The following is a 127036-nucleotide window of genomic DNA, read 5'->3' as shown; positions in this document are numbered from 1 at the left end:
GGGAAGCGCACCTGCCTCGAGTGTCCTGGGTCCCGGCGGCGCCTAGTGCTCGCGGGCGCGCCGCCAGCCCGGCGGTTCAAGACGCCGCTAGTCGCCCCCGGGCCTCGTCAGCGCGCGGCGGGTCCGCTGTTTGCGAGGTGGCCCGGCTCCCCGGGGCCGGGGCGGCGGCGGCCGGCCGGGCTGAGCTAACGAGCCCCGCGGGAGCGCGGCGGCCAGAGAAGCTCGGCCTTGGCCACCTGGCTGGGCGAAGCCGCCAGAGGCCGTCTCCTAGCAACGCAGACGCCAGCTGCAGAGTTTCCGCAGCTTCCCACTAGGCGTGTCCATCGCTGCCCCCGGCTGTACACCGGGAGCGCTCCCATACCACCTCCCTCCCCCGGCCCCCCCGGCTCGGCTGCCACCGAGGACTAGGCTGGGGACCCCGGTGCACTCTCCCTCGCCCCACCGAAACCGATGACCCTAAAAGGGAAAGTCTGTGGCGCCCTCAGCCCTCAGCTGGAGCTGTGTGGGTGCTCTAGCCATACTCATGAAATTGAAGGGGCTCGGGAACTACTTGCTAACCTCCCTGAGCTCTGCTTATTTGAATGGGGGTAATAGGGTTGCTGTACGATAATGCGCATACTGCCCATTTACCATTAGCCAGGAATTATGCTGGGTGCATTGTTACACCAATTACCTCGTTTAGTCTTCATACCAACGCTGACGGGACCTGTCAGATGTGTACCGTTATTTCCATTTCACAGATAGGAACACTGAGGCCTGGGATCACAATGACTTGACCGGAAGGCACAGAGCCAGGAAGTGATTCAAAGCCAAAGTTCTTTACTCCAGTGTTTTCATGTGTCTTCCAGGCCTCACAACCCACACAGATGCTCCTCAGAGCAAGGGATTCCATGGCCCAATAATTTGGAGAAACACTGGATACTGTATCTCCCTCTGCTTTTGTGGAGGCTGACAATGCATTTTAGTGAATTAGAGCCTCTCAGAGAAGAAAACTGTTTGCCTTGGTTTAATTCAGTGTTTTCCAAACTAAGTTGAACAGAAAACCTCTTCTTTAAAAGACACTCTTGGCATCCTGTGGAAATGTGTTGCATGAAATACACTTTGGAACACACTTGCCTCCCTGTTCTCCAATGAAAGCATAGATGTGGAAGTTCCTGGAAAGTGACACTGAAAAGTGCTTGTAGAGCCATGAGGGCACGGACTATTGTTATTGTTATCATCATGTGCGTCATTATATTTTAGGGATCCTGTTTGTGGCCTTTTGGCCACTCTGTAGTGCTGGATAATAATAACAGCTAACATTTACTGAGCACTTCCTATGTACCAAGCACTGCTCTAAGTGCTTTGTATGTATTAACTAACTTATACCTTACAATTACCCAGGTGTTATCCCCACCCGGCAGGAAAAAAAGGGGGGGGCATGAGACCATGATGATTAAATAAGTAAGAGATGTAAAATTCTTAGAGGAAAGCACTTGGAATTACTACAAGCATTTGCTATTATCATTATTTCTATTTTACTGAGGAGGAAACTGAGGCACAGAAAAATTAAGTATCTTGCACTAGGTCACACTGGTAGTGAGTGGATTGAAACCCAGGCAGCCTGGGGGCAGGGCCTATGCTGGTAACCACTATACAGTCTGCCTCTCTGCCAGAGGTGGAGGGGACACCCTGGATCTGGGCCCTCATCAGCAAAGCCAGCATTGCCTGTGACAGCATCTCTTCTCTATCTAGGGCCACATCCCATATCCTGCCCATGCCATCTGCCTGTCATAACAACCACCACAAGCTCCCTCATGGGAGAAGAAAGGGGACAAGACTTGGGGTTAGACAACACTGGATTGGACCCCAGCCTCACCATTTACTGACTGGGATCTTAGACAAGTAACTTAACCATCAATTTTCTCTTCAGTGAAAAGAGAGCACCATCTGTCATCGCTAATTATTAGAGAAATGCAAATCAAAACTACAATGAGGTACCACCTCACACCAGTCAGAATGGCCGTCATTTAAAAGTCTACAAAAAACAAATGCTGGAGAGGGTGTGGAGAAAAGGGAACCCTCCTACACTCTTGGTGGGAATGTAAATTGGTGCAGCCACTATGGAGAACAGTATGGAGGTTCCTCAAAAAACTAAAAATAGAGTTACCACATGACCCAGCAATCCCACTCCTGGGCATATACCCAGAGAAAACTATAATTCAAAAAGATACATGCACCCCAATATTCGTAGCAGCACTATTCATAATAGCCAAGACATGGAAACAACCTAAACGTCCATCAACAGAGGAATGGATAAAGAAGATGTGGTACATATATACAATGGAATACTACTCAGTCATAACAAAGAATGAAATAATGCCATTTGCAGCAACATGGATGGACCAAGATATTATCATACTGAGTGAAGTCAGTCAGAAAGAGGAAGACAAATACCCTGTATCACTTATATGTGGAATCTAAAACATGACACAACCTATCTATGAAACAGAAACAGACTCGCAGACATAGAGAACAGACTTGTGGTAGGGGAGTGGGGAGAGAATGGACTGGGAGTTTGGGATTAGCAGATACAAACTATTATATATAGAATGGATGAACAACAAGATACTACTGTATAGCACAGGGAACTATATTCAATATCCTCTAATAAACCATAATGGAAAAGAATATAAAAAAGAATATACATATATATGTATAACTGAATCACTTTGCTGTACAGGAGAAATTAACACAACATTGTAAATAACTATACTTCAATAAAATAATTTTTTTAAAAAAGAGAGAGCACCATCTACCTCACAGGTTTGTGTGAGGATGGACTGAAATAATGGATATAAAGCACTTAGCACAGGGCCCGACCTAGTCTAAGCACTCAATAAATGATGGCCCCTTCCACCTCTTCTGAGAAGAATTCCCTGACTGTGTGTGCCTTCCTCCACCCCCACGCGGGTCAGGACCTCTCAGCTGTGTCCCTGGCTTATCCCCACCTCAGCCTGCCACACCTCCTGGTCTTGAAATTATGGTTTTATTTCACAAAATTGAGCCCCAAAGTCAGTCTCATTCACAGCTATATCCCCAGGGCCTAGCACACCAAGCTCAGCACATAGTAGGAGCCCAATTTTTAAATTTTTTTATTTCTTATCAATTTTTACTGGAGTGTGGTTGCTTTACAATGTTGTGTTAGCCTCCACTGCACAACAAAATGAATCAGCCATACACGTAAAGATATCCCCTCCCTTTTGGACTTCTGTCCCATTTAGGTTACCACAGTGCATTAGGTAGAGTTCCCTGTGCTATACAGTATGTTCCCATCAGTTGTCTATTTTATACATAGTATCAATAATGTATATGTGTCAATCCCAGTCTCCCAGTTCCTCCCTCCCCACCCCTTTCCCCCTTGGTATCCATGCATTTGTTCTCTACGTCTATGTCTCTATTTCTGCTTTTCAAATAAGATCATATATACCATTTTTCTAGATTTCACATATATGTGTTATTATACGATATTTGCTTTTCTCTTTCTGACTTACTTCACTCTGTATGACACTCTCTAGGTCCATCCACGTCTCTACAAATGACCCAATTTCATTCCTTTTTATGGTTGAGTAATATTCCATTGTATATATGTGCCACATCTTCATTATCCATTCCTCTGTTGATGGACATTAAGGTTACTTCCATGTCCTGGCCATTGTAAATAGTGCTGCTATGAACATTGGGGTGCATGTGGTTTTTTGAATTATGGTTTTCTCTGGGTATATGCCCAGTAGTGGGATTGTTAGGTCATAGGGTAATTCTATTTTTAGTTTTTTAAGGAACCTCCATAATGTTTTCCATAGTGGCTGTATCAATTTACATTCCCACCAACAGCATATGAGGTTTCCCTTTTCATTAGGAACAGAATTAATGTTTGCTGACTTAATGATTGAATTATAACAAGAGATATAGCTAATATTAATTGAGAACCCACTGTGCACTAGGCCCCATTCCAAATATTTTACAGATTCTAACTCATCTAATACAACAACCATTTGAAGTAAGCACTATTGTTTTTCCATTTGAGGAAATGGACACAGAGATGTGTCTGATAAATGTGGAGATAGAATCTGAACCCAGAGATAGATTCTGAACCCAGGACTTCCCTGGTGGCACAGTGGTTAAGAATCTGCCAGCCAATGCAGGGGACACGGGTTCGAGCCCTGGTCCGGGAAGATCCCACATGCCATGGAGCAACTAAGCCTGTGCACCACAACTACTGAGCCTGCGCACCTAGAGCCCGTGCTGTGCAATGAGAGAAACTACCACAATGAGAAGCCCGCACACTGCAAGGAAGAGTAGCCCCCGTTGCTGCAACTAGAGAAAGCCCACGCACAGCAACAAAGACCCAACACAGCCAAAAATAAATAAATTCATTTTAAAAAAAAGAGAAGAATCTGAACCCAGTCAGTCTGGCTTTAGAGCCTGTAAGCTAAACCACAATAAAAAAGTGAACAGATGGATGCCTACCTACCCTCATGGTTGCTGAGAAGGCCAAAAGACACTAAAAGCCCTACATGTGCACAGAGGTTTATTGCCATGAGTTCCCAGAAAAGGAAGGAATCCCTGGTTCAAGGCCTGCTCCTCCCAGGCCTTGGTTTCCCCATCTATGAAATAAAGGTTGGACTTATTATATATCAAGGCTCTTACACTCATGATGATGCTTGTCTGCAGGCCTAGAAGGCAGGGAAGGAGAGCGGGAAAGGGAGGTTGGGCCAAGAGAAACCTAGAAACAGCACAAGAGCTTGGTGGGCCCAGCCTGGAGCAGAGGGCAGGCCAGGGCCCAGCAGAGCAGGGAGAGGCCCCACAGCTGCCTCTGTGAGCACCCAGGTCAGAGGTGGCTTAATTCAGCTAGGAGCAGGGGTCAGGGTCAAGGTCCCAGCCAGGCTACTGTGATAATAATAACTAAGGGCAATAGTGACCATTCACAGGTAGCCAGCACTTTACAGTTTGCATTATCTCACCTGGGTCTCATGCCAACCCTGTGATTATTACCCCTGAGAACTAAGGCCTAGAGAGGACTAGGTCTTGCCCAGGGTCACACAGTGGCTCAGCATCTAGACCTCACATGACCCATCTTGTTGATTGGTCAATTTAAATTGCAATAAGCCATATTCCAGAAATTGCTCTGGCTCTTTAAGGAGGGAGTGAGCAGGACCCAGGTGGCATGGCTGGACCAGAGTCAAGTGAAAGAAGTAGCCTTTTCCACTCATTAAAAGTTTGGCCAGGCAAGAAAAGTGGGCACATGTGGGCAGGCAGAGCTCCTTGGGGCTCAGGCCACCGCTGGACCCAGCGCCAGGCTCAGGCTGCTGTAACTGGGCTCCACGTGTCCCGCTGAGCATTTGTCCCCCGGGGAGCCTCACAGGCCACCAAGGTCCAGCCCATTATGGCCTAATTGGTGGCAAATCACTCAGCCAACCTCAGGGACGCAGAGTGATGGGCTCAGAGTGAGAAAAGTTTGAGCCGCCAAAACTTTCTTCGCAGTGGCCCACACTTTCCCAGCCCTTAGGGGCACCGAGGTCCCTGTCGGTGCCCAGGTTTCTCCAAGATGCCCAGGCCCAGGTGCACCACTGATACACTGCTGTCACGCTGGGGCTGGTATAACCCTCAGCTATAGCCTGGTTGTCTGGGGCGCCTCCCAGCTCCCCAGAGCCTCATGGATGCCCTCAGTCTGGGGAGGGTTGCCCTAGCTCTGTCCTCCACTCGCCCACCCCATCCCAGGACACTTGGTGGGACAGCACACCCTCCACACCCGGGGAGCAGGGTCTGGGCCCTCCCCCGAGCCGAGAACTACATCCCTGACGGGGAAGAGATAGATGTCTGGCAGTCAACATGACCATAGGCCTCCCAACCCCGAGGCAGTTCACCGAGGCCCTCCCCGTTAGCCCATTTTTTCCTCACACCAGCCTCAGGAGAGAGGCAGGAAGGGTGATGTAAAGATGAAGACAGTGGCAAACAAAAGGTCACTATCTCAGAGCTAAACATCTTCTGCATCAGCCCATGTACCTTCAGATAAGCCCCATGAGGTGGGAACTAGTATCCCTATTTCATAGATAAGTAAGCTGAGACTCAGAGATAAGTTCACACACCTCATACAAGCTCTTCCTGTATGAATATACTAGCTTTGAAGTGAGACTAATTTGGGCTCAAATCCCTGCCATTTAACCAGCTGTGTAAACTTACGTAACTTATCTAACTTCTCTGAATCTTTGTTTCTTCATCTGTAAATTGGGGAGGTCATATCTGTTTCATGAGATTGTGAGGTTAAAGACAACACATATAAACTGCCAATCACAGTCCTGGCCCAGGGTAAACATTCATTAAATGACTGCTTGCTCGGTGGAATGAAAAAAGCACAGGATTTGGAACCAGCAATTCAAAAAATATGCTTGCCCCCTTGATCCGTGCCAGGCTCTGTCCCAGGCCCTAGAGTTTGCAGTGTCAATTAGAGGCTCTCCCTGCCCTCCCCAAGCTGGATGAGACCAGGAAATAAGTGCACTGGGAGGGGAGGACAGCTCAGCGGTCAGTCTGAGATGTCACTTGGCCTCTCCAAGCCCAGCTTTATCATTTGTTAAATAACCCGAAGGGTTATCATGAGAGCTGGGTGCCATGACGAAGGTGAGCATGGTCGGTAGATTCTAGAGCTGTATAGAAATATCCCTACTGTTCCACAGATGAGGAAGCTGAGGTCCGGGCACCTCCCATCATTACCCAAGGTCACCCAACTGGTGATGTCCAAGCCCAGAATGAATCCCAGGGTTTTTCTACCCAGACAATGCTCGACACCCTGGCAGGAATGGCAGCCTTCCACCTCCAGACTCCCTGGCCAGCAGGCGAGATGTGTGAGGCAGACCCTACCTCTTCCCAGAGGCTCACAGTTGCGGGTCAGTAAGACAAGCAGGAGATACTCAAAATACAGGACGAAAGGGAACACAGCCTGGGGGCATCCAGAGAGAGTGAGGGCTGACAGCTGCCTCCACTGTCTCTCTCTGCTCAGACATATACCTGTGAGCTCCAGGACCCTCTCTCCTCTGCTTCCTTTGCCACCAGATAACCCCACAATTTATGCAGAAGCAGAGAGCTGCTATAGACACACGACTTCAAGATGTGTCCCACAGCCCCCTTCCAATCAGATGGGGGCCCCACAGTCTCTCTAAGAGAGAAAATCTCATGGGCCCTCCGCTCTCTGCCCCTTAGGAAAGGCCTGAGCTCAGTGTGATGGGTCATCACGATGGACCAGGGCTGGACCTGAATAGCTCTGACCTCTGTTCCCCTGCAGGACTTGATCCTAGGTGAAAGCAGAAGGGAGCTGGGCTTGGGACTTTCTCAGGCCCCTGAATCATTGGTGGCCACAGACTTCCCCTTCCAGAAGAACCAAACCTGCAGGAGAAGTCGGAGACTATGGGGGAGGGAGGGGGCTGAGGATCTGGATGGGAAGGTCTGAGGAGGTGACCCCGGTTGGTCCCAGGTCCCCTGGGGGAGATTTGGAGAGAGCTGAGGATGTGCGCATGCGCACACACACACACATGAAATGTGGAAACCAGCAGCAGTGGCGTTCAAGTCAGACAGCCCAAGTTCAGGTCCCAGCTCTGCCACTTACAGGCTGCATGGCTTTGGACAAGTGTGTGGCCTTTACCGGTTTCCTCCTCTATAAAATGTGGGGGCCAACCACACACGGGTTGTGAGGATTAGAGAGAAAGTCTTAGCCAATATTTATAGAGTCCACACTGTGTTAGTAACTGTGCTGAATAAGTTACAGACGTTGCTGCATTTGATCCTTAGAACATCACTGCGAGGCTTTGCTTGTTCACAGCTCTATACTTCACCTAGCCTACTGGGTGCTCAATAAATATGTATTGAATGAATGAGTGAATGAAGATGGGATTGGTGTTATTATTATGCCCATTTTTCAGGAGAGCACACTGAGGCTCAAAAAGAGAGCAAGCAACTTGCTAGGGCCACACAGAGCCAGGTCTCCTGTCCCAGACCCTGACACCAGTGTGTTCTGACTGACTCAGGCTCACAGGGAGGGGGCTGTGTGCACCAGGAAAGTCCAAGGGTGAGGCATCTCTAACTAGCCCTGCCAGGCACAAAATACTCTTTCCCCCAGGCACAGACTGCAGCACAGGCCTGAATCGAGGCAGCCTCTGCCTGACATGGTGCTTGGGTGCCACCTTGTGGCTATTCTGGGCAGTGCAGGCTGCACCTGGCCTGGCCAGAAGGCCTCACCGTGCGGAGGAAGGTCAGCCCTGCATGCAGAGAGCTGTCAGTCCACAGATCCTGGGCAAGGTCCCCAGCCCAGACATGGATAGGGAAGGACAGGCTGCTCCAAAAGCTTCTCTCAGAGACCAAAGGGCACCTAGAGCCAAATAATTTGTTTATGGCTAGGCCAGGCAGAGATGGGGGCAGGTGGTGCTCATGTGTCTAGCAGGGGCCTATGGCCTCTGACTTTCTGGACCACCAACCCCAGATGGCCCCTCACTTGCCCGTCTCACAAACCACACACACAGGGGCCATATCAGGCCACTTGCCAGATTTCCCACTACCACAGCCTGAGGTCTTTGGGTCTACAGCCTGGTTTCTTAGGACTGGGGTGTTCAGCCCAAATGACCCTCAGAGTGGAGAGTTACCTCTCCTTCCTTATGAATATGAGTCCCACAGGGGGATGGGCCCTGGCCAGGTAGTCCCAGAACCCAGGCCTCCAGACTGTCAAATCAGTGGATTCTCAATAAGGACCACCTTTTCCTACAAATCAAACAACAGAGCAAGTACTGAGATTCAGGCAGGCATTCATTCAATCTGAGACCTGCCCTCGTGGACTGACAGTCTATAGAGTGCCTCCTTCCCATTTCCCATTCTTGCAGGAGATGGGGGCTACCACCAGCCTTGGCCAGGTCAGGCATCTTATGGGTCTGGGGATCAGAACCAGACTTGACTTCAAGTCCCAACTCTGCCACTTACTAATGCCGAGGCTTGGCCAATAGTAACCTCTCTGAGACTCAGTTTCTTCATCTGTAAGATGGGTTTAATGATTACCACCTTGCAAGGGCTTGTTTTAAATGAGATACAACATGTAACACCCCAGGTACGAGATCTGGCCAGGTCAGGAGCTAGTTGAATGAGCTACTCCTTCCCTCTAGCCCCTGGCCAGCCAGGGGAGGGGGTCACTGAGAGAGCTTAGAGGAGGCTGAAGCACTCCAGTCACAACTGATAAAAGTAGCCAAAGACAGACCCCAGGCTTAGGCAAATCAGGTCTGACCCTTCAGAGTCAGGCAGCTGGTGTCCCATCTTCCTCAGGCCCAGGCATTCTTCCTTTGGGCTCAAAGATGGACCCACAGGTGAGTCTGCTGACAAGGCTGTGCCTGGTATAGGGAACCACCCTGGCTGGAGGTCTGCCCCCACCCCCTGCTCTGCCCCCTACCCTGTGCTGAAAGACAGCTAGTCAGGCCCCTCTCTCTAGCCAAGGCAGAGTGGGCCCCAGAAGCCTGTCTGGAGAGACCAGCCTGCTCCCTGAAGAGGAGAAGATTTGAGAGCTGTCCCATTGGGAAAGGAAGCCCTCTCTCCTAGGCGAAGGCCCACTGACCTGCCACCCTTGGAAGGTTTCCCCCGCCCCTTCCCAAGAGGAGGAGCTAAGTGTGGAGAGGCCAGGGGTCTGCCTGAGGGGACAGAGAGCCATCTTCAAGACTGGACACAGCAAGGTGAGCAAGAGGAGGGAAACTGGGCTAGTCCTAGTCCATGCCCATCACACATGGAGAGAACCTACCACAACATCCCCAGTACTGAGGGGACCCTCCAGCTCCCCAGTGACGAGAGTGGGCTCAGGAGCCAGGAGGGGTCAGGGGACCAGCTCCAGGCCCCGTTCTGTTACCAAGCAGCTGCAAGACTGCCGGCTCCAAGCCTCAGCTCCCTCAGCCATAAAGTGGTGCCTCCTACCTCCCCGGTGTGATGGGGAAATCAAATCAGTTGAGGAACATGAAAGAGGGTAGATCTTATGTTAGGTGTTAGGCTACATCACAAAAAATAATTATAATAAGTAAATAAATAAAAAGGAGGAAACTTTTGGAGGTGATGATATGTTTATGGCATAGATTGTGGTGATGGTGTCATGGGTATATACAATCAACCCTTGAACAACGCAGGCCTTAGAGATACACACCCTCTGCACAGATGAAAATACATGAAAAACTTATAGATGGCCCTCTGTACCCACGGTTCTACACCTCTGAATTCAACCAACTGCAGATTGTGTCATACTGTGGTATTTACTATTGAAAAAACAAAAATCCACATATAAGCGGACCCATGCAGTTCAAACCTATGTTGTTCAAGGGTCAATTGTATTTATCACCAAATTCATCTGGTTAAACACATTAAATATGTACAGCTTTTTGTAAGTAAATCATAACTCCATAAAGTGTTTTTAAAAAAAAAAAAAAAACAACAGCTATCTCAATCCTGAGGAAAAAGAACAAAGCAGGAGGCATAACACTCCTGCTGGGGACTTCAGCCAATACTACAAAGATACACTAATCAAAACAGCATGGTATTGGCACAAAAACAGACATACGCATCAATGGAACAAAACAGAGAGCCCAGAAATAAATCCACACACCTATGGTCAATTAATCTTCAACAAAGGGGGCAAGAGTATACAATGGAGAAAAGACAGTCTCTTCAGCAAGTGGTATTGGGAAAGTTGGACAGCCACATATAAATCAATGAAGTTAGAACACACCCTCACACCATACACAAAAATAAACTCAAAATGGTTTAAAGAGGGAATTTCCTGGCGGTCCAGTGGTTAGGGCTTGGCACTTTCACTGCCGAGGGCCCAGGTTCAATCCCTGGCTGGGGAACTAACATCCCACAAGCCGCACAGTGTGGCCAAAAAAAAAAAAAAAAAGGTTTAAAGACATAAATATAAGACATGACATCATAAAACTCCTAGAAGAGAACATAGGCAAAACATTCTCTGACGTAAATCGTACCAATGTTTTCTTATGTCAACCTCCATGGCAATAGAAATAAAAGCAAAAATAAACAAATGGGACCTAATCAAACTTATAAGCTTTCACACAGCAAAGGAAACCATAAACAAAACGAAAAGACGACCCTCAGAATGGGAGGTAATATTTGCAAATGATGTGACCAACAAGAGCTTAATTTCCAAAAATATACAAACAGCTCAAAAAATTCAATAACAAAAAAACAAACAACCCAATTGAAAAACGAGCAGAAGACCTAAGTAGACATTTCTCCAAAAACATACAGATGGCCAACAGACACGTGAAAAGATGCTCAACCTTGCTAATTATTAGAGATATTCAAATCAAAACTACAATGAGGTACCAGCTCACATCGGTCAGAATGGCCATTATTTCAAAGTCTACAAATAACGAATGCTGGAGAGGGTGTGGAGAAAAGGGAACCCTCCTACACTGTTGGTGAGAATGTAAATTGGTGCATCCGTTATGGAAAACAGTATGGAGGTTCCCCAAAAAACTAAAAATAGAGCTACCATATGATCCAGCAATCCCACTCCTGGGCATATATCTGGAGAAAAACGTGGTTCAAAAGGATACATGTAGGGACTTCCCTGGTGGCACAGTGGTTAAGAATCTGCCTGCCAATTCAGGGGACACGGGTTCAAGCCCTGGTCCGGGAAGATCCCACATGCTGCAGAGCATCTAAGCCCGGTCGCCACAACTACTGAGCCTGTGCTCTAGAGCCTGCATGCCACAACTACTAAAGCCCACACGCCTAGAGCCTATGCTCCACAACAAGAGAAGCCACCGCAATGAGAAGCCCATGTACTGCAACAAAGAGTAGCCCCCATTCACCGCAACTAAAGAAAGCCCACATGCAGCCAATAAATAAATAAATAAAAGGATACATGCACCCCAGTGTTCATTGCAGTGCTGTTTACAATAGCCAAGACACGGAAGCAACCTAAATGTCCATCAACGGATGAATGAATAAAGAAGATGTGGTACATATATACAATAGAATATTAGCCATTAAAAAGAATGAAATAGGGCTTCCCTGGTGGCGCAGTGGTTGAGTGTCCGCCTGCCGATGCAGGGGACACGGGTTCGTGCCCCGGTCCGGGAAGATCCCACATGCCGCGGAGCGGCTGGGCCCGTGAGCCATGGCTGCTGAGCCTGCACGTCCGGAGCCTGTGCTCTGCAACAGGAGAGGCCACAACATTGAGAGGCCTGCGTACCGCAAAAAAAAAAAAAAAAAAAAAGAACAAAATAATGCCATTTGCAGCAACATGGATGGACCTGCAGATTATCATACTAAGTGAAGTAAGTCAGACAGAAAAAGACAAATATCATATGATATCACTTATATGCTGAATCTTAAAAAAAAAAAGTGATACAAATGAACTTATTTACAAAACAGAAACAGACTCAGAGAACGAACTTATGGTGTCCAGGGGGAAGGGTGAGGGGAGGGATAGATTGGGAGTTTGGGATCGACATGTACACTCTGCTATATTTAAAATAGATAACCAACAAGGACCTACTGTATAGCACAGGGAACTCTGCTCAATATTCTGTAAAAACCTAAAGGGGAAAAGAATTTGAAAAAGAATAAATATATGTATATGTATAACTGAATCACTTTGCTGTACACCTGAAACTAACACAACATTGTTAATCAACTATGCTCCAATATAAAATAAAATAAATTTTTAATAAAATAATTTCTAATTAAAAAAATAAAATATGACAGGACTTCCCAGGTGGTTCAGTGGGTAAGACTCCACATTCCCAATGCAGGGGGCCTGGGTTCAATCCCTGGTCAGGGAACTAGATCCCACATGCATGCTGCAACTAAAGAGTTGCATGCTGCAACTAGAAGGTCCTATGTGCTGCAACTAAGACCCAGAGCAGCGAAAATAAATATATAAATAAATAAATATCTTTAAAAAAAAGAATTCTTAGAAATGTTTATTCAAAAAAAATGACACAAATGAACCTATATACAAAACAGACTCACAGACATAGACTTGTGGTTGCCACATAGACTTGTGGCAACTTGTGGTTGCCAAGTGGGAGGGGGTGGGGGAGAGTTGGATTGGGAGTTTTGGACTAGCAGATGCAAACTATTATATACAGGATAGATAAAAAACAAGGTCCTACTGTATAGCACAGGGAACTGTATTCAATATCCTGTGATAAACCACAATGGAAAAGAATATGAAAAAGAATATATATACATATATATATATATAACTGAATCACTTTGCTGTACAGCAGAAATTAGCACAACATTGTTAATCAACTATACTTGAATAAAACAAATTTTTTAAAAAAAGATTTCTTGGGACTTCCCTGGTGGCGCAGTGGTTAAGAATCCGCCTGCCAATGCAGGGGACACAGGTTCAAGCCCTGGCCCGGGAAGATCCCACATGCCGCGGAGCAACTAAGCCCAAGTGCCACCACTACTGAGCCTGCGCCATAGAGCCCGCGAAGCACAACTACTGAGCCCACGTGCCATAACTACTGAAGCCTGTGCGACTAGAGTCCGTGCTCCACAAGAGAAGCCAGCACAATGAGAAGCATGCACACCCCAACAAAGAGTAGCCCCCGCTCACTGCAACTAGAGAAAGCCCACATGCAGCAACAAAGACCCAATGCAGCCAAAAATAAATAAATAAATTTATTTTTAAAAATTTTCTTTTTTTAATTAATTAATTTTTAATTGATTTTTTTGAATTTTATTTTATTTATTTTTTTATATAACCTGCTCTTCTCTTCACCAGGCCAAGTTACATCCCAAGTTTTCCATCAGTTCTCTTTCAAAGTAACAACATGTAATGAGTATAGCAGATATTATTGATGGAGTTGAGGGATATTTCTTGATTTTTCTTAGGAAGAACATGGGGTGGGGGACACATGAGGAGAATAAACAAGCATGTTTACAATGTCCCTGGGAACAGGAGCATGCAATAGCACGGAAGTCATCCTTCCCAGGCTTTGAGTGTACAAGGAGAGAAGCACAAAGTGGGCAGCACCGGGGCTGATAGACGTGTTGTGGTCTTCCAAGGATTTCGGAGGCAGCATGTTCTCCTCCCTGCAGGAGGAAATAGCCCTCACCTTCAGGGTACTCTTGGTCTAAGTATATACTCACTACTAGCACTCTGCTGCTCCACCACTCTCCTTCTCTACCTGACAGAAACAGTCAAGTTTCCAAAGAAGCCCAATAAATGTTTCTTGATTAAATTCAGTGACATGTCATAACCCTAGAGAAAATACTAGGGAGGCAGAAGCAATTCTCTCCATTCTAAGGTGGCTGCTCATTTCTGAGTCAGCCACTGCTCTGTCCCATGACTGTCCAAAGCATCCAGATATGATTTCAAAATACAACAGAATGTCTCCTAATGCTCTCCATAGAGTTCCTCACGTCCTTGCCTTCATCTTCACCACTAGCACCTGAGGACACTGTTCAACGTGGAGCAAAGAGCATGGGTGTTAGAGTCCATTAGATGTCGGTTTAAAACCCAGCTATGCCTGAAGGTTGAGCTGCTTGGTAGGCATGATGAACAAAGGACAAATGCAGACCTACAGAAGAAAATATTAGCACAGCAAGCCCTCTCTGAGCCCTGCTTGCAGCTTCACTGTTCTAAAGGTGAGGGGAAGTTTTCACAGAACTAGAAGCCACAAACCAAAATGATCACCTGGGATTTTATCTAACTCGCTCCTAGTTCCACCTTCAGAGTATCAGTTAAATTGCCCTAACATCTTCTCTAAAGAGAAAACCATTCTGAAGATATAAATGGTCCCCTAACAAGTTTTACCAGTCAGAGTCCAGTCAGGAAATCAGAAACCACACTAGGTATTTCAACAGAGAATTTAATGTAAGGAATTTAGTTAGACAGGAGGTAGAGACTTGAAAAGGCAAAAAGAAAACCCTGAGGTAACACATGGGTAGCAGGAGCAGCAACCACCCCCAGGGTTCAAGGAACAAAGGGAAGAGGTTGAGATGGTCAGAACTTAGAAACTTGGAGAAGAAGCATCCAGAGCTGAAACTCGGGCTTCTGAGCAGAAGGTGCTGCAAGGATGCTGCAGCACCTTAGGAACTCATGGGAAGGGCTGTGTACAGCGGGGACACAGATTTATGAGAAGGAGGTGCTTTTTGGCTAGTGTTGCACCTTTGGAGCTCAGAGCCCCATGAGACTGGGATGCAGACCTCTTGGTGGGCTGGGGACTGCCCAGAAGGTGCTGGTACCTCTGAGGGGATACAATGAGGCTGGATCTGGGAGGGCCCAGAGAAGTTATAAACTGAAACCGATTGCAGTTGCCAGAGCAAAGGTCTGTTGGTGGTGATACTGACTGGAATAATAAGCAAACAGGAAGGAGCCAGTCCATTCTGCCTTCCTCCTTCTTTCCAATAACCCTCAAGTATTCATCGATAGAGTAATACAAACTAATGTCTGCCCGAATAAGAAGTAATTTGCAGAGTCCTAACCCCACCATAACAAAGCTGAATATAGAAGGTCGAGTTTGGGGTGAGACATGATAGCTTCACAACTTTGAAACTGTTGCAAAAAATGTTTCACAGAAAAAGAGAAAATGAGAGTATTGCCTGACCTTGTTGGCCTGACCTAACCATTTTGTAAGTGAGCAGAGAAGAACTCTGGTCTATTTCTTATATATTTTACACACATTGAAAGAGGACCATGAAAGGCTCCCTTTACATTTTGTTCAGCCAGGAAAATAGGCATACTGTCTAGGATATCCCCACAATAGCTCCTGTAACAGATATTGCAATGACAGCAAGTGACTTTGTTACCAAGGCTGTTGCCCCAGAATCATACCCCTGCCCCTCCCTTGAATGGAAACCAATTACTGTTATCTAAGTTTTGGGAGGAAACTGCAAAGAGAAAAAACAAGAACGGGTTAGAACCAACTAGGCCCAAGATGGTGGAAGATTCGACTTCCAGGAGTTCTTGAGCCTCTTTATACACTCATTGTAATGCATAAGCATGCTGAATGACACAGCCACCAGCGCTGTGACAGTTGATAATCTCCATGACAACAATAAGAAAAGCCCATACAAGGATGGAAAAGGAGAGTTGTCTCAGTTCCAGGTTCTCCCCTGTTCTCAGATAACTCATGAGTATTCCTCCCACTCTTTACAACTCCCTCCCTTTTATCTCAACCTTCCTGTATATTTGGTGTTTCCGCTGAACTGGGTTGAGCTGACTTGCAAATTAGGCGCCAGCTTCTCCATTCTTTGCCATTGAATAAAACTTGTGCTGCTCCAGTTACTGGCTGTGTGAATCCAATTGGAAAAAGAACCTCCCTGGCCGAGACAAGGAGTCTCAGATGGGCTAGGACTCCAGCGCGGGTCAAGTTTAACCAATTCGGTAACAACTTGTCATGGTGAAAGGGAGATTAGCAGATCTTGACAAAGTGTTTGTTTCTTCTTGCTGTCTTGCACATCTGCCATCCCCAAGAGAACATTCTCAGATTAATTTGCAAAAGGATGAAAAATAGATGGAGCAGAGACAAGTCACCCCAGTTATCCCAGCCAAGGGCAGCCAGTAGCCATAACGTGAGCAAGCCCAGTCAAACTCAACAGAGCAGCCTGGTCAACCAACAAGATGGGAGCAATAAATTCTTGCTGATGTCTGTGTCCCACTGAGGGTTCGCAGTAGTTTGTTCCATGGCAATTTTGTCGCAATAGACAAGTGAAACAGATAGTGGTAGCAGTAGGGTGCTGTATAACAAAAATCTAAAATATGTGGCGTTACGGGCTTCCCTGGTGGCGCAGTGGTTGAGAGTCCGCCTGCCGATGCAGGGGACACGGGTTCGTGCCCTGGTCTGGGAAGATCCCACATGCCGCGGAGCGGCTGGGCCCGTGAGCCATGGCCGCTGAGCCTGCGCGTCCGGAGCCTGTGCTCCGCAATGGGAGAGGCCGCAACAGTGAGAGGCCCGCGTACCGCAAAAACAAAAAATAAAATAAAATATGTGGCGTTGGCCTGAGACTAATCAGAGGACTAAGGCAAGAAAAGCAGAGAGGAAACCCTGATTCTGAGTTAAGCCATGGGATTTTCTTTGGCCAAGGGGATGTTAGCAAAGCTGATACAAGCAAAGACTCAAAAAAGTGCCTGGGTATTGACAAAGAATCTTTGCTTGACTAAACTCTGGTCAGGCTCCTGAACCTTCTCCTAGGCCCATCTGTGCACTTCCTTGTAAAATCCAGTTTCAGCAAGAACCCTGCTAAGTCAGTTTAACTAGAATCCTTCACCCTCAATATCTGATCCAGTTCTTCCGCCTCTACCATCCCTCAGGTAATGTCTGATCACCTGGCCTAGTCCTCGAGCAAAGAATCCTGGTAGGTCCCTTTAGCCCAAATCCCCTGACCCTTATTGTTTCCTCTTAGTAATTCTCCATCCATTGACCCCCCTCCTGCTTCTTGTCTATAAATTCCCACTTGACCATGTCGTGTTTGTAATTGAGCCTGGTTCTATACTGAGGTCTCTCTTCTACCATTGACATAGTTTTGAATAAAATCTGTTTTTACCTCTTTAACTACTATCCAACTCTGGTTTTTCTTCTATAGTATTTCTACGTATGTTCTTGCATCTCTGCCGTAACTGTGAGAGCGTGCTTGGGCTAGCCTGCTGGAGGAACAGAAGATGCATAGCTGAGTTGCCCCAACCATCCCACCCAATGCTAACCTAGATAAGCTTATAGCCAGCCAACCCCTAGACACGTGAGTTAGCCCAGCCACCTAGCTGACCACCCCAAGTGTGCGAACAATAAGTGCTTACAGTAAATACGTGCCATTGATTTTTCTGTGACTGCTCGTTATGCAGCAATTTTGTGATAAGAGATAACTGACAAAATGACTAAACAATGGTTTCTACATATTATGTCTACAATAAATATTTGCCTTCTTCCCATATCCCACTATAGTAATATATGTTGGATAAATGTCTTTTTAACTGCTTAACAATGTGTTCTATCAGGGTAGAAACTGTATTTTAAAGATATCAGAGTAAGGTAGTAAGAAAACATTATTCTTTTAATAGGAAAGTCATTGTTTGTTAGAGAAAATACATTGACAGTTGCTTGAAGGTAGAAGGTGTTAACAGTGAGGGGATAGTGCCAATAAAAGGAATCAAGGATGCCTGGGGAAATGGCTGATTCAGTGTTGGGGTATGGAAAATGATCTAGATTCTCTTATACTGCCAGAAAGCAATGGAGAAAACTGCAGTCTCTTAAACAAATGATAGATGTTAACATCACCAGTAATGGCACAAAGTGGTATCATCTATCTTCTGAAATGATGTACTGAGAAGGGCACAATATCACTTTTGTGGTATTCTGCAAAAATATATATATAACTTGAATTAAATCAAGAGGAAACATGAAACAGACCCAAAATGAGGTATGCTCTACAAAACAACTGTCCAGTACTTTTCAAAAGTGTTAAAATCATGAAAGACAAGGAAAAACTGAAGAACTATTCTAAATAAAGGAGAATATGAAGACATGAAAACTAAATGCAAACATGCAATGTTGGATTGGATCCTAGATCAGAAAAGGGACATTAGTGGGACATTTGGCAGAATTTGGATAATGTCTGTAAATTAGATAATAGTATTGTATTGATATTAGTTTCCTGGTTTTGATAAGTGTACTGCGGTTATGGAAGACGCTAACATTGGCGAATCTGGGTGAAGGGTACACAGGAATTTTCTGTACTGTTGTTGCAACATTTTTTAAGTCTAAAATTATTTCAAAATTGAAAAATTTTTAAACATTTGTAAAAGTGGGTAGAACTATTCTCCGGGAAAAATGAGGGAAATGTTGAGCTCCTAGAGAAAAGGAAAATGAGAAAGAGAAAGGACAATCTAGGACACGACAAAAGTGTGCAGACTCTATAGTGTGACCCTCCTTTAAGCCCCCTCAGTGATGGCTACAAAATCACAAAAGCCGCAGAAACCTAAGAGAACAGCAAACATAAGAACAAAGACAAAGTGAAAGTGATATGTTAAGCCACAGGAACTTGCTGAAATCATGGTGAGGGCTCTGTATTATCAGAACTCACAAGAGGCTATGCACACGATATAATAACTGTATACATTACACTTCATTATTTATTGGAAATATTAAAGAAAGGTACATCTAAATGTTAAAGTCCAAACCATAAAGCTTTTATAAGATAATAGAGGAATATATCTTCATGACATTGCAGTAATGAAAGTCTTTTTAAATAGGACACAACAAGCACTAACCTTTTTTACAGAGGAAAGAAAAAATGATATAAATTTGACTACATTAAAATTCAGAATGTTTGGTAATCAAAAGCAGACCTGCCACTTTTATGTAATACATTATATAGGTAATCTGCACAAAGGCATCTGACAAAAGCAAGTGAAAGATGAAATTCAGCCCATACTGCACTTACCACACCACACTTACCAAGCCATCAGAAACGGAGCCTTTTTGTAATTTGTACAATGGTATCCTATGTACTAGACATATCTTCAATCAAAAGATGTCAAAAGTAAGTGAAAAATCATGCCACAGATTTGGGGAAGATATTTACAATACATTTAACCAACAGAGAACTAGTATCCAGAATTTATAAAGAATAACTACAAATCAATAAGAAGACAGATAACTTATTTCATAAATAGGTAAAATTGATAAAAGATTTGACAGTCACTTCAGAAAATAAGCATATGAAAAGGTATTTGTCTATACTATTTCAGAATTCAAATGTTAGTCATTTATGATTTAAAGCAGAATGAAATGTCTCATTCTAGCTCACATATTTAAAACAAACTAAATGTATTTCACAGTTTTTAAAAAATGTAAAAAGAAAAAACAAAAATATTTCAGTTAAAGAAACTTGATTTCTTCAGCTAAATTAGAGTTTCCACAGAGAAACTGCAAAAGGACCAAGATAATTTGGCTGAAACTGGCATGGTCGTTATATACCATGGGTGTCATCATTTTCCAAGGCACTAAAGTCACATCACACTGCATTAGATTGGGAAGAAAATCACTTTTGTAGACTAAGAACTGTTTCATGTCCACAGCTAGACTTGGAATTTTCCATAGAACCTGGATAAAAGTAAGCCAGTTGTCCTAGAAAATTAAGTACTTCTACAGCCTCCATCAATACAAGAGCTAATCATTTGCTATATTCCAGCTATTTCCAATGCATTTAATTCCTTCTCCTAATGGGAAAGAACAGTAGAAAGTAGAAAGTAGGACTAGCCAGTTAGATTGCAGCACAGCAGAGCAGATATGAACACAGGCTTCTGAAGTCAGAATGAGTGTGGGTTTTTTGTTTGTTTGTTAACTTATTTTTTAAAAATAAGTAGCATAGAGAAATAAATCAACAAAGCAATGTACCATTAGAAAAATAATGGACTAAGAACTTTTTAATGTAAGCTACTTACTTATCTGTCATTCAAAAGCAGGCAAGAGGTCAAGTGTTCAGGAAATGAACATATCACAATTTGGGGAGATCAGGAGTTACTGTGAAGAGTGACATGATTTTCAGTGGGTCCCAATTGCTTTTGGGTCAATATTGATAACTTCCTAATTATGATTATAAGACCTAGTGATGTGATCTTCTACCCAGTTCTCTCTAGTCTCACCCATAGTTAGATTCCCACATAAATTCTGTCAATCATAAGGTAATTTTTAAGCATCCAGAATATATTCATTATCTTTTTTTGCACCTCTGGGTATCCTCATGTTCTGTTTCCTCTTTCTAATTTTCAGATTAGAAAATTCTAACCTAATCTAAATCTTTTCTAAATTTCATATTTTCTCCAGCCTGAATCACTACTGTTTATTCTTATGACATCCTTCAATATTTATCCCAAATGCCACATCAGTGAAGCCCTCACTGATTAGCTTAGACCTTGAAAAGAGTTAATTGTTTTATCTTAGAGGTCATAGAACCTTATACTTTTCTCTTTTATTGTAGTCTAAGTACTTTTCTTTTTCTTATTCCTGTTGTAATCTAACCAGAACTCTCTTGGAATAAGGGACAATTCTATGAGACTTGTGTAGACATTTTTTTGTTGTTGCTCTTCAATTCACTCATTCAACAGCTACTTACTGGGGCTTCCCTGGTGGCGCAGTGGTTGAGAGTCCACCTGCCGATGCAGGGGACACGGGTTCGTGCCCTGGTCCGGGAAGATCCACATGCCGCGGAGTGGCTGGGCCCGTGAGCCATGGCCGCTGAGCCTGCGCGTCCTGAGCCTGTGCTCCGCGGCGGGAGAGGCCACAACAGTGAGAGGCCCGCGTACCGCAAAAAAACAAACAAACAAACAAACAAACAGCTACTTACTGAGAGAGTTCTAGGTGCAAGAATTATTTTAGATGCTAAGAGGCATAATAGTGAACAAAACCAACAAAACTCATTGCCTTTATGCATTTCACATTTAAGTTGTTGCAAATATGTACATACCAAGGCAAACCAGTGCTAACACAAATTGGGGAATTCTAAAATGAAGGTGCTAAGTCACCAGAAGATTGGAGTGCAGCTTAACCTGAAGAAATTTCTGGAAAGAACAAACAACTATAAAAATGACTAAGATTCTCTGTTTTCCTTTGCTCATCTATCCTCTAAGAGTGTGATTTATTTTTTCTACAATCTCTCTCTCTCTCTGAAAACTGGATTTTTGCGTGCCCTACATGATACAAAAATTTAATCTCTTTGTTCCTCATTCTGGGAGAAAGGTCTCTGATTACAGTAGCTTGGTCAACATTTGCTTATGGTTTACCAACTATGACTGGGGCTGGTGGCATGACTAAATTGTATAAAATGGTACAAGATGGCTGCCACTACTATAATCTCATGAATGGGAGAAGATTTTTAAAAAGTGGTGAAACTTCAGAGCTCACATCTCTTGGTTGACCTCAGAATGTCCTTATCAATGTAGGCTTTTGGGTATAGGTATTATGTCTATTCTGGCTCCCACTGAAAAAAAAAAGAAGAAATAAAAAAAGAGAAAAGGTATTTGATCTCCAGCCTCTCATATACAGATGTTCAGGTTGTGCACTATACAACCTCACATCTATTGTGTAGACATAGTAGATTTGTATATGTATTCAAACAATTTCTCAGCAGATGGCACTGGAAACACTCATGCACTACTACTGAGGTTATAGATTGGTACAACCATTTTGGAAGACAGTTTGCCATTTTCTAGTAAAATCAAAGATATATATGCATACCCTTTGATCCCGGAAATCTCCTCAGGCACTTGGGCATCAAAATACATGTACAAGAATATTCATATTGGCATTATTACTAATTGTGGAAAACCAGAAACAACATAAATGTCCCTCAGCAATAGAATATGTAAATAGATTATGGTACACTTATACACTGGATGCTAGCAATAAAGTAAGCTACAGTCACATAAAAGCATGAATGAATTTTGCAAACAAATATTAATTTTTCCTTATTTTTGTAAATCTCCTTAGAATACAATAGACTGTATAAAGCCAAAAATATACAAATGTATTGTGGGGTTTATAATTTATGCATAAATAAAGCCTATGACAACAATAACACAAACAATGGAAGGGGGGAAACAGAAGAATCCTGTTGTAAGGATCTCATACTCTTTGTTGGAGTGGCATAATATTACTTAAAAGTAGATTATGGTAAGTTAAAGATGTGTACTACAAATCCTAAAGCAACCACTAAGAGGCACAGCTTATAAGTCAACAAAGAAGATAAAATGAAATCATGAAAATAGTTAACCCAAAGAAGGCAGAAAAAGAGGAAAAGTTTTTCAGTCCTACTGCTCTCAAATTCCAGAGGACAAACAAATGCCTCTCTGGAAAAGCCAGGCCCTGACTCTGTGAGTCCTGGCTGTTCTCAGTACAACCCACACCAAAGTCATCTCCTTCCCGAGCTCCTAAGCTGCCTATTATGGGGAAGTAGATGCCTCATGAATCTCAGCGTGTGCGTACATGATCAGGCACTCAGGCACATGCATGCACACACACACACCACACCTAAATAATGTCCTTGTCTCCACCACAGGGCTGTCACTGTCACCCAAGTGCCCTTTCCTGCCTTTGGGTGACCCCCAAATTGCAGGAGCCCCTCGCCCTCAGCTGAGCCCCAGGTCATCCCCAGCTTCTGCCTGTTAGTGCCCCTGAAATGGAAGCTGCCCTGAACCCTGACTTGCTCTCTCTAATGGCTCACCTGTAAAGTAGGGAAACCCCTCAGCAGATGTGACTGCTCTGTGAGAAAAAACAAGAGCCATAGAAATTAAAATGTTAGTACACTGTCATCTCCACCCAGCCTCTATCCCTGGGGTCCTCCCTAAGTTCTTCTGGGTTTCTCATTGTTTCCTCCTTAGAGTCCCTGGAAATGCCTCCCCACTGGGTATCTCATACTCCACTGGAAATCCCCTGGAGTCACAGGGCTACTTATCCATCCCTCCTCTCAGCCTCATAGAGAAGTGCCTTGGAGCTGGGCACTGACCTCAGGCCTTACCTTTTCAGAGGTGAAAACAAAGCCACAGAAGGCTATGACCCAACGGGAGTCCTCTACAGGCTACCACGTTGCGGTTGGGATGAAAAGACAAAAGATTTATGGGGGATTTGAGGTGGTAAACATGAGATTGGAATTGAACTCCACATTTACCATTGACAAATCTACATTCATATCCCAGCTATCATTTAACACTTATGACACTTTAATTAGTTATCTTCTTTAAGCCTCAGTATTTTCATCTGTAAACTGGGTTAATAAATAGTATTCATCCCTTAGGGTTCCTGTGAATATTAGAGATACTCTATGGAAAAACCCTTGGAACCATGCCTGGCATGTAGTAAGTACTCAATAAATGCTAACTTGTAGTATTGTTGCTGAGACTAAGACTGCTTGGAGCCTCTCTGATGCTGCCTTGTGTGTGGGGTGTGAGGGAGAAAACGGTGGTGTAGACAGAAGAGTCCAAGAAGACCTAGATTTGAGGCCAGGCTCTTCTTGCTAGGTGAGACTAAGCAAATCACTTAGAATCTCCTAGCCTTGATGGGGTTAGTTTTTCATTCATTCATTCATTCATTCATTCAACTTCAAAGAGCTACTCTAAGTTAGCTGCAAATGAAAATGTTTATTAAAATCCCTTGGTGCATTCATGTATTCCTTCAACACAACACTTACTGAGCACATACGTACTCTGCAGTGGGCTCTGTGCCGGGCACTGGGAGACAGATGAGTAAGACATGGTCTCCCCACCAGCAACACTTTCAGTCTAGTGGGGAGCTAGATCAGCAAGCCAGCAATTATAGCATGATAAAGACATGTCCAGTGCCTTGGCTTTAATGGTGAGGAGAAAGATTGGAAGCTTGAGGACTGAACGAAGTTAAGGATGAGTTTATTTTCACCAATGACAGACTTGAACTCCATATGCTGAGGGTAAGAGGGGAGAAGTGGAAGATATCCTGAGGACAAAAGTGAGGAAAGACATCTCTTTCACTGGGAATAGAAGGAAGAGAGAAAGATGAGCACAGTAGCCAGTTTGTGGGGACAGGGAAGTTAAAGGAGCTCTTGTCTGTGGTGCTGACTTTTACAGTAGAGGAGCTGTGTCTCTTTCTGCAGAGAGCACATGACGCTGGCCTCTTTATCTCTGCCCTCCTATCTGTCCCCCTCCTCTGCTACTCAGAACATTAAGCCTTGCAGGGTGACTTAGTTGTGTTGGTCTTTCGCCTCTACTAGTCTGTAAATTCTTTTTTTTTTTTCGGTACGCGGGCCTCTCACTGCTGTGGTCTCTCCCGTTGCGGAGCACAGGCTCCAGGTGCGCAGGCTCAGCGGCCATGGCTCACGGGCCCAGCCACTCTGCGGCATGTGGGATCCTCCCGGACCAGGGCACGAACCCGTGTCCCCTGCATCGGCAGGCGGACTCTCAACCACTGCGCCACCAGGGAAGCCCAGTCTGTAAATTCTTTACCTTGAAGCCTCCAGAGCAGCAGAACGTCTCCTTCTCTGGTTTCCAGAATCCCATTTGCTCCTCGTTCTCATTCCACCCCCTTCCCTCTTTTTCTGTCTCCTTCACTGACACCTGTTATGTTACTCTGTCGACCCCTTAAGATTCTATGCCATGACCTCAATAACATTATAATCCCCAAATCCAGCTTTAATCCTTCATCTGAGCACTCCACCCTTATTTCCAGTTGTTGACTGGACATCTCTTCATTTGTGAGTTTTCACAACATCCAAATGGGTTTATTAAGTGTACCTCCCAACACTCCAACACTGTTCCTCCTTCCTCAGGTTTTAGCAGTCATCACAGCTGAAAAACAAAAGCAAAAAAAAACCTTGAAATTATTGTTGATTCCTCTCTCTCCACTTCCACTTAGTTCTTAAGTCTGATTGATCTGTCTCTAGAAACATCTATTCATCTGTCTTAAGACCTTCATTAGCCAGTAAACTGATCTCCTCATCTTTTACAGTCTTTTTCATTCCTTCTGCCCTGCCTTGAGGAGCTTGTTATTCTACATTTCCTCTACGGACTGCTTTGGAGCCCAGTGTCAAAGAAGCTCCTTTAGGAGTTTACCTAAGTAATCCTAAGATACAGAACAGGAGAGAAAATTACAGTTCACATGACGGAGACAGACCAACCTTGTCCAAGTTAAGATGTTTGTGGGCAGCCCAAGCCAGCTTATTCTCCCCCTTAAGGATGACCATCCTGTGTTATTTGGGAAGGAGCGGGGGTCCCTAAATGTCTTCTTGGCCACTGCTCCTCCGTGCTGCGTTTTCCTCCATGCCCCTTTATTCCATCACAGATCACCTCTCACCTCGCTCACTCTCAGCTCCTGAATTCCACCCCCCCCCCCCGAGAAAGTCTTCAACAGACAGCCCCTAAGAATTTTTACCACCTCCCCACAAGTGTTGTCTGGTCTTTGCCCAACCACAACGAAAGTACATTTCCCAAAATTTGAGTTATTCTTACTAAAATAATGCTCTAAGAGTTCCAGAAACACATTCCAGGGTGGGCTTTGGAATTCCAAATCCACTTCCTTTTGAGGTCTCTCTGTGAACTTAGAGATGTTCCTCTTTAGTCTTCTGAGTATTCAGAGGGTGGCTATAGTAACACCCATGTAAACATTGATTTTCAGAGACAATACATTTAAACCTATAAGAAAGAAGAATATTTCTTCCTAGCTGCTCCACAATTCATAAGGCTTCTCTAATCTTCAACGTAATTAGTAGTTATAGTAAAATGATCAACTGCCTCATTTGCCTGAAAGGTTTCCTGGGACACCGGATGTTCAGGTCTAACACCAGGTAAGTCTCCAGCAAGCCAGGACTAGTTGGTCATCCTGAAGTTAAGAGCATGCACCCTGGAGTCTGTCTGGGTTCAAATCCAGCTCTGCCACTTACCAGCTGTATGATCTTGAACTAGACTTAATCTCTCTGTGCCTCACTTTCTTCCTCAGTAAAATTAAGAAGATTAAAAAAGATGAAAGCATTTAGAACACTGCCTAACATATGGTAAATGTCCAATAGGCGCCAGCTACTTTTATGCATATCAGGGTTAATTCCTCTAATCATCACACCTACCACCACCAAATGGTTCTCGCTAAGAATCTGGATAAGATGTGAGCCCAGAACTGAATCACACATCTTTAATCTTAATATCTGCTCTCTTAATTATACAAAAACCTGGCCAAAGCTTTGAAATTACTACTCTCAGAGCCCAGTTAACTGCTTAGCTTCTTACCATCTTCTCCCTGTTCCTCATTCACCTTACCCGACAAGCAACGCTCGAGCACTTCCTGTGTGTTCATGGTGGCTCTGTGCTTGGAGCTTCAGAGAACACAATAGAGGTATGCTGTTACCCCTGTTCTCCTGGAACTCACATTCTGGAAGGAATGCAAGCATCATCCATGACACTGATGACAAGGCCAGGCAGGAGGCCCCACATCCAGTCTAGAGGGTCTTAGGAAGGGAGAAGTCTCTGTGGCCCGTTGTTTGTGCCCAGGAAGAACAGAAGTACTCCTCAGCAACTTTCCTCTCCCCTTGCCACACAGTGTACCCCAGGCACAAAAGTGAGGCCATCATTCCTGACTTGTTCCTCTCTCCCAATAAGCCCCACTTGGTTCTTCCCAGGCTTCTTGGACCAAAGATTCCTCATATATTCTTTTTTCCTCCTAATCAAGGATCTTCTTCATCCTTTCTATTGCCTCTGGCCCATCACTCTTTTTTCTCTCCTATACCACACCTACTTTCCGCCTAATCTTTTACTCAGCAATCAAATACCTGGAGTATCACAGATAAACAGCATCTTGTAAGTTGACATTTCACATACAAAAGCCAAGAGCTCCCTAAGGACAAGGAATGTCTTGTTCATCTTTGTTGCTCCCATGACACCTGACATAGTACCTGTCTGTGCCCCAAAAGAGTAGACATACGTGCACGAAGAGGTGGATCTTCATCACAAACCACGCAGGCCCTAAAAGAAAAATAGGTTTTCTTCCATTGACCATTTTGTTCTAACAGTCTCTGATCCCCACTCCTGGGGCCAGCTCAGGGCCAAGGCCAGTGGGTAAGGATGGAAATACCAGCACCTTCAACATCTCCTACACCAACTTCTTCCTGGGGGGCTTCTCTGGATTGCGTCAGTGGAGGCCCCTCCTGGTCCTGCCTCTTACTTTTCCCTATGTGACCATTGTCTCTGCCAATGCCCTCATCATCCACACGGTGGTGGCCCAGCAGAGCCTGCATCAGCCCATGTACATGCTCATCGCCCCACTCCTGGCTTTCAACATTTGTACTGCTACAGCGGTGATACCCAAAAAGCTGGAGGGCTTTGTGCATTATGTTAACCCCATATCACTGCATGGCTGCCTGGCCCAAATGTTTTTCATCTACCTCACTCTCCTTCTGGACTACAACCTCCTGCTGGCCATGGCCCTAGACTGCTTGGTGGCCACGTGCCACCCACACTGTTATAGTGACCTGATGACCTCCCGTCTGCTAGGCGTGCTGGCCTTTTTTGCCCTGACATGGAGCCTGGGAGTGGCAGTGCCCTTGGTAGTGCTAACCTCACGAGCTTGATTCTGCCAGACAGCAGTGATCTGACACTTTACCTGTGAGTACATCACACTGCTGAGCATAGCTTGTGGAGACTTGACCTTCAACAACTGGTTGGGGCTGGCCATGCGGTTGGTCACTGTGACCTTTGATCTAGCCCTGCTGGGGACCTCCTACACCCGCATCATCTATGCTGTCTTCTGGATATCTCCTGGGGGAGCCCGAACCAAGGCCTTGCACACGTGTGGCTCCCACTCCCATTGGTCATCCTCACCATCTACCTCTCTAGTCTCTCCACTTCCATCGTTTTCCGAGTAGCCAAGACTGTGTCTCAGGATGTCCAGAACCTGCTCAGTGCCATCTATCTGCTGCTCCCAGGAGCCTTGAATCCTGTCATCTAGGGGGTAAGGATCAGAGAGATCAGGCAACATGTAGAAAAGATGCTCTGTGGAAAGGAATTAGCCCAGGAGGTTAGGGAGAAGCCAGAGAGGCTGCAGAATATGAGGGTGAAGGAGAAACTGCAAGGGTGAGAGAACTTCATCAACTTGGGAAATTGGGGCTGTGACCTCTGGGAACAAGAGATAAGCAGGCAGTACTGAGGGACAGGCTGGAATTTCCTGAGATTATGGAGGACTAAACAGCAGGTTCATTGTTGGTAAACTATTCCTTTTTGAATTCTTAGAATGCTCTGTTTTCACTCCAATGATAAAATTGCTTTTCCCTATTTATTCTTGTTATTAGTTTCTCTGTCCTCTTCTCCCTGACTCCTGAGAAAGCCCCCCAGTTAATATCTGGATATATGGAGCTCCACTGGAAGTTGTATAGAGCAAGTTGCACAGACCACGACTTGCCCTGAACACCCAGTCTGAAACAAATAAACAGGCCAGGCTCTTCCCTGGTGCCCAGTCTCTCCCAGATACATAGTAAGATTGGACATGAAGCCCAGTCTCACCGAATATACTGGTCAGTTTTGATGCCATCAGTCTAATGCAGGCACACAAGTTAGGTTCTAGAGTCCAATCAGTTCCAAACACAGGTGAGCCTCTGCCTGATATTCCCAGTCTGATATCCCCAGGCACACAGGTCAGGCCTACCCCAGGGGTCCAGTCTAGCCCAAACAGGTCAAGTCCAGCCAGGGGGCCCTCCAGTCTGACAGACACCCAAGCCAGGTCTTCTCCTTGGGACCCAAATTCACCCAAAGACCAGACTAGGCCCTTATCTGTACTTGAGCTTGACCCAAACCTAGAGGTCACGCCACTCTTTCCCATGGTAGCCAGTGTGATTTATCTAAGTCACCCCTACTTGAAAGACCTCCATAGCTGTCATCTATAGAATGGAGTATCTATCCTTCAGAGATGTCCCAGAAAGAGGCTATGGTGTCCCATACTGTGCAGGACCATCTGTAAACCACCCAAGTTTTCTCTTCCTCTATCACTTGATCATATGGAATGTCCCATGAGGCCATGGGTGCAGGCTGGGAGAGAGAAGGTGTAGCAGGAGCGAGAACCATGGGCATTCGGGCCAGTTCTTCAGTTAATTACTTGTGCTTTCAGGGCCTGCTTGAGCCCAATCTTGTATATACCACTTCCATTTGATGATGGAATGCTACTATGCATGCCCAACTTTAGGCTTAGGGGGTCAGACAACACCCAGTTCATGACAGGCAGCTCAGGTTGCATGGCAACTTCGTGGTCTTTGGTTAGGCAGTCTTCAATGCCCAGTAGCAGCCAAAAGCTGTCTCTCACAAAGTATTTATCCAGAGAGGATGGCAGGGCCTGCCAAAGGCTTCCAACAGCATCCCTATCTGCCACTGATACTTGAGCAGCTTGCATGGCAGACTGGACCTGTTGCAGAGCCAGGTTTGTTCTTTGTCCTGGGCCCCACTCAAAACTAGCAGCTTTTAGGGTCACATGGTAAATGGGCCAGAGTAGCACATCCAAATGAGGAATATGTTGCCATGTCGCCTCCAAAATCCAAAGAGGCCCACTAGACCTTATACCTTTCTTTTGGTTTTAAGAGGAGCCAGATAGAAGAATTTATCCCTCATCATAGAAGGAATATCCCAACATGCCTTATACCATTGGACCCCAAGAAATTTCACTGAGGTAGAAGGTCCCTGAATTTTTGTCCGATTTATTTCTCATTCTCTGACACACAAACATCTTACCAGTAAGTCTAGAGTAGCTGCCATTTCCTGCTAGGTCCAATCCGCTTCTCAACGTAATGGAGCATTGTGATGTACTGTGGAAAGGAAAAGTGATCAAGATGAACTAAATTATGACACTGGGCTAGAGAGCTGATAACTGATACACCCCTGAGGCAGAACATATACATGGTCACCCAGACCCTTGCCTCTTTGTTTGATTAGGAGTATCCAGTGATGGTATTCTGCATGCCTCTATTGCCACATCACCACCAGGGACTATCAGAGCTCTCTTTACTACTGAAAAGTCACGCTTAAATCTCATCAAATTAGAGAACCAACCCAGAAAACTCATCCTTAGGATTCCATTCCTCTAGAACCACTTCCAGTACCAGAACCTATATTAGTCAGTGTTCTCGTTCTCCAGAGAAACAGAACCAATAAGGTGTGTATACACACACACACACACACACAAACACACACAATCTTATCTATATATTCAGTTGACCCTCGAACAATGCGGGGATTAGTTCCAGGACACACAGAGGATACAAAAATCCACAGATGCTCAAGTTCCATACAGTGTCTATATCCACGGGTCCACATCCACAGATTCAACCAACCACAGACTGTGTAGTATTGTAGTACTTATTGAAAAAATCCAAGTGTAAGTGGACCCGTGCAGTTCAAATTCATGTTGTTCAAGGGTCAACCATATACATCTCTCTCTCTCTCTCTCTCTCTCTCTCTATATATATATATATACACACACACACACACACGTATATATATATATATAAAGTAATACGGGGGACTTCCCTGGTGGTGCAGTTGTTAAGAATCCACCTGCCAATGCAGGGGACACAGGCCCAAGCCCTGGTCCAGGAAGATCCCACATGCCATGGAGCAACTAAGCCCGTGTGCTACAACTACCCAGCCTGCGCTCTACAGCCTGCGAACCACAACTACTGAGCCTGTGTGCTGCAACTACTGAAGCCCACACAACTAGAGCCCATGCTCCGCAACAAGAGAAGCCACAGCAATGAGAAGCCCGTGCACTGCAATGAAGAGTAGCCTCCACTCACCACAACTAGAGAAAGGCTGTGCGCAGCAACAAAGACCCAATGCAGCAATAAATAAATAAGTAAGTAAGTAAGTAAGTAAGTAATGTGTTCACAATTGTGGAACTGGCAAATCCAAAACTGGCAGAGTAGGCTTCCAGGATGGAAACCCAGAGAACAGCTGATACTGCAGGTCATGTCCAATGGCAGTCTGTAGGCAGAAGGCCTTTCTCAGAGGACCTCAGCATTTTTCCTCTTAAGGACTTCAACTGATTGGATGAGGTCACCCGCATTATGGAGGATAATCTGATTTACTCAAAGTCTACGAATTTAAATGCTAATTTCATCTAAAAACAATACCTTCACAGCTCTATCTAGTGTTTGATCAAATATCTGGATACCATGGCCTAGCCAGTTGGCAAATAAAATTAACCATGACATTGCCTAGGCTTACAGCGAGCCTAACCAAGTATGGGAGTGTCCTAGCACAGAGTCAATCTGCAAAGACCAAGGAAAGCTGTCAAAACATTAACTGAACATACTCTGCAGAAGAGACTTCACTGCAAAAACAGTTTAGTCTCAGAATATTTCAACAACAAAAAAATCACAGGCATTATAAAGAAACAGGTAAACATAGACCGTTCAAAGGAAAAAGATAAACTGACAGAAACCACCCCTGAGGAAGCCCAGCCATCAGACTTTCTAGACAGACATTAAAACAACTGTCTTAAATATGATTGAAGAGCTAAAGGAAAACAAGTAAAGGAAATCAGGAAAACAATGTATTAACAAAATCAGACTATCAACAAAGATGTAGAAACAATTAAAAGGAACCAAACAGGAAGTCTAGAGCTGGAAAGAGCAATAACTGAAATGAAAATTTCTCTAGAGGGACTCAACAGCAAAGCTGAGCAAGAAGAAGAAAGAATAAATGAATTTGAAGATAAGGCAATTGAAACTACTGAGTCTAAGGAGCTGAAATAGGATGAAGAAAAGTGAACTAAGCCTAAGGCACCTGTTGGGACATTGCTAAGTGGACCAATAGATGCAACATTGGAACTCCAGAAGGAAAAGAGGGAAAGGGGCAAAAAAGATTACCTGAAGAAATAATGGCTGAAAACTTCCCAAATTTAACAAAAGATGTGAATATATCAATCCAAGCAGCTCAACAAACCCCAATTAGGCTAAATTCAGAGACCCACACCAAGACACATTATAATCAAACTGTCAAAAGCCATTAGGATGGTTATTATAAAAAATACAAAAAATTAACAAGTATTGGCAAAGATGTGGAATAACTGGAACTCTCGTGTACTGTTGGTAGAAATGTAAAATGGTGCACTTGCTGTAGAAAACGGTTCGGCAATTCCTCAAAAAGTTAAATATAAGATTACCATCTAGTCCAATAATTCCACTTCTAGATACACACCCAAAAGAATGGAAAGCAGGAATTCAAACAGATACTTGTACATCAATGTTCACAGCAGCATTATTCACAATAGCCAAAAGGTGGAAATAACCCAAATGTCTATATATATATATATATATATATAAAATGAGATATTACTGAGCCTTAAAAAAGGAATGAAATTCTGACACAATACATATATGAACCTTGAAAACATTATGCTAAGTGAAATAAGCCAGACATAAAAGGACACATATTGTATGATCCCTTTTATTTGAGATACCTAGAATAAGCAAATTCAGAGTCAGAAAGTAGAATAGAGGTTACCAGGGAATAATGGAAGAAGGGAATGGGGAATTATTGTTTTATGTATAGACTTTCTGTTTGGGATGATGAAAAAGTTCTGAAAATAGATAGTAGTGATGGTTGTACACTGTACATGTACTTAATGCCACTAAATTGTATGCTTTAAAATGGGTAAAATGGTAACATTTATGTTATGTATATTTTACCACAATTTTTTTAAAAAGAAGAAAAAGACATATATTAAAATCAGAATTCTATATGGTGTCTAAGTAATTTGTCTTAAAATTTCTTCCCTAAACCCTCAAATAACAAAAAATCCTTTATCAAAGTTGACCTTTGTATGAAAATAAATGACAAAATTAGTCTCACACAATCATTTAGAAATGTTTATCTTTATTTCAGAATGATCTATTAGGACCTTATCCAGATAAAGGTCCTGTCAGCACTTCTCACGTGTTATGACTCAGTTTTGCTTCTATGGACACACCAGTTAAAGTCTCCTTACCAAAACTGAAGTCACCAGAAAAGGGGTACCAGATGGGTGATGAAACCCTACTTAATCACTCCCTATTTGCAAGATGACTTCTTTTGCATTCCTAAAACATCTACTTTGATTCCCAATATATCAATTTTAAAAAATCATTACTTTCACGCTTATATAGAAACAGTACTTTAAATCAATTGATTCTTTTGCTGCAATAAAGTCCAGCAAAACCTTATCACTTCAAGCAAACCTACTATACCTATCTATGCTCAAGAAGTAGTTTGGCTATTAAAGAAGGGCTGGTCTCTTCTAAGCCTTTCCTCAGGATCCACACATCAGACATTCATCTCTATTTTCCAAAGAGCACACCATGGCTGCTGTGTTCCTCTCCTTCTCTTCTTCTTTTGATACCTTTTCCTTATCTTTCAGCTTTTCTTTATTTAGAGTGAACTGGATCGGATTAGCTGCTGGTCTTGTCCTTAAATAATACATCCCAGTCTTCAAACCCTAAAAGGGAAGTAAATACAACTAATTAGGAGAAGCTGTGAGAACACTAGACATTAAAGACCAATGTTTAAAATACATTTCCATAAACCAGGTCAAATTGCTTTCTAAACTTAGAATTATATCTCCTCTAGGAAGCCCTCTCAAAAATGCTTAAAGAGAGAAAGAGATGGTCAGACAGTATACTCTATCCTTTTCACCCCTAAAACAAGCTTATCTCTTTGAAAATGTCAAATATTTTTGTTCTCTAGTCTTTTTGTTTGTTTGTTTTTATGTGTATGACTTCCAAGTGTGCCTAAGAAAACATGTCTGCCTTAGATTATAACTATTTAGAGGTCTAGACTGTATCTCTGTATAAGAACTGATTATGACTAATTCAACGATAAGAATCACCATTCTCTATTCAGTATCCCCAGTCCTGGAACATAGTATAAGTTCAATAAAAGTTTGTTAAATAAAAAAATAAATTCATAATTCTATATAAACACCTAGAATATTGCTAGGGAATAAGAATACATTATAGACTCACAGGCCTTTACAGTTGGCAATGACTAGCTAAGTGATTGGCTTTTATCCTGTAGATAAAGTGGGGAAACAATGGATATTTTTGAACAGTGGGTTGACATGTGTAAAGTTTTATTTTAGGAATGGTAGCAGTACACAAGATGGCCTAGAGTAGAGATACCAGAAGAAAAGAGATCAGATAAGAAGTTAAGAATAACAGCAGTGGAATAGAAAGTAAGACATTCAAGAAATAGTACAAAGGAACAACTGACACTACATGGTGAATGACTGCATGGAAAGTAAAGGAAGGATCATAGGTAACTCCAAGGTTTCAAGCTTAGAATAAAATAATCCTAAAAGAAATAAGAAAATTCAAAGTGAGAGCTTAATCTGGTATAAAACCCATGGGTTGGTTCTAACATACTGGACTTAAAGTGAAAGAACTTCCAGGTGGCAATACTTAATATGTAGCTAGAATACAGAACTCTGTTCCAATTCTAAAATATCCCAAGCTGGTTGACTTCCTCCACTAACCTGTTTCCAGCCATAGAAGTGCATACTAGTGAGTTTGCCATAGTTAGGCTCAGCAATATGTATGTTCAAAGACTGGCTTTGATCAATGAAAGCTCCTCTCTCGGCTGCCATCTTGAGTACGGTTTTCTGAGAGATTTCCCACACAGTCTTATAAAGTTGCTTCAGGTCATCAGGAATTTCTGGTATGCTCTGAAGAAGGGAAATCAAATGTTTATTGCACTCTGGTTGAAGAAAGCAGTATGATTAACAGAATGGTGACCCCCAGGGTCTGGCCTTGGTTCTACTTCCAGCCAGATCTGACCCTACCATTCCATTTAATACAGTATGATCCTTATCAAGTTTCCTAAGACTACTCACTTCTGGCTTATGAAGTCAAACAAAACCCCATCTAACAACAAAATATCAATCTGGTGGTAGTTATTTAAGACTCATCTTTAATTGGTTAATGGCCAAAACATTCACTGAAAAGTCAGAGCTAAGCAACAATAAATGACCCTTGACTTTTGCAGAAAATACAAAAACTCAGGGCTGTAACTCACAGGGACATGACCCAAGGAAGCAATGAGGAAAAACCCTTTAAATAAGCTAGGACTTCACAAACTCCATTTGGAGTCAACAGAAAAAGGCTTTCCTATTTCTTAGGTCTAGGGTTAGCTTGCATCAAAACACAGACTGGCTAATGCTACAGTTTCCATCAGCAAATATAGAAATGTTACAAGAATCTTTATCTGTGTTGCCAAGCAGACAAATATTTAGCCAGAGGCCTCTATTTACAAATAAATAAATGCTTCTTGATTCTCAGCTGCAAATATTTCACTGTTAAACACTATTTCTGGCTCTGTCTTTTGGACTATCAGTCTTCAATTCTCCATCATACTTTTAAATTAAGTTTGACTCTAATTTCAGGCTTTATATCACTGGTCCCCAAACTCTGACTCACTTGGCAATTATCTAGGGAGTCTTTAAAAAATACTGATGCCTGGCTCTCACTCCCAGACATTTAATTTGTATGGGGTACAACCTAAGCTTCAGGATTTTAAAAGCTCTTCAATGTATTCTAATGTGCAGAGAAGTTGGGAACCACTACTTTATATTGCTGCACAAACAAGAGGGTAAGGCCTAGCTATGTGAAGATGCATTTAATCCTAGCACAGCAATGCAGAGTTGAACAGAGCTACATAAGCCTATATGACCACAGTGAATAGCCATTCTTTCTCTGCATTGCCTGGGATAAGTGAGAAGTTACCAATGTAACTACCAACTTAGCTCCTGAAGAGAACACTTTTTTTTTTTAAATTCTGTACCTGGATAGAGCCATTGCATGCAATAATCTGATTTTTCATCTCTTCATTCCACAAGCCCCGCTCAGTAAGATCTTTCAGTAAGTGAGGATTTACAATCTGAAACGGAAAGGAGAAAGATGTGAAGGAATAAACAACAAAGACAGGGCCTAAACAGGATCACAGACTTGGAGCTTAAAGTAAATAAGATCAATGAAGAACATTAGATTGCTTGGTAAATTCTATTTTTTATAAAACTGAGAGACCTATCCCACTACATGAAAGCTATATTCCTCTAAAATCTTGATATCTGTTATTCAAAACATAACACACAGTATTTGCAAAAGTGAAAAGAGCTAATGCTGCCTAAGCTGGGTATGTAGAATGATTCTTTTTTCTTTTAAAGTAAGGACATAATAAATACTTAAGAAAATTAGAAACGTACCCACACCAAACCTTACAGAAATTTATTTCAGAGTATCTGCAAGTTCACAAATAAGTATCTTTTAAATTAGTGGTTCTCAACCTGCAAATGAGAATTACCTGGGAACCTTAAAAAAAAAACACTGGTCCTGCCCATCAGAAATTCTAATTTGTAACCAAGGCTGAGAACCACTATCTTAAAGGATACTTCTATACACCTTGAGTATCATCAACTTAAGCAAATGAGGTTATAGTATATGTCACTATGATTACAAAATGGTTAAACATCATGTGAACTCTAATATCAAGTTGCTTTCACACTCAACCCTCAATCCTTCATTCTTTTGACAGATATTTGTTAAATGTCTATTATATGCTGAAATAACATAAACAATATTAGAGATGATAACTCACTTTATCAAAACTTTGCACCGACACTAAAATAAAGGGGCATATACTAAATATGAGTAGCATTTACTCCCAACACCAGGCTTCTAAAAGATTTTCCTATAGGTCTGGTTGTGATCTTCTCACCTGAAATTCTCCTGACAAGACTCTGCGAGTATAGATGTTACTGGTATAAGGTTCAATTGACTCATTATTTCCCAATATCTGAGCAGTTGAAGCAGTAGGCATCGGGGCAATGAGTAAACTGTTTCTTATACCATACCTAAAGAAAAGGAGATTATTAGGTGCTGGTTCCGAAGCTACAATCTGTCAGGAAGACAGCTACTTTAAGTCATTGTAGTAAATGCAGTTGCTGCGAGTAATGCCAAACATCCATTAGACTCACATGTTGACTTTTGCATTTAACCCCTACAGGGATGCAACTCCACAGTATGGGTGGTATAACTTGGCCCTCTCCTAAATGCCTAATTCCTAAACAGAATTAGCACCATTTTTACTGCTGGTAAACCTTATCATGCCATGACTTATGCCAGTGAGGAATCACAGCACTTGATACACTATCTTGCCCAAGAAAACACTCACATGGTTATTGGAAAGTCCCCACCTGTATCAGGGTACACTCATTCAACCCTTACTCTTTTCTAAGTGGCTGTGATCACTGTGCTAGGCCCTTTAAGGAAACATAATGATGTGAAAGTGGTCAGAACCAGACCTCTATCCCCACAATTCTCCATTTATCCTGAACAGGATAATGAATATAAAAAATTATGCTCCAAGTATATTCCTGACTTCCTCTATCACCTGTTTAATTAAATTTCCTAGAAGAACGCTAACATCTTTTGACTCTATTCAGTGCCAAAGAGAGTGCATAAAAATATAGTATCTAGGTCTTCCCTGGTGGCGCAGTGGTTGAGAGTCTGCCTGCCGATGCAGGGGACACGGGTTCGTGCCCCGGTCCGGGAAGATCCCGCATGCCGCAGAGCGGCGGGGCCTGTGAGCCATGGCCGCTGAGCCTGCGCGTCCGGAGCCTGTGCTCCGCAATGGGAGAGGCCACAACAGTGAGAGGCCCGCGTACCGCAAAAAAATAAATAAATAAAAAATAAATAAATATATAGTATCTGAACTCTGAGAAATCTTCAAACTGTCCTAAGCACATCCTTCAAAGCTCAGCCTAAGAGATACTTACTCTACAACATCTTTCCTAACGAGGCAGACAACACTAAATACAACTGTCAAATACAAATATTTGCATTGCAAATATTTTCTGTGACCTGTACCTTTACGTATATTTGTGTTACATGTCTTACCTTACTTAGTTTTAAGTTTCTCAAGGACAAAGAGTTCATCTTTCCTACATTCCATACCTCTGGATTCATACAGCACTTAGCATAGAGACTCACATCCTAATGGAGTCTGTACAACTGGACTTTCAACCTCTCTATGTCACTTTCTAGTTGTGAGGCATCAAGCAAACCACCAACTATCTCCATGTCTTTACTCCCTCAGTAGAGTGGACAGTGGTTTCCTGTCCAGAGACAGGAAAATGTTTTGAAAAGTCATGTATAGATGATATATCCAAGCTATGGAATTGTCTGTAATCACTAGAAACATTAGGTAAATCTGCATGTACTAAAAGAGAAACATCTCCAAAATAAATCACTAAATAAAAAGTCTCAGAACATGTCAAGTTTGATCTCATTTATATAATAAAACTGTGTGTGCGTATCTGCAAATGTACTGAAAAAGGTCTAGAAAAATATACACCATTCACAATGGTTATCTCTGAGAAAAGGAGTAAGTTGGTTTTTTTGTTTGTTTTGTGGGACAAAATGGTTGGCAGAAGAGGTATAAAGAAGGGCTTTTACTTTCTATTTTATTTCCATATTTGAACTTTATTAACAATGAATGTGTATTCATGTATTAATTTTGAAATTTAAAAAAGTTATACATAAAAAATATTTAAACTACATTATTTTGAGAAAAACAGAATAATAAATAGAGTACAGGTCCATTTTTGTAAAAATTGAATTTGCATGTAAATATACACATATATACACACTCATAAGAAAGTCTGAGGATGATAGACAAAAAGATACAAACAGGTTTTTTTGGGGGGTGATGGTATTGGGATAATTTTCATTTTATTCCCTTTCCACATGTATGTTTTCTAAATTATCTAACATGTATTATTTGAGTAACAAAACAATTTTAAGGTAAACAGATATTTTAAAGAGCATTTTAAAGCTACTGCTTCCTTCTGCAAACATTAAACACTTTGTATATGCATTAACCTAGACATGACAGACAAACATTCAGCAAAACATTCTGCCTGCACTCAAATCTCTTATGTTTATTAGTTGGAAAGGCCTACATTTTTCAATTTTTACATTTTTCTTTCACACAGTTTAACACATTAAACCCTCCAAAAGCTCTTCCAAAATCCGTAATGAAGTCCTATGACAATCAATTCATTGAAAGTCATTTATGTGCCCAATGTGGTTAAGCAATAAATAAAAGTGAAAAACATTTAAAAAGCAAACACACTTGGAAATATGAAGGTTTAACGAGAAAAAGAATTACCTTATCTTGGTACTCAAGCCCCTAAAACGAGATCAACTAATAATAATAATACTTACCAGGTATTAAAATGCTTTCATTGTGCCAAGCAATTTGCAGGTTACTATACATATAAAATATATTGTCCTAGGAACCATTTTTAAAAAAATAGTTCTATGGATAGGTCATTTTAGTCCCATTTAAAAGAAAAAAATGAATTTCAGAAGCTAAAATAACATACCTAAGTTCGAAAGAGCCAGGCTGAAAACCTGAACCCTCCTCACTTCAAAGCCACTTTACATCTCTACTTACTTTGCAATCTTCTCCTTGAGAAGTTGCCAGTCCCACAGGTTTGTAGGAGTAACATTCCACATATCATACTGAAGGATCTAAGGAATAAACAACCCAAATTTATGATAAATCATTGTATGACAATTTAAAACTATGACAAAAACCAAACAAATAACTAACTGCCATGCCCCCACATCCCAACAAATGCTGTCTTTTGGTAAAAGCTGTGTAAGAAATACAAGGACCAGAGACTTTCCTGGACAAATTTCTATGTAGTCATATTGATTAGAAGCAGGCTAAGAAAACTCATTAAGGCTTACCTCTTCCCCATGTCCCTGGCTGAGTCCTCTCAGAGGACCCCTATCATATCTACAAACCAGGAAATTCTAACATTTATGAAAGCATGTTGTTTTTGTACAGTAAAAGAATTACTCTAGCCTCATCTTTTTTAACTGCCTTGATCTGCCTCTCAATCTATTTAGCCAATAAACTTATTTTCAAACGATGTAGAGTTCCTAAATATCAGCAGGAACTGTGAGAACTAAAAATAACATCTTATTTTACAGGGAGGAGAATCATACTACTCATGATGAAGGCAGTGTGGATCGTGGAATTCTAGGACAGCTCCCAGATTCCCAGCCCCCTAGGGTATAGGCCATTATATTCTCCTCCCCTTCAGTGTATACAGGACCTGGAAATACAATGGATGCCACTCACATAACTATGACAAATGTGAAGGGTTTCTGCAGGTACAATTAAGGGTGAAAATCAGTTAATTTTTTAGTTAAAAGTGAGACTATCCTGGGTGGCCCTGACCTAACAAATGAAAACCCTCAAATGGGCGACTGAACTGGGCTCTTCATGAAATGAGGGACTCTCCCTCCTACTGGCTTTGAAGAAACAAGATGCCAAGAGTTCTAGAGTTACAAGGAAATGAACCAGGTGAGCTTGGAGGAGGACCCTGAGCCTCAGATGAGACCACAGCCTCTATCGACATTCTGACTGTAGCTTTGAGAGATCCAGAGATCAAGACTCAGCTAACCCAAGTCTGCGCTCATGACCCATGGAAACTGATACTGAATGTATGTTGTTTTAATACACTAAGTTTAGTAACAGAAAACTAATACTTGGGAGTTCCCTGGTAGTCTAGTGGTTAAGATTCAGCGCTTTCACTGTTGTGGGCTCTGGTTCAAACCCTGATCGGAGAACTAAGATCCTGCAAGCTGCGCATGGCGCGGCCAAAAAAGAAAAAAAAAACTAATACAGTTAGCATTCTTCTTACGTCATTTTAGCAATGATTAGTTTTAAACAGAGTATCCTTTTTACTCCAGAGGACAAAAGGACCATATGAGTTTACTCTGTCTGGTGTAACAAATTACCACAGATTTAGTGGCTTAAAATAACAAAAATTTATTCTCTCACAGTTCTCAAGGCCAGAAGCCCGAACTCAATACGTTGGGAAGGCCTCCCTCCACAGGCTGGAAGAGATTCTGTTCTTTGCCTCTCCAACTTCCAGTGGCTCTCAGTACTCCTGGGTTGCAGCTGCATCACTCCGATCTCTGCCTCTATGGTCGTGTTGCCTCCTCTTCTTCTCTGTGTCTCTTGTAAGGACAACTGTCACTGGATTTAGGGCCCACCTGGATAATCCAGGATAATCTCCTCATCTCAAATTCCTTAACAACATCTGTAAAGACCCTTTTTAAACCAAATAAGGTAACAGTCACAGGTTCCAGGCATTAGGATGTGAATATATCTTTTTGAAGGCTACCATTCAGCCTACCATAGGAACTCACCGGCAAAAAGAAACTTCATGCATATACTTACTCCTTTGCTGACTGGAGAGCCCTCATAGGTTTCATATGGGCCATACTCCTTGGCCAATTCACAGCTGGCTTCCAAGGCTCCATAATAAATGGTTTCAAAGATCTGCTTATTCAATAACTGGGCCTCCGGACTCTCAAAAGGGTACCTCATCAGAATAAAAGCGTCTGCCAGGCCTTGTACCCCAATTCCAATGGGGCGATGGCATCTATTTGATACGCTTGCCTTCGTGCCAACAGATTTAAAGAAGAGACAACATTAATGAACAGTAAAAGCAACATTCTGTAACAAATGACACACTCTCTCTCTTTATCTCAGTTTTCTCACACCATTCCAATGATAACCATTTAGACGATGACTAGAAGACTGTGATAAACTCCTTCCATCTTGGATTTCAATAATTACCAATAAGCAGAGAAATCTATTCATACCTCTGGGACAGGGTAGTAGTTAATATCAATAATTTTATTCAGGTTTCGGACAATGACTTTGGTGACTTCAGCCAACTTCATAAAGTCATATGTGTGTTCCGATGTGACATACATATTCAGGGCCAGGGAAGCCAAGTTACAAACTGCAACCTGGAATTCGGAAAAAAAGGGTCAAGAGTCACACGATTTTTATTTCTTCCACTGTGTCAATGACACTACTCTGTAAGCCTCTAACACTTGCTGACATTAAAATTTTAAATTTCTATTTTGACTCCTCCCTCTTCATCATTCACCAGTTCATTTCTAAATCCCAAAACCTATTCACATATGTGAACTGTAACACGCACCAGTGAAATAGGTAAGATGGGGAAAGAACCATATGCTTCATGGTACATGGCTCTACTACCAGACGTATGCCACATTATGCTATAATTTTTTATATATATCTGTCAGTAGATTGCACTGTCTAATACAGCAGCCACTAGATTAAAACTAAATGAAATTTAAAATTCAGTTTCTCAATTGCACTAGTCACATTTCATGTGCTCAGTAGCCACCCTATACAGAACATTTCTATCACTGCAGAAAGTTCTTCCAAACTGCATGTCTACTTCACCCTCACTGAGACTCTGACAGCCCTTAACTCCTCTCACCTAGACTCCCTCATGCCCTTCACACCTACTCAATTTTACACATGTTGCCAAAGTACCCATTTTTAAAACATAGCTTGAATCATGTAAGCCTGATAAATGCTAGGGAGAAAAATAAGGCAGGAAAAGAAAACAGAGTCTTGGGGCTAAGGATGGAAGGAGTGCCATTATTTTTTTTTTTTTGCAGTACGCAGGCCTCTCACTGTTGTGGCCTCTCCCACTGCGGAGCACAGGCTCTGGACGCGCAGGCTCAGTGGCTATGGCTCACGGGCCCAGCCGCTCCGCAGCATGTGGGATCTTCCCGGACCGGGGCACGAACCCGTGTCCCCTGCATCGGCAGGCGGACTCTCAACCACCTCGCCACCAGGGAAGCCCAGGAGTGCCATTTTTAAATAGAGTTGCCAAGGAAAACCTCACTGAGAATGGGATATATGAAGAAAGAACTGAAGAAGTCAGAAAGCAAGCCACGTGGCTACCTAGGGAGAAGAGCATTTTAACATTCAAAAATCCTGAGACAGGAGTATGCTTCATATGTTTGAGAAACAGCAATAAAATTAGTAGAGCTGGAGCACAGTGAGGAAGGGGGAAAGTAAGAGCAGATGAGGTGGGATACTCAGTTGTGTAGGATCTCACAGGGCATTGCAAGGACAGAAATGAGGTACTGATACATGCTACAGCATGGACAACTGACACAAAAGACCAAATATCATATGATTCCATTTATATGGAATACCTACAACAGACAAATCCAGAGACAGAAAATAGGTTAGCAGTGCCGGGGCCTGGGTGAAGAGGGGAACAGGGAGTGACTGCTAAAGGGTACAAGATTTCTTTCTGGGGTGATGAAAATGTTCTGGAATTAGTTATCAGTGATGGTTGCACAACCTTGTGAATATACTAAAAAAACACTGAATTGTATACTTTAGAAGGGTGAAATTTATGGTATGTGAATTATATCTCAATTTAAAAAAAAAGGATGAACGAACTCTGGATGGGCTGGAAAATCAAAGACGAGTATTGTGCAGAGGAATGATATGATCTGATGTTTGTTTTAAGAAGGGTCATTTTATTCTCTATAATATAATCTATCTTGTATAATAGTCATGAGTATGTCAATTTCCTCCAACTAAATTGTAAGTTTCCAGAGGGCAGGGGCTGAGCCACATTCATTTATATCTGAGAGCACTTAGTGTAGTGTCTTACACATGGCTGGTGCTCAATAAACTTTGTTAAATTACTGCAACCTTAGTAGTATGTTCAACTCACTCACCATTTGCTTTCCGACTTTTCATTTGTCATGTTTTTTTTAGGTCCTAGAATTTGGGATCTGCTCCTTCCTCCGCATTTTCGTAGTTTACATCCAATATCCAAGCTGCCTGTCATCTGACTAATGCAACAATCTCCTTAAACTAACCTCCAGCCTCTTCTCACACTAAGCCATTCTATAACCAGAAGCAAGAGCCATCCTTCCTATCCTAGGGATGCTATTTTCCTTTCAGAAATCTACAAGGGCTTTCCTGCGTCTGAGACATGCCATCTTTCACATACTATCTCCCTTCCCCCAGTTGCAGCCATCTCTCCATACACCAAACCTTAATGTATTTGCTCCATCAAAACAAACTTACTTTTACACTCACTGCACAAAACCTATCCCTGTCTCTGATCTGTCATACAGGCAGTTCTTCCCAAATGGAAAGCTTTTCCATAAATTTCTTTTTAAAATATCCAAATCTATGTCTCATTTCTAGCCTTGCCTCTTCTGTGAATCACCTTAAAGATCTGAGATGAGAACTCTGTCTCACCATTAACTGAAAGGACTCTCTCATGCTTACATACTTTAAACTGAATGAGCACCCTAACACGTTACTGTGTTTGTCCTAACCCTAACCTAAATAACTATATATTGCTCTTTTTCTCAAGTAAAGGTTATTACAACAATGTGTGTGAAATAAAAAATTGACAGTCTTTTCTACATGGCTCAGACTAAAAGATATTTAAGGGCACACATCACACCTCTTCCTTTATAATCTCTATTTTAGTGCCCTTCTGCTTACAGCAAGCTACGAAAACCCCCTTCACCCAACTTAAGGGAAATCGTGTGAGGGAGTCACAAATAATTCACAAACTCCTAAGATTCTTCTCTCAGTACCTGAGGCAGAAGTTTTTCTACCTACCTCATCTTTGCTGGTATACTCTACTATTTCTGTGCACAGGTTGCTGCATTTGATCGTTCCTAGGTTCTGCTGGTTGCTCTTCCGATTACAGGAATCTTTGTAGAGCATGTACGGGGTACCTGTCTCTGTCTGAGACTCAATGATGGCATACCAAAGCTGCTGAGCTTTTACAACTTTGCGGACACGACCCTCTTTCTCATAACTGAAAGGCAAAGCTAGTATTATTTTAATATTCCCTAAGGAAAATCTTTATTGCAGATAACATGAAGAGAAACACCAAAATATAAAATATTGAAAACTCTTAAATTTCTTACTAAGTTTTGCTAAGAGAAAGAAATCAGGAATATGATATTTATTTTACTATGGCTAAAGTCAATCCCACTAAATCAACAAAACCTTCCATAATAAAAAGGAACAAAACCTGAAGTACTCAAATTGTGCTACTGTGCTAAAGCAGTACTGTTGTGCTATTATTTAATGAACTATTGACATGTGTGTCCCAGTTGCCCTTGATTCCTGTGTACTACACAAAGCATAACTTGTTCTGTCAAATGTACTTTATGACAAAGCAAATTAATAATAACCCTGCTAAATAACTCTTTGCATTAATTTTTTAAAGGATCAATCAAAAAAACCTGAATACCTATTTACATGTCCCAAAGTTTCAAGAAAGAAGACAAACCAAAATTTTGGTGAAGATTCAGGAAGAAAACATGACCAAAATAAAATTATTAGTCACATTCTCTTCTAGATGCTTCTCAAGATTCCTAGAAACTGGCTAATGATTGATGTAGTTTTAAAATTTAGAGCCTGTAAATAAAAGAAACACACAGTTAAAGCATTATTACTCTCATATTTTTCCCATACCTTTCATATAGCTTCTCAAATTCTTCTCCCCAGACCTCATCCAGACCAGGACACTCATTTGGACACATCAAAGACCAGTCCTGCAAAGGGAAGAAGAGTACCAACCATAAGAAACTTCAAATAACCAACCACACGTAGTCCATTAGGAACACTACAAGGGATATTGTGGCTTCCATAGACTGTCTTAAAAATTTGCTTTAGAAATAATAATTTTAGGCTCAGGCCCAAACATCTAGTTTTGCATGTTTGTTCATGACCCTTCAACCATTTAGGTCAGATAGCATCTACTTTAGAGAATAAAAATCCAAGAAGGCAAGAACGGCATCTTTTAACTTGTTCAGCATGCCTTTCCATTGCGTAACATATAGGTGGACTCTTCCTAAGCGTGATTTAAGATGACTGAGGAGAAAACTTATATGAATCAAGTTGTTATTACTAACAAGTACCTATCTCTCACCTGATTAGTCTCCACTCGTTTCATGAAGAGATCCGGAATCCAAAGGGCAAAGAAAAGGTCCCTGGCACGCTGCTCTTCCTTTCCTGTGTTCTTCTTTAAATCAAGGAACTCAAAGATGTCTAAATGCCAAGGCTCCAGGTAAATAGCAAATGCCCCAGGTCGCTAATGGTAAACAAATCATCATTCTTCTCAGAATCAGAATAAAACAAAGAAACTTCATATTTTCCAAAGCACTTCAATAATATCTCCTTGGATCTTCACTACAATTAATGAATTAAATGAGATAATACAAATAAAAGTACTATAAAAATATAAAGTAGTAGTAGTTTTCTTACAATTCTAGCAGTAAAAAAGAGCATTTAACATAAAGAAAATGTGGAACAAGAAAGACTAAATAGGGCTTCCTTGGTGGCACAGTGGTTGAGAATCCACCTGCCAATGTAGGGTACAAGGGTTCAAGCCCTGGTCCGGGAAGATCCCACATGCCACAGAGCAACTAAGTTTGTGAGCCACAACTACTAGGAGCCTGCGCTCTAGAGCCCATGAGCCACAACTGTTGAGCCTGCGTGATGCAACTACTGAAACCCGCGTGCTGCAACTACTGAATGAAAGCCCGCGTGCCTGGAGCCCGTGCTCTGCAACAAGAGAAGCCACCGCAATGAGAAGCCCACACACCTCAACAAAGGGTAGCCCCCACTCGCTGCAACTAGAGAAAGCCCTCGTGCAGCAACAAAGACCCAACTCAGCCAAAAATAAATAAATAAATTTATTTTAAAAATATAAGAAAAACAAAAGACTAAATAATTTATCCAAAATGACACAGTGAACTAGGGATGGAGCTTCCACTTCAGCAGTCGTCCAGCTCACTTTACACTATGTGACATGTATGTAAAGCCCAAAGAAAATCACTTTAACTTTGACAATAATGTTGTGCTCAAAAGGTCAAAAAGGTGGTATGTCTTATCAACGTCCAAATAGTTTTTTTTTTTTTTTTTTTTTTTACGGTACGCGGGCCTCTCACTGTTGTGGCCTCTCCCGTTGCAGAGCACAGGCTCCAGACGCGCAGGCTCAGTGGCCATGGCTCACGGGCCCAGCCGCTCCACGGCATGTGGGATCTTCCCAGACCGGGGCACGAACCCGTGTCTCCTGCATTGGTAGGCGGACTCTCAACCACTGCGCCACCAGGGAAGCCCCCCCCGCCATAGATTTTTTTTAAGTGCATCAGAAGGAAATTCATAAACTAATAGGTGATTACTATGCCTACATATCCATAAAAGACAGGCTAGATAGTTGCAAACTATCCTGCTGATAACATTGGATAAATGATCCAATACTCTCAACTTTACTTTTCCCTCTATAAAATAGACAGAGTTTTGTTTTGTTTTTGTTTTCATTTTTAAAGAAAAACCTAGAAAACATATTACAACCCTTTTTCAAGGTTAGGTATCAATATGAATCACAACTTTAGAAATTCCTTGCAAATAAAGTGTCATGTAAGACAGCTGACTCAATCACTGGCTGCCTGGAGCCAGGGATAAAGTATGTATTGGTGGGAGTGATGGGTGATTAATACAAAGGTGCATGAGGAAACATGTTGGGGTTATGGAAATGTTCTATGTCTTGACTGGTGTGATTACACAAGTATATACATCTGTCAAAATCATCAAAATGTATACTTCAATTGTATACACTTAAAAGTAAAAATTATACTCATTAAATTGATCATAAAAGTGGAAAAAAAGCAAAGTTGTTAGAAACATACACAATGAGCCATCTTATTATAAGCATATATGAGAAAAGATTTTCAGTTCTGATTTCTAGGACTTTCAGTAACAAAGCATACCTTGTTTCCACCTTGATCCACATATCGAGCTGTGTTGTTATATACTCTCAACATCGGTACAAGACCATTGGAATTGCCATTAGTCTGAAAGAGAAACTGAGGATAAAGGCATCTGGAGGAGAAACAGGGGGCTCAGCAAGAAAAAGAACAAAACGGTTCAACAGTGGACAAATTACTCTCTCCCAGTCTACAGTTGCATCTGCTCCCCATCTCTCCCTCTGCTTTAAAAACATAATGCCCAACATAAAATAAAATTTTGCTGAATAAATCGCAATTATGTACGAAGTTATTTCATGGCATCTCTAATTTACAATGAGAAATTACAAGTCAAAAGAATCCAAAATCAGGATAGCTAAATTTAAACCCCACACGTTCAAAAGGTCATTATATAAAGAAATACTTTGGGTAGAGTAAAAACGCTACTACAGTATCTTTTTCCCAAAAGAATTCAAGGCAATTTACAATAAGAATTATATGCAATGGATAAATCAAGACAATAAGGTAAATGGAGATTCTCAGCAATAAATGGATTCTAGAATGAAGATGAAAAAAATACATAAACTCCTAAGACTAAAAGATACCTCATCAAATTTTTAAAATAATCCTTCTAACCCCAAGGCAAGCCTTTAAACAACCTAGAAAGATAAGTGAGCAATGGCTCACCCTACTATTATGTAATGAACACCACGTAATGGGATGGTTTTCTTCTGGACTCTAACTTTACTCTATAGGGTTAGATATTTTCTTCACCTTACAGAGGAGGAAACAAACTCAGAGATGTAAAATAACTTGCACTAGGCCACACTACTAGTAATTAATGAAGATAGGATTTAAATGCAGGACTTAACCAAAACGATTACCTTTTTTTTTCTTTTTTTTTTCTAATTGAAGTATAGTTGATTTACAATAGTTAGTTTCAGGTGTACAGCACAGTGATTCAGCATTTTTGCATATTATACTCCATTATAGGTTATTACAGTATAATGGGTATAATTCCCTGTGCTATACGGTATATCCTGGTTGCTTATCTATTTTAATATATAGCAGTTTGTATCTGTTAATCCCATGCCCCTAATTTGTCCCTCCCCCCGTCTCTCTCCCCTTCGGTAACCACAAGTTTGTTTTCTTTATCTGTGAGTCTGTTTCTGTTTTGCATATACATCCAGTTGTATTATTTTTTAGATTCTACCCAAAACCATGATATTGACTCCCAGTGAATAGTGAACTAGAAGAGATGAAATTTACCTCATTAAGTGACAATGTTTAAAGCTTGAATCTTGGCTCTATCACACATTAAGTGACTAATCTCTGGAAGTAATTTAGCTTTCTAAGCTTCAGCTTCCTCACTTATCAAATGAAGACTTTGTGGCTATACTCACAAAGTTACTGTAAGGAATAAAGTTTACTGTGTCTGTAATGATATCTATCTCATAAGGTTGTAGTAAGGGTTAAATGTGTAATTCACATAAAACTTTTACAACGGATTCAGCATGTAGTGAGCAATGAATAATAATAATACTATCATTATTGCTAAAATAAATCAGGATTCCAAAATCTGACCCTAGAGTCCATCTAATCAACCTCTAATAAGACAGATGAAAATGAGACCAGAAGTGGTGAAATTACTCAGTCTAAGTCACACAGCCAGCAAGTAATTAACAGAGATCCAGGTCTCCCAAGCCCCAGCAAATGCCCTCTCAATCACAAGCCTGGTTGCTTATGGACCTGAATCCCCCTAAGCCTATACACTTTTAGTCACACAACAGAGGCTTACCCCAGCAATGTAGCTGCCAGTAGCTCGAATACAACTCACAGCAACACCAATTCCCCCAGCCGACTTGGATATCAATGCACACTGCTTTAGAGTGTCATAAATACCTTCAATGCTATCATCTTTCATACTCAGAAGGAAACAGCTACAGAGGAAAAAAGTCACAACTCAGCAAGGAACCGAAGCAAAGCAGAATCAAAAAATGACTATATAATCCAAAGACAGTAAGTTAGGCAAATAAACAATTTGAAGCTTACAAAATTCCTAGGGGTTTTTAGAAGGAAAAACACAAAACAAAACTTTTTACTGGATATGACACAATAAGATATATCAACATATATTGTTTTAAAATCACCTTGCTGCCTACCCTAGATGCTAAGCCTGGAAGGAAGGCTTAAGAGATAAGTCTAAAAATATTAGCTTCCATGTTCACCAGACTGCAAATGTGCCATTATAACATTTTCTCATGTAAATTCCTAAGCATACATAACACCTTTTCAACCTATTAGTAAGCCAAGAAAAATTAAACATTTATGAAAAAAACCCCACCTATCCAATACTGAACCAAATTTGGTATGTCCATCAAAATTTAGCTTCCTTACAGTCTTTTTGAAGACAACCCTTCTACCTGTGCTTTGGATCTTATCCTCCTACTCCAGAAACCTTAGTCTTCCAATGATCCCTTCAGTAACTTAAATATTCAACCAATCAGACGGACTCTGTTGACTTTTTCTATTAAATATTCACATTCAGAAAGGCACAGAGAATAATATAACATACACTTTGTACTTACCACCTACCTCAAGAAATAAGACACTACAAATATAACCTAATTACAATCATATACCATTTCCATGCCTTTCTACATTCTTTTAGCATTGACATATGTTCCACATTTTTGAAATTTCTGGCTCCATCTTAATTTATCTCTCTGTAACCCACTTTTATTTAACTCAATACTGTGTTAGAGATTCATTCCTACTGATACATATAGGACTAGTTTATTTTCACTGCTGTAATGTATTCCATTGTATGAATATACCAATATATTTTGTCCATTTGCCTACTGGTGGACATTTGGATTACTTCCAATTTGTTTGCTATTCTAAACAATGCTGCTGTGAAAGTTCTTAAACATATCTCCTTGTGCTTATGTCTAAGGATTTCTATAGGGTATAAACCTAGGAGAGGAATTTCTGGGTCAAAAGATATGCATGTGTTCCACTTTACTAAAGATTCTCCAAACTGAATGGGTACGTATACTCCATCTAGCAATGCATGAGAGTTCCCCATGTTCCACACTCTTACCAATACTTACTATTATCAGCCTTTTAATTTGTATCAATCTGTTGGGTATGAAATATCTCATTATGATATTAACTTTCATTTTCTTAATCACCAGCAAAGTTTATCATCATCTCACGTGTTTATTAGCCAATCAGTTTCTTCTACAAATTAGCCCATGTTTCTATTTCGTTTTGTGTCTTTTTCTTATAATCCTTCAACAGTTAACATACATTGCAAATATCTTCTCCCAGTCTGAAACTTTTTTCACTGTATTTGGTTCACAGAAGTTTTAAGTTTTAATGCAGTCAATTTTTCCTTATATTGTTTGCTTATTATATCTACTTTAAGAAATTCTTCACTACTCTGAGGTCATATATAATCTATCAAGATTTAGGTTGATAGTCATGATGTCTGCAGCTCACTTTCAAATGACTCAGCCAAAAAAAAATTTTTTTAAATTTTAAAGATAAAAATACATATATATGGCAAAATGTTAGTAATTTTTTTATCTAGGCAGAAGTGAGTGCATGGGTGGAGTTCACTGTCCTTTTCTTTAAATTTTCTGAATGTTTGAAATTCATATTAAAAAGTTGAGGAGGAAAATATTTATTTTCTCTATATGCTCTTCTAAAAGATTTTACTTTCACATTCTCTTGAATTTATTTCTATATATGGCATGAAGAAGGGAAATCTAATTATACTTTTCCCCATAGGATAACCAATTTCCTTAGCACTGTTTTCCCAATGAAATGCAATGACACCCTGTTATTCATCAAGTTCCCATATAAGCCTGAATCTCTTTTTGAGCTCTCTGTTATGTTCCAGTGGCCAGAGCAAATACTATACTATCCCAGAGTAAATATCACAAAGTATGGTATTTACTCTGGGATAGACAAACCATGGGTTTATAGTGGTCTTGAAATCTGGTAGGACTTTTTCTTCAAAACTATCTTGTTATTTACATTAGTCTCCTGTAGCTGTCCTAACAAATACCACTAACTCAGTGGCTTAATATAGAAATTTATTCTCTCACAGTTCAGGAGGCCAGAAGTTCAACATCAGTTTCACTGGGTCAAAATTAAGAACATTCCTCCAGAGGCTCTAGGGGAGAATATATTCCTTGCCTCTTCCAGCTTCTGGTGGCTCCTTTGCTTGTAGCCACATCACTCCAATTTCTGCCTCTATCTACACACTGCCTTCTTTTCTTCTGTATGTATCATATCTCCCTCAACCTCTCTCTTATAAGGATATTTTTACTGGATTCAGGGCCCACCTGAATAATTCAGGATAATCTCCCTATGTCAAGATCTTTCTTAATCATAACTGCAAAGACTCTTTTCCTTATAAAGTAACATTTACAGGTTCCAGGGATTAGGACCTGCTATCTTTGAGCAGTACTAGATTATTCTTAGCATTTTGCTCTTCCATATAAACTTTAGAATCAGCATGTTGAAATTCTGACTGGAATTACACTGAAACTATAGATTAACTTGGAAAAAACTGACATTGTTACAATATTAAATCCATTTATGAATATAAGATCATTCTCCATTTATTTGTTTTTTAATGTCCTTCAATTACGTTTTAGAATTTTTTCCTTAAAAGCCTTACACACCTTTCATTAGATTTATTCTTGGGTACCTTCCAGTATTATATGTTTTAAACTTAAATCTTCTAACAGCTAAAATACAGAAACTCAACTGATTAATTTATGTTGAATTTACATCCAGATATTCTGCTGAAATCTCTTTTTAATTCTAATAATTTGTCTGTAGATGCTCTTCAGGAATCATTACAGTTTTGTTCCCTCATTTCCAATCTTTTTTTTTCTTATCTTACAATGCCGGCTCAGGTCTCCACTACAATGCTGAAAACAGAGGTCCAATAGATCTAAGTTTTTAGTGGATTATCTTTTACCAAATAAAGGAAGTTATTTTCTGTATCTATTTTGCTAGGTTTTTTTATTATGAAAGTATTAAATGATATAAAATGTTAGTGCAATGAAGTACATTAATACACTTTTTGATGTTAGCATATCCTTGAGTTCCTTGGATAAAACAAACTTGCTTGGGGTGTATTAGTCTTTTTTTTTTTTTTTTTTACAAATTACCAGACTCTGTTCCAATGTTTCCTTTATCAGAAAATGGCACCATAATAAATCCTGTTACTCTACCCATAAACTCAGGAACCACTCTTGACTCATATCCAAATCATCAAATTCTATCAATTTTACCTCCCAAATCTCCTGAATTTGTCTATTTCTCTCAATCTCTACTTTCACCTCCCTAAACAAAATACCATAATCTCTCATACAGACTACGATTAGAGTCCTCTAATTACTGTCAGTATTTACTTTTATTAAAAAACTTTATTGAGATATAATTCACATACCATACAAGTCCCCATTTAAAGTGTACAATTAATGGTTTTTAGTATATTCACAGAGTTGTACAACCATCACCACAATCATGTTTAAAATTTTATTATCGGCATTTGTCTCTCTTCAATTCATTTACCACACTGCAGTAAGAGAGCTTTCCAGAAAGTAAATCTCATTTAATCAGAACAGGAGCGATTAAATGTATATCAGGGCTTCCCTGTGGCGCAGTGGTTGAGAGTCCACCTGCCGATGCAGGGGACACAGGTTCGTGCCCCGGTCCAGGAGGATCCCACATGCCGTGGAGCGGCTGGGCCCATGAGCCATGGCCGCTGAGCCTGCACGTCCAGAGCCTGTGCTCCGCAACAGGAGAGGCCACAACAGTGAGAGGCCCGCGTACCACAAAAAAAAAAAAAAGTATATCAAATTAATTTTTAAGTGATGAACTGCCTAGTTTCTTCAGGTCAAGGTTTATTTCCCTAGCAAAAGCATTTCAGAACATTAAAAGCGACTATAGATGACACATACCTAGAAAGTTGTGGGCGGTTGGTGCCAGCATTGAAGAGAGTGGGAGAGGCATGGGTAAACCACTTCTCAGAGAGAAGGTTGTATGTTTCAATAGCAGCATCAATATCTTCTTTGTGAATGCCCACAGATACCCTCATCAACATATGCTGTGGTCTTTCAGCCACTAAAAACAAAAGAGGAATTTTCACATAATGGGACATGTGAGAAAAACTAGGCTGAGATATGTACTTGAGTCAAAAAAAGGAACATCAAAAGACAATTTTAAAAATTTTACACCAATAAGCAGCAAAATTATTCATAAACTAAACCTGAAGTTTAAAATGTTAGAGTTTAAATAGAAGTGCTAAGGCTAATAGCTCAAAGCTCTATTTTCAATATAATGAGTAGAAAATGTACCACACAAACACATTCATGTCTCACCTTTTCCACTGATCTTCAACAAATAGGATCGCTCCAGCGTCTAGAAAAAGCAAAACAACAAAAAACTTCCAGGGCATAGTTTTTAAAGACATAGTAGATATATCATTCACAATAAGGCAATCTTTTTAAATCTTCTCCGTTTTTAATATAATCTTAAATGACAAGAATAGCATATTTCGTTTTACTAGCTTTAGCTTGGAACATTATCAATTGGCTATTTGTTTTGGAAAAGACTGCCTGAAAATTTCTGGAAAAAGCCAGCTCTATGTTAACATGTATAATGTTAATAGCAGATGTTGTAGTATTCATCACCACATCATAATGGTTAACATTTACGAAGTGCTTATAACAGGCTAGGCATTGATCAAAGTAGCACACACATTCACTCCTCAAGAGAATTTGCTGTTGAAATTTTATTATTATCCCTATTCTAAAGATGAGGAAACTGAGGACAGAGAGATTAAGTATCTTGCTAATAAGAAATGGAGCAGAGATTTGAACCCAGGTGGTCTGACACCAACATTCATGTTCTCAATCACTACATAATACTGTTTATCCACACAAAAGTACCTAGAAAAGCACTTGGCACATAGTAGGAATTCAATAAACAGTTGTTGCATAAACAGTAGAATATGGAATCATTCTGGCAAATTACCTGCATAACTCCAAAGGTATCCAGAAGTAATATTTGGAAAACTTGAAAACTGCAAATGAATAAGCTATCTTTCCTTAATTCAAACAACCACCACCACTCTAACCCCACTAATCCCACAGGTCCCTCGACTCCCAACAAATTTCTACCTCTATAATTATATCACTAAAACATAAACAAAAACCCGTATTTCCTGATTCAAGGAGGAATTCCCACTCATTTGAAACCCATTATTTACCTTAAAGCCAAAGTAATTATAAGAGAAATCTCGGTCATAGATAATGGCAGAATTCAGGCGCTGGTGAAGGTAAAAAAAAAGTCCATAATTAAGATAATTAGATTTATTTTCACAAACTCTGGTATCTTTCAGCCCTGACTCCAGAACTAAAATTGACATAGAATATAAAAGAGATAACACTAAGTATTACTTAGTATAGAATAGAAATCCATACCTGATGTCAACAAAAAAAAAATTATATAAATTGAGTATCCTAATTAGGTTTAAAAACATGTACATTAAAGGACTAGAAGAAAACATTTAAGTATAAGTTGTATATAAGTAAAAATACATATGACTTACCAAACTTTCCCTATTATGTTTACAGTACATCTCTGAAGAAGGAAAGAACATGAGCATAAAAGGGACTATATTATCACCCTTAAACATGTTTTTAGATTAGCTATTACTCCAAAAGTATCGGAGCCATATAATTAATAATATGTATTTTTATCTTCCATTTTAAACTGCACATAACAATATATAAGATAAATAATTACGTTAATTCTAAGGCTCATCAAATCCATGGTCCTTTAACAGGTTTTAAACAAACTACTGCTGTGACAGTAATATTTTAAAGCAGAACTGGCCATTGTTACAGGCTTTTGTAGGCTATAGAGCCATTTAAAGAAAACAAAAGCAATTTAGGTACAAATAATCATTTTGGATAGAGAAATGTGGAGCCAGTCTTTCAAAATACTATCAGTATTTCCATATAAGGATCCATGTCCAAGAACTTGAAAAATCTGTACAAAACTCTTCCCTACTAAGTCCGTGCGCCATAACTACTGAGCCCACGCTCTAGAGCCCGAGAAATACTGCTTTACACAGTATATTTCAACATTTTCCAAATTCCATTCATTCAGGTATCATCTCATCTCCATGATTTGTGTTAACTACCATCCATTCTATTAAGACTTTCATTCTCACTTTTTTTGACTTTAATAAGTTTATTTGAAAAAGAAACTTGTGGGAACTCCCTGGCAGTCCAGTGGTTAGGACGCTATGCTTTCACTGCCAGGTTCAATCCCTGGTAGGGGAACTAAGATCCCACAAGCTGCAGGATGTTGCCAAAAAAAAGAAAGAAACTTGTATGTTGATTCCATAAGTGGAAGACTAGTATAAGTTGTCATAAAATGAAAACCATAATAGGGAGGGTGGGAGGGAGGGAGACGCAAGAGGGAAGAGATATGGAGACATAAGTATATGTATAACTGATTCACTTTGTTATAAAGCAGAAACTGACACACCATTGTAAAGCAATTATACTCCAATAAAGATGTAAAAAAGAAAAACAAAACTCTTCCCTTCCTCTTAAATTTTTAAGGGCATCTTTGTTGCCAAAGACAGGTAGGGGCCTTGCATGAAAAATGGAGAACTGAAATACTTGATTATCAATATTTATTTTTTAGATACAGGTTTTTGCTGTCGTCATTTTATTTTTGTTTTTCACCTGTCTTCAAGATTATACATATGAACAACACACAACTCAGTTTCCTCTCAGTCTCTTTAACATCAGATACATATTTAGAGACAGCCGACTAATCATTCTATTACCTACAGTTAAAAGTGGTTTCTAATCTGTGCGGATATCCATGGTAAATAAATCCTGTGTGCAAAAGGGCTGGCTGGACCTACCCATCTTTTCCCTTCTGTTCTTTGGGATGTAGTTAAGAAAGGGGTTGAAACACAAATGGATAATTTTTAAGTTGCTGAGCAAGAAGATCTTTCAAAATTTTACCTGAACCACCCTTTTGGAAGTCAGTTTAGCAATGTCTACTAAAATTTTAAATGTACATACTCTTTGGCTCAGCAATTCCACTTAAGGAATTTACCTTACCAATACACTCATCTACAAGTAAAGCGCTACCATACAAGCATATTCACTGCAGTGAAAAATGGAAAACAAATATTCATCACTAGAGCAATTCTTATATATATGTATAATGATGATACAGCTATAGCATGGAATTCTATGCAGGTAATTCATAAATGCTAATAAAGAACTATCTCTAAGATATACTTGCAAGTGAAAAAGTAACAGAAAGAACAGTATGCACAGTGCACTACCACTAAAAGGAAAAATAAAGGTACACATACGTGTATTATAGAACAGCTCTGGAAAAATACAATTTAAAATGACAAAATGTTGCTGTTTCTAGAGAGGAAAACTAGGATTCAGAGAAGGAGAAAGAATTACTTTTTGCCTCTATCTCTTGTAGTGTTTAAATTTTTTAAAATGTGCTTATTTTCTTAAAAAAAAATCTATAAAAAATTTTTCACCAAAGCATTATACATACATCTTTATTGGCCAAAACAATATCCACTGTTGACTTGGCCACCATGGGAGAGTGCTTGCCATTATGTGGATTTATGTAGTTGAAGAGGTCTTCCATTACATCTAAAAACAAAACAACAGAAAATTAAAATATCAAAATCACTTAACAGCTAATTCAATCTTCAGGTAACAGTTTACAACAGTGGTTCTCAACCGTTTTTCATCCCAACCCACCTTAGTACCTAGCACAGAAAGTGCTCAATGAACATACACACGTCTAATAAATATATAAGGAAATATATATATTTATAAGCTAAATCTTCCAGAGTTAGAGTGAGCATAGGCTCCTGGAGTTTGAAAAAGACTGCCAGATGATTCTGACATAAAACCCCATTGAGAATTACTGGTTGAAAATAAAGAAAAACAGAAATTATAACCTCTTCTCAAGTTTTTTTTATCCTAACAAAACAGACACTCAACTTAAAATTCAAAACCTATCATCCCAGGCATTTTACTTCTATAAATGCACATTTAGTAATAAGCCCTCTCTTCCAGACATCACAGCAGTATTTAGTCCTCTGCATTTATACATATAATACACATATACACAAAGCTGGCATTCTGACTGAATTTGACTTGAATCCATAGTCAATTTCGGGAGAACTGATATCTTTACAATAAATCTACTGAAGAGTGGGATATAATGCTTAAGTCCCCATATAACAGATCTCGAATTGAAAGCTGAAAGATTTCTACTCTCAGTCTACCAGCTGACTTCTTATATACCACTTTTTATATACCTAACAAATTATTTAACCTTCCTTTGCCCACATTCCCTGAGCTATAAAATGGGAGTGCTGACTAATGGTGACAAAAGACTGACTGTAACACTTTGTTCAACCCAGAAATTATCAATAAATATTATTCTTTTTTCCAACCACACCACCACCAAGCATCTAAAGATGGGTTTCAAAAAAAAAAAGAAACAAAAAGATAAAAGTATCCATTGACCCTTCCATGCAGCAGGTCAGCAGCATGGAGAAATAGGAAGTTCTAGTCTCCCTCTGCCACTAACCTGCACACTTTGCTTTTTTAAACAAGATGGAATTTCTCTTTTTGACACTCAAGGTTTCATTCTAGTACCCCTATAAATTTTCTGAAAATACTAAATTCTTTCTAACTTTTTCCTCTAGACTCACCACTGAATACTTTCTTTGTTTCTTTGTGCAAGTTAGAGACGGCAATCCTTGCTGCCAGGATGGCATAGTCAGGGTGCTTAGTAGTCAAGGTCGCAGCTGTTTCAGCAGCCAAAGTATCTAGTTCCACAGTAGTGACCCCACTGTATAAGCCTTGGATTACTTTCATGGTGATCTGAGCCTATAAAAGCAAAACCAAGAATTACTTGTGCTTTCCCAAGAACCAACAGCTTCCTTAAGAGAGCAATGAAGAAAACAATCAATTTATATCAAAATAAAAGACAACTTCCTTTTATGAAAAATTATCTTTCAGAATGGTGGGCTGTGGAAAATTTAGTAATGAGAATTCATAAGCCAATAGAGCTGCTAGAAAATGCATACTACATATACAATGAAGAAGTGTGGAACGAAAGAAAGAGAGAAAGAGAAAGAAAGAAAGCGGGGGGAGGAAGGGAGGAAGGAAGAAAGTTAGTTTTAAAATCTAAGTAGAGCTTTTACAGAGATTAACAGTCACACAGGGAAACAGCTGAAAACAGACCAATGATTCTATAATTATTTCCCCATCTTTTATTCAAATTCTCTCTATATAATCAGGGTTCACGCTACATACTTACCCATTTTGCCCCAATTCTACCTAAGGACAAGTATGGGAAAGCAAATGAATCAAACTTTAATCATTCCAATGAAAGGAGATGAAGATATAAGTTAGAGTTGGGGCTGAGTCATCAAATAATTTAATGGCTACTCCCTCTTTAACATTTCACAGATTACAAAATATCTCAACTTTCATGATCTTCTCTGACATTTCACAATTACCTGTGAGATGGGTATATAACTATCACCACTTTACATGAGGAACCAGGTTACTGGGACTTGCCCAAGCTTTACTATCTAAGTCTTCTGGCTCCACATCCCATTCAACCTCAATGCATTTCACTGTTTTCAAGACCGTACTGTAAGAGATACCCCTCTTTAAAACACACGATGCTAACACACATATATATGGAATCTAAAAAAAAAAGGATATGAAGAACCTAGGGTCAGGACAAGAATAAAGACGCAGACCTACTAGAGAATGGACTTGAGGACACAGGGAGGGGGAAGGGTAAGCTGGGACAAAGTGAGAGCGTGGCATGGACATATATACACTACCAAATGCAAAATAGATAGCTAGTGGGAAGCAGCCGCCTAGCACAGGGAGATCAGCTTGGTGCTTTGTGACCACCTAGAGGGGTGGGATAGGGAGGGTGGGAGGGGGGGAGACGCAAGAGGGAAGAGATATGGGGATATATGTATATGTATAGCTGATTCACTTTGTTATAAAGCAGAAACACACCATTGTAAAGCAATTATACTCCAATAAAGATGTTAAAGAATAAATAAATACATAGATAAATAAAACACACAATGCACAAGTCAAGAAAGACAAATTCGGGGCTTCCCTGGTGGCGCAGTGGTTGAGAGTCCACCTGCCAATGCAGGGGACATGGGTTCGTGCCCCGGTCCGGGAGGACCCCACATGCTGCGGAGCAGCGGGGCCCGTGAACCATGGCCACTGAGCCTGCGCGTCCGGAGCCTGTGCTCCGCAACGGGAGAGGCCACAGCAGTGAGAGGGCCACGTACTGAAAAAAAAAAAAAAAAAAGACAAATTCCATGTTGTATATATGTATGTGTTTACTGAATCTTTAAAAAAAAAAAAAAAAAAAGATTAGGGAATTTCCCAGTGGTCCAGTGGCTGTGTCTCCAAGCTTCCACTGCAGGGGGCACGGGTTCAATCTCTGGTCGGGGAACTAAGATCCCACAAGCCATGCAGCCGCAAAAAAAAAAAAAACAACAAAAAAAAAAACAGATTAATCCAACAGAAAATGAATGCCATTTCCCAGTTGACAAAAGCATGCCCCCTCAAAAAAAAGTGTGTAATTACTAGTTTAGAATCTATTCCAATTAAATTTCAGACCTAAGCTAAGGTTGCTCCTGATCACTTTCTTCTCAGATCCAACAATTAACTCATGTTCAGTAAAAGAGTAGTGAAGTCTTCTAAATGATTTCTGGTGCTATGTGGCAAGTAATCAGAACTCAGAATAAAATAACGTCTGTGTGCTAATAACCATGCCAGATCTAAAAACACATAGACTTTTTCAACTAAATCTACCCTAGAAAGCTCGAGTCAGCTCTAGCACACCTGCACTCTGAAATGTGTGCATGAGGCAATAGAACACCTACGAGTCAAGATACCTAGGTTCTTCTTCCTACACTCCCACTCACTTGTACAAGTCACTCCCCTTCACTTTGGACCTTCCTTATCTATAAAACAAGGAAGATGAAATACGATGATCTCTCAGGTTCGTTCCAACTCTAATATTCTACTATCCTAATTATTGTCTAGATTTCTAAATGTAAAAGGGAATTTCTAATAAGCATATTTTAAAGCTGTATAAAATTATTTTCTTTTGACCATTTTGGTCAATTCAATATTTATTGAGCATCTAATTATATATGTGTTAAGCATTGTGGATATCACAAGAACAAGATACAGGCCTCCCCAGCAACTCTCGGGGAGGACAAAGACATATAATTAATTTCTATACTAGGTGGTTAATGCTATGAGGCCAGCACAAGTGCTAGAGTAGTACAGATAAAATACCTAAATAAGGATGGGGCAGTATGGGTTTAAAAAAAAGAAGGTTCTTAGAGACTCCGTTTAGTAAGATCATTTTGAAAGCCATGTGGAAGATGTATTTGAAGACTGCAAGATGAGAGGAAGACCAGAAGAACACTTCAGAGACCACTACAGATAGCAGTCTAGATAAGAGATGCTGAGGGTCTAGAGTAGAGGAGTTATAGAAAGAGAAAAGCACAGCAACTTGCTTATGAATAGCTGGCTCTCCTTAATTTAAAAGCTGGCCATGAAATCTATTTTATATTACTTTTATATTACTTTATATTACTTTAATGTATTCTTTCTACATAGATAACAGAAAAGCAAATTTCCAACCAGTTTCTACCCAAATGACCACAATTCCAAAACAAGTTTTTCCACTTATGAATAAAATAATTTACTCAAAGAACTCTCTAATATGAAATGTTAATGTCAAGTTTTCCTCTTTGCTCACTTTTATAGTTCTCTGAAAAGTCAGAACTCACAGCACAGAACAAGATTTAGAAAAAAAGTTTTGTTTCGTTTTGTTTTGTCTGTTTTATTTTTTTTGCCACGCCACACGGCTTGAGGGATCTTAGTTCCCCGACGAGGGATCAAACCCAGGCCATGGCAGTGAAAGCACCATGTCCTAACCACTGGACCGCTAGGGAATTCCCAGGAAAAAACAAAGTTTTAAGCAATAAATTCACATTTTATATCCAAGGCCAAACCAAAATATAGAGCAAGTGAGTGAAGGGCCAGAGATAAGAGACAAGTAAAAAGAAGCACATGAAGCAAGGAACCCAAGATATAAAGCCTATTTACTTACAGGATCAACAAAGTCCATATTGAGTCCATAACAAAGCTTCTGGATTCGAGATGTAATTTTGTCAAACATAACTCGCTCTTGGCGGCCATCTAAAGAATCAAACCATAAATTCATGTTAGCACTTATTAAGATAGCAATGTCAAAGAATCAAATGTAATCAGCATGTAAACTTTTTAAATTGGCCAACATGAAATGCAATTTCATAGATAAAAGATTCAGACCCCCAATAGTTCATCGAGGGATTATTTTTTCATCTTCAAAAAGTAGGGATTCTATACTGATTCTTCCCTTACATTATACATCGGATGGATTCTTGCAATAAATTTCCCTACCCCACGTTGTCCAAATGACAGGCAGAATTATTCTTTAAAACTTAAGTCAAAATCATATCACTACCCACTGCCGCCCAATAGAGGTTTATCATCCATCTCCTTCAGAATCAAGTCAAAATCATTACAACAGTCCACAGAATCCTACACAACCTGCCTTGTGTGCCCCCTTTCCCAACTTCATCTCCTACTCTCCCACCTTCCTCACTCACCATACCCCGCAACCCTGGCTCCTTGCTATCTATACCTCTTTTAGGTCTTTGCTCAATGTCACCTTCTCAATAAGGCTTTCCCAGATCACTCTATTTTCAACTGCAATGCCCCAAACACAGCCTTGCTCCTCTTTATGCTCCTTCTATGCTTTATTTTTCTCTATAGCACTTATGGTCATCTGACATACTCTATATTTACTTACGTATTTGTTTATTGTGTGGCTCTCTGCATCCACTAGAATACAATTTCCAAAAAGAAAAAGATTTTTGTCACGGTTTATGTACCAATGTATTCCCCAGTGCCCAGACCAAAGACCAAGGCCTACCACATAGTAGGTACTCAAATATTTATCGAATGCTAAATGATTTATAAACCTGTCTCCATTCTAACATCTTCATGATAAATTTGGCTTACATACTCTCCTAGAGTAATTAGTGATTTTGAATTTACTTCACACCATGTAAAGAAGTACTTCTTTCTATTTGTAACTCAAAACAATCTTCCAGAGGCAACCTCTTAGTTTTTATTTTGGAGATACGGAAGCATATACATATGGATCTCATCTAGTTAGTCCTTTTATGGTTTTGGACTTAGATCCTATTGCTCTTTGCTCTTCCTAACAAAAAGTCCTGGCTGGCCCAAGGACTTTCTCAAATGTTTGATAAAGAATAAATAAACAGTAAGATACCACTAGTAACCCATCACCAATAGAACAAGTTAGTTTTTCTTAAACACTGATATATTAACTAAGATAGCCCTTCTCTTTCTGATCACCACTGTGACCTCCTTTTCTAACCAGACACATATGCCAGTGTTTAACTCTGGAATACAGTTAATTAGCTGGCCTACACTGGGACTGAGCCCTCAATGCTCTACCAGCTGGTTAGGCAGACAGGTGACCACAAGGCAATATTAGCAAACTGAGAATCTGCAGCTGCCAAATTAATCAGGAAACTGACAGAAAGTACAATGGCAACTGTCTTAATTCACACTGGAAAGTGGAGGCACACTAAGGGGCTGAAGGACCAATGAGCCACTGTTCTCTAGCCTATCATTCCTCTTGGTCACTTTTTTCAACCCACATGTTGATTTTATCATATCACTAATCCCTGCTTACATTATTATCCTCTCAAACAAGGCCTTCCTTAATTTGGTACCACATCTCCTCTACTGTTCCTTGTGAAATAGCCTAAGTCCCAACAGGGCCTCCCATTCCCACATCCATATCACTGCTTATACCTTACTCTGCCTAAAAGTCCCTCTTCCACCTTTCCATACGTCTAACTCCTCCTCACTATTCAACTCTCACCACATCCATGAAACCTGCCCCAACAACTGTAACCCACATTGACCTCTTCTTCCTGTGAAATCCTCTAGAACACTAATTGTCTGATTTCCTCTTGGGTGTAAGCTGTCTTTTTTAATTCCTCTCTCTTCAGGAAGACTTTGCTAATACTGTAAGACCAAGGATGTGCCTCTTCTACAAGATATGAACTTTCTATTCCCTCTACCTGCAATGTTCAGCCCACGGACCTTCACATAGCTGACTCTTAGTATTATTCAGGGCTCAGATCAAATGTCAGCTCCCTCCCTGAGGATACAAACCAAGATTACTTTCTCATTCATCTTTATCACATTACCCTGTTTTACTACCATCATCTCACTAACCACTATCTGGAATTAACTGATTCTTACATGTTTACTTGTTTCTTATATACACTTAACTACTGTCACTCACCGCAGAATGTAAACTCCAATGAGAAAAGGGATTTAGCTTGTTTTGTTCACTGCTGAATCCCCAGTACCTAAAACAGTTCCTGGCATAAAGAGATGCTGAATACAGTCAGCCCTCTGTATCCATGGGTTCCACGTGAACAGATTCAACCAACCGTGGATCATGTACAATTTACGATCCGCAGTTGGTTGGAGCCCTGGATGGGGAACTGGAACTCACAGATGCAAAACCCACCGAGACCGAGGGACTGCTATGGGACTTGAGCATAAACGGATTTTGGTATCCACAGCAGGTCCTGGAACCAAATGCCCATGGATACTGAGGAATGACTGTCAATACCTTCTGAATAATTGAATGAATGGGCTTCTATAGCCTGTACTTTACCTATTAGAATATTGAACATATTTTATTATATTATTGTTCTTGTCTATCTTTCTCAATTGATTGTAAAGATTTTTGAAAACAAGACCTATGTCTGCCTGCTCACCACTGTAACCTCAGTGCCCAGCACAGTATCCACACAGATCTGTAAAATATAGTAACACAGTGGGCTGTAAAGGGAATTAGAAAGGATGGGAGGGAGGAAGGGAGAAGAGAGGGAGGGATAGACAAAGGATATGGAATAGAAGAGATTATCAGAGGGCAAACAGATGCTTTAAAAAGTATTATTTTGCAAACTTTTGTTTCAGTTTTATGTAAATATTTACTTATACATGTGTGTGTACTCAGTCATGATGTAAAATGCACAGTTTTGAAAACACTATACTAAAGTCCAAAGCACACTTTTCAACTCAGCTACACTACATTTGTTCCATTGGTTCTCAACTTTTTTTTTTTAACCTTAATTTCCTTGAGCAATACAATACTGTCCCACCAAGAAAAATAGCCCAAGACAGCAGATGAGAAAAACTCATCTACTATTCCCTTCTGTTATCTAACAATTTTCATATGGATTATTCCTGCATCCCTAACAGCCCTAAGATCATGGAAGATGGAGATGCCTTCTCCCTCTATTATTTCCCTCATGGTGCTAAGCAAGATATTAGCACATTCAGTAAGTAATACCTTAGGTAGGCTGCTAGTTGCCCTCTTGAATAATCACATTAAGATTAACAAAACCTACATGAGTTAGTCTGCTACTATACTATCATGCCAAAAATGGGGGGGGGGTGGATACCCTAAGCAAATTAAAGATCAAAAATAAAATAAAGAAACAAATCTAAGTACAATGTTGTATATTAACAAGGCTTTACAGATGAACCAGTTTGCAAGGCAGAAATAGAGACACAGATGTAGGGAATAAACCTATGGACAACAAGGGAGGAAAGCGCTGGGGGGCGGGGGGTGTGTGTGAATTGGGAGACTGGGATTGACATATATACACTAATATGTATAAAATAGATAACTAATAAAAAAGAAAAGAAAAGAAATGAAAAAACAAGGCTGGCAGAGTCTAGCAGCAAACCATCTGGATCATATTAGGTTCTCTGAAGGAATGAGAAACAAAATAAGACCGGCCTTTTGTTTGTTGTAGATAGTACTTTTTAAACCACAGTATTTGAAAGTGGACCCAAAAGGTTAAAAATGCAACACAGAGGTGTTACCCACTCCAGAGATCTAAGTTCACAAGTTGTCAATTCATCTGTTACAGATTTATCATAAGGGCTCCTCATACTTACATACCCTTTTCTAAAGGTTTAAAAAACTGAATGCTCCTCTCTCACTCACAGGTATGGACCAATAAAAGTGCACTATGTATTTTGATCTTTGGTCTCATCAGCTAAAATGGGAGACTTGGGAAATTCAGAGAATGATGTTCTAAAGATACTGATGCCAGGAAGGTCCACCACTGTCCATCTCTCAGCTGTACGCCACCTAGTTACAACCAAATCAACTACCTGCCTACTCACAACACTCATGATATCCTATATTTTAAAATAATTATTCTCATCCACTCATGAATGAGCATCTATATTCATGGCAGGTCCTGTGCTAAGTGTGGGCATAAAGTCCTCATCTTTGAAACACTCACAGCCTAGTGGACAAAACAATCAGTCAATCAGTGTTCACTAAGTGCCTACAATTTTGAAATAACTTCTTTGCTTCAACAGAGGCAAGTAGAGTCGACTCAAAACGTGTTCGTACCTGTCCCATATGGTTCTCTGTTAAGAGTATGTTTTGCTCTTGTTTTTCCAACCTGATTAAATCTTTTCCGGAGGCAAGTCTGTCTCCTCTTATAATTAATTTCACAGAATCAAGCAAAGGACTGACACAAAGGAAGGTACTCAGCAAGCCTAACAGGAAATAAGTGTTGAGGAAGAACACAAGTCCCTGGCCCTTCCCGGTCCCCCACGCTGCCAGAAGATGTCTTGGCCACCCTACTCTAATTCCATATCTCTTACCATCTAGGGTAAGGCCAGCCAGTCCCGATCCCAAACTCCTCTGGGACCACTCCTGGGGCAAACGGCAACACATCCCTCACGAAGGGCAAACTCCGTGGAGATGTCTGTATCTGAGCCTGACGTTTTTCACCCCACAAAAGAGCTCAGGAAGCTGCTAGGTGCCCGTGTAGGGTGCAGAGCCCCTGCTTCACTAGATCCCCCCGTGCCTAGGACAGGTGACCAAGCCTTTCAAATAAAACTCTGTTGTTCGCTATGGGTTCGAAGCCTGGCCTCACCAGCATCGAACCGGGTGACCGTGCAGTCTCCGCACCTCTCTCTGCGCTTCAGTATCTTCACCCGCGAGGCGGACCCAATAACCCCTACCTCAGGGGCTCCCGGTGAGGAATCAAGTACCGCCTGCAAAGAGCTGTGCGCGCACAGCTACTATTCGCTAAAGGGAAGGTGTTACTCTTTAGACGTGCGGCCGGATGGCAGAGCCACGGGGCGCAGACTAAAGGCCAGAGGGGGGTTGGGGACAGACTGACGAAAGGGCAGGAGCCCGAGAAGGTGACAGGGCGGGAAGCTGCCGCCGGCAGCGCGGGAAGCGGCGGAGGCGGGCGGGCGCGGCTAACTGCTAGGGCGGCGGCAGCCCGCGTACCTCCCCCACCGCCCCCTCCCCGGCCTCTCACCTCGCTTGATAACATGCATCGCAACTAGTGGCTGAGGCGCCGAGGGATGCGAGACGCGGCTGCAGCTCTGAGGCGCCGGCAGGATCGAGAAGGTGGCAGAGTGCGGAAGGTCAGGCTCGAGGGGTTGCTCGGGTGCAGGGCCTGGCGTTAGGGCCAGAGCGCACTTTCCCTCCACAGAGCAGGGCAAGGCAATCCGAATCCTCTTCCCGCTCCCGCCAGCCGCAACGCAAAAGCAGCGCGACAGAGCTCGCAGGATGTTATGCGACGCTGCCAGCGCCGCGGCCGGTGGGCAGGCCTAGCGTAGCAGAGTGTCGTTCCCACAGCCGCCATGTTGAGTGTGGGCAGGGCCCAGGAGACGGCGCCTCTCCCACGGTCGTGTTAGGTGTGGGTGCGCCCGGCGGGAACGCCGCTCTTCGGCCGCCATGTTGGGTGTGGGCAAAGCCCTATCTGGGGCTCCGCGGCCGGACTTAGCGCGCAGAGGCAGGCCAGGCGTGGCTCCGCCTCTCTTGCCGGCAGGCCCCGCAGAAGTCAGGGCGGTTCGAGTATTTTTGAAATAGCAAAACCCCAACCATCCGTTTTTTCTTGTCTTGAAGACTGTTACGTGATGATAACCGAAGACTGCCGTCCGAGCTGAGCTCTAGCCTGAGATCCGCAGCCGGAGGCCGGAGGCTGGGAGCCCCAGGGCCCTTCGGGCGGCCTGAAATCTCGCACTCAAGTCAGGTTGGAAGAGAGCCTTGCTAGGCCAAGGGCCTTTGGAGTTTATCTTGACGGAAATGGGAACGAGCCCTGGCAGAGTTTTGAGCAGGGCAGGGCTATGATCCATTTGCTTTTAGAATTATCCAGTGGATGTGGCTCGTGGAGGTAGAATGGACAGGACTTGGTTACCGAATGTGGGGTGTCAGAATAGGTGAGACATGACTCACAAGGCTGGTGTAGAAGCTTCCGATTTGGGCTAGGCTGACTGATTTTTATGATATCTCACGTGGCATCCCCTCCCTAAAACCTTTCACTGGTTCCTTACTGCTCTCAAGGTGGTTCCAAGGTTCCTGTGAAGTACAGTGGTACCTCAAAGATATTGGTTCCAGACAACTGCAATATAGCAAATATCACAATAAAGCAAGTCACACAAACTTTTTGGTTTCCCGGTGCATATAAAAGTTATATTTACACTATACTGTAGTCTATTAAGTGTGCAATAGCATTATGTCTATTAAAAAAAATGTACATACCTTAATAAAAAATACTTTGTTGCTAAAAAATGTTAACCACCATCTGAGCCTTCAGCAAGTGGTAATCTTTTGGCTGGTGGAGGGTTTGAAATATTGCAAGAATTACCAAATGTGACACAGAGACGTGAAGCAAGCAAATGCTGTTAGAAAAATGGTGCTGATAAGACTTGCTTGCCACAAATCTTCAATCTGTAAAAAATGCAATACTCGCGAAGTGCAATAAAATGAGTTATGCCTGTAATTCTAACAGTCACAGGTGATAAGTGAAGCCATATGATAGATAGGGTCAGATGGCCTAGAGATAGGGTTGCCAGATTTAGCTAATAAAAATGTATCCCCAATATTTCATGGGACATAATTATACTAAAAATTTATTTGTCTGTCTAATATTCAACTACTGTATCCTGTATTTCATCTGGTAACCCTACCCAGAGAGCTTTTGGGAATGTGTATGAGAGTTTCACTTTCCCTTGGCAGCAGAGAAATGTCTCTTCATCCTGTCTGCTGTGCCACAAAGAGCACAGAGAACACAAGGAGAGTCAGTCAAAGCCAGCAGAGGTTAAAATCTCCTACATGCTTTATTGGACTTCAAAGAGTCTTATGAAATAACACAGAAAAACCCATGTGAGGGGGTACAAGGCAGTCTGCAGCCTAGCACCCTCCCAAGACCAGCCCCAGGTGCCCCCACCCCAGGCCCAAAATAGGATCCCAGAGTAAAGACACGGCAGGGAGTGGGGCAGAGGGAAAATACCTTTACAGCCATTGCAAAAACAGGGAAGGGAGAGAGTTGTCTAGAGGGTGGGAAGGGCGGGGGAGTGGTCACACAGCCACCTTGACCTACACCATCTTCCTTAGCCACCCCCTTCCCTAAACAGGCTGTGTCCTTCTTGAGCCTCTGGCCCAGGCTATGCAGTAACATGAAAATGGGGTCTGACAGGGCAAGTATGCAGTGCAGGCACTTGGGAAATTCAGGAGATTTCATTTTTCAACTTTAAACTGTCTTTTGGTTCAAATGTGACAACATCCTGCCCAGCAGCTCCAAGACCCCATTAGAGCCCTGTATCATAGCTGAGGCTCCCACGGCCATGGGAGCCCACTGTCCTGAGCCTCAGGAGTAATGAGGCTTGGGGAGCATTTGGGCAGCGCCTCTTATAGACAAACCCTCCTGCAGGGTGGGGGAGCAGGGATAAGAGAGAGGCAGGTGTGGGTGAGAGAAGAGAGAAAAGGTGACTGCTTTGTAGCTCACATCTCTGGCTTCCACTCATCCTCCAACTAGGAGAAGTCTCTTCCGATCTATCCCCTAGCCTAGCCTCTCTTCAGAACTCTAGTGGCTTGTTCTCTGGGAGTTGGCTTCGCTCCCCCATGGATCCCTGGAGGCCTCAGTGAGCTCCAGGCCGAGGTTCCCTCTGGCCCACCACACTCCCAGAGAGCAAACTGCAAATATTAGGTCCTAGGCCCCAGTCTGGGGCAAACAGAACCATGGTCGGTGAGGTGGAAGAGATCTGAGGCACAGGTGTCAGAAGTTACTGCCCCTCTCTTCCCCCCTAGCCTCTAGGGGAAGTTGGGGAGTGGCGGGGGCGGGGGGAGAGCCCAAAAGCAGGAGACAGAGAGAAACAAGAAACCAAACCTCAAAACTGGGACAGCAGAGACAGAAGCTGGACCCCAGAGGTGGACTGAGAGCTGAGGGGGCAGCAACTAAGACATGCACTGAAGTGGAGAGGGAGTGACAGCAGCAGCCCATGGTTGGGAGGGAGGCAGGGCAGGCAGGCCATGGTGGTCAGTTAATAAATAATGTTGAAGGACCCAAGGATACGGGGGGCAAGTATGTACAGTGCCCAGGCCCCAGGGCCAGCCCCTCCCATGCCCCATGCTGGGGGCCAGGTATGTTGGAAGGGAGGGAAGGGGAGGCAGAAGACCAGGTGAGGACAAGCTGTCCCACAACTGCCACCCTCATCCTGCCTACTTCTTAAGAGGCTTCTTAAAGATTTTGAGGGGAAACTTCTTCCGGCCTGGGCTGGAGTCTGTCTCCTCACCAATGGAGCCATTATCCTCCTCAGCCACGGCCTTCTTGCCAGCCAGGTGGGGAATACGTGTATTTCGGCTAGACTGCAGGGCTCTGCTGTCCCCAGCTGGAGACGGCGTGTCTGGGTCTGGGGAACTGGGGCTGTGAGAACGGGAAGAATCCAAATGTGGAGAACCACTAGGTGGGGCTGGGGAGCTCAGCTCCATCAGGCTGTGGGCCTTGTCCAGCCCGTGGTTCAGTGCCAGCAGTGCCTTCTTGGCCAGGGCAGGGCTGTCAGGCAGTTTCTCCACCAGAGAGGCGGGATGGACCCCCTCAATCAGCCGGTGGCTGCCGTTGGAAGTCATGGCACTGAGAGCCTCATCTGCAGCACGGACCATCTGAGGAGGCTTGAGGACCAGACGCTGGCGGTCACTCATGTGGAGGGAGGACTCCGAATCGGAATGGGTCAAATCCCTGTAAGACAGGTCAGAGAGGAAGAAAGGGATGCATAGAGGATGGGGGGGCAGGGGGGAATTTGAAGAGGAGACGGGGCCAAGAGAGAAGACAAGGGCAGGGTAGGAAAATGGGGATGGAGAGAGGGACAGGAGAGATAAAATAGGGTGAATAGCAGGTGGGAAAGAGGGAAGAATGAGAAACAGAGGGAAGTTGAGCAGGCCATAAGCACGGGATAAGAGAGAAGGAAGGAATAGGGAATAAGGATAGATTGGAGAAGAGATAAGGAGAAAAGCGTAAAATTGGGGAGGAAGGAAAGCAAAAGGAGAAGCAGGTAGAAATAAGGAGGACCAAGGGGAGAGAAGAAAAGAAATAGGGAAAAGTGATGGAGAGAGAAGAGACAGACAAGAATCAAAAACAAATGTCATTATACCATTATCTTTCTGGCAAAGGGCTTTCTAAGGCCTGCGCCCCACCCCTGATGAATGGCCAGGCCCTAAACCAGTGCAACCATTGGCTTCAATGCCACAGGCATCCTCCTCAATAAAATCTCTGCTTCCATAGCTGGCTAGATTTCTTACAACTGCACCCTAAGCTAACACAGAACCCGTATATTTCTCTAAGTCACCGTTTTCCATGCCTCCCTCCCCCATTTACTCCTGTCCCACCCTGGCATACATCCAGTCTGGGCCAGGCCCCAAGGAACAGGGCACATGCAATAAGTGAGCCTGACCCAGCCTGGGGAGAAAAAGGTTAGAACAGCCTTGCAAACAATCCCTCACCCACCCCAAAAGGCCAAGATGCTGCCTCTTCCAACCCTCTGTCAGGATTCAAAGGAGGTCACAGAGAAGTGTTTCAGCATTCAAACCAAAGCTGGCTGACAGCAGGAAGGCTGGGGTCTTTTTCAGAGCTCTGCAGACGGGGAGAACGTAGGGAGGCATAGAAAGACAGGACATTGGCCTTTAAGGAGCAGTGGTTCAGAAGAGCTGCACGCTGGAAGTCCTAAGGTCTAATTCAATTTCCATCTCTGCCTGAGGCTTGCTGTATGACCTTGGACAAGTCATCTAACCTTGCTGGTCCTCAATTTTGGCCAAATGAAGATAACACCAATTCAATTATCTTGCAAGACTGTTTGGAGGCCCAAATATGTTGGCAAAGCACTTGAAAATGTAGAAAGTATTGTGGGAATGAAGATGATGAGGCCAGTCAAGCAGGAAGACCCTTCCGTGGGCCAGTCACAAGAGGTTTCTTTGCAAGGCTGAGCTACGGGGACACGGCACTGCATACTGGACATGCACACACAGAGGCAGTCCAGGATAGTCGAGACCCTTTAAGGGGCTGGCTGTTCCTAAGAAGACCACGAACTAATTCTGGATGCCACACCTCCTGCCTCTATAGACAAGAGGGTAGATATGGGAGTCCCCTGCCAATCCCGTAACCCTCCTTCTCCTTTCCCAGAGGCCTGAGAACCCATGGCAGAGGCAGAGGAGAGGGCTAAGGGAAATGTTTAAACATCCAAGTCAGGAAACCAAAGGGAAAGGGTCATGAGTGGGAGAGGAGAGCACAGCAGGACCCGGAAAGAAGGAGGCTGTGGGTGGAAAACTTAGGGAGGGCACCAGGCTCCAAAAACAGGCAAAAGCAGGAGGTTGACTAATAGTTATTATAGGTTTAATTCTCAGCAGGAAACAATTAACTTAAGCAGCCACGCTGTGGGCCAGTACCTTGCTGAAGACAGGGGATAGCAGAGAACAATCCCAGCTCCAACTCCCATTCCAAATACTGTTTCAGCCACATACTCTAGTGTTTATGAATGGTCTCATATTTGCTTTCATATTTCTGGTGGTGTCCTTGCTTCTATCTAAATGTGTCCTTGTTTCTCTAAGTCCCAAGATGACCCTCTCCGTATCCTGCCTTTTCCACACAGGTGTGAACCACTGAGCATGGTGCCAAGGAAATTCTGGGGGGCAGCCACACCGGGATGAGGGGCCCTCTAGGCTGAGGAGGTGAGGATCCTAGGAGCCCACCTTTCTAATACCAAGGAAGGACGAGAGGTCAAGAGGTTGGGGTCTACCCAGACTCACTCCTCCTGGCCCACTGCCCCATTGCCCCATTTGGTCATGATTCCCATCCCTCTGTGCCTCCATCATCAACGAAAGCTGAGGCTTCCAAAGCAAGAAAAGAACGTGGGAGGAAGCCTGGGTGGATATAGGAGGGGAAAGGCCCATTGAGGGAAGCTCACCTTCCCTCCCTGAGTCTTTGAGACAATTCAGGTCAGGGGTGTCCCTCCCCAAAGGCTGGGCTGCCTTGGGCTCCCACCCCAAGCTACTAACCTTACTAGAGAGCCTGTTTGCCTTTAGAGATGATCCTCTGGTGCATGGTGCAAAAGAAAATTCAGTAGTGAACAGGCCAGGCAGAGGCATGTACTTCCCCACCCTCCCTCCCCACTGCCCTCAGCCTGGGCCTTGGAGCATGAGATTCACAGCATCCTCTAGTGCCCCCAACCCACTTCAGTCCTCTCCATCTGTACTGGGAAGGGCAGTCTCCCTGCCTAGGCTTTTAGATGAAGATGAGGGTGAGGATGAAGATGAGTAGCTCTGCTTCTAGTAAAGTCTGTCCTTTTGTGAAAGAGAAAGGAACAGCCTTCAAGGATAATTATCCAGAGGTTCGAGGGGCAGAGCTAGAGAGATTGGCATCCAGGGTGAGGCAGGACCAAAAGGAAGCAACAGGGTAAGGCGGCTGCAACCCACAGGCCAGGATTGAGCCGTGGCCACAGCTTCAGAGATGAGAGGTCCTTCCAGAGGAGAGGGACTTCCTGAGGGTTCTCTAAGCTTGTTCAGGTGAGGTCAAGGCTACTATATCTGACCCTAGCCTATCACCTTGAGCTATTAGCAGGGAAAGTCCCTGCAGCTGCCACACCAGGCTGTGGGAGAAAGCCTTTCACCAGTTCTGATACAGTTCACTTACTGAGACCTTGTGAAAGGACAAAAATATCCGACAGAGTGTCCTGGAATGGAAAGCCAAGTCCTAGTCTGTGTTCTGCTCCTAATTAGCTTTGGGACCTGGGGAAAATTACTTAACCTTTCAGAACCTTAACTTCCTTCTCAGATGTGAGTGTTTTTAATGCCGGCCCGACCTATAAACCTCGCTTGTCCAAAACCCCTAAATCTGTTTCCCCCCCCTTCTGAAGAGTAATTCCATGAAGGGTACTACATCCATTCAGTCACCCAAGCTAGAAACCTGGGCATCATCCTACACTCCTTCCTCTCCTCCACCCCTCAAAGCCAGTTACCAAATTAATCCTCTTGTTTCTATACCAAGACCTTGTTACCTCCCCTGATGGCCTACTGCAATGACTTCCAAATTCCTGTGGTCTCCCCATTGTTTCCTTTATACAGGCCACTAAAATGTTATTTCTAAAATGCAAATATGACCAATTCACTTTCTTCTAAAAACCCCTTTGCAGTTCTCCGTCTCCTAAAGGGTAATGGCCAAAGCCCGAGTCCTTTCAGAACCCCTCATCATTCTAGCCTCATCTGCTACCCCTTCCCACCAACACATAGCCAATGTTCTAACCACACGTAGGTCAGATTCTCTTGAAACTCTATGCCTGTGCATGTGTTTCCTCTGCCTAGAATACACTTTCTCCTTTGCCTGCACACAGGGTGCCAGCACAAATGTCATCTCTCTTGTGAAGCATTCCACCCGGGTTCACACTGTTAGCCATTCCTTCTTCAACACCCCCTTAGCACTTATCAAACTGTTCCAGAATCATTTATGTACCTCTCCCAGACCAGACTGCAATTCTTGATGGCTGGGATTGTATCTTATCATCTACGAATCCCCATGCCCAGCAGAGCCTGGCAGAGTAGGTATCAATAAATGTTTGTTGAGGGAGTGAAGGAAGTGAGGACTCCATTGAGATAACAGATGTGAAAGTTTAGGCCAAGGTGCTATAGGACCGTGAGGGAGCGGGGTTGTTACTCATTTTTAGAGTCAGCAAACCCCAAACAGAGAAGGGAAGAAAGCCTTAGGGAGTTAGGCTGACCTTAAGGAGGATTCGCAGGCTGGGAAAGGATAGGACAAGGAGAAGTGCCCCACCGCACACACACTCCCCACAGCTGACCAAGCAGCAGCCAGCAGGCAAAGGCCGAGGTAAAGGCAGCAGAGGGGCAAGGAAGGGAGAAAGGAAAGAGAAGAGAGACAGCTGGTACCCCAAGGTCTCTGAATGCCAAGGCATCACAGCAGTGCTGTCAGAAGGGGGTGGGTCAGGGTAGGGCTCCATCTGGAGGAAATAGGAAGTGCTGTGGTGGTAATAAACAGGGTGGATGTGGACGGTGGTGATGGAGGAGGTGGTGGTGGTGATGGTGCTGGAGGTGGTGGCAGTGGTGGTGGTGGTAGAGGAGCAGGAAGAAGAAGCAGAGGCAGATGGAGCGCTGGTCCCGAGGCCTTCAGAACTGAAAGACTGTCCAGATGAAAGGCTGCGCATTCGCCGCAGAGAGACCCGGCTTGTCAAGAAGCGGCCAGCCTCGCCCTCTACCAACCTCTGAGATCCCAGGCCATGCTGTGGTTCCGTCAGGCGCTGCCGGACGCTGCTGCTCTGCAGGCTGGGGGCTGCAAGGAGAGTGAAGAAAGTGTGAGGAAGGGCCATCCTACTTTGGGCTGGTGGGAAGCAGGTTTGCCCATGGAGAAATGCTTACTGGAGACCACTCTGGGCCTTCAGTGGCCAATCTGGAGAATGGGGCGCCTCCTCCCCAAAACCTCCCACCAGGGGTCCTAAAAGGAAGGGGAAGCTGAAGATGAGGTGCCCAGGTCAGTTTTAATGGCAATTCCAATGGAAGCAGACCTAGGGCCAACATTACTATGAAGGAAGACGGTAAGGCAGCTAGTGGGAGGGCACAGGCAGGATGGGGTAGGATGGGGGTTTGGGACAAGGTCCGGGAGGGCACTAAGAACCAGCCTTTTTAGAAAGCCAAACTCAAGAAATAATTCACAACTCAGACAAGGATTTATACACAAACATGCTCATCACATCATTATTAATAATTGTATGAAAGTAAAAATAAAGGTGGAACAACAGGAAGATGATAACACATCCAACTGCTGGAAGGTTACACAGCTATTAAACATGATGCTTATGGGAATTCCCTGGCGGTCCAGTGGTTAGGACTCAGCGCTTTCACTGCCAGGCCCTGGGTTCAATCCCTGGTTGGGAAACTAAGATTCTGCAAGCCGCACTGCGCAGCCAAAAAAAAAAAAAAAAGCTGCTTATGAAAATATTTTTAAAACATAGGAAAATGTCTATTAAAATGCTCAGGAAAAACAAAAGGATACCAAATTTCATGTAAAAGGAATACCTTGAGCTATAGAATAAAAAAGACAGGAATTTGAAACAAGGCCTTTCTGTTTCTAGCTGTGACCTTGAGTAACTTACTTCCCTATTTTAATTCCTAATTTACAAAATCCTTCAGGGTTGTCCTGAGGCTTCAAGATAATATTTTTAAAGTACCTGACACAGTTCATGGCACTCAATAAATGGTAGTGGTTATCATTATCTTGACCACATAAAAAAATTATTTAAAAATTCACAGACAAAAGACTGAAAGAGAAGGTACTCAATATGATGGGATTACAGGTACCTTTTTATGCCCATATTCACTCTTTTTACTATCCAAATTTCTTCTAATAAGCATGTACCCAACAAAGAACCAGCTCTTGGATCAATGCTGCAGATCAGGCTCTTGGAAGATGAGGGCCACCATGCCCAGAGAAGGGGTATGTGGGTACCAGATAACTTAGAGATGAGCTAGAACATCCCTCTCCAGTTCCAGTTGAAAACAGAATTCACACCTTTGTTTTTTTCTCCTCTACCCTGATATATGGGCCTCCTTGCCTTCTCCCTAAAGATGGGAGAAAGGACACGGTTACATGGATGGCAGAAGCCTTGGAAGGGCCACCAGGAAGAGAGCACAGTTCCATGGTGATGGAGAGCTAGGGAGCCAGGGCTTCTATGGCTGGTGGCTTTCGAGACATGAAAGGGAGGCTTAAGGGGAAGAGGAGGCATGGAATAGGGACGGGGAAAGAGAGACAGAAGGGGAAAACAGAAGGAGAAAAGAGGAAGAGGATCTTTCCTTCCCTCTTTCATCTCAGCCCAGCTAGATGAAGGGCCGCCAGGACATCTGTCTAGCTGGGCTGAAAGGAGAAGCCTAAGCCTCCCATCACCATGGCTGTTCTCTCTCAAGCGCTCAGCTGAGCAGGCTGATTCTTCTCACCGCCGAACCCTTCCCTGAAGTTAGTAGGGACCGTGGTGAGGGAATAGCAGAGCAGGCAGGGGAGGGGTGCAGGCAGGAGAAGGGGCCCGTGGGATAGGAGTGTTGGTTTAGCCCCAAAAGTTGGAAAAACAAAAGCCCCAAAGGGGCTCCTCAAACCCGGGTATTTCCAGAGGGACTGATCATCCGAGCCGGCGGATGCTGAGCAGAGAGAGCGGTCACTGAACCTACGCCCCATCAGCCAGGCAGCATCTAGGGTCCAACAGCCAGGCCAAAAGGAGAAGAGAATCTGATTTACAGAGGGCTTCACCCTGCCCCTCAATGGGATAAGGGAAGGGCCAGGGGGCAAGGGGTGGGTGGCTCAGAGCTAATGAAGGTCCCTCCCAACCCGGAGAACATGGGAGCCTTTAGATCAATATATCAAGATCAAGCTCTACCTGCTAGGGATCCTAACCTTGCTGGGCCTCTGACTAAAGCCCTGCCAAGTTAACAGCCCAGGGAAAGAAGAGGCTTGCCCAGAGGCAAACTACCGTTGAAGAAACTTACAAATAAATCCTGTCTGGAGCTGGAATCCAGCCTGATTAAAGAATCTGACTTTCTGAAAGTGAGCCCCTAACCCAGCCCAGCTTTCTGCCATCCCCTCTGCACTCATGGGATATGGGCCCAGCACAAGAGCTTTTCCATAAAAGTCTATCCTATTTATCTAAAATAGCCTCTGATCCAGAGAAAAATTCAACAGGGTCAGTAAGGGGTATGTCCCTTCCTTCACTGAAGAATTCCCACAGAGTGCTGTCTCCTTCAATTCTGCTCTACTCAGCTCTTACCACTCGCAGGGGAGAAAAGGAAGAGGGAAGACCCAGGACAGAGGGTGGGGATGGCCAAGAGTTCAGGTGGAAAGACAGACATGCTTGTGCAGGAGATCCCTCCTGGACAAGAATGTCTTTCTGGCTTGGAGGATTTAGGGCTCTTTTACTGTAAGGGACTATTGCTTCCTGGGGCCTCACACGAAAAAACAAAAAGAAAGAGACATCATTCCATTCAACTACTTTAGCAATTAAAAGTAAGGAATATAAAATTAAAACCAATTAAAGCAATAAGTAGTCAAAATGAATGCCATTTTTATATTATGAACCACTAAAGGAGATTATTTTTATAAAGATAGATAGGAGGGGGGGAAGGAGAATAAAGGGATTAAAAAAAACACAAAGAGTGAAGGGAGACACACTTAACACAACAGACCCATAGGGTAAACAGAATATATAGCAAGGGAAAACCACCAAAAGGACAATTATAAAGGGGTATCTTGATGCGGATTATGCTTTATTAACCAAGGTCATGAGTTAAACCATCTTGGTTTCTGCCCCATATGTTGCTTAAGCACAGCAGAGGCCAACTTCTCAATCTGCACATCAAAGGCTCCTTCCCTCTTCCCCACCCAAGAGGTCACCTACACTGCATGGACAAGGGTGACACAATCTCCTCATCCATGTCATCCACATCGTCAGTCATGATGAAGTGGGCAGGGTTGGGGCGCGTACTACCCATCCAGCTGGGATCTATGTTGAGGGCAGCCACCAGTGAGTGGACACCAGGGTTATTGACAATCTGGAAGCCACAGAGGATCTCAATCTGTTGCCAGCGGTGCAGGCGTTCCCGCAGTGCTGCCGTCACCTCGCTCAGAGCTTGCCTGAAGAGGGATGAAAGGAAATGGCAGGCATGGGTGTGAGCCCCAACAGAAGTGAGGCTTCTTCTCAGAGGAGCAAGTTGGGGGGATATGTGTAAATAAGAAACACAATTAAATCATAAACTTAAGAGCAAGGTGGGAAATAGCCAAGGGCTGCAGCACGAGACCAGAGCTGTACCTCTACCAGTGAAGAAGCAGAGTTAGGGCTGGAGGCCCTGGACAACCTCCAACTCTGAGGATGGGATGGACATCGCCAGAGCTGGGCAACAGGTGCTACTTACTTAGCTGTTAAGATTTTGTGATCCACATCATCCAGGGAAGAGCTGTGGGCCACGTGGAAGGTGCCAAAGAGTGTGTTTCTCTTCTTTTTTATCTTCTCAGCCTGCAAAGATGAGGCCCTCAGCTTAAAAAGATCAGGGATAGAGGCTGGAGAAATGAGAAATGCTATTCTGTGACTGGTTCCCCCTCCTCCTAGCACAGCTTAGGCTGCACAAGAAGAAGGAAGACAAGAAGGGAAAGGAAAACAGAAGGCAACAGGAGAGAAAAGCGTAGGGGAAGAAAGAAAATAGAGGCAATGAGACAAGCAAAGGGATCCTGGCCCCAGGAGGATTCTGTCCCCATGTCAGTCTGGGGCCAGCAGAGACTTCCCTCTACCTGCCTCCACTTGCTTCATTTTTCCCAAAAGGCAGGTGGGAGTAGCCCCACACCCTCATTCCCTCCTCCAGAAGCCTGAAGACATTATTAGAAACTGTATTATCAGGAAAAGAAACAAAACCCAACACCAGGATGTCTCTGTGTCCAACAGGAGGGATATAGAGAGGCAGAGAGGAGGAAGAAAGGCAGGTGAAAGGAGGGCGGGGGGAGAGAAGAGGGCAGCAGGAAGGCGGGTCTCACCCCCTCCTTGGCCACCAGCAGCTGCTTCTCGGCATTTTGCTTCTTGATGTTGTAGTACTGTACCTCCACCTCGTGTGTCAGCTGCAGCCACTTCTGAAGGGCCTCTGGAGCATACCATGAGCTATGTGATTCCAGCTCCTTCTCTGCTTTCCTCAAGGCCTCCCGGACCTGTGTAGCCAAGAGGACGTGAGTCCTTACTACTACCAAGACCCTCTCCAATGCCTCTGTATGATATTTCAGAGTTCTTTTCTTCTATCTCACCTAAGCTTCACAACTCTCCCAAGAGGGAGAAGGGGCAAGGATTATTCTCTGTATTTTACATACAAGAAACCAAGCTTGGAGAAGGAAAGTAACCTCCTCAAGGTCACACAGTCAGTAGTGTCAACCAGAACTCAAATGGAGATTTATTTATTTATTTATTTATTTATTTTTGCTGCCAGAGTAGAGCAATCTATTCTCACATACTGGTTGCCTCTCCTCATCATATAGCCAATCTCAGCAATCTTCCCTGCTCTCATAAGGTACAGGCTATCTCAATAAATCCTCTTCTTTCTGACAGTTGGGTCTGTTCCTGGACTCAAGACATTACAATGTGGCAGGAAAAGCATTTTGTTGGGAGTCTGGAAATATGATCTGGTCCCTGGTCTGTCACTCAACTGGCTGTGTGACCATGTGTTTCCTAAAGCAGACCTCAATCAGTGTAAGGCTTTCTCCCATGCAAATCCAAACTGTAAGCGAAGGGGTGATCTCAGGAGAGCGTGAGCTCCCCGTCATGAGAGGTATGTAAAGAGCTCATGTCTGAAAGACCTTCAAAATGATTGCTGATCCAGAAGGGGATTGGCCTGAATACTCTCCAAAGTCTCCTCCAGCCCAGAGACTTTATCTGTGATTCTCCCATTGAGATGGGTGGGTAGGCTGTAATGGGCACTCTCTACAAGGCAAGAAAACAACAAGCAAGCTTATACCTAACATGGGCACTGCCAACAGAGGCCAAGATATGGAAGGACCAATGTGTAAGCAGACATCTCCTCACTGACTTCTCAGCAAGGAGCATAAAATGAAGCAGATGGTCACAAAGCACTTAAGCATGAATCTGAGAGTATATACAGAATCCATTATATTCACTGAATTCCTTCTATCTCACCCAGCCTACCAGTATAAATGATCCCCAACACCCCCATCTGAACACTGACTTTTAGCTGGTCAGAATCCCAGAGAAAAGAGATTGAGAGCACTCTCATGCCCAACTTCAGCCACTGGGGAAGTATCCCATAGCAGGCCTGAGGTCCTCCCCTGAGCCTAATATAGACCAGGAGGGCCTTAGCTAAGGACAGAACACCTTCATTCCTCTGAAAGCCAATGACAAGATGAAGCATCAATTGGTTTTTGCTCCTTGAAAAGGAAACTATAAAATGGCCCACTCCTGGCTTTATAGATTTAAAATGAGGAACAGATACCTTAGAGGCTGATACACCGAGTCTGGAAGTGTAGGATCAAGTTCTACATTAAAAGCAGTTTGATGTAGCTGCAAAACTTTGAAGCTATGAGGAGCAGGAGGACAAAGCGCTAACTTAAAAACCTCCAAGGAGGGCTTCCCTGGTGGCGCAGTGGTTGAGAGTCCGCCTGCCGATGCAGGGGACACGGGTTCGTGCCCCGGTCCGGGAAGATCCCACATGCCGTGGAGCGGCTGGTCCCGTGAGCCATGGCCGCTGAGCCTGCACGTCTGGAGCCTGTGCTCCGCAACGGGAGAGGCCACAACAGTGAGAGGCCCGCGTACCGCAAAAAAAAAACCTCCAAGGGGCAGAAATGAATCTCTCATAGCCTTTCAGGGCTGAGGAGAAAGAAATCCACCAGATCTGAATAACAAGTCAGGAAGGGGCATACCTGAGAAACTGGGACAAATGAGCCTTAGACCAAGTCTTATTAAACTACAAACCAGTTCCAACATATGTCAGTCTCTCATTGGCTTGAGGTAATCAGAGCCTCACCCAACATACCTAACAGAACCCTATATCTGATGGAAGATTAAAAATCACCTGCAGCCTCTATTATTTTTTATGCACACTGTCCAGCATTTAATAAAAATAAATTACTAGGGCTTCCCTGGTGGCGCAGTGGTTGAGAATCTGCCTGCCAATGCAGGGGACACGGGTTCGAGCTCTGGTCTGGGAGGATCCCACATGCCGTGGAGCAACTAGGCCCGTGAGCCACAACTACTGAGCCTGCGCATCTGGAGGCTGTGCTCCGCAACGAGAGAGGCCATAACAGTGAGAGGCCCGCGCACCGCGATGAAGAGTGGCCCCCACTTGCCACAACTAGAGAAAGCCCTCGCACAGAAACGAAGACCCAACACAGCAAAAATAAATAACTTAATTAATAAACTCCTACCCCCAACATCTTCTTTAAAAAAATAAATAAATAAATAAATAAATTACTAGACATGAGAAGAGGCAGGAAAATATAAGCAATAATCAAGAGAAAAAATAAGCAGTCCCATAAATGATCCAGATGTTAAGAGTTACCAGTCAAGGACTTTAAAACAACTATGATTGAAATGTTAAAGAAAATATGGGAAAAGATGGACAGGAAACATGAAAACATGGAGACTCTGGACAGGGAATGAGAACCTATAAAAGAGCATTCTAGAAAATGCCCTATGAAAGGGCATTCTAGAAAAATACATTATCCGAGAGTAGGATTCCACTGGATGGGCTAAATAGCACAATTCTCGGCAGAACACAGGATTAGGGAACTCAAAGACAGGTCAATATAAAATAACCAAACCAAAGCACAGAGAGAAATGAAGAACAGAACTAAGCATAATACACACTACAGAGAATGTGTATTCTGCAGTTGTTGGGTAAAATGCTGTATATACATCAATGAGGTGAAATTGATTAACCATGTTTAAATTTTTTATATCCTTACTGATATTTTTGGCTGCTTATTACTGAGAGATAGATGCTCAAATCTCTAACTTTGATTATGAATTTGTCCTTTTAGTTTTCTTAACTTTTGCTTTACATATGTATTTTAACTATATTATTAGGTGTACCAAATTAAGGGTTGTTAGATATTACTGTTTAATTCACACATATCATAAGTGAAATGTCCATTTTTGTCTCTAGTAATACTTCTTTCTCTAAAGTCTACTTTGTCTGATATTAATATAGCTGCAGCTGCTTTATTTTGCTTAGTGTTTATCCTAGTGTTCTCATCCTTTTACTTTTAACCATCTTGTATCCTTATTTCTAAAGCTTGCCTCTTGTAAACAGCATATAGTTGGGTTTTGTTTTTTATCCAGTCTGACACTTTGCCTTTCAATCGTTTTGTGTAGTCTGTTTACATCAACCAAGTCTCAGCACATGTGAAAGGACTAAAACCCTATGGCACACACTATTTGACCACAGCAAAATTAAACTGGAAATCAATGAGAAAGATAAATAGGAAAGTATCCAAGTGTTTGAAAATTAGGCAACACACTTCTAAATAACCACAGGCCAAATAAGAAATCACAATGGAAATTAGAAAATATTTTGAAGTGAATGATAATGAAAATATGAAATATCAAAACTTAGTAAATGCAGCTAAAGTAGTGCTGAAATGGGAATTTATAGCTCTAAATGCACGTATTAGAAAAGATTAAAGGTTTAAAATCTATAACCTATTCTTCCATCTCAAGCAGCTAGAAAAATAAGAACAAGTTAAAAAAAAATTTAAGTGCAAGACTTCTACACTGAAAACTACAAAACATTGTTGAGAGAAATTTTTAGAGACCTAAATAGGTGACAGGATAACCAATGCTCATGAATTAGAATAATTATTTGGTTAAAGTGTCAGTTTTCCCCCACATTAATCTATAGATTCAATGTAAAAACAAATAACAATCCCAGCAGAGCACACTGTAACGGAATGACAAGCCAACATGGAAAGGCAAAGAACCTAGAATAGCCAAGGCCATCTGGCAGGAGGACAAAGCTGGAGAATCTAACACTGCCAGATATCAAGACTTGTTGTAAGACAATGTGGGATAAGGATAGACATATAGACCACAGAACAGCGTATCTACCTGGGAAAAAACCTTGATCTCCTATCTCATCTTATACATAAAAATTAGTTTGAAATAAGCCATATCCCTAAATGCGAAAAGTAAAACAATAAAGCTTCTAGAGGAAAATATCTTGGAGTTAGGGAAAGATTTCTTAAGCAGGCCACAAAAAGCATCAACCATTTAAAAAAAAAAAAAGATTGAGTAATTGGTCTTCATTAAAGTCAAGAACGTCTGTTCATTAAAAGACAATATTAAGAGAGCAAAAAAGCAAGCCACAGTCTGGGAGAAAATATTTGCAATATGTATGTATATATATAGACAAGAAGACTTACATCCAGAATATATTTTAAAACTCTTACAAATCAATTAAGAAAAAATACAACCCAATTTTTTAAATTAGAAGAGATTCCCAAATAAAGTGGTCAATAAACTTATGGAAAGGTATTCAATATTATTGGTCAATAAGAAAATTAAAATTAAAATCACAATGAGATACCATTACATCCATATCAGAATGTATAAAATGAAAATGCCTAAAAATACCAAGGTTGTAGCTCAACTAGAACTCTCACACTATTGCTGGTGGCAGTATAGATTGGTACAACCATTTTGGAAAATTGTCAGTTTCTGATAAAGTTAAATATATAAATGCCCTACTGCATATCCAACAGAAATAAGTGATGCCCACCAAGGAGGTTCATAAACAATGTTATTGATAAACTGCAAAAAAAAAAAAATCTGCAAACAACCCAAAAGTCTATCAACAGGAGAATGGATAAATAATTTACAGTATATTCATACAATGGATTAATACTCAGCAATGGAAATAAATCAGTTATCACTACATGAAACATGGATGACTCTCACAGACACAATGTTGAGTGAAAGAAACCAAACACAAAAGAATACATACTGTATAATGCTATTCAGATGACGTTCAAAAGCACGTGAAACTAATCTGGTTTAGAGATTAAAACTGTAGTTACCTTTTGGGTGGAATATTGACAGGGAGAAAGGGGAGGCAAAAGCGAGCCTTCTGAGTGCTTAAGAGAGTCTGTATCTTGATCTGGATGGTGGTTACACAAGTACATGCATATGTAAAAGTGTGCCAGCTGTATACTTATGATTTGTATACTTTATGTAAATACCTCAATTAAAAAGGAACAAAATAACTGTTACCACCCGTTATTCACTGTTCTTTGACAAACCGCAGTGACCATTTTTTGCAACTTTCCCACTACTCTTAGCCAGACCTTTGGCCCCTGCCCTTTTACCCCACCCCCTCGGGGTGTCCAAGAATTCGCAGATTTCCCCTACCTGCTCCAACTCCTCCTCAGCATATTTTTGGCGGCTCCGTTCATTCTCAGTACCCTCCCGCAGCTCCTTCAGCCGCTGGGCTTCCTGCTTGGCAAGGCTGATCTCATCACGCAGCTTCTTTTCCAGGTGTACCTTCTCCACTTCCACTGTGCGGTGCTCCTCCTGGGCTTTGTGCAGCCTGGGGGGCAATGCGGGGAGCTGGAGAAGGCCAGGCAAGCGGGCGCCAGCCAACACGTCAGGAGGCATGGCATCCAAGAGGAAAATGAGGGCTCCAGCACTCTGAACATATTCTCCCTACTCTGCTGCCTGCCTGGCTCTGAGGTAGCTCAGGGCCAACAGAAACCACGGTCATTACCATAATTCTTACGTGGGCCATCAATCTGCTGCCAGTAATAAAGGCTGTGAAGCTAGGTTCCTAGGTACCTGAATCCTTCCTTCTAAGGTGTCTCACATACTCAGATCGTAACAACTACTAATTTACAAGGTATTTCACATTTGTTCTCCCTGCAGATAATGATATATTGTATCATTATAAGCCTGGGACAGATACGGACATGAAGGCTTAGAGACGGGAATTAACTGCATGTAGAACTGGGACTAGAATTCCAATCTGTATGTCTTCAAATCCCACAGTTACTACCCTTATACCAAGGTATCTGGAAGGTGCAATAAATGTAGAACACCCTGCAAGCTAGACCAAAGACCCAGAGAAAGCCTGATGGTGAGATGTGACGGGGGTGGTGGTAGTGGGGGGATTTAAGGAAGATGAGAGAGGAACTATTGAGCTGTACCTCTTGGACTCCTGAGTACCTGTTCCCAGAAGCACCGAAAAATGAAATTTATGCCAAAGGGGCTGGACAGGATTTGGGAGAGCCCCTGCTGCCCCCAGCCCTGAGTTCCCTTCCTAAGTATCTTCCATGGTGGGTAAGATCTCAAGGGCATCAGTTATAATGAAAATATGCCCTTGTACCCACCCACACATTCCCTCTGTTTACTGACAAAACCTTTCATCCATCCAACAAGCTTCCTTCCTTCCTCCCTTCTTTCTGCCATATATCTATGTTCATTCATTCATCCATCCATTCATTCACCAAGTACTTTAAGGCATCTACTAAATGCCAAGCCCTGTGCTGAGCCCTAGATATATTGAAATGAGTGAGAAAACTGTCTCTGCTGCTGAGGTACTCATAATCTAGTCCAATATAAACAAGTAAACAGATAGGTACACACAGTGTGATAAGTTCTATGATAGAGAGATATACAAGGTGTTGGGTAGGCCCCAGGGATGGGGTGATCAACTCTGCTTGAAAGGAGTCAGGGAAGGTGAGGCCTGGGACTAGACCCAGAAGAAAGAGTAACAGTTGGCTAGTCTCTCTGGAAGAGGGAAAGGACTTAGCCACTGTCAGGTCTTCCGATCTTAGTAGGAACCACCAAGTTACCGGGGAACCAGGATAAGAGGGGGAAAGGATGAGGAAGAAGACAAGTGATATATGGCTTTAGACTTGAGGTACGGAAGAGGAAGGATAGGCTACAGAACAAGTAGGGCCCACAGAGAAGAGCACTGACCACTGAGTTAATTAAGAAGGTGAAACAGAAGAGGCAGAAACAGAACTCAGCCTCTAAATAATCCCAAGTCCAGATGTGTCAGTGACTGAAGCCTCAAAAGATGTGGTGACAAGTAAGGAGGGAAGAGGAAAAATGTCTAGGCTGCAAGCTTCCTGCTGACAAACTGCAGCCTTCTATCTACTTTGTTCCTGGAGCGAAAGGGAGTTGAACCTCCTTAAGGTATACAGCAGGTGGCGCTACATGCACAGCTAAAAACAAATCAGAGGCGCCATTTCCAGCCCCATCCCCTTCCCCTTGCTGAATGTCCTCCTTTATTATATTCTTCCATGACCCCACTGCTTGAAATTACACCACTAGGGATTCGATTCTTCACTGAAATATTATCCTCTCCGGAAGCAGCCTCTTCTGAAAAGCCTGTGATATGCCTGTCTTCTCCATACAATAGGGAGCTCCTTTTAAAGTAGAATCAAAACTGACCCACTTTCATAACCCTAACAGGATCTAATAGAGATGAAGATCAATAAGTACCACTGGGTACAGAAATGAGAAAATAAATATACAATCAAGCCTTGTCTCACTACATCTCCTCCACAGAAGACTGAGCATCCTGAAGGCAGCAATCAGTTACCATTACAAGCAAGAAAATCAGGCAGCCTGACTGCAAGCCCTGGCTCTAAGCAGCTGTATGACTATGGACAAGTCTGTTCCCTGGACTAGGCCTGTTTCCTCCTTTGTAAATGGGAATCAAAATTCCTGCCTGCCTCAAGGAATTATCTTGAAACCCAATGAAATCCTAACTGGAATGCACATGTAGCATTACATTTATTCACCCAAAATATCAGGAACTCTGTAAAAAAGCTCTTTGGTGGCTGACAGTGTAGGCCTGCCAAAGTGAGGAGGGACAAGGAGGCACATGGGCTCTGGACACTGTCAGAGGAGGATATGTGTGTGCGCAGGTGCAAGCCTGTCTTTGGGGAGTGTGTGCATTTGTTTCTCCAAGTGCCACAGTGGTCATTTAGCTCTGGAGGCCGTGCGGAGCAGGGAGGGCTGGGAGCTTAGTTTTATCCCCAAACTTGGAATGTCTCCTGCCTAGATTCTTTGCCTTTGGAATGAAAACAGTACATGTTTTTCAGACAAATGAAGAACGGGGACTGCCCACATAGCAGCATTTAGCCCCCGTTTGGAAAAGGGCCCAGGAACAAGGGGGTCCAGCAAAGTAGCCAGGAATCGGCTCAAAGATAAAACTCCTCTTGCCTCCTAAAAGTCCAGCCCATGGAAATGAATCTGCTAAGGCTGCCTTTATTGAGGCAGCACCCTGTGGGTGTCGAAATTCCTAGCTTACTACTTACTGACACTCACCCTCTCTGAGGCTTCATTTCTTCAACTTGAAAATTGGGATAACAATACCTACCTAACAGGGTTGTGGTGATTAAAAACAATAATACATTTAAGTACTTAACAATACCTAGCTCTTAAGAAATCCTTTCCCCATCCCTCCAAAGAAAATTATATCTATCATTTTAAAATAACAGAAAAGAGCCAGACTTCTTCATTCCTTTTTACATGGATTCCTGCAAAGACTTCCCAACTGGAGCCCCTAGGCTGTTGGAATAATTTTCTAAAAGACAGTCCTGAAGTAGGCTTCTCCTTTTCTCAAAACCAAAACAAAGCAAAAAAGCCAAATACCTACATTGACTCTCTATTGCCTTTTGCATCCTGCTAAATTTCTCCATGTGAGTCTGTAGGTGCCAGGGATCTGGCCTCACTCTATACATTCAACCAGAACTACCAGGTTACATCTTTCCTACCCGTCTTTCAAGGCCACCTCCTCAGACTCCACATCCACTCATCTCCTACCTCTGTGCCCTTCCAGTCCTTGAAGCTCTCGTCCCATAAGCTGGCACTGAGTCACTGCTCCTTCTTAAGTGTGAGCTTTGTGGCCCCAGGAGCAGTGACTTCCTTACAATTCCCTGCACAGACCTGATTTCTAGACTTCAGGAAGTGTTGGGTTGGCCAAAAAGTTCGTTTGGTTTTTCTCTGTAAGATGGTTCCAGTAGCGCTTAGTTGTCTTTAACTTCATTGGAAACAATTTTGTTAGATTGTATTGTGACAGCTGTCATATCAGCGTGCATTTAAAAAAAAAACTTATCAAAATTGGTGAATTTTTGGGGCTTCTCTGGTGGCGCAGTGGTTGAGAGTCCGCCTGCCGATGCAGGGGACACGGGTTCGTGCCCCGGTCCAGGAAGATCCCACATGCCGTGGAGTGGCTGGGACCGTGAGCCATGGCTGCTGAGCCTGCGCGTCCGGAGCCTGTGCTCCGCAACGGGAGAGGCCACAACAGTGAGAGGCCCACGTACCGCAAAAAAAAAAAAAAAACTGGTGAATTTTTGTGTAGCCATTTTAATATTGAAGATGGAAGAAAAAAACAACATTTTTCAGCTTATTAGGCTTTATTATTTCAAGAAAGATAAAAACACAAATGAAACGCAGAAAAAGACTTGTGCAGTGTATGGAGAAGGTGCTGTGACTGATTGAACATGTCAAAAGTGGTTTGTGAAGTTTCGTGCTTGCTGGATGATGCTCCACGGTCAGGTAGGCCAGTTGAAGTTGATAGCAATAAAATCAAGACATTAATTGAGAATAATCAACATTATACCACGCGGGAGATAGCCAACATACTCAAAATATCCAAATCAAACGTAGGAAATCATTTGCACCAGCTTGGTTATGTGAATCGCTTTGATGTTTGCGTTTCACATAAGTTAAGCAAAAAAACCTTCTTGACCGTATTTCCACATGCGGTTCTCTACTTAAGTGTAACGAAAATGTTCTGTCTGTAAAACAAATTGTGACGGGCGATGAAAAGCGGATACTGTACAATAATGTGGAAGGGAAGAGATCGTGGGGCAAGTGAAATGAACCACCACCAACCACACCAAAGAACGGTCTTCATCCAAAGAAGGGGATGTTGTGTATATGGTCGGATTGGAAGGGAGTCCTCTATTACGAGCTTTTTCCGGAAAACCGAACGATTAATTCCAACAAGTATTGCTCCCAATTAGACCAAATGAAAGCAGCACTCAACGAAAAGCGTCTAGAATTATTCAACAGAAAATGCATAATCTTTGATCGGGATGACGCAAGACCGCATGTTTCTTTGATGACCAGGCAAAAACTGTTACAGCTTGGCTGGGAAGTTCTGATTCACCCGCCATATTCACCAGATATTGCACCTTCGGATTTCCATTTATTTCGGTCTTTACAAAATTCTCTTAATGGAAAAAATTTCAATTCCCTGAAAGACTGTAAAAGGCACCTGGAACGGTTCTTTGCTCAAAAAGATAAAAAGTTTTGGGGAGATGGAACTACGAAGCTGTCTGAAAAATGGCAGAAGGTAGTGGAACAAAACGGTGAATACACTGTTCAATAAAGTTCTTGGTGAAAATGAAAAATGTGTCTTTTATTTTTACTTTAAAAACCGAAGGAAACTTTTGGCCAGCCCAATACTTAGGTTGGCTGACTGACTGGCACCTTCTCTTCACGGCTAGATCTTCTACAATAGTTTCTAAGCCATGTTTTATTTAAACAGAATACCAGACTATCAGAGCTAGAAGGCCCTGGTATTCTCCTAGTTCAATGCCTTTACATTACTGATGAGGAAATAAGTCCTAGAAAGGAAAGGGATTTACCCAAAGTCATACAACAAGTGAGTCTCATGAGATTTAGATGCTGTACAAGAGAGCATGAAAGGTATTAGGAAGACAGATTTGTGAGGTTTCTTTGGGAAACAGTGAAGAACAGTTAATTATGTCTACTTCTATGGGAAGGGAAGCAGTCCAGAGGTGGGACGGAGGATAGAATGACCCCTAACTAGTCATCCAACCAGGGAAGCTCAAGACCTCTGACAGCTCCACACTTCTCCCTCTGAAGCTCCGAGGGAGAAAAGATAGAAATAAGCTTCTGCCCTGGGGAGGAATACTTGCCTGTGCGAATGGAATGGCAGGAACCTAGGCTCTGATGCAGGTTTGGAAGGATGACACAGCCTGGGCCTCTACGTCGTCGGCAGGGTCTCAGGAGCCAGACGGCCCACAGCGCAGGTGGAAACTGGAGGCTCCCAAGAGATGGCAGCACCAGGGCCGTGGGGAAGGGACAGGGCCTTACCTTTCCTGAAGGTCATGCAGACTCTGCTCAGCTCGGTGTAAGCCCTCCAGATCCTTCATCATCTTCTTCATGTGCTCCTTGGAGTAACGGTTCTGGATATAAGCAAACCAGCAGCCGCCCACACCAATAACGATAGACACCACAAGCATGAAGTCCTTGAGGTGATTATGGCGGGTCACTGCCAGAGAAGAAGGGCACAGTGAGTCAGGGTGCCCACTACACACTTAGCCCTGCAGACTCTGCTGCAGCCCCTCCTCCACAAAGCCTTCCCGCTCAGGAGGAATTCGTTTCTCTTCTTAGACACACACTGGCCACACTCTGTGCCATTTTCTCTACTAAGTCAAGGCTTAGTTTGGAAAGGATGAGAGGCCTTAGAGCAATACAGGAAGCTTACTGGATCATACTCTCCTAATACGCAATGAAGAGAACTAGTGCCTTCTCAATACATCCCAGCCATTCTGGGCTGCGATGAGCCCATGTGCCCAGATGCAGTGGCTTCTACCCTACAGGGTAAGCAAGGCTACAGTGCTACACTAGGTAGAAGGGGATGGCTGGTAAGGGTACCAAGCAATGTCACTGGAGCCTGAGGACTGGCTGTGGGACTGAGATTACTGCAGGAGCTGGGTCTCCTGGACTACGAGGCTATTCTAGGTACAAGGTACAAAGACCAGAGCAGGTAAAGGTCTGCAAGTCTCATCTACAGAGAGCATTTCTAGGCTGTGGCTCAGCCCAGAGCCCAGGTAGAACAGGAGTAGCATCAAGAGATTGGTACACATTAAGACATGACATGTGCCAGGAAGAGAGAATACCTCCAGGGAAGGCCTGGCAGCAATCTGGTGAGGTGCGAGGGCCCTGGCCGCCAGCAAGGGGTTCAAAGCAATGCTCAGTCTCCAGAGCAAAACCGAAAAGCTAGACAAGGAATAACATCAGAAGATAAGAGTAAAAACCATGTCCCAAGAACTGAGCCAGCCAGAAGAGGGGCAGTCCTGGAGCCTGAGATTGGTCCTGGTGTGCCAGACCTGGGCTCTCGGCCACAGCACAGGAGACTGAAAGAGACACCAGGAGGGAAAGAGGCTGCTCCTGTAGGCCCTGCCTGCATTGTACTCCACTTGAGATAGAGCAGCTATGGCTCAGAGGGGCCCCAGACGAGGGAAAAGAGGTAATGATGTCCTGTGCACAGTGGGCCACCTGGTGTTGGGGAGGGGGAGGCAGGACTGATGGGATTTCCGTGCCCAGTAAGGACAAGGGGCTGAGGGGAATCCAAAAGGATCCAGTGGAGCCACCGAGTTGAGGCAGGGTCTAGACAGCAGGAAAAGACACATGTAGCTGAAATCCCACTGCATGAAGCTGAGGCCCAGTTTGACAAAAAGGGTTATATTCATAGCTCCTCATTGAAAGGCTGAGCGATAGGACCTGGGGATGGTGTGGGATCAAGGACAGATTAGCACATTCTATTTCCATCCAAGAGAGGGAGTTACTAGGTCCAGGGTGTAGCCGTGTCCTTTACGTGTTTATGCCAGACTCTAACAGAGAAAACTGAGGGTCCTCTAGCGGCCATCCTCTAGCTTCCTGGAAGGTCTATACTTGCAGCCATTCTCAAGTCCCCACTCTCCCATCCTTCAGGTCCCAAGAAGGGATATCTCTGCAGCACAGTGAGCTGCTTTCCTTTCTGGAACACACCTGCCTCCTATCCAGCCTCCACCAAAGGCTGGGGTGCTGTTTGTCTCCCCTGTTTATTAAAGACTTTTCATCTTGGCTTCCCAGGGTTTCTCACCATCAACATCTCCTTTACGTTCCTACTCAAAGTCAAAGGTACTCTGTTCAAACAAGACTCCATGCGACCAGCACCCTCCCCCTATTACCTCCAACACTTCAAAGTTCTTAAGGTGGGCATACAGATTGGGCGCGGATCTATTCTATTCAGTCCCTTATTCTACCTTCTCTAGATCGATTTGAAACAAGATCCTATTTTTCCCAGCTTCATATTCTCATCCAACGCATAAATAAAAATACTGAATGACCAGGGGCAAGGATAGGTTCTATCAGTCACCCCCTGGGTCTCTTCAGCCAGTTTTGACTCCACCTAAATACACAAGCATCCATCCCATATATCCCTCTGCCTTTTCAAATGCATAGCTGAAGCTCAAATATACTGCCTGTCACATCCCGTGGGCTACCAAGCTTGGTGGGAAGAAAATAAGTCTAATCTAGCTGGTTTACTCTGTGGCCCCTACTGATCATCCCTTGTCTGTAGGCCAGTGCCCAGCACAGCACTGACCAGCACACAGAAGGTATTCAATAAATATTAGTGGGATTGAATCTTCACTGACAAGCCTCAAGTGTGATATCTCCCTCTCTTTAATCCACATAAGCAAAGAAGGGAAATAGAGAAAATAAAAAATGGAACAGGCATCTATATTCATTTCAAATTCTCACAACTATTCTATAAGGTAGAGTCTTCCCATTCTGTAGACCAGAAAACTGAGGCTCCAGAGAGGCACTGACTTGCCAGAGTCCATAAAAAGTGACAGAGCTTGGATTCAAATCCAGATTTGCCTGACTGCACGGTCTTTCTGCTACACCCCACTTTCTCATACTCATGCAGCAGGTATTGTTTCTGTTTTACTACATGCAAACATCTCTCACCATGGAGATGCCTATATCCCCTGATCTAGCCTGAGTTCAACTCTAAGGATTCCAAGTCCTGAGTTTTCCCATGAAACAACATGCTGGGAGCTGGCTGTGGCATTGTCATCAGGACAGTGAAGATCCAAAGGCTGAATGGCCAGGCCTTTGAGGTTACACGTAAGGCCTCATGTAGAGAAATTTTTGTTTCATCAAAGGAAGCATCCTGCACTTAGTATGAGGAAGTCTGGGTTCTATGCTTGCCTCTGCCCCAATTTGTCATGAAATTCATTTCCCCCATCTGGGTCTCAGCTTCCTCGACTGTAAAATGCATTATCACAGAATTACTAAAAGATCAAATGCATAGTTGTAAATGAAAGTGCTTTGAGGTGTTTGGAGACATTTAGATGGGCATATCCCATAGGTAATAAAGAATGTAGATGTGGGATTTGAGGAAGAGGTAGGAGTTGGAGAAGTAGATGTGAGAATTGTCAGTTCCCTTCAGTGGGGCCCCGGGCTGAACCCCACAGTCCTAAGGGAATCTGTGATGGTTAACTTTATGTGTCACCTTGACTGGGCTAAGGGATGTGTGAATAGCTGGTAAAGCATTATTTCTGGGTGTGTCTGTGGAGTTGTCTTCATAAGAGATTAGTATTTGAATCGGTAGACTAAGTAAAGAAGGTCATCTTCACTAGTGCAACTGGACATCATCCAATCGTCCACATGCCACTAAGGGCCTGAACAGAACCAAAAGGCAGAGGTAGGGCAAATATGCTCTCTCAGCTTGAGCTGAGACATCCATCTTCCCCTGCCCTCTTACATCAGCTCCCCTGGCTCTCAATCTTCAGACTCAGACAAGGACTCACACCATCAGCTCCCCTGGTTCTCAGCCTTCAGACTCAGACTGAATTATACCACTGGCTTTCCTGGGGTCCCAGCTTGCAGACGGAAAGATTGTGGAGCTTCTTGGCCTCCATAATAGCATGAATCAATTCTCATAATACATCTCCTCATATATATATCTATGTACATAACCTATGGGTTCTGTTTCTCTGGAGAACCCTGACAAATACAGAATCTATAAACTATTGTCAGAAAAAGAAGAGGGGAAAATAGGGAATTTAAGAGTCTAGTCTATGCCTTATTAGTGATGTACTTCTTCCTATCATAATCTCAGTCCTATTCTTCAATTCCCACCACCTTCCCAGCCTACCACAGTTCACAGAGACCTGCCCATTCCTTCTCCTCTGAACTAGGATTCCCTGACCAACCCACTCTTTGGACAGCTAAAAACATGTATTATCTCAAGGTCGGCCCTGTGTGTTTTTCAGCTTCCATGGCAGTCACCTTCTGGTAATCTGTGAGTTACTCAGGACCAGGGCACAAGACTTACTTATCTCTGTAGCCTCTTACTTAGCATAGAGGCTGGCCAGAGCAGGTACTCAGCAAAGGTGGAAAGGAGAGAAAAAGGGAAGAAGAAAGGGAGGTTTTAGCAGGAAAGGGGAGGTACAATATAAAGTGCACGTGGAAGGCAAATAAATACCAGCTCCTGGGATCAGAAAAAATATGGCAAGCTGTCCTCACAGCCCCGACTGGAGCTCAGCTCTCAGAATCCACCTCACACCAGGGAACACAGCCACAGAGAAACCATGGAGGTTTCATGAGAGCAGAGGTGGCTGGCTAGGTGAACAGAGCGAACCCAGGGAAGCTGGTTAGGACCTGGGGAGCCAGAGGGTGGCAGAGTTCCCAGCCTGAGTGCTGCAAACAGATTTTAGCAAAATTAGGTCAACTGTTAACACAATCAGGCCCGAGGCAAGGGAGGAGGGTGTAAACAAATGAGATGCTTACATGTGAACACAGTCAGGGGTGATGGTGAGAATTTTCAGGGTGCCAGTTAGCACTGAGAACGTGAGCCTCCAATAATTATCACTTTCTGGAATCCCCTCTCCCAGTCTATTCTCTCCACCGCTCTACTGCCCACACTAATGTATGTGCTAGGAGTTTCTCTTGTCATTTACACAGTCTTCTGTGCTGAGGTATCTGTTTAACCTGTAAGAACTATTTCTGGGCCCTCCTCCCTTCTGGTTGTAGCCAAAAGCTGCCTTAGCTGCCTCACCTATGCACAGACACTACATAGGGAGCGGTTCTCCCCACAACTAAGCTGGGCCAGACTCTTCTCCCACCTCCCCCAGCTTCCTTCTGTGTAACTTCTAGCATTCATCTCCTGGCACTTCTTCCTTGCTGGGCCTTACACTGAGTGCTGATGACAGATGAACAAAGCTGTGTCTACCCTCAAGGAGTTTCCAGTTTAAAGAGTAACAGACAGGAAAACAGATCGTTATACAGAAAGCAGGTACAATTACTTTGCTGTGCACCTGAAACTAACACGATATTGTAAATCAACTATACTTCAAAAAAGAAAAAGGTAAATCTGAAATAACAAACAAACAAAAAAGCAGGTACAAAGGGCTGTGAATCCCCAGAGGAAAGTAAGAGGGAAGGGTTGACCATGCCCGGGAAGAGGCTGGAAAGGCATCCTAGAGAAGGCTTGAAGGGTAAGTTGGAACATAACAAAAAGGAGAAAGAGGGTAAGAACAGAGCTGACAGAGACCAGAGCAAGCTGTGCCAGAGAGGCAGCTACTCCTGCTTACTGAGGACTTTTCCCTATTACCTGAGCCACTGAGGAAGGAAGACAAGGTACAGTCTCGTCTTTTCCTCTATCACAAAGGAAAATTCCCCAGCCCTCGCAATTACTGGGCAGGCCTCTCTCTGCACCCTTCTCTTTGTGCTAAGAGCACAAAGGGCACATAAGCCCTTAGCCCGAGACCAACCACAGCAGGCATTACACTAAAAACAGTAGCTACCATTTACTTAGGGGAAACTGGGACACAGAGAACCTTAGGAATGTGCCCAAGGTCACAAAGCGAGTGAGTGATAGAGCCAGTTTGCTTGATTTCAAAGCTGAAACTCTTATATCTTGTTTCCTCTAACACAAGTAGAGGGTGGGATAATACAGTAGAAAAGAGCACTGAAATGTAAGTTAAAGACCTAGGTTTAGGGGCTTCCCTGGTGGCGCAGTGGTTGAGAGTCTGCCTGCCGATGCAGGGGACACGGGTTCGTGCCCCAGTCCGGGAAGATCCCACATGCCGTGGAGTGGCTGGGACCGTGAGCCATGGCTGCTGAGCCTGCGCGTCCGGAGCCTGTGCTCCGCAACGGGAGAGGCCACAACAGTGAGAGGCCCGCGTACAGCAAAAAAAAAAAAAAAAAAAAGACCTAGATTTGAGGCATGGCTCTGCTATTGAAAAGCTGAACGACGTCTAAAAACTCACCTCATCTGGGCCTCAATTTCTCCCTCAGTGAATCATTTGCTGCCCTAATGAGACATCAACTTAGGCCCCAAACTGAACACTGTCCTTGGGCCTCTATGTCTCAGAGCACACCTGACACCTGACTAGCAGCACGGCCAGGAGAGCCCCAGGTGGGCCAGCCTGGAGCCAACTCTGCAGGTGGAAAAGACAGGAAAGCACCTGTGCTGCTCTGTGGCCACATGGGGAGGACTGAGCTGTCTGCCATTGTCAGGACTCTGGGCTGAGCCAATGTGACCCCTCTTCCCCCTTCCCAAGCTCTGAGGCTGCTGTGGGTAGATGGATCCCGCTCACTCAGCAGACACCCCCAGCTACTGTAAACAAAATTTTGATTTGCGATTTCTCAAACCTCAGACCGAAGGTGGGATTTTCGTTAAGACTGGGAGAGGTAGCCATGACTGGAAACTGAAGTGGGCCCAGGTGCTCTGGGGGTGTTTACTACAAGCCTGTGGTGAGGCCTGAGCGCTCACCCTGGACATAGAACCCAGCAGAGCCAGCACAGGCCATCACTCTAAGTCCTACGTGAGTGCTGCACAGGGAAGAGCACTGACCTAGGGATTTCAGTCCATGCGCAAATGGGAAAACAGAGCTGAGAGGGACACAGATCAAGGGATTCTTTGCAGATACCCACCAGGCATGGCCCCGCCCTTGCAGAAGTCTCCTGGCAAAGAGCTTCCTAGTATCTTCCTCAGGTTCCAGCTGGCAATTTTCAAAATTTTTCTTTAAGAAGCATCAGTAGGAAAGTATAAAAACAATCTCTGCCATCAGGACAGCTGCTGGATTCCAAAATCTTAGCTCCCAGGAGTACACCAACTCTACCTGAGTCCTTGAATGAGAGAGCCAGTAAGAGCCTTAACGACCAAGCCCATTTTACAGATGAGGGAAGCTAAATCTAGGCAGGAGAACTAAATTGCCAAAGGCCACTTGATAAGGCAAGGGCCAAATACAGAAATCCTAAGAGTACAGGATACAGGAGGAGAGAACAGACCTCCTCCTGTCTTTTACACAGAACCCTTATCAACCAAAGGGTTCTTGCCCCAAATCATGGAATGTACAGCTGAAAGGAATTATAAGGATCCTTTAGTTCAGCTGTTTCATGATCCAAATCAGCAAACACATACTGAGAAAAGTGACCTACGCCAGGTCACACAGTGAGTGGCAATTCTGAAGAGACCAAGGTGCTTTCCTAAACTTTATAAGAAGTTCTCTAAATGGAAGTCCAGGAGTTATAAAAAATCAATTTGTGTATAATGATGAGGATGATGGAGATATAATCCACATACCCTAAAGTTCACTCTTTTAAATTGTACAGTTCAGTGCTTTTAGCGTATTCACAAGGCTGTGTAACCATCAGCACAATTAATGTTAGAACCTTATCATTACCTCAAAAAGAAATCCCATACCCATTACCAGTCGCTTCCCATTTCCCACTCCCTCCAGCCCCTGCCAGCCACCAATCTGCATGTGGTCCCTATGGATTTATCTATTCTGAATATTTCATATAAGTGGAATCATACAATATGTGTCCTTTTTTATGTCTGGCTTCTTTCACTCCCTCAGTTCTTTCACTTCTTTCACTTTTTTAGGCCACTTTTTTCCAGGTTCATCCATGTTGTAGCATGTATCAGAACTTCATTCTTTTTTATGGCTGAGTAATAGTTCATTGTATTTATATACCACAATTATTTATCCATTCATCCATTGATGGATATATGGGTTGCTTCCACTTTTCAGCTATTGTGAATAATGCTGCTATGTATATATACTTGTTTCAGTACTGTTTTCAGTTCTTTGGGTACATTCCTAGGCATGGAATCGCTGAGTTATATGATAACTATGTTTAATTTTTTGAGGAACACTATTTTCTACAGTAGCTGAACCTTTTTACATTATCACCAGAAATGTACAAGGGTTCTGATTTCTCCACACCCCTGCCAACACTTACTTTCTGTTTTTTGTTTTCGCTTTTATTGTAGCTATCCTAGTGGGTGTGAAGTATCTTCTTAGCTCTAGTACCCCTGCTCTGCCAATCTCAGAAATAGTTTTCTGCTGACCTCTGACCTCCCTTAGATTAGGTCATATGCAACCTATAGGCTATATGAAATGAGTCTAGGAGAAGATACTCCTGTCCTGGTATCAGTCTAACCTGCTTCACCAAGGCTCCTCTTGCTGGCTCTGACCTCTGGGACTCAGTACCATGTATGTACTCAGGATTCTGGTTCCTATGCTCTCCAGCCCTAGCTGATTTTTCCATATACAATCCTTGCTGACTTTAACCTGCAGTTTCTAATGCACCCTTTCAGATATGGTAAATCCTATTTTGAATTAGAACATGTAACAGTCTGTTAATATGTCTCAGAAGACTAAGGAAGACTTTCAGGCTGGTGGAGACCTCCCCTAACTAAGGTGTGACGGAGGACAGCCTCTGCAAAGATAGCTTAGCTTTCACTGCTGGGTTTGATTCTTCTGGCAGAAGTGTTCTTGCTGGTGTATACAAAGAGAGGGGAATAGGCTGTTAACGGAGAGAGTTTAATAAAGCCACTTCCCATTTTTCAAGAGTCAACTCAAGAGTGATCCTCTCCATAAAGCTTCTTGGTCTGCAATTGAAAACTCCTCCCTACTTTGTGCTCCCGCCTGAACTATGGAATGACTTACACGACAGTTATACCACCGTATTTGTTGACCATTTATTAAATTTGTTGACATGCCAATCTCCACTCAGAGGGAACTTCTTGAGAGCAGGGACCCTGTCATGCATAGTGGTACACAGTAGGTGCTCAATAAATGTTAGTGGATGAATGAAAGGCCATTGCTCAGTATGCAGGGTGGGTCTCATATAAAGAGTAATGCCTTCGCTGTGTCATTTATTCAAAACTTATAAATGAATCACAAGAAAAAATGTGTCCTAGGACCAAAAACAGGGCAACAAAGGAGATGGAAATGGTCTTCTCCCATGTTGCTCTGTTTCACATTTTCAAAAGATATAGACCTTCCGGAAAAGGCAAAACTATGGAGAAGTAAAAAATCAGTGATTGCCAGGGGTTGAGGAGGAGAGCAGGGTAAATAGGTGGAGCACAGAGGATCTTTAGGGCAGTGAAACCATTCTGTATGACACCACACAGATGGATACACATCATTATACATGTGTCGAAATCCACAGACTGCACAACACCAAGAGTGAACCTTAATGTAAACTACAGACTCTGGGTGATAATGCTGTGTCAGTGCAGGTTCAGCAGTTGTTACAGTGTACCACTGTGGTGAGGATGCTGATAATGGGGGAGGCTGTGCGTGCATGCGGGCGGGAGGTATATGGAAAATCTCTGTAGCTTCCACTCAATTCTGATGTAAACCTAAAGCTACTCTAAAAAATAAAGTCTAGGGACTTCCCTGGCAGTCTAGTGGTTAAGACTCTGCACTTCCACTGCATGGGGCACGGGTTCAATCCCTGGTCGGGGAACTAGGATACTGTGCAGTGTGGCTAAAAAAAAATTTTTTTAACTTTTTTAAATTAAAAAAATGAAAATAGGGAATTCCCTCGTGGTCCAGTGGTTAGGACTCGGGCTTTCACTGCTGTGGGCCTGGGCTCAATCCCTGGTTGGGGAACTAAGATCCCACAAGCCGCATGGCCAAATAACTAACTAAATAAATAAATAAAGTCTATTAAAATTTTTTTAAACCACGGAAAGTACAGACCCATCCACCTCTATTGAGACATCAGCTTGGGCACTTGTCAAGCCAAATGCACGGACAGGGAAATGTTATACTGCCCATGACTCTGCCTGCCAGCTGCTTCTCTGGACTGGTTCTTGGCTCTATAGCATTCTGCTGCTGGCATCCTCAATTGATGCCAACACTCCCAAAGGGCAGGGAGTAGGCCCTAAGACTGTTTGGTCAAGACTAATTTTCTAAGAAATCTTACTACTTCTGTGCTGAGTTCACTTAGAATAAAAAAAGGTTGGCAATGTTGGCCCTTCCCACCTCGCAGATCTTCAGGAGTTGAAGCACCTAATACCCTCAACTAACCCTGGGTTGAAGAGACCAAACTTCCTTGGTCTGATTGTGTCTCTATTGATTCAGTGAAAGCCTGCTTAATCCCGTTTGTCTGTCCAAGGACACAAAATGTCCAGCAATCAGTTCATACTCTCTGCATATCCACAGCTGAGAGCAGGAACAGCTAAATGGCACTCAGCCCCTTTTGGGTTACTTTTTATACCTGAGCATGCCATTCAAATTTTAGTGTTTGTATCCCTGCTCAGGTTGTTTCCTCCACCTAGAATGCCCTCTCCTGCCACCTCCATGGAATAAAACCCTATCCATCTTTAAAGGCAGAGGTCACACGCCACCTCTTCTATAGGATGCCTTCTTTATCCCTCCCCTGGATCTCAGCAGCATTGTGTACCTCTCTAGAACATTCATTTTATCCCTTTAGGGCAGACCCAGGACCTCAACCCAGCCACTCCAACTGCCTTCGGGTCCATGGCATATCAGCAGCCCTTCTTGCCACAGGACTCACAGAGAGGAGGCCCAAAGAGCACTGTGTCCAGGGCCTTCAGCTGCAGCTTCTGCCGATGGCTCCGGTCTGTCATCTTTAGCACAGTCCCTGTCATGGTGGTGTTGGTTACAGCGAGCCTGTTGGGACAAAGAGTAGGGGCTCAGTTCCCTGCCAGCAAAGCAGGAAGGATCCTGGTAGGACTACCCACCTCGCCCAGGAACACTTCCATGACTTCTAGCTCCTGGCTATTGCTCCCCTCTGCACTCTAGTACACAGTCTGTACCAGTGGATCTCAACAAGCAGTGAACAGGACACATAACATTCACCAAGAATTTGTTCACCCTTCTCCCCATGTCCACCATCTCCTGAATATCCTACTCTCAAAGGATTATCCATCTGTAACCATTCCCACACCCAACTGTAAATTTTCTGTTGTACTTCTCCTTCCAGGGATTATCCACTATATACCTGTCCCCATACTCCCACCATTTGCAAACACATTCGCCTGTCCAGCCCAGGTCAAAATGTTATGCCACGTGACCCAGCGATTCTAGGGACCTCTGAATTATCCTAATCCTAACACATTGTCATTAAATATAAATCTGCTGACAACAAGCATTGCATTAGAACTTCTAAGAAATGAGAAATGAGAAAGGAGCTAACATTTAATAAGCAGCTGTGTATATCTCATATTGTTCTGACACTTTAGATACAATACCTCATTTAGTCCTCACACTTTAAGAACCCAGTTCTATTATTAGCTCCATTTTACAGATAAGAAAAATGAGACTTAGAGGTAAGTAACTTGCCCAAAGTCACACAGCAAGTAAGTGGCAAAGGCAGGATACAACACAAATCTGCTAGATCCGCCCCATTATACCACGCTGCCTAGGGATGGGCCTAGAAGCGCCCACACTCTACCCCACACCCTACTCTCTGAATGCTCCATGCTTCCTGCTGTCGCTAAGGTACCACAGCTTGTTTATCTCTACCCCTATGCCCAGCCTGGCTGGGTCTGGTCTTGGATCTAATCCTAGTCACAGAATGGCCAAGTGAGTGCACTGCCTGAGAACTAACTTCTTACCCTATGTTTTACAGTTTTAATCCAAGCCATAGCCGTTCTTCAAGATGGAATAGGCCAGGGATCCACAAGGCAATACTGCTATTTCCATGGGAAAGAAACCTAAATCCTGGAGCTTCATGGTCAATCATCTGTTTAATTGTCTGTCTTTTCCACTAAACGTGGAGTTCCTCAAGGCAAATGTGAGGTCTAATGCATTTCTTTGTCCTCAGGACCCAGGAGAGAGCATGGCGCATGGTAAGTGCTTGGTAAAGTTCTGTTAAATAGAACTAAACTGAGTATTTCCAGGAAGCCTATTTTCAAACTACATGGGGCAAGAGGAAGGTGCAGTGAAAAAAGCAGGGCACTTAGAACCAGGCAGACCTGAGTTCAAATCCCAGCTCTGCCACTTACCAGCTTTGAAAAATCATAAAATATCTGAAGTTCAGTTTGCTTGCCTGAAAGTTGGGATAATAATTCCTTCCTCCCAGAATTGTGAGAATCAACTGAAATAATAGGTAGGAAAGTACCCTATAAAGGGATGTACAGACATTAAGATTATTACTCTCTCCAGAGTAGGGAGAAGCTGTGAATAAGAGGCTGCAGGCAGCAGAGGAGGGACCAGCCAGCTCAGCTAGGCCTGGACAGCAGCGCCCGGTAGCCCTGTGGCTGGAGGCTGCGATGTGTGGGCATTCCAACAGCTTCCCCTTCCCCTTTCCCCTTTGCTGAAGCTCATAACCAGATGCACCTACATAATAAGATGACAGATTATACATAATCAGCACTTACCAGACGGTAAGCCCTTTGAGGGCAAGGGCAGGTTGTTGTCATCTTTATCCCCAGCACCCAGCACAAGTGCTTGGCCCAGAGCAGGTACCCAGTAAATACTGGGTGAATGAATAAGTGAATGGATTAATGACTGAATGACATATGGCGCTAGTTTGACATAACAAGAAGTCCAAGCAGTATTCCACCCCCTCCCCACACCCACCCCAAGTCCTAGTACATTGTGCCTGAAAGGGAGGCAGAGCTAGGGCATAACAGCTGTTGGAAGAGTCATTCCAGAGAGGAGACTGGGGCCAATGGTAGTCAGCCCCCACCTCTGCACCGGTTCTTTAGAGCAGATAAACTGCAGATGGATAGTTCCGGGAAGGTTAAAAGAGCCCCGAGTCTCCTGGGCAATGAAAGAGGCAACTGCTGGGGGGACAGCAAAAGAAAAAGAGAAAAAACACAGGCTTTGAAGTCTACCCAGATCTAGGTTCAAATCGCAGTTTTGCCTCTAACTAGCCATGTGACCTTGGAAAAGTTACTAGGCCAGGTTCATCATCTAGATACAATAATACCTACCTTACAGGATTGATGTAAGAATTAAATGAGATACTGTACATAAAGTGTTAAGTAGAGTGCCTGGCATACACTAAGCACTCAATAAATGGTAGCTATTAGTACTAGTCCCAGGATTGACAGAAATATTAAGTAAGAGAATAGATGTGGAGTGTCCATATGCTTTCTAGCAAGTGCACAGTAAATGTGAGAAGTCTACAGATCCTGCCCTGAAAGGGGTGAAACTTCAGTTAACAGGTGAGAGCAACGTGAGGGCAAGCCGACCCCAGCCCATTCCCTGCATCCCCAGTGAGAGAACCCAGTCCCTTCCTGACCTCGGCATGGCATGGCCACTGAGCTGCAGCTTCCGGAAGGTCTCCTCATACTGAGGCAGCTCCACATATGTGATCAGCCACTGCACCACCTCATCCACGGTCCAGTTGTATACTGCGGGAAGAGATAAGCAAAGCCGTGACTCCAGAACACAAGCACTGCTTGTTCTTACTGTCACAGTCTCCACGACCTTAACATTCACCACATGTCTACGTGTTTAACAGATCTCTCTCCCATAAAATCCCAAGTATGAAAGGAATACATACAGTACTTTTTGTTTGACCTATAGGGGATGGACTTGTTCTTCCACTATTCAGGTATCTGGGATAAAATAATCCTTAATTATTATATAATATACTACATTATATATAGTATTATATTATATATTATTGTAATATAATAATAACAAATGATATTAATAGAAGCCATCATTTACATAGCACTTACTATATAACAGGTACTGTGCTAAGCACTTCACAGATATTAGCTCACTAATCTTTGCAACTACCATGTGAAGGATATGTTCCACTTTATCCCTATTTTACAGATGAAGAAACTGACACACAAAAAGGTTATGTAACTTTCCCAAAGTTATCCAGCCAGGAATTGGTAAAGCCAATTTTGGACTCAATCAGTCTGGCGTCAATAGCCCTTGCCCTAGCCATTATGTCATAAATATAATACGTATATAACATTTTAAAATTTATATAAATAATATATATAAAGGATATATATATATGTATATATATATATGGACACACACACATACACACATACATATATCCTCCCTGACACTGCTGGAAAGCTTCATACAAAGGCAAATCTGAGCCAAGTGATGGATCCAGATGACATCACTTAAGCCCTGAATGAGATCACATCTGTAGACAGCCCTATTCATACATTTTTCAGTTTTGTGCAAAAAGTATTTTCCCCTTTTGCTTATATCAGATTGAAAAGATTTTCTGTCACAGCAGGAGCCAATTCTAACTGAAACAATTACTGAGTGATCATTCACAACATGGTAAATCATGTCATTACCATACATGGATCACTGTACCTAATCATTTCCTCAATACTATAAGACTGTGATTTTTTTAAATGGACAACCATAAAAATAATCCTTGTAAAATAATTTTAATATTTCTGTGGTATTTAGCCACATATATAACAAATTTATTTCCATACTTTGTCAAGAATCAACAATAAAGGAACAGAAGAGGACTTAACATGCAAGGAATATGTTCAAGCCAAGTAAAAGTCAAATGACATCAAGATGTATTATATAAATCAAAGTTTCATAGGAGCTTGAATAGAGAAAAATGGTGGGAGGACTGAGTCACCATATAGCACCCAGTAATACAGCTATGCTGAACTTAAAGAGCCTTGGGTGGGAGCAACTGGGTTTCAGCAAAAACATGTCATTTTATTGGATTTGAAATTTGCTTTTATTTAATGTATCAGTGTGTTTTTGTTTATATTTGTACACAAATTTTATATAGCAACTTAAACCTCATTTTATGTTTCTACATACTTAAATACCATTAAATAAAACCAGCTTTGCAGGCCCAAGATAAATGATTTCCCTTAAAAGGAATCTGTACATTTCTCAAGTTGAAAACTACCACTGTGAGCAGCAAGAAGCCAAAAAAGTTTTGAAGCAGAATGAAATGGTGAGATTTATCACCCTCCTCTCTTAAGATACATATCTTTCCCCAAAACTGTCTTTCATCAGAATGCTTTCTAATTTCCCCTTAATAGTCAGGAGACATTGAAGGCAGGGACCACATCCTATTCATTTTTGCTCACCCCTTTGTCGCTAAAATAGTGCCTCTTATACAGTGGCATCAATAAGAATTTACTGAAAGAAAAACTACCCTAAATGAGGAGTTCCAGAAATGTTCTGAATGTGGGCCTCCAGACAGCAGCCACAATCTTCCTAGACAAATATACAGCTCAGGTGGAGGTTAACCTCTGAAATGTTTGTCCAAAAATCAGCATTCCTCTGGTAGGCACACCTCAGATCTTAGGTTGTTTCTGTTACTCGCATATAAACTAGAGAAGTTGGAAGGCTGGGCTCTGACCCTTCATCCTTCTACCTCCCATAGGGGAGCCCAGCACACGGTACAAAGCAGACACTCAGGGAAACATTCCGAATGAAACAATAGAAGACAAAAATGCTCTAATCTCTCCATGTCCCCAAGAAGCTGCTGGAGCTCAGGAGGAAAGTTCTGAAGCCAAGAGACTTTGAAGGTAGATTAGACCATTTGCAGAGGCACAGGAAAGGTTCCAGGAGAGGAAATGAGGCAGGTCTAGTGCACTCAGATTGATTGCATCCTAGAAGACAAGATCCCGGAGGCTTAGGCGGTGAGCGTTTAGTCATTGCCTGGTTGAATATCTAATTTCCAGACTAGAATACATTGGAGGGAAGAGAAAGATTAATTTCCAAGAGATATGCTCAAATCCTAGGGCTTGGGAAAGGAGGGATGACAGAACTGGGGTTAAAGAAGTGTTGAGGAAAGTAGAATAGACTGGCCTTTTATTCCTGAAAATGAATATATCTCCACATACATTATCAACGTGATCACTTGCTACGGTCCAGAGTGTTAGGTAATGAAGGCCTAGCAGAGTGGCACAAGATGTGAGGCAGACAGACAAGTGCTAGCCTGCAAAGTGCAGAGAACACATTCCTGCCCCTACTGTCAAGGGAGCTTGGCCTCACCCAGCATGGCATATGGAGTAGAAAGGCCACGTCACGTATTGTTGCTTGAAAGGCTTGAGGCCAGCGGTGCCACAAGGGTCTTCTGTCTACGGGGAAGACGACCTGATACAAGCCTGAGCATAAATGCTTGGCATGCAGGAACTCCTCCACTTGTGCCCTACACTGCAGTGAAGACAGAAGTCACTCTAGACCGGGGTTTCTCAGTCTCTGCAGCACTGACCTTTTGGACAGGTTAATTCTTTGTTGTTGGGGGCTGTCCTATGCATTGTAGGATGTTTAACAATAGCCCTGGCACCTACCCACCAGATGCCAGTAGCATGCTGCCAGTCATAACAATCAAAAGTATCTCCAGATACTGCCAAACGTTCTCTGGGGAACAAAACTGCCCCCCACTGAGAACTACTGCTCTAAACACTACACTAAGTGAGGCAGAGGGTCTGTAAGGAGACCACTACACTCCAATAAGGATGGACTCTGAACATAGTCAGTCCCTACAGAACTAAGCTTTGCAGAAAAGGATGATGACTTCAGCATGTCAGGACAAACCTCAAGGCACTTGTTTTTTGGGTTTTGTGCTCCACATATTATTCTGTTACCTGGCAGATGCCCTACCTAGGTAAGGCTTGGCAGTATGGTGTTGCCCACTCAGAGTCACTGCAGTCTGAACAAAGTAAGCCAGGACGAGCTGCATCCTTGTCAGACAGCAACCCTGTGTCCCAGCATGAAGATCTCACTCAACAGTCAAGGTGAGATATTAGGGCCCCTTGTTCCTAAGGTTCAAGTATCTAAAAGTTAAAAATCTTGTTCTGCTTTCTCATTCCAAAAGAGAAAATGGGAAGAATCCCTGAGCCAAAGTGAGGAAGAAGGTAACAGCAAGTACAGAGAGCTGTGGCTGACAGTAAAAGGAGACAGAATTTGGCCAGGGGAGCTTAGTACAGATAGAGACTCCAAGTGACTCACACGACCAAACCCCAGGAGGACATGCAAGCAAAAGAGAGTTTTCTAAGGTCATGATTCTCTCATCCTTCTAAGCCTGTCCATTTTGCTCCTAGAGACATCAAAGACTACATCTCTGGGCAAAATGACAAACAGTACTACACAGAATCGGAGAAAGCCAACCTCTGGAGTTTTCCACAACAAATAGTCCTTTATAAAAGAAATGCACAAGGTGACTGACTATGTAGCCTCCAACCTTTCTAATGACATAATCTACATGTAAAAAAAAATTTGAGCACACATTGCCAATATAAGAATATCTGTTTATAAATTAGATATATGTACTAACATTAGGTATACTGTAAAACATACATAAAAATTAAATGAGATAAAAATAAATGCAATATAAATACAAGCTATTATATTCTCTTGGGGCACCCCAGTTGATTGTCTTGTACAGTTGGAAACCATTGACCCAAACTTCACAGCTTTACCCTACATGCTGCCTCTGTTATAGCTTTTAGCTTCTCAGTCTTCTTCTAGAATCAGTATCTTGCACTATTTACTTATTTATCCTTGAACATTGCTCTCAGACTTCTAGATCTTTGCTGTTTCTGGAAAAGCTCTCTTCCCTCTTCCTGGCCTGATAAACACCAACTAACCCTTAAAACCCAGCTCTACCTCTTCACTTATTGAAACTCTTTGGAGTCCATTTTAAAATCATGAGCAAAGACACAGAACTATAAAGTGTGGGGCCTGTCCAGAGAACTCTGACTCCCGTCTGCCTGGAGTCCAAGGGTTATATATAGGGACAAGGAGGGTGAGGCACTGCTGAGGCCAGATGATAAAAGGCCTTGAAAGCAGTCGGTCCAAAACTCCAAATTCATTTATTCATTGGGGGGAAATTTTTATTGAGTACCTACTACTTGCCAGGCACTGCTCTAGAAGCTAGGAATATAACAGTGCACAAAAGAGTCACAGATTCCTAGTGTTTATATTCTGGTGGAGAGAGACAAACTAAAACACTGTAACAAATAATTGTATGTTGGGTAGTGATAAATACAAGAAGAAAAATAAAGCAGGGTAAGAGGATAAAGAGTAGTGCTATATCAGACCAGATCAAGGAAGGCCTCTTTGACGAGATGACATTTGAGGAGAAAATGAAATGAAGTCATGAGCCATGTGCATACTTGCGGGAAGGGCATTCCAGGCAGATGGAACAGTAAGTACTACTCCTAGCACACGAGCTATAGTGATACCTCCAGGGATATGCCAGAACAGATCCTTGGCCTTGGCCAATCCTTTTTCTTGTCAGAGAAAGAATAAGCAGTAAGAAATGGGCTCCTGAATCAGTATGTCTTTCCCCTAATGGACTGGTGGTGCCTCCAAATAAAGCCCTCACTTTTGTAGTTTCAAACTCACATCCCAAAAGAACTATGTCTGGCAGAAAAGTTACCAGTACCTTCTTTGCCTCTCTTTCACACAGCTGTTAGTCAGTTAGTTGGTCACTTGGTCAGCCTTTGGTCAGTCTTTTGGTCAGCCAGTCAGATATAGCACAATGGTTAAGAATTTGGACTTTGGAACCAAGTGACTTGGATTGAATTCAAGATTTGCTACTTACTAGATGTAAGATCATGGACAAGTTACCTAACCTTTCTGTGCCTCATTCTGTCACCTAATGGTGAGAATCAGAGTTCTCACATCATAAGAGTGTAATGAAGATATGAGAAGTTCCTAGCATACAGTAAGTGCTAAACAAATATTATCCATTATTATCACCATTCATTCACTCCTTCATTCACTAAGCTTTCACTGGCTTCTACTCTAGTAGATCCTTGGTTGGTTACAGAGATCAATCTGGATGATCTCCATCATCCAGGGCTCTTTTCTAGAGAAGGAGACATATAGGAAATTAAGTGAGTATAATACAGTGTGATAAGTGCTAGGTAAGAGGGATGTATGGGGTGAGGTGAGGGCACAGAGAAAGGAGTGACTGATTGCCAGAGAGAGTCAGAAAATGCATCACAAAGCCTAGCTTCTTATCTGACTACTGTGGAGAGAAAGCATTCCAAGACACCTACAGAATCTTAACAAAGTGGCCCTCCCTAAAGATAGTTTGCAGCCTAGACCTGTGGTTTTTCTCTGAGTGGTTTCCCTCTGGCTCTCACTAGCAGTTTGTCATCTGAGCCTAGAGTAAGGCAGATACTATGTTAGTTTTCTAACATGGTATCAATACCAAGCCCTAAACCGTTACTGCAAAAAGAATCTGGCCCTTTCACTTAGGCCTCATGTGATAGGCCCACTAGGCTGCCTGGCAGAAACCAAGTCTTCCAGAGCCCAAAAGGACACACTAGTGAACACCACCTATAAAGAAGCTACATGGCTAGCAGAGACCAGATTAGAGAAAGACTGGCATCATGGCTGCAGAGTAGTAAGGGAACCTAGAGTTTGGAATGTTGAATGAGCCAAACAACTCGTATAACATCACACAATGGCAGACCCAAGGACAAACTCCTGTCTTCCACATCCCTGCTCTGGGCCAGGTCCTGGGCTATGTGTTAAGATATGGAATCATATAAGATAATGCCCTCAAGCAGTCTGGTGGGGAAATAAAAAGGGAGGGGAACAGATAGTTGCAATTAGTGTGCTAAGTGCTGTGATGAGATAAATGTAAGAGGCTGTGGGAACACAGAAGGCACCTAACCTAGCCTGTGGTTTTCAGGGAAGACTTCCTAAAGAAGGGTATACTGAAATTGAGTCTTAATTATTAAGTAGGATTTAACTAGATCAACAAAGGAAGACAGAGGGAACACTATATGAGAAAGCATCAAAGGATGAAAGAGAATGGCATATCGTAATAATTGCAGATAAATCAGTGCAGGTACAGAGAAGGATGTGTGATAAACAGTGATAGAAAATATGAAAATAAGTGGAGCACAGAAACGAGCCTGAGCCTGGTATGCTAAAGTAATCTGGCACAATGCCTGGTATGTAGAAGGTACTCAGTTAATTTTGTTTGTTTGTTTTTTGCAGGCATGTTTGCACAAATTGGAAGAGAGAAACAGTACCTACTGAGGCCAATACTACAGAGGTGAGTAAGGAATGACAGCATGAAAATATTAAGAAATTCTCAGAATATAAGAGAAGACAACCAGATTTTTACATATATGTACATATTGATCTTTTTTTCCTAATTGAGGTAATTCATTTTGAGATTACAAGTGGGTTAATGTCAATGCATCTGACTAACATCTCATAGATAAACATGAAAAAATCAGTGGCATTTTCTGTAACAATTAATCTTTTTTAATAAATTTATTTATTTTATTTTTGGCTGCATTGGGTCTTCGTTGCTGCGAGTGGGCTTTCTCTAGTTGTGGTGAGCAGTGGCTGCTCTTCATTGTGTGGGCTTCTTATTGCGATGGCTTCTCTTGTCATGGAGCACAGGCTCCAGGCACATAGGCTTCAGCAGTTGCAGCACACGGGCTCGGCAGTTGTGGAACACGGGCTCAGCAGTTGTGGCTGATGGGCTCTAGAGCACAGGCTCAGTAGTTGTGGCTCACGGGCTTAGTTGCTCTGCGGCATGTGGGATCTTCCCGGACCAGGGCTCGAACCCGTGTCCCCTGCACTGGCAGGTGGATTCTTGACCACTGCGCCACCAGGGAAGCCCTGTAATAATTAATTTTGTCAACAACTACTGAGTTTTCAATATTTTATTGAGTTCCAAATGAGACAGCAGTTGTGATTTAAATTAAAAGCTAGTTCTATACAAATTGTTACCTGACCAATAGAAAAATCAATATTTATCTTTTCAAAATAATATATGGTTATTATATATGATTATGTAGGAATTTACTTGTAAAATTTTTAGCAATACCTTTATTTCTCCAGGTTCCATTTAGTAATATTTACTCCACACAGAAATTTGGTGTCTTAGCATGTTTGTTTCATTATTTAAAAAAGAAATGGGGAGCCACTGAAAAGCAGAGACTTGGTCAGATATTTGTTTTAGAAAGATCTCTCTGGAACCAACTAAAATACAAACTGCAGTAGAGTTAGACTGGGCCAAGAAGAATAGTATGAAAACATTCAAGCAAAGCAAAAGATGATTAAACTAAGACTTCTGCTTTAGGCCAAGATGAAGTAACAGGGATGGAATTCACCCTGCCTCATGAAACAACCAAAAAAAAAAAAAAAAGACAAAACATATGAAACAATGGTTTTCAAGACACTGGACATCAGCCTACAATGGACAGTGATCTTGAGAGCTGGTAAACAAATGAGGCAAATCATACAATTGCCCCAGCTTATGGCTGTGAGAAAATTTCCAGGCCACTGTGCAGAGAGTGAAACTAAGGTTGAGAGGGCAGAAATGGAAATACACTGTTGGGAGGTTCTTATACTATATGTGGCAAGAGGTACTATTATCTCTTGAAAATAGACTGTGATAAGTTAAAGATGTGTATTTTACCTCCTAAAACAACCACTAAAATGACAAAGCAAAAAGTTAAGCCAACAAAGAAGATAAACTGGAATTATAAAAAATACTCATTAATCCAAAAGAGGGTAGAAAATAAGGAAGAGTGAACGAAGAACAGATGGGAAAAACAGGAAATGAACAGCAAGATGATGGACTCAGATCTAACCATATTAATAAACATATTCAATGTAAATGGTTTAAACACCCCAATGAAAAGGCAGAGACTGTCTTATTGCAAAAAAAAAAAAAAATCGGGCTCAACCATATGCTGTCTATAAGAAATGCACTTTAAATAGAAAAGCACAAATAGGTTAAAAATAGATGGAAAAAGATACACCAAACTAACAATTCTCAAAAGAAAGCTATATTAATATCAAAGTAGATTTCAAGGCAAAGTATATTACCAGGGATAAAGAAGGTCATTTCATAATAATAAAGAGGTCAGTTCATCAAGAAGACATAATAATCCTAGATCTGTATGCACCTAGTTAACAGACTTTCAAAATGAAGCAAAGACTCACAGAATTAATTGCAAGGAGAAATAGGTAAATCCACAATTATAGTTGGAAATTAAAATACTCCTCTCTCATTAATTGATAGAACAAGTAGGCAGAAAATCAGCAAAGATATAGTAGACTTGAAAAACCATAAACTGACATGGCCAGACTGAATTTTACAGAACACTCTACCCAACAAATGCCAAGGGCACATGGAACATTTACCAAGATAGATCATGTTCAGGTACATTTTTTAAGAAGTCTTAAAATATTTTAAAAATATTAAATATAAAGTATGTCCTCAGACCACAATGGATTTGAAATGCAAATCAATAACAGAAAAATCTCTAAAAAAAATCCCCAATATTTGGAAACTAAATAACTTGCTTCTCAATAATTCATGAATCAAAGAAGATATCAAAAAGGAAACAAAGTATTTTAAGCTGAATGAAAATAAAAACAAAACACATCATCTAAGATAGTGAAGAGCCAATACTAAGGTATAAGACAGATTTCAGAGGTATGCATTTCTAGGGCAAAAATAATCCCTCAAGTTGGAACACATTAAGGGATGCTAAGTTATTAAAGACTATATCAGGCCCCCCAAAAAGGTGAAAATAAGCATTTACCATCAGTTGTGTTTTCATTTTAGATATTTTCACTCTGTCTATGCTATGAATAAATCAGTTGGAAAAAAGCAAAAAACTACAACACACTAGAATTTGTGAAATGCTGCTAAAGCAGGACCTAGAGGAAATTTATAGCACTGAACGCCTATATTAGAAAAAAAAAGAAAGGTCTTGAATCAATATCCTTAGCTTCCACCTTAACGAACTAGAAAAAAAGAGCAAATTAAACCCTAAGTAATCAGAGGAAATAAAGTTCAAAGTAAAAGTCAATGAAATAAACAACAATAGAGAAAATCCTTGAAACCAAATACTGATTCTTTGAGAAGATCAATAAAATTAATAAAATCTAACAAGATCAGTAAAAAAAAGAGAGAAGACACAAATTACCAACATCAGGAATGATACATCATTACAGATTTAAGGCATATTATAAGAATAATAAGGGAATGTTATGAGCAAATGTATGCCAGTAAATTTGGCAACTTAATGTAATGGACAAATTCCTTGAAGACACAAACTACAAAAGCTCACTAGAGAAGAAGTAAATAACCTATACCTATTAAAGAAATTGATACTGTAGGAAAAAAAAAAAACCCGTCCCACAAAGGAAAACACCAGGCTCAAACAGCTTTACTGGTGAATTCTCCCAAATATTCAAGGAAAAATATAACAATTCTGTATGAAGTCTTCTGAAAAAATTGAAGAGGAATACTTCCCAACGCATTCTATGAGGTCAGCATTATCCTGATACCAAAAACAAAGAAATTTCAAGAAAAGAAAATGACAAACCAATATCCTTCACTAACAAAGGTGCACAAGTTTGAAACAAAGTTTTAGCAAATAGGAAATACAGAAAACAAACTAGTGGTTACCAAATGGAAGAGGCAAGGGGAGGAAGGGGAAAATTAGGGATGTGGGATTAAGAGATACAAACTACTATGTATAAAATAGATAAGCAACAAGGATATATTGTATAGCTCAGGGAACCATGGCCATTACCTTGTAATAACTTTTAATGGAGTACAATCTGTAAAAAACACTAAATCACCATGCTGTACACCTGAAACTAATATAATACTGTAAATCAACTATACTTCCATTTAAACATTTTAATAGAAAAATTAAAAATAAAATTTTTAAAAAGTAAAATCCAAATATATATTAAGAAGATGACCAAGTGGGGTTTATCCCAAGAATGCAGTTAGTTTAACATGGAAAAATCAGTCAATATAATTTATCACATTAGCAAACAAAATAGAAAAACCAGGCAATCATCTCAAAAGACACAGAAAACTCATTTGATAAAATCCAACATGCATTTCTGATCAAAGCTCTCAGAAAACTAGGAATAGAAGGTAGCTTCCTTGATGTAACAAAGGTCTTTTACAAAAACAAACAGACAAACAAACAAAAAGACCCACAGCGAATGTTATATTTAATGGCGAAAGACTGAATGCTTTCCCTTTAATATCAGAAACAAGATAAAGATGTCTGCTCTTACTGCTTCTCTTCAACACTGTACTGGTGATACTAACTAGGGCAATCAAATAAGAAAAAGATTTTTTAAAGGCATCCAGGCTGGAAAAGAAAAAGTTAAACTTTCTTTACCAGCAGACATGATTGTCTAATTTGAAAATCTGATGGTATCCTACTGATAAGTGAGTTTAGCAATGTTGCAGAATACAAGATCAATATATAAAATCAATTATATTTCTATATAAAGAAACAATCAGGAATTAACATTTTAATACCATTTAATAGTAAAATGTATGTTATGTATATTTTACCACAATTTAAAAAATACTATTTACAATAGGAACAAAACCTATGAAATGCTTAGAAACAAATATGACAAAATATATGAAAGACCCGTATCCTGAAAACTACAAAACATTGCTGAAAGTGTTATCTCCTGAATAAATGGAGAGATATACTTTGTCCATAGGTCAGAAAACTAAATATTGTTAAGATGTCAGCTCTCTCAAACTAATCTATAGATCTGATGCAATCTCAGTCAAAATCCCAGTAGGGTTTTTTGTAGAAATTGACAAGCTGGTTCAAGGACAAACAGCCAAAACAACTTTGAAAAAGAAAAACAAACTTGGAGGGATAATACTGTCTGACTGAAAGAATTACTATAAGGCTATTGTAATCAAAATAGCATGGCATTGACATAAAGACAGACAAATAGATCAGTAGATCAGAATAGAGAGTTCATAAATAAACCCATGTTTATATGGACAACTGATTTTTGACAAAAGGTGCAAGGCAATGCAGTGGAGAAAGGATAGAATTTTCAACAAATGATTCTAGAACAATTGGGACATCCACAAGCACAAAAAAGAACTAAAATCCATACTTAACACAATATACAAAAATTAATACAAAACAGATCATAGGCCCAAATGTAAAACCTAAAACTATAAAACTTCTAGAAGGAAAGGTAGGAGAAAATGTTTGTGTAAGCTTGGGTTAGGCAAAGATTCCTTATACATGATACCAAAAGCATGATCCATAAAAGAACAAATTGATAAACTGGACTTCAGAAAAATTAAAAATTTCTGTTCTTTAGAAGACACTGTAAAGAGGATGATAAGCCATAGACTGAGAGAAAATCTTTGCAAAGCATACGTCTCATAAAGGATTTATATCCAGAATATATACAGGACTCTAAAAACTCAACAATAGGAAAACAAACAACCCAATTTTTAAAAAGACATAAGATTTGGACAGATAATCCACCAAAAAAGATATATGAATGGCAGTTAAAGCACATGAAAAGATGCCCAACATCATTAGTCATCAGCTAAATGCAAAATAAAACCACTATGTAATAACACTACACTATTAGAATAGCTAAAATTTAAAAGACTGACCATACCAAGTGCTGGTAAGGATGTGCAAGCACTGAAAGTCATACACTGCTGCTGGGAATGTAAAATGATACAACTACTTTGAAGACGGTCCAACAGTTTTTTAAAAATGTATACCTACCATGTGATCTAGCCATTCCATTACTAGATATTTACCTAAGAGAAAAGAAAATATGTGCCCATTGAAAGACTTGTACATGAATGTTCATAGAAGCTTTATTTGTAATAACCAAAAACTGGAAATAACTCAAATGTCTATCAGCAGGTGATGGATAAACAAACTGTGGTATATTTAGACAATGGACTACTACTCAGCAATAAAAATAAATAAAATATTTAGATATGCAACAATATGAATAAATCTCAAAATAATTATGCTAAGTGAAAGAAGCCAATTTTTTAAGTGTATATTGTATTATTCCATGTATATAAAATTCTATAAAATGCAAACACTCCTATAGCAGCTGAAAGATCAGTAGTTGTCTGAGAGGTAGGAGGGGAGAGATCACAAAAGGCTGTGAGAAAAATTGTAGGGGTGATGAATATATTCACTATCTTGATTGTGGTGATGGTTTCAGAGTTGTATACATGTGTCAGAACTTTGAAAATTGTACATTTTAAATATTTATACCTTATTTTATTGTCAATTACAACTCAATAAATCTCTTTCAAAAGAGGAAGTTGAGCTAAAACAGTATCATAGGAGATGCACATAAAATATATTAAAGAGGTAGAATCCTCAGGACTTGGGAACAGAAATAGGTAAGAGATGCTCAGTTTCCTTTATTAAATGTGGATACAAGTAAGACATTTTACCCTCAAATAGCTATGTAATATAAATAGAAAATGACTGTGATAAGTTCATTTTCTTCAGATAACAAAAAACAACCAGCGTTGATGTAATGATTTAACACATCATGGTAATTTTATATTTATACCTGAAAGAATGTAAGAGAAAGAAAAAGCCAGTTGTACCTTTTCCCCAAAAAATATAGCAACAAACAACTATGGTTGAGGAATTTAACTAAATGACTTGAAGATTCACTTAGCAAAGTAATTTCTAAATAGCTAAAAGAACAGAACAAATAGATCTCTCGTCAGGTTTATATAAAAGCAAAAAGGGGATGCCAACTCTTTTATATTGATCTGACTTTTGAAATGGTTTATACAAAAGTCCAATGCCACCTGGCTCCCTGTGTTATGTCAATAGAGAGGCCAGTTCTGCTGAGTTTTCTCCCTAAAACCCTCCTGGTTCTCCAGTACTACTCTACTGCTCCTATAAAAAATCCTGTCCTACAAACGAACTGACTGAATAGGAGATCTGTCAGCTTATTTTCTTATTTCCAAAAGCCTAGTAGAAAACAAACATCTTCTCGGGACTTCCCTGGTGGTGCAGTGGTTAAGAACCTGCCTGCCAATGCAGGGGACACGGGTTCGATCCCTGGTCTGGGAAGATCCCACATGCTGCAGAGCAACTAAGCCTGTGTGCCACAAGTACTGAGCCCATGCGCCTAGAGCCCATGCCCCGCAACAAGAGAAGCCACTGCAATGACAAGCCTGCACACCGCAACAAAGAGTATCCCCTGCTCACCACAACTAGAGAAAGCCCATGTGCAGCAACAAAGACCCAATGCAGCCAAAAATAAATAAATAAATTTATTTTTTAAAAAAACAAAAACATCTTCTCAAGACAAAGTTCAGAGTGACACTAGAATACCAGGTTATTTTGCTTTTAGCTGGAATCATACTCTTTAGTTAGAATCAAAATTGATGGTTAAGGTGCCTTTGATCCATAAAAATGGGTAAAGAAATTATTAAGAAATATGCTTTGTTTGGCAGACAACATCTTTTTAAATCTCATGTCCACGAAAAGGGAGAAGAAACAGTAACACTGCACTTTGTTTAGAAGAATGGAAGCCATGCTTTAGAAGGGAATCCTCTTAGGTCAATGCCTCCCACCACCCTTCACTACAAAGGGCATAGTTACTGTTTCCATTGGCTCAAACATACAAACAACAATTCTACTGCTCAAAGATTCTACAAAATTCACCTGGCATCTCTTCTGTTAAAGAACTGCTACTCCGGGCTTCCCTGGTGGCGCAGTGGTTGAGAATCCGCCTGCCGATGCAGAGGACACAGGTTCGTGCCCCGGTCCGGGAAGATCCCACATGCCGCGGAGCGACTAGGCCCATGAGCCATGGCCACTGAGCCTGCGCGTCCGGAGCCTGTGCTCCGCAAGAGGCCACAATAGTGAGAGGCACATGTACCGCACATGTAGCTCTGGAAATCATAACTCCAGAGAGATTAGGGGCCTTACTTGGAATGAAAAAAACTGTTGGGAGAAATAGTACACAAGAAGGTTCTCACTTTTAGTTTGTCAAACCATCAGGCATGACACATGGTGAGCAAATCTTAAAATGGTACATATATATCACTTCTAGCTTAGCTATGAGCTACATCACTGTGCATTGAAATGTTTTTCTCTGCTCATCAGTAACGGGTACCATCTCTGCAAAACTCACTCCATTGTCTTCCATCTTCCTGTCATTTAGAACATGCTTGGTAGTGTTCCGATTAGTTGCTGAGTCCAGAAATAAAGTTCTTACCAGAAAATTGTCTTGAGCTGTTTTCTAATACTATGATTTAATCCCTCTGTTTCTGCCCTCTCTTGGTCACTTTCCCTTCCCAGCTACTTCTCTTTGGCTTTCAGAGAAGGTCAGGAATGCTCTCCCTGCCATCTTTCATTCTAAGTTCCTACTTTTGACACCCTCTCTTAAAACCCAGGCGCCATGGCCTCAAGTTATTACAGAAAAAGAAGAAAACTAAAATTAAATAGTACTGTTAGAAGATTTTTCCTGGCAGTGCTGGTATCATTCCAAAGATCATTTCTGTGCTTGATCTCTCATCAGTAGACAGCCTGAGTTGCTCAGGAGCTTATTAAACAAAAGCCCCCACAAGGATAACAATTTCCAGAAAGCTATCTATATAGCTAAATTATGCTTCTTCTAAATTGATTAAAAACAGAGCTAACAAGCATCAGCCTGTCCATCCTACAACCAGGATTAGAATCCAGGTCTTCCTGGGACTTCCCTGGTGGTCCACGGATTAGAACTCCATGTTCCCAGTGCAGGGGGCACAGGTTCGGCCTGGTCAGAGAACTAGATCCCACATGCCGCAACTAAAAGATCCTGCATGCCTCAACTAAAGAGCCCACATGCCACAATGAAGATCCCACAAGTGGCAACAAAGATACCGCATACCACAACTAAGGCCCAGAGCAGCCAAATAAATAAATAAAATATTTTTTAAAAAATCCAGGTCTTCCTGTTTAAATCTAATGTTCTCCATCTCTATTATAGATGATCCCTTCCAGAACTGAAATTCCATAATCCTAGGTAAGAATTTTCTTTTTTAATTTATTTATTTTTGGCTGCACTGGGTCTTCATTCCTGCACGCGGGCTTTCTCTAGTTGTGGCAAGTAGGGGCTACTCTTCCTTGCAGTGTTCAGGCTTCTCACTGTGGTGGCTTCTCTTGCCATGGGCTCTAGGCACACGGGTTTCAGTAGTTGTGGCACGCAGGCTCAGTAGTTGTGGCGCACAGGTTTAATTGCTCCGCAGCATGTGGGATCTTACCGGACCAGGGCTCGAACCTGTGTCCCCTGCACTGGCAGGCAGATTCTTAACCACTATGCCACCAAGGAAGCCCCCTAGGTAAGAATTTAAACAAAAATAGAAACTGCCTCATTCCTACCAAAACTGGTCTTCTCTACAACCAGACCATTGCTTTCAACCACGTGGTATGGGAAAGCACTGGCCTAGAGAGCAGAAGGTCCAGGTCTAAGTCCTGGCTCCACTATTTACTAAATACAATGAACAAGTAACTTTATAAATTTAGGCCTGAGGGAGGAGATATGGGGATATATGTATATGTATAGCTGATTCACTTTGTTATAAAGCAGAAACTAACACATCATTGTAAAGTAATTATACTCCAATAAAGATGTTAAAAAAAAATTTTTTAATTAAATAAATAAATAAATAAATAAATTTAGGCCTAAGGTTCCTCATCTGAAAAACCAGGAATGCTGGTGGTCACTTATTTTTAACTCTTCTTAGCATCAAGACATACCCTAAGAGACCCAGGGGAGAGATTGCTTCCATTCTTATTAGTATCAAAGGAAGCTCTAGCCATAGACACAAATAGAAGGCTAAGGCACTGTTTTTTCCTTCCCTGTCAAGCCTCATACAATTAGACATGCTCTTTCACTCAGAATTCTGAAGCAAATGCTCTAGGAGAAAAAAAAAAAAAAGGTAATCATGGTTTAGCAGTCTTACACATGAAAAAGATCTAAAGAGCTAAAGTTTTAATTTTTTTTTTTTTTTTTTTTGCATACGCGGGCCTCTCACTGTTGTGGCCTCTCCCGTTGCGGAGCACAGGCTCCGTATGCGCAGACTCAGCGGCCATGGCTCACGGGCCCAGCCGCTCCGTGGCATGTGGGATCTTCCCAGACCAGGGCACAAACCCGTGTTCCCTGCATCGGCAGGCAGACTCTCAACCACTGCGCCACCAGGGAAGCCCTAAAGTTTTAATTTAATAAGTTCAACATGAGTCAGCAGAGCGATTTGACTGCTGAGGGTACCAGTATCTAATCAGACTGCATTAACAGACACACAGGGTCCAGAACTGAGAAGCGGATGGTCCTGCTCGGCTCTGTGCTGATCAAACCACACCTGGGGGTCTGCGCCCAACTGTAGGAGCCATGATCTAAGAAATACATTAACAAAAGTGTCCACATGCAGGAGACCAAGGCGAAGAGGAGGCTGGAAAAAAATGTTTTCTTCAAAGAACTAGGGCTCTTTAACCTGGAAGAGAAGACTCGGGAGAGAGTTCAACTGCACTTCGACCCAACCTTTGAATCATCTAGGACTCAGCAGAGCCAGGACCAAGTGGGGAGCTTCAGAAGAGAGGGGCTGCCTCAAAAGGCCAGCAAGCTCCCTGTCTCTGGAGATGAAGCAGCCAAAGCTGTGAGGTTCCTTTGGGGGATGGGGGGAGCTGGTAAGGAGAGGTGTAGGGATAGGATAGGATTCGATAAGAATTCTAATGAGAACAACTCCAACTCTGGAGCATCTTCCCCTATTCTCAGCACAGTGACTCTCTTCAGTCTTACTCAGTCTCTATACAGTCTCTATTCAGTCACTGTACATAGAACCATTTCAGTAATTTGCTCTTTACTAAGCATTTTATACTCATGTCCTTTAAAGGCCAAATTGCTACCCATCTTCTTCTCTCTTCTCTAAACCTTCCGGCAACTAGGATTGACAACCAAGCTGCCTATTACCTTCTGAAGACTTCCATGCCTTCCACAAGTCCTCTACGCTGATGAGCTTATCCTCACCATGGAAGGTGCTGTGTTTCACCGTTGGGTCGTGGTAATTGAGGTCTTCCCTCAGGAACTGCAAGGGAAAGCACATAAGTCACAAGAGATACCTGGGAGCCAGCCCACTAAGATCTCCTCACAGGTCACCTAGCTAGCCACAGCACATCCCACCTGCCGGATGTACAAGTGTATCACATCACCCATGTATCCTTCCATGTGAATATGTCCTACTTACTAACTAGACTGCCTTTTCTTTTTTGTTATATGTTTCGTTTGAGGAAAAAATAAACGTGAATAAGAAATTCCTTCCTCAAATTTTTTTAATTATGGAAAAGGAAGAATTAACAACTTTTGAGCACTCATTTACACACTAAGCAACATTCCAAGAGCTTATATTTTCTCATCTAATCTTCACAACTAATGAATTATCACACTTATTTTACAAATGAGAACAGTAATAGTCTTTAGTTATTTATTTATTTAGGCTGCGTTGGGTCTTCGCTGCTGCTCGCAGGCTTTTCTCTAGTTGCGGCGAGCGGGGGCTACTCTTCGTTGTGGTGCCCGGGTTTCTCATTGCAGTGGCTTCCCTTGTTGTGGAGCACGGGCTCTAGGCATGCAGGCTTCAGTAGTTGCAGCACGCAGGCTCAGTAGTTGTGGCTCGCGGGCTCTAGAACAAGGCTCAGTAGTTGTGGCGCGTGGGTTTAGTTGCTCTGCAGCTGTGGGATCTTCCCGGACCAGGGTTCAAACCCGTGTCCCCTGCATTGGCAGGCAGATTCTTAACCACTGCGCCACCAGGGAAGCCCAAAAGCAGTAATAGTCTTAAAGAACACAGTTTGCCCCAAATTCTCAAAACATTAAGTTTAAAGAGATTTAATTACTTGCTGTGATGATTTTAAAATATGTCCACAATTCTTTGACAATCCTTCCATAAAAGTTGAATTCTTCTGCCCTTGAATATAGGCTGACATTAATGACTCATCTTCTAACAAACAGAATGTGGCAGCAATGATGTCAAATGACTTCCCAGGCTAGGTTAGAAAAGGCAGTATAGATTCCACCTGGCTCACTCCCTTTGGGGACACATGCCTTGGGAGCTCTGAGCCACCATGTAAGAAGCCTGGCTACTCTGAAGCTATCATTCTGGAGAGATAATGTGTAAAGACTATTTAGAGCTAGCAATGTCTGAGCAGCACAAGCTGTCTGAGTCTTCCAGCCCAGGAGTCAGACATGTGAGTGACTGAGACTTCAGGTGATTCTAGCCCCTAGATTTTGAGTTACTTCACCTGATGCCAAGTGGACACACAGGAGCTGTCCCTGATAAGCCAAGCCAAGATTGCAGAAACATGATAAAATAAATGTTTTTGTTGTTTGGAGCCACTAAGTTTGGGGGAAGTTTGTTATGCAGCATTAGATAACTGAAGCATCTGCCCAAGGTTACAGCTGATAAGTGATAGAGTTAGTATTCCAACCCAAGGTATCTGACTTTATAGTCTAAAGTTTTCCCCTGTACCGCATATGCTGTCCTTTAGTTATGTGGATTTTTTTTCACACTATACTTTTATAAGAAAAAAGAAAAGCAAAAGAAATCAAAGCTTTTAGAAATTTAACTGGTAATTAATTTCACAGATACTCATTCAGCCCAATCCTTAACCACATTAGTATGTATAAGATTGAACAGTGATCACTGCTTTCCACAGAGCCTCAAACATCAAAGAAATACGCAACTCTGATCACTACGCTCACAAGAACACATTTTAGTAGAATTTTCAGGAAATGTCTCTTATCCACCTTTCATTATCCCCAGGGTCCAAGAAAGGAAAGGGTCTGACCCAGAGTAATGTCAGCAAATGTTGCTGACTAAATGAACAGATGATTGACAGAATGTCCCAGATTCCTTAAACCCATAATCGAGGGATGATTTTCTCCCCTGGGTTTTTCAGACATAAGACGTCTGGGCTTAAAGACTCAGGAGAGAAGTTTGAAGAGAGACCACACTGGATTACTCTCAACCTAGTCAGGGTATAGGCTGCTGAGCACAAGGAACTTGACAATGTCCACAACTATAACGTAGCACTGTCCAATACAACTTTCTGCAATAATGAAAAGCTTCAATATCTGTCCTGTCCAAACAACTGTCACTAGGCACAGGCAGCTACTGAGCACTCATAATGTGGCTAGTATGACTAAAGAACTGAAATTTTTAAAAAAATTAATTTACATTTAAGTTTAAATGGCCACATGTGACTAATAGCTACATACTGGAGTACAGCTCTAGTGCAGTCTACTACCTGGGGTATAGGTACGGCCTAGCTACATTCCCATGGAGGCTAGAATCCTGAAGGGAAGTCAAGACCTCCGGCGAGATGAGGAGTCAAGAGCAGTGCCTAAGTTTAACAGTTCTCTGTGTCCTCCCCCCACAACTAAACTCAGGTTCCTTCTGACACGTGTGGGTTAGGTTCTCCAGCTCCCCAATGTCTCATCTGAAATTGGCGAGAGAATCTACTTTTTAATAAGAATTAGGTAAGTGACATGGTGAAGGGCCCAGAGCAAGGAGATTTTGTCAATTCTTAGAAAGGTAAACTGACTGAAGTATTTAACATGTTTGGATTTTTTAATAGTCAGCCCTTTAGACCGCCTAACATCCAATGTATTGTATGCTATAAATTGTGACTCTTAACATTTTTTTCCCAAATTGCTACCCAGTATCCCAACTCCATTTATTAAGTTATCTGTCTTTCCATGGAAGCAACCTAAATGTCCTTTGACAGATGAATGGATAAAGAAGATGTGGTATATACACACAATGGAATATTACTCAGCCATAAAAAAGAATGAAATAATGCCATTTGCAGCAATGGATGGACCTAGAGATTATCATACTAAGTGAAGTAAGTCAGACAGAGAAAGACAAATATCATATGATATCACCTATATGTAGAATCTAAAAAACTGATACAAACTTATTTACGAAACGGAAACAGACTCACAGACATAGAAAACAAACTTACAGTTACCAAAGGAGAAATGGGGGTGAGTGGGGGATAAATTAGGAGTTTGGGATTAGCAGATATAAACTACTATATATAAAATAGATAAAGGACAAGGTCCAACTGTATAGCACAGGGAACTATATTCAAAACCTTGTAATAACCTATAATGGAAAAGAATATGAAAAAGAATATATATATACACATATATACATATATATACACACACATATATACACATACATATATCAATACATAAAAAACTGAATCACTTTGCTGTACACCAGAAACTAGCACAACATTGTAAACCAACTATACTTCAATTAAAATAAATAAATAAATGCCTTAGACCTTAAAAAAAATTATCTGTCTTTTATTCCCTTTTTGGAAAAATGCTATTTAATAAGAAGTAATTATAAAGTAATAACAACTACATATATAGTTGGGTATATTTCTAGCCTCTCCATTCTTTTGCACTAAGCCATATTTTTTTGCTAGCACTTGACTATTTTATTATACTTTTTATTTTAATTTAATTTTATTTTATTTTATGCTTTTAAAATTTTTCTAATGTCTTGACCCCCTCTTTCCATGGCTCTTTTATTTCAGAACATTTCTTGTCAATCTCAGTTACTTATTTTTCAAAACGAATTTAAAACAATTTTGTTAATTTTATTGAGAGTCTGATTACTCTCACTGGGTGATGAGTAAGTGATGAGATCACTGGACCTTAAACACCAGACCCTAGGACATATCAGGGAAGACACAGTTACAAGCAGTCTGAGACAGTCAGTCTGGAGGCAGAAATTCATTCATTCATTTATTCAACAAATATAAGATTTCTATGTTCCAGGCACTAGAAATGCAGTAAATAGTAAACAAAACAGACAAAAATCTTTGTCCTCATTGAGCTAATATCCAATTTGGGTGAGAGAGACAATAATTTGTATAAAGCAGGGAAGGTCAAGAGGGAAGGCCAAGAGTTGTGGTATTAGTGATTTATCATCTTCATTAGAGGTGTCAAGGAAAGTCTCATTAAGAAAGTGACTTTCAGGCTTCCCTGATGGCGCAGTGGTCGAGAGTCCACCTGCCGATGCAGGGGACACGGGTTTGTGCCCCGATCCGGGAAGATCCCACATGCCGCGGAGCGGCTGGACCCGTGAGCCATGGCCGCTGAGCCTGCGTGTCCGGAGCCTGTGCTCCGCAACGGGAGAGGCCACAGCAGTGAGAGACCCGCATACCGCCAAAAAAAAAAAGAAAGTGACTTTTAAGCAAATATCTGAAGGAGATGTTGGAGAAGGGCAAGCAGGATAACTGGAAGAGTATCCCAAGAACAGAAAATGGCAAATGCAAAGGCCCTGAGCCAAGAACAAGTATGTTCAAGGAATAGCAAGGAGGCCAGTGTGGCCAAAGAGAAACAAGTGAGGTGGTAACTAGTAGGAGATGAACTCAGAGAAGCAACAGGGGTGCAGATCATAAAGGCTTTTGTAGGTCATCATAAGGACTTTGAGTTTTACTCTGAGATGGAAGCTGTTGGAGGAATTTGAAGAGATATGCGACACGATCGCATTTACATCTTTAAAAGCATTTCTCTGAACGCTGTGTTGAGAAGCAGACTATAGGAGGACAAGGGCAGATGCAGGGAAACCAGGTGGCAATTGCAATAATCAAGATGTGAGCTAATGGTGGCTTGAAACAAAGTAGTAATGTGGATATAATGAGAAGTTGTCAGGTTTCACATAAACTTTACAGAGATCAAATTTCTAATCCTCATAACTTTTTTAGTTTTGATTCATCAGGGGTCCTTTAAGGTATACCCTACTTTAGTCCTCCTAGGCTCTAACCCAGACCCTCTTAATCTAAGACTAGAGAAACACTTGTC

At 42.3% G+C, this 127036-nt stretch overlaps 3 protein-coding genes across 9 annotated transcripts in view; 1 reads left to right on the top strand and 2 right to left on the bottom strand.

Annotated features, from left to right (window-relative positions):
• Nucleotides 1–9787: 9787 nt before the first annotated feature.
• Nucleotides 9788–28616, top strand: LOC114887557 (olfactory receptor 52L1-like). Its single transcript, XM_029209362.1, is given in 3 exon segments — nucleotides 9788–9979; nucleotides 27553–28344; nucleotides 28347–28616. Coding segments are annotated over 3 exon segments (1254 nt in total).
• A 4761-nt stretch (nucleotides 28617–33377) lies between these two features.
• RRM1 (ribonucleotide reductase catalytic subunit M1) lies at nucleotides 33378–68054 on the bottom strand. The gene is made up of 19 exons (XM_029209075.1): nucleotides 67832–68054; nucleotides 62485–62573; nucleotides 59021–59198; nucleotides 57844–57944; nucleotides 55505–55564; nucleotides 54615–54654; nucleotides 54195–54357; nucleotides 50006–50147; nucleotides 48232–48315; nucleotides 46389–46550; nucleotides 45932–46011; nucleotides 45065–45266; nucleotides 42241–42390; nucleotides 41813–42034; nucleotides 40010–40086; nucleotides 37268–37403; nucleotides 36335–36430; nucleotides 35031–35219; nucleotides 33378–33995 (listed from the first exon to the last, which is right to left on the bottom strand). Exons 1-19 carry the CDS (start codon nucleotides 67848–67850, stop codon nucleotides 33810–33812), a joined length of 2376 nt encoding a protein of 791 aa, XP_029064908.1. The 5' UTR covers nucleotides 67851–68054; the 3' UTR covers nucleotides 33378–33809.
• Nucleotides 68055–69614: 1560 nt separating this feature from the next.
• The window catches only part of STIM1 (stromal interaction molecule 1), a 188158-nt gene continuing 130736 nt past the window's right edge, over nucleotides 69615–127036 (bottom strand). For 6 of the 7 annotated variants that reach the window (XM_029208551.1, XM_029208555.1, XM_029208556.1 and 3 more), the window contains 11 exons: nucleotides 122129–122243; nucleotides 104658–104769; nucleotides 101961–102076; nucleotides 91455–91632; nucleotides 85728–85905; nucleotides 80360–80527; nucleotides 79747–79847; nucleotides 79233–79468; nucleotides 77941–78033; nucleotides 76057–76126; nucleotides 69624–71536 (listed from right to left, as the gene is read on the bottom strand). In XM_029208551.1, coding sequence (XP_029064384.1) covers nucleotides 71020–71536; nucleotides 76057–76126; nucleotides 77941–78033; nucleotides 79233–79468; nucleotides 79747–79847; nucleotides 80360–80527; nucleotides 85728–85905; nucleotides 91455–91632; nucleotides 101961–102076; nucleotides 104658–104769; nucleotides 122129–122243 — 1884 coding nt within the window. In that variant the 3' untranslated portion in view covers nucleotides 69624–71019. Of the gene's footprint in view, nucleotides 71537–76056; nucleotides 76127–77940; nucleotides 78034–79232; nucleotides 79469–79746; nucleotides 79848–80359; nucleotides 80528–85727; nucleotides 85906–91454; nucleotides 91633–101960; nucleotides 102077–104657; nucleotides 104770–122128; nucleotides 122244–127036 lie in introns of all 7 variants that reach the window. The other variant, XM_029208552.1, reaches the window with a different exon arrangement.

Source organism: Monodon monoceros, unplaced genomic scaffold (assembly GCF_005190385.1).
Source record: "Monodon monoceros isolate NGI ecotype Baffin Bay Population unplaced genomic scaffold, NGI_Narwhal_1 Super_Scaffold_7, whole genome shotgun sequence".
In the NCBI taxonomy this organism is placed as follows: Eukaryota; Metazoa; Chordata; class Mammalia; order Artiodactyla; family Monodontidae; genus Monodon; species Monodon monoceros.
The sequence above is the reverse complement of the archived record's forward strand: the minus strand, read 5'-3'. Positions and strand labels throughout refer to the sequence as shown.

Excerpts from the sequence above, each read along its gene's own strand:
- RRM1 (XM_029209075.1), bottom strand. Across the intron at positions 46,551-48,231 it reads TGGATCAAGGTGGAAACAAG|CGACCTGGGGCATTTGCTAT; the intron begins GTATGCTTTGTT and ends GTTTACCATTAG. Across the intron at positions 40,087-41,812 it reads GCTCTCCAGTCAGCAAAGGA|ATCCTTCAGTATGATATGTG; the intron begins GTAAGTATATGC and ends TTTATTCCTTAG.